General features: G+C 44.5%; 2 protein-coding genes across 7 annotated transcripts; both read right to left on the minus strand.

The window, feature by feature from the left end:
- Positions 1 to 16,841: 16,841 nt before the first annotated feature.
- Positions 16,842 to 45,910, minus strand: LOC125078193 (phospholipase A and acyltransferase 3). Of its 5 annotated transcripts, none has more exons than XM_047690376.1 (5): positions 45,757 to 45,910; positions 45,226 to 45,303; positions 28,803 to 28,905; positions 22,925 to 23,193; positions 16,842 to 17,109 (listed from the first exon to the last, which is right to left on the minus strand). In XM_047690376.1, the coding sequence occupies exons 2-5, from the start codon at positions 45,238 to 45,240 to the stop codon at positions 17,008 to 17,010; spliced, it is 489 nt and encodes a 162-aa protein (XP_047546332.1). In that variant the 5' UTR covers positions 45,241 to 45,303; positions 45,757 to 45,910; the 3' UTR covers positions 16,842 to 17,007. The 5 variants fall into 5 exon arrangements, with proteins under 5 accessions (XP_047546332.1, XP_047546334.1, XP_047546335.1 ...); XM_047690378.1 differs by lacking the exon at positions 45,757 to 45,910 and adding an exon at positions 45,521 to 45,704; XM_047690379.1 differs by lacking the exon at positions 45,757 to 45,910 and adding an exon at positions 45,491 to 45,704.
- A 4,933-nt stretch (positions 45,911 to 50,843) lies between these two features.
- ATL3 (atlastin GTPase 3) lies at positions 50,844 to 103,821 on the minus strand. Of its 2 annotated transcripts, none has more exons than XM_047690375.1 (13): positions 103,632 to 103,821; positions 90,643 to 90,857; positions 90,362 to 90,505; positions 80,764 to 80,868; positions 80,236 to 80,286; positions 73,658 to 73,714; positions 71,952 to 72,044; positions 70,689 to 70,827; positions 57,871 to 57,998; positions 57,193 to 57,249; positions 55,439 to 55,510; positions 54,619 to 55,050; positions 50,844 to 53,874 (listed from the first exon to the last, which is right to left on the minus strand). In XM_047690375.1, exons 2-13 carry the CDS (start codon positions 90,847 to 90,849, stop codon positions 53,788 to 53,790), a joined length of 1,572 nt encoding a protein of 523 aa, XP_047546331.1. In that variant the 5' UTR covers positions 90,850 to 90,857; positions 103,632 to 103,821; the 3' UTR covers positions 50,844 to 53,787. The 2 variants fall into 2 exon arrangements, with proteins under 2 accessions (XP_047546331.1, XP_047546330.1); XM_047690374.1 differs by lacking the exon at positions 103,632 to 103,821 and adding an exon at positions 103,283 to 103,477.
- Between the last annotated feature and the right edge of the window lie 306 nt (positions 103,822 to 104,127).

Genomic DNA, 104,127 nt, shown 5'->3' on the forward strand with positions numbered 1-104,127 from the left:
CCTACTTTGGGAGGCTACCACAAGGTCTTACAAGCAGTGGGGCACAAAATCAGAACCTTTAGAAGTCTGTTCCGGGACAGATGTCCCTGGCTGAAAGCCACTCAGTTGGCAAAACAGGGTGGAATCCCAGGTGGTCTCAGGATGCCCCGGGTCACAGAAAGAATGGGGGTGCCCGAGTGCAGCAGAGTTCCTGACCATCTGAGCAGAGAAGCCATCTGCAGACAGCGAAACTCCGCACTGTTTTTTTGCTCCGGGTTGTAGAAATCATCAACAGGGTCAGGGGACTGCTTTCCCAGCAGGGGCCCAGCAAGCTGAAGAAACATGGGGAGACCCCCCCTCCCTCCCCCTGGAGGAGTGGAGAGGTGTGCACAAGAGTCCTCAATGTTTGCAGACTCCAAGCTGGGTGGCAGGCCAGAGATAACAACGCTGAGTCAGAGGCTGGGTGAACACAGAATGAGGAGGGAAACCATGGAGACAAGAGTGACTGCTTGTCTGTGAAGGTGCCCTGAAGAGTTGGGGGTGCCAGCATTCAGCCCTGGGGCTGGAAACCCCAGCGCTGCCTTTTTCAGCCCTCCATTGGTTCTGAAAGCCTAAAGGGAGCAGAGGAGCGCCACCTAGTGGATTCTGGAGCCACTTACACAGAGCCCAGTCCAATGACGAGGGAGGGCAATTCTGACCTGGGTAGAACACCTGACCATCATTGCAATAGGGGCCTCCCCCAGAGGATCGGCAGGAACATCCCTCAGGCGTGAAGTTTACCCATCGTAGAGAACTGCAAAGTTTCAGCTCTTGGGGGAAACAGTATATAGTATTTGTTGGGTTTGGTTTTTTTTATTCTTTAGTCCCTTGGCATTTTTTTTCAGCTATTTCCTTCTTCTTTCAATTCTTTTTTATTCTTTTTATATTTTTATAATATAAACATATACGTTCTATACATATAATTTTTTGTTTCCTTTCATTGTATTTTATTTCAGTTTTGGATATATGTAGGTTTTGCTTTCTTTCCTATTACAAGATCTAGTTTCCTTTAACAAGCAAACCAAAACACAACCAAGATCTTGTTGTTTGTTTTGTTTCTAGTTTGATTTTTTTCTTCTGTTCTGTGTCTGTTTTTTTTTTTTCTGTTTTGTTTTGTTTCTGTTGTTTTTGTTATTGTTGTATTTTGTCTTTCTTTATTCTATTCCTTTCTGGACAAAATGACGAGACAGAGATATTCACCCTAAAAGACAGAACAGGAGGTAGTACTCACTGCCAGGGATTGAATCAATGTGGATATAATGTAGATGTTTGAAGTAGAATTTAAAACAATGATTATAAAGATACTAGCTGGGACTGAAAAGGCATAAAAGACACTAGACAATCCTTACCTGTAGAATTCAAAGAACTTAAATCTAGTTAGGCCAAAATTTAAAATGCTATTATGGAGATGCAGTCCCAAAGGGACACTCCAAAAGTAAGAATAAGTGAGGCAGAAGAAGGAGTCAGTGATATAGACAATAAAATGAAGGAAAATAAGGAAGCTGAAAAGAAAAGAAAAAGACCACTACTGAATCTCAAAGGGAGACATCGAGATCTTAGTAATTCCATAAGTGAAATAATATGCAGATAATAGAGGTCCCAGAAGGCAAAGAGAAGGAGAGGGGCAAAAGGTTTCTTTGAACAAATTATAGCTGAGAACTTCCCTAACTGGAGAACAGAAACAGACATTCAAGTCCAGGAGGCCAGAGAACCCTTCCCTCAAAATCAATAAAAATAGGTCAACACCTCCACATATACTAGTGAAACTTGCAAATTCCAAAGATAAAGAGAAAATCCTCAAAGGGCTAAAAGGTTAAGGACAAGAGGTCCTTAACCTACCAGTGCAGAAACATAAGGCTGGCAGCAGGGCTGTGCACAGAGACCTGGCAGGCCAGAAAGGACTGGAAGGATATATTCAGGGAATAATAAATGGGAAAAACATGCAGCCAAGAATACTCTGTCCAGCAAGGCTGTTATTCAGAACACAAGGAGAGAGAGAGTTTTCAGGACAAACAAAAACTAAAGGAACTTATGAACACTAAACCAGCCCTGCAAGGAATATTAAAGGGGATCCTTTGAGTAAAGAGAGAGCCCCAAAATAACAAAAACCAGAAAGGAACAGAGACAATCTACAGGAACCACTACTTTACAGGTAATACAATGACACCAAATTCATATCTTTCAATAGTTACTATGAATGTAAATGGACTAAAGGCCCCAGTCAAAAGACACAAGGTAACAGACTGGATAAAAAAGCAAACCCATTGATATGCCATCTGCAAGAGACCTATTTTAGTCCCAAAGTCACCTCCAAATTGAAAGGGAGACACTGGAAAACCATTTATCATGTGAGTGGATTGAAAGAAAGCTGGATCCTTATACCAGAAAAATTAGATTTCAAACCAAAGACTGTAATAAGGGATGAGGAAAGACATTATATCATAATTAAAGAGTCTGTCCAACAAGAAGATCTAACAACTGTAAATATCTATGCCCCTTACTTGGGAGCAGTCAGTTGTATAAGTCAATTAGTAACAAAATCAAAGAAACAGATCAATAATAACACAATAATAGTAGGGGACTTTAGCACCCCCCCTTAAATGGATAGATCATCTAAGCAGAAGATGAATAAAGAAACAAGGGCTTTAATTGACACACTGGACCAGAAGGACTTCACAGATATACTCAGAACATTCCATCCCAAGCAACAGAATACACATTCTTCTCGAGTGCACATGGAATATTCTCCAGAATAGATCAGATATGGGGTCACAAATCAGGTCTCAACCAGTACCAAAAGACTCGGATCATTCTCTGGAAAATTTCAGACCACAGTGCTTTGAAACTGGAACTCAACCACAAGAAGAAATTTGGAAAGAACTCAAATGCACGAAAACTAAAGAGCGTCCTACTAAAGAATGAATGTGTCAACTGGGAAATTAAAGAAGAATTGAAAAAATTCTTGGAAACAAATGAAAATGAAAACGCAGCTGTTCGAAATCGTTGGGATGCAGCAAAGGCGGTCCTAAGAGGAAAGTATTTAGGAAGAAACAAGAAAGGTCTCAAGAAACAAGAAAGGTCTCAAATATATAACCTAACCTTACAGCTAAAGGAGCTGGAAAAAGAACAGCAAATAAAGCAACCCCAGCAGGAGAAGAGAAATAATCAAGATTAGAGCAGAAATCAATGAAATAGAAACCAAAAGAACAGTAGAACAGTTCAACATAACTAGGAGCTGTTTCTTCGAAAGAATTAATAAGATCAATAAAACCCCAGCCAGACTTCTCAAAAAGAAAAGAGAAAGGATCAAATTAATTAAGCCATGAATGAACGAGGAGAGATCACAACCAACACCAAAGAAATACAAACAATTATAAGAAAATATTATGAGCAACTACATGCCTACAAATTAGGCAATCTGGAAGAAATGAATGCATTCCTAGAGACAATAAACTACTAAAATTGAAACAGGAAGAAATAGAAAACCTGAACAGAACCATAACCAGCAAGGAAATTAAAGCAGTCATCTAAAATCTCCCCACAAACAAGAGCCCAGGGCCAGATGGTTTCCCAGGGGAATTCTACCAAACATTTAAAGAAGAATTAAAACTTATTCTTCTGAAACTGTTTAAAATAATAAAATGGAAGGAAAACTTCCAAACTCATTTTCTGAGCCCAGCATTACCTTGATCGCCAAACCAGACAAAGACCCCACCAAAAAGGAGAATTACAGACCAATATTCATGAAGAACAACGCAAAAATTCTCACCAAAATACTAGCCAATAGGATCCAACAGTACATGAAAAGGATTATGCACCATGACCAAGTGGGATTTATTCCTGGGCTGCAAGGCTGGTTCAACATCCACAAATTGATCAATGTGACACACCATGTTAATGAAAGAAAGGACAAGAACCATATGATCCTCTCAATGGATGCAGGAAAAGCATTTGACAAAATGCAGCATCTTTCTTGATAAAAACTCTCTGCAGTGGAGAGATAGAGGGAGTATACTGCAATATCATAAAAGTTATATTTAAAAACCCACAGTGAATATCATCCTCAAAAACTAAGAGCTTCCCTCTTGGATCAGGGACACGAAAGGGATGTCCACTCTCACCACAGCTATTCAACACAGTATTGGAAGTCCTCACCTCAGCAATCAGACAACAAAAAGACATAAAGGGCATCTGTATAGGCTAAGGAGAAGTCAAACTTTCACTCTTGGCAGAGGACATGATAGTCTGTATAGAAAACCAGTGAACAGGTTTGTGAAAATTGCTAGAACTGATACAGGAATTCAGCAAAGTTGTAAGACACAAAATCAATGCACAGAAGTCCATTGAAATTCTATACACTAACAATGAGACAGAAGAAAGAGAAGTCAAGGAATCATTCCCCTTTACAATTGCACCAAAGCCGAAAACCATAAGATATCTAGGACTAAACCAACCCAAAGAGGTAAAAGATCTGTACTCTGAAAACTATAGAGCACTTATGAATGAAATTCAGGAAGACATAAAGAAATGTAAAAACATTCCATGCTCATGGACTGGGAGAACAAATACTGTTAAAATGTCCCCACAACCCAACCAGTCTGCAGATTTAATGCAATCCCTATCAAAATACCAACAGCATTTCTTTTTTTTTTTTTTTTTTCAGCTTTTTCCCAGAGCTAGAACAAACAATCCTAAAATTTGTATGGAACCATAAAAGACCACAAAAAGCCTAAGCCTTCTTGAAAAAGAAAAATCTGGAGGTACCACAATTATAGATTTCAAATTATACTACAAAACTATAGGTATGAAAATAGCATGGTACAGGCACAAAGATAGACACGTAGATCAAAAACCAGGTTAGAGAAAAAAAAAAAAAAACAGGATAGAAAGCAAAAAAAAAAAAAAAAAAACACACACACAAAAAAACATGTTATCATCAATTAACTTTTTTTTTTAATTTTATTTATTTATTTTACAGACAGAGATCACAAGTAGGCAGAGAGGCAGGCAGAGAGAGAGAGAGAGAAGCAGGCTCCCTGCCGAGCAGAGAGCCGGATGTGGGACTCGATCCCAGGACCCTGAGATCATGACCTGAGCCGAAGGCAGCGGCTTAACCCACTGAGCCACCCAGGCGCCCATCAATTAACTTTTGACAAGGAAGGCAAGAATATGCAATGGGAAAAATATAATCTCTTCAGAAACGGTATTGGGAAAATGGGTCAGCTACATACACACAAAAGAATGAAACTGAACCACTTTCTTACACCATGCACAAAAATGAACTCAAAACAGATTATAGACCTAAATGCGAGAAATCCAAGTCTGTTGTGTAAGCTCCCCACCCCCCATGTCCTTAGAGCACCCGGAGCAGGCTGATCCCGGCTCCAGCTACACTGAGGGTACACCCCGGCCATCACAGCTTTTCACCAGTTTCTTTTGGGAGGCCTGTATGCTTATGTTTACTTTTTGAGAGAGAGAGAGAGCAAACCTGTGCATGGAAGTGGGGAGAGCATGAACAAGAGAGAACCCCAAGCAGGCTCCACCCCAGCACAGAGTCCAACGTGTGGCTGGGCCTCGACCTCAGGACCCTGAGATCATGACCTGAGGTGAAATCAAGACGGGGAGCCTAACTCCTGAGCCACCCAGGCGCCCATGGAGGCCTGTATCCTTCTTCACGGTGTGAGGCTACCTGAGGGGGAGGGGAGACACACGTGTGATGCATAAGAACAGGAACCATGGGCCTGTCCCAGCCTGGGACCTCAGTGAGTGGAATTGTGTGGGAGACTCTGGGCCGTGAACGTGAGGCCGCCACCAGTGAGGGAAGGCGCCGCACCCTCCCGTTATCCCTGTTCCTGTCTCGCTTCCACAAACGATGGGATCTCTCACCACATCCTTCCTCTGCCTCATCACTTCCACACCCAGTGCTTTTTCCTCTCCACTTGGGCTCGCTGGGACCCCCAAGTCTCTGATCCCACACCCCTCCTGCAGCCCCTCTTCTCCCATCAGCTCTGCTCCATCTCTCCCGCTGGGGCAGGGGGCACTCTGGGTACACCCGGACCAGTTCCCCAGTGTGGTGGGCTCAGCGCGCCCCGGGCTCAGCCTTCCGATTGGCTGCCGTGGGTCAGGTGCTCTCATTCGGCCAATCAGCTCTGCCCCATGGGGCGGGGTCACCCAGCTCAAACCTGAGATCCAGACCCTGAGGTCCAGACCTGATTCAAGGCCGAGAGTCAAACGCTGAACCAACCAAGCCACCCAGGTCGGCGCCCAGGGGCTGCTCCTCCAGCATCTCCATTCTGCTTTCACAGCAGGCTGGATGAAGGGTTCAGTACTTCCTTGGTGAACACACGTTTGGTAAACGCCTAGGTGTGCCATGGAATTTGGTCTGAGATTTGCTTCGTTATCAGCTGAGGGTGAGGCCCGGGGAAATGGCTCACAGGAAGGCAGTCGGACATTTCCATGGTTACCATTAGGTGCCCGTTGAAACCCGAGAGGTGCACGGGAAGGTGACAGCCCAGCTGATTTGCCACCGTGGGGGCCAGACTATGGCTTACAGACTAGGGCCATAGCAGGCCCCTCGCAGGTGCCGGCCCCCTTCCTCTTCACAGAGTGGGCCCTCAGCACTGACGGGGCTTCTGGCCAGGTAAGTGGTAGGAGCGGAGGGGCAGAGACCTCTTGTTTCTCCCTCACTGTTCCTGATGCCAATGAACAGACATTCCAGACATGAAAAAAATAAATGCAAGAGTTGGAATCCAGGGGCGCCTGGGTGGCTCAGTGGGTTGAGCCTCTGCCTTCCGCTCGGGTCATGATCTCAGGGTCCTGGGATTGAGCCCCGCATCCGGCTATCTGCTCAACGGAGAACCTGTTTCTCTCCCTCTCTCTGCCTTCCTCTCTGCCTACTTGTGATCTCTCTGTCTGTCAAATAAATAAATAAAATCTTTAAAAAAAAAAAAAAGAGTTGGAATCCAATTTTTTCTTTTCCAAATAGCAGCAATAGGTAGGGGAACCAAACCTCATGAGAGATGTGAGTCAAGGAATGTTCCATGGGTCAAGCCCCAGGCTCCCAGCAGCTCTTGAGACGCCAAGATTGGTGCTGGCTCTGCGGATCCCAGGTGGCCAGGTCGTCTCAAGTGCCCATCCAGCATGGCTCACCCGCCAATCCCTCCCTGTGGAACTTACTCTGGGGCCAGGTTTGCATCCTTGTTCATCACAAACATTGGTCCATAATTCTCCTTTTTGGTGGGGTCTTTGTCTGGCTTGGCGATCAAGGTAATGCTGGCCTCAGAAAATGAGTTTGGAAGTTTTCCTTCCATTTCTATTATTTTAAACAGTTTCAGAAGAATAGGTTTTAATTCTTCTTTAAATGTTTGGTAGAATTCCCCTGGGAAACCATCTGGCCCCGGGCTCTGTTTGTGGGGAGATTTTAGATTACTGCTTTAATTTCCTTGCTGGTTATGGTTCTGTTTGGGTTTTCTATTTCTTCCTGGTTTAGTTTTAGTAGTTTATTGTCTCTAAGAATGCATCCATTTCTTCCAGATTGCTTATTTTGTTAGCATGTAATTACTCATAATCTCCTATAATTATTTGTGGCTGCATATTTTTCCCATTCAGCACCCTAAATATATCCTGCCAGTCCTTTCTGGCCTGCCGGGTCTGTGTAGACAGGTATGCTGCCAGCCTTATGTTTCTACCCTAGTAGGTAGGCACCTCTTGTCCCAAACTGCTTTCAGGATTTTTGTTATCTTTGAAATTTGCAAGTTTCACTAGTATATGTCCAGATAGTCACCTATTTTTATTGATTTTGAAGTTCTCTGGGCCTCCTGGACTTGAATATCTGTTTCTGTTCCCCGACTAGGGAAGTTCTCAGCTCTGATTTGTTCAAAGAAACCTTCTGCCTCTCTCTCCTTCTCTTCATCTTCTGGGACCCCTATTATCCTGATATTATTTCACTTATGGAATTACTGAGTTCTCCACGTCTTCCTCTGAGATCCAGTAGTGATTTTTTCCTCTTCTTTTCAGCTTCCTTATTTTCCATCATTTTATTGTCTGTATCACTGACTCTCTCTCCTGCATCACTTATTCTCACTTTTGGAGCCTCCATCTGGGACTGCATCTCCGCAATAGCATTTTTAATTTTGGCCTGACTGATTTAAGTTCTTTGAATTCTATAGGAAGGGATTCTCTAGAGTCGTCTATGCTTTTTTAAGCCCAGTTAGTATCTTTAGAATCATTATTTTAAATTCTACTTCTGACATCTACGTTATATCCACATTGATTCAATCCCTGGCAGTGAGTACTACCTCCTGTTCTGTCTTTTAGGGTGAATATATCTGTCTCATCATGCTGTCCAGAAAAGAATAAAAGAAAGTGAAAAGACAACAATAACAACAGAAAACAAAACAAAACAAGCCAGAGAAAAAAAGCAAAAACAAAACAAACTAAGAAAAAAAATCAAACAAGAAACAAAACAAAAAACTGATCACGGGTGAGTTTTCCTCTTTCGTGTTAAAAGAAACTAGATGCTGAAATAGGAAAGAAAGAAAGACTTAGATATATCCAAAACTGAAATAAAATACAATGAAAGGAAGCCAAAAATAATATAGACATAGTAAATATATATATGTGCTAAAAATTTAAGAATAAAAAAGAATTGGAAAAAATAAGAAAATAGCTGGAAAAAATAATACTTAAGGACTAAAAAATTAAAAAAAAAATTTTTTAAACCATGAGTGTTGTTTTCCCCAAGAGCTGAAACTTTGCAGTTCTCTATGATAGGTAAACTTCATGTTTGAGGGATATTCCTGCTGGTCCTCTGGGGGAGGACCCTGTTACAATGATTCTCAGGTGTCTTTCCCAGGTCTTTGCCCTCCCTCGTCATTGGACTGGGCTCTGTGTAAGTGGCTCCAGAATCCACTAGGTGGCGCTCCTCTGCTCCCTTTAGGCTTTCAGAACCAATGGAGGGCTGAAAAAGGCAGCGCTGGGGTTTCCAGCCCCAGGGCTGAATGCTGGCACCCCCAACTCTTCAGGGCACCTTCACAGACAAGCAGTCACTCTTGTCTCCATGGTTTCCCTCCTCACTCTGTGTTCACCCAGCCTCTGACTCAGCGTTGTTATCTCTGGCCCGCCACCCAGCTTGGAGTCTGCAAACATTGAGGACTCTTGTGCACACCTCTCCACTCCTCCAGGGGGAGGGAGGGGGGTCTCCCCATGTTTCTTCAGCTTGCTGGGCCCCTGCTGGGAAAGTAGTCCCCTGACCCTGTTGGTGATTTATGGTAACCCGGAGCACAAAGCTGGCAGGGCCCGGGGGGGGGGGGGGGTGGCACTGTTTACAAACGATGGTCAGGAACTCTGCTGCACTCGGGCACCCCCATTCTTTCTGTGTCCCCGGGCATACTGAGACCAAGCTGTCCCACCTGGGAGTCCACGCTCCTTGGCCACCTGGGCACCTTTCAGCCAGGGACATTCCTCACCAGAGCAGACTTTGGAAAATTTCTGATTTTGTGCCCCGCCACTTATAAGACTTTGTGGTAGCTTCCCTGAGTGGGCTACTGCCCCTTGCCCTACCCTCCAATATGTCAGCCCGGATTCAAATCTCTGCACCTCCTACCTTGCAAAATGTGGTCACTTTTCTATTTGTAGGATTGCAACATTTCTTTTCTCAGATCCCCGACTGATTTTGCAGGTGTCCAGAATGATCTGATATCTAGCTGAATTTCAGGGACCAGATGAACTTAGGGTCCCCTCCTCCTCCACCATCTTAACTTCTCCCAGTCTTGACATGGCTTTCGGATCTCATCGGTCCCACTGACATTCGAGAAAACAGATCAGCATCCAAAGGAATGAGGATGTCACCTATTATGGGGATTACTTCAACTTTGGTCTAATTGCTATTCCTTTAAAAAGCAAAGAAAATAATTCCTCAACTTTGGCTTATAACTGGTGGTTCTGCTCTGGGGGTTGGGAGCTGTTGTTCCTGAAACATTTCCAGCAAAACCTGAGTTTGACACCTTTCACCTGACACTTCTTTGTATTCTCCTTCGTTTCGCACACGTTTTTGAACACCGAGCTGTGTGCGTCAGTGGACCCTGTGCCCTAGACACACTCATGTTTGAGGTGACGTAGTTCCTTATGGATCGTGTCATCAGTCGGTCAGAGGTCCTCATGAGTAGGCCCGGGTGATGTGTGAGGGCTGCTGTAACAAAATCCCACAGTTCTAGAGTCCGATCGTCAGAACTCAAGCTGTCCACGGGGCCGCACCCTCCTGAGCCTGTGGGGAAGAGTTCGTGCTTGACCTTCCTGGTTCCTGCTGGTCTGCAGGCCGTCCTTGGCATTCTTTGGCCTTCGCTGTAGGCCTTCAGTCTCTGCTTCTGCCTTCCCTCTGCGTGTCTCTTTGTCTTTACATTGCATTCTTCTCCCTGTGTCTGTGTCTTTTTCTTTTCTTTTTTTTTTTTTTTTAATTTATTTGACAGAGATCACAAGTAGGCAGAGAGGCAGGCAGAGAGAGAGGAGGAAGCAGGCTCCCTGCTGAGCAGAGAGCCTGATACGGGTCTCGATCCCAGGACCCTGAGATCATGACCCAAACCAAAGGCAGAGGATTTAACCCACTGAGCCACCCAGGCACCCCTGTGTGATTTTTTCTTATAAGGCCACCAGTCATGTTGGCTTAGGGCTCACCCTAATGACCTCGTCTTAATGTGATTACCTCTGTGAAGACCCTGTTTCCAGTAACGTGTCCTGGTGGAGATCCTCCTTCATTCTAAGCCTCTTCATCGAGGCTGAATTCAGTTCTGTCAACTAGTAATGGGACATCTGTCACTCTCGTTTTTTTCTGTATTTTTAAAAAGTTAAATAGCATAGCATAATCATTGTGAAATTAGAAATGATGTTCTTGCAAAAAATTGGGACACCTTGGATAAAACTGAAGTCCCCCTTTTTGGTCCCCAGAGATAACCACATATCAGGTTTGAATATATCCTTTCTGTTCTTCTTCTTTGTAAATAGGTAGGTATCCCAATAGGAAATATATAACATTTGGCAACAGGCCTTATGCAAACCCTTTGAGAGTACATGTGTTTTGGAATTCAAAGTTTTTTGGATTTTAGATGGAAAATATTTAAATTGTGTATAAGCGTGAGATCGAGGACAGGAATAGGCATTCAGGTGATACCTCCTGACCAATCATTTACTGTTTCTGCAGGGAAAGGCAAGACTGATTCATGAAATGGGATAAATAAAGCTTATAAGAAGCCTCACGTCCTTTCAAGACAGGTTTTTCCTTCAAAGGAGTTTGCCACCTAACTTGGGTTTTTAGAACTTTTTGGATTTCAGAATTACAGAGAAATCATGCATTTTGTAGTTTTGTATGTGTGTTTTTGTTTTGTTTATATATAGTATTTTACATGTATTAGGTATTTTTTCTCAGGCATCATTTTATTGTTTTAACAAAGTAATACACAGAGAGAGATACAGTTTAAAAGTCAGTAGTATTGGAATGTTCATAATAAAAAAGAACACCCTTTTGACCTCCTATTTCCTTTCTCCAGAGGCAATCGCTTGTCTTTGGGCTGTGTCTTCTGCTATTTACTTCTAAATTTTTCAACAACATACTTAGACTACTCCTTCTGGATTCTTACAATTGAAATATTAATAACTTCTTGTATAAAATTAGGGTTTAGCACCTTTACACTCTCCTGCCCTCACTCACACCTTCCTTCCCCTCATTCTTCCAATAGTTAGATCACAATTTTTGGCTAAAAAAGTATTCAGTAGCCTTATTCTATGGGTATATTTGTATGTTCTTCCTAAGGTTTCTTGTGAATTATGATTGCATTTCTTTTTTTTTTTTAAGATTTTATTTATTTATTTGACAGAGAAAGACACAGCGAGAGAGGGAACACAAGCGGGGGTGGGGAGTGGGAGAGGGAGAAGCAGGCTTCCTGCCCCCCCCCCCCCCCCCCCCCGAGCAGGGAGCCCCACAGGGGGTTCGATCCCAGTACTCTGGGATCATGACCTGAGCCGAAGGCAGACGCTTAATGACTGAGCCACCCAAGTGCCCCTATGATTGCGTTTCTTGTAATAAATTACCTGTATCATCTTCTTTGTTAGTTTAGGGTTCTCTGTGCTCATCACTAATGTGTCCAGAAGGAAGAGGCTCTGTTTCAGGCTCTGGTTTACTTCCCCCCGGGGAAGCACCACGCGTGGGCACGGCGCTCTCCTCGTCTCCTCCTGGACTGCCTCTTCTCATCCTGGTGCACAGCTGTCACCCTGGCAATTTCTACCGCCCCCCCCCCCGCCCCGCTTTTTCCCCTTGATGTAGACTTTCAAGACCTGCTCTTCTAGCAATTTTCAAATATACAGTGTCATATTTTGACCATGGTCAGCATGCTGTACATTACATCCCAGGACTTACGTTATAGCTAAAAGTTTGTACTTTTTCACACCCTTCACCCATTTAGCCTGTTCCGCACGACCTCTGGCAACCAACTACTTTGCTCTCTGTATCCATCACCCTGGTTTTTTGGTTTATTTGGGGTTTGGTTTGGTTTTAGAGTGCACATATCAGTGAAGTCATACAGTATGTGTCTTTCTCTGACTGATTCCACTTAGCATCGTACTCTCAAGGTCTACCCCTGTTGTTGGAAATAGTAAGATTTCCTTCCTTTTATGGCTGATGAATATTCCTCCGAATATATATACCATGTCTTCTTTATCCATTCATCCCCTGCTGAACGCTTAGGTTGCTTCCATACCTTGGCTATTGTAAATAATGCTGCAATGAACACGGGGGTGCATATGTCTTTTTCAGTTACCGTTTTTTTTTTTTTTTCCCTTTGGATAAATGCCCAAAAGTGGAATTGCTGGAGATGGTAGTTTTATTTTTAATTTTTTGATGAATCTTCCTATTGTTTTCTGTCGTGGCTGCACCAATGTGTATCCCCACCAAAAGTGCATGAGGATTTCCTTTTCTGCACATATTCACCAACACCTGCTATTTCTTTTCTTTTTGATACCAGCAATTCTAACAGGTGGGGGGGGTGTCATTGTGGGTCTGATTTGCATGTCCCTGATGATTCCTGATGTCGAGGGCTTTTTCATGTTGGCCATCTGTATGTCTTCCATCTTCTTAAATTGAATGACTAACTTGTTAATTCATACTTTTCTCTTTCCTAATCTAAGGATTTGTGTTATGATTTTTTTCTAAGCAACTCTTCAGTTGCGTGGCTAATATTTTTGCTACCATTCAGTTCTGAATATTATCTAATTTCCATTATGTGTCCATCTTTGTCTCATAATTTACCTAACAATGTGCTCTAAGACTGCTCAGAGCAGAAGGGTTTTCTAGCTATCACTTTGTTATTGATTTGTTAATTGCATTAATTGATTTCTTAATTGATAATTTAATGGCATTATGATTAGAGAAGACATTCTCTATGTTACCAGTCCCTTGACATTTGCTGAGACTTGATTTAAGGTCTCGGATAGGGCCTGTTTTTATAAATGTTCCTTTGTGCATGGTCAGAAGGAATCTGTATGCTGCAATCGTACTATGTATATATGTAGTGCCATATATATTAAATCAGCTTGGTGGTAAGTTTTTGAAATATTCTATATCTTCACTGACTTTTACATCTCCTCGATTTATCAGTTCCTGATGGAGGTGTATTTCAATCTCCCACTATAATGGAGGATTTGTCAGTTTCTCCTTGCAATAGGCCGACATTCTCAGCATCTATTTTGAGATTTGTATTAGATGAATAATCGAGAATCATTGCATCTTCCTAGTGAGTTGGGACTTTCACAGAACCTCCTGGAGTGTTTTCCTACACCAACAACCAGTCCTGTGGTTCTCCAGACACCAACTGGGTGTTGAACTAGTCATTTCAATTTTGACACTGACACCTGGGAGTAAGGCCTCAGTGCCACGAGACTGCACCCCGTCCCCCTCCCACCTTCAGGTGTCATTCACAAGTCCCATACTTCTGACCATGGGTTATAAATCGGGGTTCCCACGACCCCTACTAGGTTCAATGACTTGCTGGAACAGCTGACAAAACTTAAGAAGGCACTTTACTTATGTTTAGCAGTTTATTATAATGGGTAAAACCCAGGAAAAAACAAATGGGAGACCTGCATAGGGCAAGACATGGGAGCAGAGGGAGGCAAGGCACCTTCATGCCCTCCTCAGGCACACCACTCTCCCTACAGCTCATGGGTTCACCAACCCAACAGCTTATCAAGTCTCCTTGTTCAAGAGTTCTTATGGGGCTTCATTGTCAAACTCACTCCCTCTCGTGGAGATCAGTGGGATTTGAGGGGGACGTTCAAAGTTCCAATCCTCTAAAGACTTGGTCTTTCTGATGACCCACCCCATTGTAAGGCTCTCTAGCACCTGCACCTGAGGTCGGCTCATTTGCACACACTTAGGTGTGATCAAAGGGGGTTCATGATGACCAACACCAAATACTCAGGAAATTCCAAGGAGCTCAGGCTAGGAACCAAGGAAAAGACCAAACATATTTCTTATTAGGCCATAATTTTTAATGACCTTTGTGGCTAGTAACAATCTTTGCCTTAAAGCCTATATTTTTTATATCAATACACTTATGCCAGCTTTTAGTTAGTATGTGTCCTCAGTTCTAGCATATCTTTTTTAATTTTTAAAAATTATTATATAATTCACCAAAATAGATCCAAAGGTCTTATTTTATTTAAATGTTCAGGTTCAAATTTCAGATATATTTTAAAGATTTACTATGTAAATTTCTTAACATATAGAAAGTACTAGAAAGACTGTACAATGACCACCTACATACCCACTGCCTAGACTAAAAACTTTACTGTTTTGTCATATTTGCTTTATCTGCCTCTATTTTTTTTTAATTTAGGTCACGTGTTTACATAAGCCTAATATCAAATCAATTAATAAAATTAATAATTCTTTAAAATTCTTTAAGGCCCAGTCCACATTTGAATTTTCCCAATTGCCTCAAATTGCTTTCACGGTTGATTTTCACATTTCGTTGTTTTGTCCCCAACATGCCTTTCAGTCTAGACAGCCTTCACACACCCTGTATTTCTCCTTCACAGCATGACTTTTCTTTAAGACAACAGACCAGTTGTCATGTAAAATGTTCATGCTTTGAATTTACCTTTTTTTTTTAGGTTTGTTTTTTTTTTTAAGATTTTAAGGGTTTTTTTATTATTATTATTTTTAAGTAATCTCCCCACCCAATGTGGGGCTCAAACTCACAACCCCAAGATCAAGAGTCACATACTCTGCCAACGAAGCCAGCCAGAAGCCCCCAGATTTTAATCTTTTTATCTGTATGCTTTAAGTGTATCTGCTATAAACCATATTCCTTGAATCCAGTTTCTAACCGAGTAAAATGTTTATCTCTCACTTGACAAGTGTAGTCCATTTATATATATAGTGATTACCAACCAATATATTTGGAATTCGTTTTTCCATCTTATTTGGTTATTTCTACATATCCCACATTTTTGTACATAATTTTTATTTTCAACTGAACTGGGTATCTTGGTTTTGTTTTCTTGTGCTTTTTCCCCCTCATTCCTTTTCTTATCTATAATTAGCTTGGAGCTCTCCACTCCACATGGCTCTACCTCTTCTCCCCTTCTGCCATATGAGACAGAGGCCTTCAGGAGACCCACCCTTTGAGTTTGACCTGTGTCCCCTTCTTTTGGGAGCTTGAGAACTGGTAGGAGATGAACAGAGCTGAGACAAAAAAGAAAGAAAACTGCACCGGGAGAAAATTATTCTTCTATCAACCCTGGGACGCGGATGGGCATGCGTTTATCCTGGACCAAATTGGGGCTAAGCAGGAGGGGGCTGGCATGAAGCCATGTGTAAGTCCTGTCCGGGCTTCCCACAGGTCTCCAGACAACCAGGGCAGACAGAGGGAACATTTGCAACCAGTTGGAGAAGCCTTGCCCTGTGGAGGGAAGGCCAGCTGGCCCCAGCAGAGAATTTCTGAGGAAGAAATTCAGAAGAATTTCTGAGACATGCAAGTCTCCTCAGAGAAATGGCCCCTTTGACCATCGGCCACGTCCAGCGAGCTATACCAGCAGAACTCAAGGGACCAGCAAGAAAGGTCTTGCCTCATCCCCAACCCTCCCGAGAGGGCTGCACAGCAAGGAGGTCAGTCATGGGGGCAGCCATGGCGGGAAGGTCTGAGGTAACCGTGCACCATGGGACCCGCCCACGGGGCAGAGCTGACTGGCTGAGGGGAGTGTGGAGCTGAGGGGACACGGGAAGGGGGGTCGCAGGAGGGGTGTGGGGTCCCAGACTTGGGGGTCCACAAGCTAGCCCAAGTGGAGAGGAAGCAGGAGGGCTGGGAGTGGGAGCGACGAGGCCGAGGAAAGGTGTGGAGAGCAGAGAGAGCAGAGGGAGATAGGAGAAGATTTCACAAGATCAGTAAGAGCTTCTACTGACTTCCTCATGGCAGATGTTGGCTTTGGTTTGGTTTTGACTCCGCCAAACACCCACAGATCCAGCTACAGAGTCCGAGAAGCCGAGCTGGCTCTAGTTCCAGGCCGAGGGTCCTAGCTGTCTGATGGGTCCTGTTCTGGCCCATCAGTCAGGGCTGTGGGTCTCCCTTGCTGCTCCCCTGTCTCCCCACAACCAGAATTACCAGAATTACCCCAGACCTGAAAGAGCCAGAGCTGGGCTGACTCCTGCAAGACAAAGGACACAGCCACAGAGACAAAGGGAGAGAAGAGCGCCCAAGGCCCAGGGCGCCCGCTGGCGTGGCCAGGCCCCGAGTCTCGCTGCGCCCCCAACAGACTTGACGCCAGCCAGTTCCTGCTGCGTTTTCTCCAGTAAAGTGCTCCCTTGCTGGGCTTTATTTTATTCTGTAAAAATAAGCCTCACTCTAAAACAGAACGAAACCCACAAACCCAACTTCAAAACCTCTGGCACAACCAGACCCGCTCAGTGGATGACGTCCCCGCCGATGGGTCAGGCCCTTCAACTTATTGCTTTTGCCTCTTGTTTCTTGAGAACATGACTCCAATGAGGCCCATGGCTGCCAAGCCCACGCCTGCGATGCCGGCCGCCGCAACGACATCTCTGACCTGCAAGAGAGAGGAGGGGAGGTCACACTCTGTCGGGGATCCGAGGACGGGCTGCCCGTTCAACAAGAACACTCAGTTCCAGGAGACTCACGTGCCCCTTGGCCCACCTGACAACTCAGGAGTCAACACATACTGGCAGGGAAATGGGGAGAAAAGGGCTGGATGAGGAAAGAACCCCTGGGTGGAGGCCGCTGGCCAGGGCTGTGCACGGAACCAAGGCCAACTCGACCTACTCTGTGGGTATTTTAAGCCCCTAAATCCCCAGAGGGTGGTTGTGCAAAGGACGAGGAGATGAAGGCGGGATGGCTGAGCTCCTGGCGGCCGTCAGGCAGCCCTTGTGGCCAGTGGGAGGCGGTGCAGGGACGGCTCTCGAGGACTTACCATGTCACACCTGTGCCCCCCGGGGAGCAAGGATCTCTCATGTGTCACTTGTCTTGTTCCTCGCTGCCTCCCCCACACCCGGTTCTGCCAGGCACAGGAGTGCTCTTTACAAGTTCTCAAAGAAATGACCCAACTCGGAGTAGTAGTGAGGCTCTACCTCACATTATTAGTATTTCTGACCGCATCGCTCATACCAGGAAAAAGAAGTGTTGTGAAAATAAGAGTAGAGGGTGCCTGGGTGGCTCAGTGGGTTAAGGCTCTGCCTTAAGGCTCAGGTCATGATCTCAGGGTCCTGGGATCTCAGGGTCCTGGGATCGAGTCCCGCATCGGGCTCTCTGCTCAGCAGGGAGCCTGCTTCCTCCTCTCTCTCTGCCTCTGCCTGTCTCTCTACTTGTGATCTCTCTCTGTCAAATAAATAAATAAAATCTTAAAAAAAAAAAAAAGAGTAGATTTCAGGGTAAAAAGTCCCAAGTCAAATTTCACTCCCCCAGAAACCTGACCAAGAGTAAAGTAAGGCATTTGTTTTTGGTGTCATTTCAAAAGGACCCACAGAACTCTAAATTCTAAGGCAGCAGTGAGAAAAGTTGAGGATCAACCCTAATTATAACGGGATCTTTGGGGAAAGTCAGCTACTGGCAACACCAGGCAGCTCTGGAAACGGGACAGAGAAAGAGCTTCAGCTGGGTCCCTGGGGCCCCCACCCCCACCCACCCACCCAGCTACAACAGAAGTTCGAAAGTTGACTCCTGCAGAGGGTGAAACAGAAGACTTGGGGGCCTGGGAACTGAGAAACACATGTGAGGATGTGGCCATCATGTCAAAAACAATGCTAATTGTGAGACTCTTGGCCCTCCTACCCATCTCTGCTTCCAGAACACTACCTACCACAGAAGAGTCAGGAAAACCTTCCTGGGGGATCTGACCTGCCCAAGTAGAAACAAAAGTTACTTGGGGCACCTGGCTGGCTCAGTCAAGGGAGTGTGTGATTCTTGATCTCGGGGTCATGGGTTTAAGTCCTTCCTTGGGTATAGCAATTACTCAAATAAATAAATAAAACTTAAAAGAAAGAAAGAAAAGATACCAATATCAAGGATTCCCAAACAAACTACCCACCCGTATCACCCGAAGTGAAACTTAAAGTCAACAAGCCACTTGTCCCCTCCCAGTTCAAGTTTTTGCCTTTTCTGGCCAGAAAAGCCAGAAAAGGCAAAAACACAGATTATCCCCTAGAACCTCCAGAAAAGAACAGAGCCCTGGGGGCACCTTGATTTTAGCCCCGTGAAACCATTTTCAGACTTCTGACCTCTAGGACTGTGAGAAAATCACGCTGGGTTGTTTTTTTTTTTTTTTTTTTAAGATTTTATTTATTTGACAGATAGAGATCACAGGTAGGCAGCGAGGCAGGCAGAGAGAGAGAGAGGAGGAAGCAGGTTCCCTGCTGAGCAGAGAGCCCGATGTGGGGCTCGATCCCAGGACGCTGGGATCATGACCTGAGCGGAAGGCAGAGGCTTTAACCCACTGAGCCACCCAGGCGCCCCACGCTGGGTTGTTTTTAGCCACTAAGTTTGTGGTCGCTTGTAACAGCAGCCATCGGAAGCTCATACGGTAACCAGCCCAGGGGAGAGCGGTGTGACTCACGAGCCTTGTGGTCCTGTATTCCAGGTACCGTCTTTCCAACCTAAAGCCACTTCTGGGGGATGTGGTCTACCTAAATTAAGAGAAAGACAGGAAATGAGAAATGAAGAGATCACGGAACTAGGAAAACCAATCCAAGAGAAAGGCAAAGGAAATCTGAAGAACAACGGAGAAGGGAAGTCCTGGGGTACAGCCATGCAGTTAGCCGAGAGCCAGCCAGCGTGGACAGCAGAACGGCCATCTCAGGGACGGATGTGTCCAAGGAGAACAGCCTGGAACTCAGAGATTACTTGACGGGATTTCCCTTGTGGAAAACCATACTGAGAATGGACAACGGGTACAAGGAAAACTAAGCAATGTAAGGAGATACTAATTACCTTCAAGAAAGAAAGAAACCCTTCCCCAGCCCCAAAAGGAAATTCATAATATACCACAACACTCGGCTGTGAGTAAAATTTACATAAACATAAAACACTGAGTAGTGAGTAACCTAATAAAAATGTATAATATATGCGCTCCTGGTAGCTTGGTTGGTTAAGCGTCTGCCTTTGGCTCAGGCCATGATCCCAGGGTCCTGGGATGGAGCCCCGCATCGGGCTCCCTGCTCAGCAGGGAGTCTGCTTCTCCCTTCCTCTGCCTCTTCCCCAGCTCTCTCTCTCACTCTCTCTCTCAAATAAAAAAATCTTTAGGGGCCCCTGGGTGGCTTAGTGAGTTAAAGCCCCTGACTTCGGCTCAGGTCATGATCCCAGGGTCCTGGGATCGAGCCCCGCATCGGGCTCTCTGCGTGGCAGGGAGCCTGCCTCCCTTCTCTTTCTCTGCCTGCCTCTCTGCCTACTTGTGATCTCTGTCTGTCAAATGAATAAATAAAAATCTTTAAAAATAAGTAAACTTTTAAAAATCTTTAAAAAGTGTATGATATAAAAATCGAGTGTGACTGGGGGAGGGGAGGGAATGATGGTTTAAGCAATTTAACCTTCACTTAGCGTAAGGAGTGGTCAAAAGAGCATATCTAAATTTTTTTTTTTAAAGATTTTATTCATTTATTTGACAGAGAGATCACAAGCAGGCAGAGAGGCAGGCAGAGAGAGAGGAGGAAGCAGGCTCCCTGCTGAGCAGAGAGCCCGATGCGGGGCTCGATTCCAGGACTCTGAGATCATGACCCGAGCCGAAGGCAGCGGCTCAACCAACTGAGCCACCCAGGCGCCCCTAAATTTTTTGAATAAAATGATGGTAGTGGGGCGCCTGGGTGGTTCAGTCGGTTAAGCATCTGACTACAGCCCAGGTCACGATCCTAGGGTCCTGGGATGGAGCCCTATGTCGGGCTCCCTGCTCAGCAGGGAGTCTGCTTCTCCCTCTCCCCCTCCCCCTCCCTCACTTATGTTCTCACTCTCTTTCTCTCAAATAAATAAATAAAATCTTTTTTTAAAAAAGCTGGTAGTATACACATATTATTTAGAAATTCAGAAATAACGGGCGCCTGGGTGGCTCAGTGGGTTAAGCCGCTGCCTTCGGCTCAGGTCATGATCTCAGGGTCCTGGGATCGAGCCCCGCATTGGGCTCTCTGCTCAGCGGGGAGCCTGCTTCCTCCTCTCTCTCTGCCTGCCTCTCTGCCTGCTTGTGATCTCTCTGTCAAGTAAATAAATAAAATCTTTAAAAAAAAAAAAAGAAATTCAGAAATAGGTAAATGCCAAGCTAAAAGAGAAAAGAATGAGTGCCTGGTGAGATGGGGAGGAGTAAAGAGGGGTTTTTTGAGAACTGGTTATCTTTTCAACTTATATGCTTGCATTACTTTGAAAATCTAAAACTTAAATTTTAAAACACTATTCCAGGAAAAAACAAACAAACAAACAAACAACAACAAAAAAAAAAACAAAGGACAAAGAAATAGAAGCCTGCCTAGTCAGCCCAGAAAGCTGATACAAAAGCTTTTTGTACTCTCCAACTTCAAATGCCAATGCCACATCTAAAAAAACTTGAAAGGTAAGAAGATGATGAGGAAACCATCCCACAGGGGAGGCAAAGACCACGGTGTTTTAGGAAGATGAGCAGGTGACTCTGAAAACATCCCAACACTTTAGTCTGTTGCCCTAATTTGCAGGCTGTCTGCAAGGCCAGTGTGTCCCGCGGTCCTGTCCTCTGCTTCCTTCCCAGGGTCTGAGCCACCATGTCCTTACAGCCCCCTTTCCAGCGCCTTCGTGTTTCATCAGGTCCAGCAGCGACACTGAAGGGAACAGACCCCAGTGGAAACAGTTCAGATCAGCAAGAAACAGAGAGAAAGTTCGGCCTCTTCCTATTTCCAGCACTACCCAGGTGTAGCTCTGGGGACGCCAGACCCCGTGACAATGCAAACGGAGAGTCTGCTCTCATGGCCACTGTCCCCAATGAAGGCACGATGGCCCAAATCAGCAAAACTGTACTTTTTCCCACACGAGGGCGTGAAAGAGGGTCACCAACATAGATCTAGAAATCTCACCCAGGAGCCAAGCCAGGCATTTAAGCAAAATCAAGAACAAGCAAAGAGAAAGATGTTTAATCATTATTTTATGCCAACAAGTCCAGTGAGGACCATGTACCCCAAATCCTGGGAATAAAAAATATGAAAATATGAACTTTGTATGCAAAACTAACACCCTTACCTGACACGGTCAGCACTGCCCTTGCTCCCCTAAGCACAGAACTTACCTAGATTGTATGCATGTGGCTGCCACAAACCCTTAATGACCATTATAGAGAAGAATTTGGAGGTCTTCATGGGCTAAAAATAAATACATCTCGGCGCTGCCCCTAAGTGGGCCCCACGTGGCTATGTGTGGTGACAGGAATCACACCAGTGTCACTGACATCACACAGTACCCAGAACTGAGGTTCCTAGCAGCCAGAGGCCAGGATGACAAGGTCTGGACCAAGCTACAGACCCAAGATGTGACTTCGAGTCAGTCTTTAACCTTCATAGTAGAGGTCATCAGGCGTGGCTTTGTGGCCGCCACAGCGGTTCTGGCTGGGGGCCGGGGAGACCCACATGAAAGCTCTTGTTCCCAGCGTTTTCCTTGCTTAATGATTTGTCAGGGGTGCAGATAATGGAGGAGGAACAATGTGCCCTTTACAGAACCTCATGGAGGGAGAATGCATGAGACAGCGGCTTCGTACAAAAGGAACTTTGTCAAGGAAATCAACAACAGCTCGCTGTGAGTGTGCTCGGTGAGGAGGCAAAGAGTACAGTCAAACACAAGAGAGGGGCCCTGGTTAGTCCTGAGAATGCACATTTTACCGGGGGGACGTGCTGACTTCTCATGGGCCGGCTGCTGGGTGAGCTGAATTACCGGAGCTCTGACCCCAAAAGGGCCACAGGTGGGCAGCACAGGTCATAAAGCAAAATATTATGAAACACGAAAGCTGTCCCTCGTTAGAAGTGCTAAGAAATCTTTTTTTTTTTAATCTTTTTTTAAACAGGAATTCTACGAGACCACCGAAAATGAGCTGTTTATTCTCTGCGTTAAAGCCTCAGAATTGTTTTGGGAAAAGGAAACTTCTCATGTGCTTTCTTCACTTGGAGCAAAGTTTAAGTGGGTAAAAGACAAAGAGTGTTGTCCAAAACACAGGATTCTTCCCGGGCGGTGACTCACATGGTGGGTCATGGTGCACAGCTGCGCCGGCCCACGGGGCCGACCTGCCCGTCTCCACACCCTCGTCCCCACCCCGAGCGTGGCATCCATTTGCCTTCTAGATGCCCGATGCCCATCTCCCGCCGGCTGACGGAACGGTCTGGCTCCTGGGGATGGGGACGAGGCTGAGGACGCACCTGGTCACTGCGGCGGACTCCGTAGCGCAGCTCATTCACGAAATGTTCGCAGTTCTCACAGGGCAGCGAATAGGGCAGCTCCCGCCCCACCAGCTCCTCTGCCCGCTGGACGATTTTGCTGGGAGGCAGTGGGGAGTACTTATCATCATGTTTGTTATTGACCTGGTACTTGTCTCTCCCAACCACATCACACAGCAGTTCCTTCTTCACTACGGCCTTCTCGGTCAGGGTGGACATGATGCTGGCCGCGCCAGCTCCCGCAACTTCGCCTAAGGATTCACAAAGAGGAAACAGAGGGATCGGTGCTGGGCAGGCCTATATGGATCCATCCACAGGCCCTTGGCACCATCCACAAGAGCATGAGCAGAAGGGAAGGGAAAAGGGAGCAGGGTCAGTCACAGGCTGTGTGGCTTTGGAGAAGGTGCTTGTGGTCTCTGGGCTCTGGCTTCCTAAACTGAAATGAGGAGTGGTAACGTTTCTAGAGAAGTGGACCTTCTATACCCGTGGCTCCTCTGCGGCCCTCTTGGTTATGCAAATATGGGCTGAGCAGCCCCTTCTCCCTGGGGGAACAGATTATGAACCTTCTGTGATTCCATCAAGGTCATACTCCCTTGACAAGTACAAAGCTGATGACTGCAGAAAAGGGGGATGGATGAGGAGTTCCCACCCTTCTTGGAGCAAAGGGACCAAAACCCGGCAGCAACTCCTAGAGGTGGGTCCCCAGGGAGACCCGGTAGGTACACCCGGCACAGCCCTTACTGAGGTTGAAAGTCTGGAAGGGGCAACCAAGCTCCAGAAATTAAACTCCCTGTGGAATACTATTCTGCCATGAAAAAAGATCTTGCCATTTGCAGCACCATGAACGGACCTACAGGGTATTATGCTCAGTGAAATACATCAGACAGAGAAAGACAAATACCGTATGATTTCACTCATATGCGGAATCTCAAAAACAGAACAAATGATTATAGAAATTAACAAAAGGCAGAAACAGACAGAGAATGAACTGGTGGTTGGTTGCCAGAGGGGAAGGAGGGGGGAGATGGGCAAAATGGGCGAGGGAAAGTGGGAGGTACAGGCTCCCAGTTACACGCGGCAGAAGTAAGTCACGATGATAAAGGGCACAAGCACGGGGAACAGAGTCAACGGGGTTGTACTACACTCTACAGGGACAGGTGGTAGCTACATTCGCGGTGAGAACGCATACCGTATAGACCTGTCCAGTCATGGCCCCGTACACCTGTAACTAATGGAACATTGTGTGTCAACTACATTTCAAGTAAAAAAATAGAAAACTCAAAAGAAAGGGAGTCTAGGCCAAGGACCAGGATGGTGGGGAGGGGAGGCTGACATCAGCACAAGACCGGGCAGCCCCTCCCAAGGCGGCCAACCTGCACAGCTGGGGATGATGGCAAAAGAAGTGGGCCCCAGAGAGACCCACTGTCCCTCGAAGAGCCTCTGTGGCCCTGCTGCGATGGGATCTCCAAGGCCCTTTCCCACAGGGGAGGCATCTTGTTAGGCGGGCCACAGACAGCCTTCCACGTGACACCACGGGACAGCCACAAGCAACAGCAGGAAGGGCTGCTCAGATTCCAGGTCTTTCCAAAGACGATTAGCCCCCGTTGCCCTGAGTAGATTCGTGAGATTTTAGAAGAGGAGTTCAGGGGAGTTCAGACTTGCTACCAGCAGGGCGGGAGGCGTTTGAGGGAGCCACTGGAATAAAGAATAGAGCTGGCAGCATGCAGAGCTCTGAGTCTGGGGAGGGGGTTAGCCTGGGAATGGGACCAGGTGAGTTTCAGCCCCCAGGCAGGGAGCGTGGCAGGGCTGAGACAGGGGTGAGGTAAGCAGGGTGCCCACAGCACAATATTTAAGGAAGATCCAACTCTCAGGGCCAGGCCCGTACAGAGTCAATCCCTAAGAGTGAGGCTTCCTTAAGCTTTGCGCTGTGGGTGCCACTCTGGTGGGAAGTTCCATAGGGGAACTCTGGGTTTGGATTCTGGCTGTATCACCGAGCAGTCCTGACATGCCACGTAACCTTGCTGAGCCAACACTGGCCACAGTATAGTCTTAGAAGCTTCCTCTAGGCGTGATGGAAAAGCCAGGCAAGAATTTTAAGGCATTTTCTTCCTGACTGGTCTTGGGTGAGTTCTGTCTCAGAGCTGGTGAGAAACACCCCCATATCCTGGTCATTGCCTTTTCCTCATCCCCCCGGGGATCTGCCCTATCAGCTTGGGGTGCCGTGATGGGAGAGATGGCCGGGCGAGATCTGGCACTCCAGTGTGGTTAGGTACCAATAGCAAGATGTCTTCAGGAAATGCCAAAATTGGGCACCCTGCCCCCAAGTTCGAAGCCACAGCCATTAGGCTAGATGTCCGGTTCAAAGGCATCAGCCTCTCGGACTACAAAAGAAAATACGTTGTGTTCTTCTTCTCCCCTCTTGATTTCTGCATTGTGTGCCCCATGGAGACCATTGCTGTCAGTGATTCAGAATTTAAGAAACTCAAGTGCCAACTGGCTGGTTTGTCTGTGGATTCTCATTTCTGTCACCTGGCATGGATCAACACACCCAAGAAACGAGGAGGACTGGGACCCATAAACATTCCCCTTGTATCAGACCCCACGTGGACCCTCACTCAGGACTGCAGAGTCTTAAAAGCTGCTGAAGGCACCTCCTTCAGGTGCTTCTTTACTCTTGACGATACAGTTTCCTTTGGCAGATGACTGAGGATGACCCTCCCCCCCCCGCCCCGTCGGCCGCTCTGTGGGTCAGACTCTGAGACTACTTCGGGCCTTCCAGTTTACTGAGAAGCCTAGGAAAGGGCCCCCGGCTGGCTGGAAGCCTGGTAATGATACCATCAAGCCTGCCGCGCAGAAGAGCAAAGAATAATTCTCCAAGCAGAAGCGAGCACTGGGCCGTTTTAGGACCAGGCTGCCGTGGGCGGCCAGGAAAACAAGATCTCTTGTGCATATACTGTCATGCTGAAAACACAAGACTTTAGATCCAGTGCGGATGTGGTATGGGGCAGGACAGGCCTCTCCTGCAGGGGCTGGGGCAGCCAGCCTTCCTTCCTCTGCAGAGAATGGCCTGAGCCGCGCTATGGGGTAGATCAACTGATGTGAGAGAGCCAGTAGGGAGACACCAGTTTTGATCTTTTGTGGTTTCTGTTAAACTTGAGCAGAGGGGAAAAAGGAAAAAAAAAGAATTTGAAGGAGAGAAGTAACATAATCCAATTCATACTTTAGAATGATCGCGCGGGCCGCCCAGGGGAGGAGGGGTGGAGCACGAGCGGGCAAGAGGCAGAGAGAACAGCCACAAGCTGCAAAGCTTCAGATGGGCAAGACAGTGCAGACGGTGAGAAGTGATCAGACCTGGAGTCTTTCTTGGAGAGGGAGGCAACCTGATTTCCTGCTGCATTAGATACGGGGTGGAAAAGATCGAGGATGACACCTAAATTCTGGCCTCCAGCAGTTGGACAGCGTCATTCACAGGAGCCTTTCTTTCAGGGCATGTCAAGTTCAAGGCGCCAATCGGACACCCACGTGGAGATGCCAAGTAGTCAAGAGGTTATACAACTCTGAAGCTGGGAGGGGAGGCCTATGCTGAGGGGGGCTTAGGAAACATCCACCAACGGAAAGTACTAGAAGCCAGGGGCCCGAGGAGATCCCCTGGGTAGAGTAAGGATGAGGGATATAGAGGAAGAGGAGGAGCCCACACAGGAGACTGAGAAGGAAGGCCCCAAGTGAGAGAGGAAGAAAGACAGGCTTCCAGTGAAGATCAGAGAGAGGTCACTCGTATCAGATGCTACTGAGAAGCCAAGTCAGCCTTGACTGGAAGATCAACCTTCGGCTTTGTCAAGATGCGGAGGGTCTTTTGGTAGCCTTGATAAGTGCTCCTTTGCTTATCAGCTCAGAGGGCTGGTGGAGGGACCCAAAAACAATGACAAGAGGAAGTGGATGATGGAAGGTTCACTCTACAGGAAATTAGCTGGAGAAGATGTGAGGTCAAGGGGCTGTTTGTTCAGGAAGTTACTACAGTAGTTTCCATGCCATTTGGAATAACTGAGCAGAGAGGGGGACCAAGAGAATACAAGAGGTGAGGAATTTGAGGAGCAAAGGCCTCACGAAAGTCAGAGACGGGGTCCAGGACCCACATACAGAGGCTGGCTTTTTTTTTTTTTTTTTAAGATTTTTATTTATTTGACACAGAGAGAGAGAGAGAGAAAGCACACAAGCAGGGGGCGCTGCAGGGAGAGGGAGAAGCAGGGAGCCCGATGTGGGGCTTAATCCCAGGACCCCGGGATCATGACCTGAGCCCAAGGCAGATGCTTAACCAACTGAGCCACCCAGGTGCCCCCAGAGGCTGGCTTTTTAAACAAGGACAGGGGCATTTTCTTGCATCTTAACCAAAGAAAAGGCAGACTAGGAGGGTGCAGACTGTGGTGTGGTTCATCAGGCTGGGGAAGGTACCACACACTCTGGTTCCTTCTGATTCCTCTCTATGTACAGGGTAAGGCCATCAGTTAGGGATAAAGGGGTGGGCAAAAGACAAAGAATGTTCAAGAATGTCACAGCTAGGGGCGCCTGGGTGGCTCAGTGGGTTAAAGCCTCTGCCTTCGGCTCAGGTCATGATCCCAGGGTCCTGGGATCGAACCCCATATCCGGCTCTCTGCTCGGCGGAAAGCCTGCTTCCCCCTCTCTCTCTGCCTGCTTCTCTGCCTACTTGTGATCCCTCTTTCTGTCAAATAAATAGATAAAATCTTAAAAAAAAAAAAAAAAAGAATGTCACAGCTACCATGTTCACAGCAGCCAAACACGGGAACCAGCCAGTGTCCTTCAGCAGAAGCATGTATAACAGGCTGCGATATTTTCATATAACAGAAAACATACAGAATGCAAGAGAAGTCCTCCTACAGCTCACAGACCGAGGACTCTCAGGGGCAAGGGAGGAAGCCAGACACAAAAAAAGCCCAGGCTTTGCGGCTCCTCCCACATGAAGGTGTAGAACAGACAAAACTAGTTCACAGCCAGAGAAGCTCTCAGAGCGGTTGTCTGTCGGGAAGAGGAGGGTGGCTGCAGAGCCATGTGGGAGCCTCGTAGGGTAGTGGAAATGTTATAGATCTTAATCTGGGTCACTGTCACAAGGATGGAGGATTTATTTTTTTAATTCATTGACTATACACTTCACTATATTTTCACACTTTACTGTATTTATGTTATACCTCAGTTTAAGTTAAAAGTTTAAGAAAAGGGGGGTGCGCCTGGGTGGCTCAGTGGGTTGAGCCTCTGCCTTCGGCTCAGGTCATGATCTCAGGGTCCTGGGATCGAGCCCCGCATCAGGCCCTCTGCTCAATAGGGAGCCTGCTTCCCCCTCTCTCTCTGCCTACTTGTGATCTCTGTCTGTCAAGTAAATAAATAAAAAATCTTTAAAAGAAAAAAAAAGTTTAAGAAAAGGGGTGGGGGAATTCTCACAATGATTCTCCTAGTGAAGCACTCTTAGCTTCAGTTTATAGATAAGGAAACCAAGACTGGAGAGTAGAAACTAGATTCCTCACCAAGCCTACATCTCAAAAGCCCATGCTCTCTCACGGAGTTTTACACCGAAGAGGTGAATAAGTTTAATTAAAACCCACAGTATTTAAAACCATCAAAACCAGAGCCATCCCCTTGGAAGCCCATCTCAGCCCCTGTAGGGGACCCCTAGGATTCCAAGGAGCAGAGTTTGAAAACTATTGTCCCATACCAACCTTCCTTCTTGCAGCACTCAGGAACCAACCACCAGTTGGGGACCAATGAGAGAGGTGGAGTTCCCTGTTACCCACAGCTGCCCCATCTCCCACTCCTCCCAGCCCAGCATGGTGGAGGCCCTCAGTGCCCTTACTTGGCGGGGCCAGGTGGACCACATATCCATCGCCAACGTAGATGGCCCAGTGTCTGTAGAAAGGGCGGAAGATCTCAATCAGGTCTCCAACCTTGGGCTCTGGCTGCAAAACCAAGAACAAGGCTATTAGAGGTGGTGCGAGTGAGACCTTGGAACCAAGTGGCAGAGCTGGGGTCCCTTGCCAGAGGCCATCAGATTGGGAGGGTGTCTCCCTAACGTTCCCCAGCTGGCCTAGGGCCTGACCAAGAATTGGCCTGTCTCTGGCCATAGTGTCCTCCTAGCTGCTCACCCGATGATGAAGTGGCTGAGTTTGTGCGTGTGAATGTGAGTATATGAGTAAAGGACATTCCTTCCTCCTGTGCACTAGACTCACACCAACGCTTCCAACACCAGATCCGTGGTTTCTCCACACCACGCAATCTAGTCCTCGGTGGAAACGGACTGGATATCCTACAGTTTATCTCAATTCTGATGCTAACTGTCCGGACCTAACGCAGACCCCAGGGGTGAAGGGCTCAGTCCCACCAGACTGCCCCCCCAAACTCAGCTGCCAGCCACACGTCCAGATTGTCCCCTGCGCTTCTGACTTACTACCTGTAAATCAGGGGCTTCCATAACCTCCTCCTCTGCTAGAATGGCTCACAGAACTCAGGAAAACAGTTTACTTAACTAGATTACCAGCTTGTTATAAAGAATACAACTCAGGAACAGCCAGATGGCGGAGTGGCGGAGAGGCGGGGGAGGGGCACACCTGCCACGCCCTCTCCAGGGGCCAGTCTCCCAGCACCTCTGTGTGTTCACCAACCCAGAAACTCCCCAACCCCTTCAGTTTTTACCGGGGCTGTGTTACACAGGTGATTAACTCACCGTCCAGCCTCTCTCCTCCCAGCCCGGGAGGTAGGGCTGAAATTTCCAGCCCTCTAATAGGTGTGTTCCTCATCACCTCATTAGCATAAACTCAAGTGGGGATGAAGAGGGTTTATGATGAGTAACAGAAGACTCTCATCTCTTATCACTCCGGAAATTACAAGGCTTGTAGAAGCCCAGTGCGGGGAATTGGGGGAAAAGACCAAAACTGTATCTCTTATTACTTCCCAAGCAGTGTGTGTAGGGATGAGTGTTGTGTGCTGGGGAAGGTGGGGAGCAGCAGCTAGGAGCCCTGCCCTGCTGGGGATCGGGGAGTACGGAGCAGAGCTGGAGAAAACCTCCAGAGGTTCAAGATCACTTCCATTCAGCATTATTAAGGCGCCAACAACAGACACTACCAAGTGCTAGGGGTGCGGGGCATTCGATTTGGACCAGAATCAGGGGTGACAAGCTTCTCTGGTCCAAGCCAATCTTAAATCTCTTTAATGAGCGAGGCAACTATCCCTTTAGAAGACCTAGAGAAGGATCCCCTCTGTCCTCTAGCCAAGTCTTCAGGAGTGGGTCTGACCTGCTTGCTCCTCGTGGCCAGACCCGTAGGGATTTGCCTACATCCCACCGCCAAGCTCCATGGACCTGACTCAGAGAGTCCGTCAAGGATGCCCCGGGGAGGACTCACCCCTGCATGGCCTGCCTTGGGATAGAAACAAAGGAAGTGGGAAGAGCCAATCAGAAACTCCACGAGGCCTATGAAGCAAGGTCAATAGCAGCCCATTTCCATTTATATAAACATTAAAACTGAACATCTGTGTTACATGTGGCAGGAAAAACATCCTTTCACAGAAATGATATGTATAAATAAGGTTCTCTTATGCAGTGATTGTAATTAGTCTACCAAAAAGAAGGCACCCAAACCTTACAGAGAACCTATTTCGGAATAATAGACAATGGTCGCAATTTATGGATCCCACTTGCTTTCCAGAATAAAAGGAAAAAATATTGTTGGTAAGAATTAGGGAGCCTTCAGAAATCCCCCAAAGGGAATTTAACTGGTGGGGGAGGAGGGTTCCTCCATGAATAAGCAAGGACATAAAGACAAGGCAGGAATCCTGCCCTGGGGAAGGCCACGGATTCAACAGGAGACAGTGTGGGCGCCTGGGTGGCTCAGTTGGTTAAGCAACTGCCTTCAGCTCAAGTCACAATCCCAGAGTCCTGGGATGGAGTCCCACATCGGGATCCCGGCTCCACGGGGAGTCTCTTTCTCCCTCTGACCTTCTTGCCCCTCATGTTCTCCCTCAATGTCTCTCTCTCAAATAAATAAATAAAATCTTTAATAAAAACAAACAGGAGACAGTGTGAACATCAGTAATACAATGTCAAGGAATGAGCAGTCAGTGGTACACAGACCTGAGGAACTCACTGTGCTCTGGACAAATACCAGAGAAAGGTGGCCTACATGTTGAAAGACGCCTGAAAAAAAATTTTTTTATTACAATGACAAAAATATCTACAAAGAAATTCACCATAAACACCCCAAGATAATGGGGCAGCAAACATGGTGATGAGTAGAAGAAGCCACATCCCAAAAGCAAGACAACATCATATCCCATTTATGTCCCATTCCAGAAAAGGTATCATTATAGGACAGAAAGTGATCGGTGATTGCCAGGTGCTGGGAGTGAGGTGGGGAGCAGACGACAAAGGGGCAGGAGGAAACTGGGGGGGGGGGAACCTGAGCTTCCCCAACTGTTCCGTGTCTGACGGTGGTAACAGTTACACAGTTGTATGTTTTGATGAAAACTCATAGAAACAAACACTAACGGGGTGGCCTGGCTGGCTCAGTGGGTGGAGTGAGCGACTCTTGATTTCAGAGTTGTGAGTTCTAGTCCCATGCTGGGGTAGGGATTGAAAAAAAACAAATATAAACTTTTTTAAAAAATTATTTTTAAAAAAAGAAATGAACACTAAAAGGAATAAATTAGGCTTCAGGTTTTTTTCAACACAAAAATTTTTTAATGTATTTTTTTTTTTAATTTTGGGGTACCTGGGTGGCTCAGTCAGCTAAGCGGCTGCCTTCAGTCGGGTCATGATCTCCAAGTCCTGGGACAGAGACCCCAGTCAGGCTCCCTCCTCCACAGGGAGTCTGCTTCTCCCTCTCCCGCTGTCCCTCCCCGCACTGTTCATGCTCTCTCTCACTCTCAAATAAATAAATAAAATCTTTAAAGGTATTTGAGAGAGAGAGAGAGAGAGAGAGAGAGAGCGAGCACAAGCAGGGGGAGAGGGAGAAGCAGGCTCCCCACTGAGCAGGGAGCCCAATGTGGGGCTCGATCCCAGGACCCTGGGACCATGACCTGAACCAAAGGCAGCTGCTTAACCAACTGAGCCACCCAGGGACCCCTAAAACTTTTTAAATTTTAATAGCTGTCTGTAGTTTGAAAGGAAAAAAGTGTTGATTTTTAAAATACACAATCAAATTCCCTGCCCCTTTCAAGGGCAAAGGTACCTATTTCCAAATATGCACAAGGTCAAAACATAATACCACTCAAGGACACTTTTTTAAAACAAAGTGATGGGGCGCCTGTGTGGCTCAGCCGTGGAGCATCTGCCTTCGGCTCGGGTCATGATCCCACGGTCCTGGGATCGAGCCTGGCATTGGGCTCCTTGCTCGGCAGGGAGCCTGCTTCTCCCTCTGCCTGCCGCTCCCCCTCCTTGTGCTCTCTCTCTCTCTGTGTGTCAAATAAATAAATAAAATATTTTTAAAAAGATAAAAATAAAAATGAAGTGAAAGAGAGTGACTGGATAACTCAGATGGCTAAGTACCTGCCTTCAGCTCAGGTCACGATCTCCAGGTCCTGGGATCAAGCCCCACGTGGGGCTTCCAGCTCAGCAGGGAGCCTGTCTCTGCCTCTCCTTCTGCTTCTCCCCACTACTCAGGCTCTCTGTCTCTCTCAAGGGAATAAATAAAATCTTTAAAAAATAAAGTGAAAGGTGGTGGACTGATCTGTGGAGCCCTGCCCGCTAGTTTCTAACTAGTTCAAGGACTCCATGTTCACATGGCAACAGGGATAAGCTTTTAGACACAGAGCTAAGTGGAAACATGAGAATGAGCTCTGCAATGCAACCCCACTTGTATCAATTAAAGATACACACACGCAAACCAATGATACACATCTTAGAAGAAGCACACCTGAAAACATCATTCTAAAAAACCAACAAGAGGGTTGCCTGGGTGGCTCAGTGGGTTAAGCCACTGCCTTCGGCTCAGGTCATGATCTCAGGGTCCTGAGATTGAGACCCGCATCGGGCTATCTGCTCTCTGCTCTCTGCTTCTCTCTCTCTCTTTCTCTCTGCCTGCCTCTCCGTCTACTTGTGATCTCTCTGTCAAATAAATAAATAAAATCTTTAAAAAAATAAAATAAAAATAAATAAAAAATAAAAAACCAACAAGAACAAGAACAGAAGCATATGGACTAAAGAACGCACACTAAACACATCAGGATGCTGGCCGCTGGGAAGACGGAGGAAGGCATGATAATATCAGGAAACCAAAGAAACCTAAGCCAAAAACCCACAAGACAGGGGTCACGTAGGGACCAGTGAGGACAGGGTGCCATGCACTGAGACAATGAATGTCGTCACCCTCTATCATAAAATCCAGCTAGAGAAACAACTCCATTGAGTCAAAGCGAAGAACTCCAGGAACCAGGTTATAAAATTAGACAGTATGAGAACAGCAGCCCAGGTGTCAAATTGGTTGCCTCTGCTTATTTTTGTATGCAAGCTCAGAACGGTTTTTACATTTTGAAAATGGTTGGGGGAAAGTCAAAAGAAGGATGTTCTGTGACACGTGCAATTACAGGACATTCAGACTTGAGCTTGAGCAAAGCTTTATTGGCACACGGCCACACCCCATTCATTTACATCTCGTCCTGGGCTGCTTTCTCTCTACAGCAGATGGGCTGAGGAGTGGCAATGGAGACCGTGTGACCTAAAATCTTACACCTTCTGGCCCTTCACAGAGAAAGCTTGCCAGCTCCTGCTATAAGAGAATGGACTGTGATGCCTCCCGCACTCATTCCACAGTCTCGAGGGGATTCGCTGCCAGGTGGTTCTTCCTAGGAAGAAGGGGGCTAGCAGGAGGCCCCAGGAAGAGAGCTCCCTCTCCAGCCCAGGGCTCAGGGGACCCCCAGCCCGCACAGTAACCAGGGCTCCACTACGCAACGCAGGCTCTAACAAGGGCAAAGCTGAGACTCTGTGCCCACGGGATTTCAGAACAAAAGGTCTTTATCCTTCCCACAAAAGCAGGATTACAAAGAACTGCATTAACAACCGTTTTCCTTAGCAAGCAAACTGAGGACCAATTTCTGGCCTCCGAAATTATCGGAAAAACAACCTAAATAATCATTAATAGGACCAATTAAATAAATGATCCTGCATTCATATATCCATATGTACATACCGCCACTAGAGAAAACAAGATGGATTTATGTGAGCTGACGTGGAACTGGTTGAGAAAAGCACATTGAAAAACATTAATATCCCATTTTTGCTTAGAATACATTTTTAAAAATTAAAACAAAATACTTTTTTTATACATTTATAAGCAAAGTGTACTACACATTAAGCATGATCTGAAGAAAATACACTAAAATGTTGTATATTTTATACAGTGGGGGTTTGGGATTCAGACTTTGACAAGTTATATTATTTCTTTTCTTTCTTAACCAATATGAGTCACTTTTATAATAAAAACTTTTTAAGATTTTTAGATGGAGAAAAAAAGTTCCTCAGGGGGATGAGCCTGAAGTTTTCTCTCTTCCTTATTTTTTAAAAAAGATTTTATTTATTTATTTGACAGAGAGAGAGATCACAAGTAGGCAGAGAGGCAGGCAGAGAGAGGGGAAGGGAAGCAGGCTCCCCACTAAGCAGAGAGACCGATGCAGGGCTCAATCCCAGGACCCCGAGATCATGACCAGAGCTAAAGGTAGAGGCCCCAACCCACTGAGCCACCCAGGCGCCCGAATCTCTCTTCTTTATTTTTTTAAAATATTTTTAAGGATCTATTTATTTTAGAGTGAGAGTAAGAGAGAGAATGGGGGTGGGGGAGAGGGACAGTGAGAGAGAGAGAAGAATTTCAAGCAGACTCCTCGCTGAGCACAGAGGCTGGTACAGGACTCCATCTCAGGACCCCATGATCATGACCTGAGCCAAAATCAAGAGCCAGTTGCTTTACTGACTAACCCACCCAGCTGCCTGATGCTTGAGGTGTTTTAATTGGAAAAGGTGAATATTATCTGTCACCAAAACCTCTTGAAAGCATCTCCCACCTGGAACCTATAAATATGACCATGTAAATGATTCCTAAAAATCAGTAACATTTAAATGTAGGATATAAAACTATAAACAGATTTTAAAATAATATAGATGCATTTGTATCAGGTCTTAGAATAAAGACACTCGAAGGATAAAAGCCAAAGAAAAAGGCACAAAGGAAAAGAGTAAAAGGTTTTACGATTTAAAAAATGTTAAAGGTCTTATTATTAGAAATTTCTATCACTGCCTCTTATGTTCATGCTCCCTTTTAAGGGAAAATGATTGCCCGTAGTCCCCATTGCCTAGGCAGCTGCCATATTTCATATCCTGTGACCACTGCCTCCCACATCAGCTGGCTGGACCTAGAGAAGGCAAGTAGGTCTCATCCTCTGATCCTCCACATGTGTCCTGAAACTAAGACTCCTTTACTTGACCTAGCTTAAGTGGACAGCTTGCTACCAATAGCCAAATCAGCCAGACCAATACATTCTCTGCATTGAAAAACAACAACAACAAGAAAAACCCACAAACTACCAAGATAAGCTGGAAGAAAATGACAGAAAATTTAATATCTTTAATATATGAAGAGTTTTTATGAATCAATAAAAATGATTTAAATTCCAAAATTAAAAAGGGGACAAAGGGCATGTTAAATAACTTTAAAAGGAGAAATACATATTACCACTAATTTAACTAAACATATTCTACCTCACTTGTAATCAAATAAATGCAAATTAAAAACTGGTTTGGGGGAAATTAAAATACTAATATTAAAAATAAGAAAAGATACAAGTAAACACACACTGTCATCCATTGCTGATGGGAATAAAAATCAGTACAACTCTTCTGAAGGGCAATTTGGCAATTTTTTTTTTATAATAGTTAGTGACTACAATAGTAGCCAACATCTTTTTTTTAAAATTTTTTTAAAGATTTTATTTATTTATTTGACAGACAGAGACCACAAGTAAGCAGAGAGGCAGGCAGAGAGAGAGGAAGGGAAGCAGGACTCCCTGCTGAGCAGAAAGCCCGACGCAGGGCTCGATCCCAGGACCCTGAGATCATGACCTGAGTTGAAGGCAGAGGATTAACCCACTGAGCCACCCAGGCGCCCCAATTTGGCAATTTGTAACACTAACCTTAAAAATATTCATACTCTTTGACTCAATTTCTATTTAGAGACCAAATCTTAAGGAAATAATCTGAAATGCCCACAAAAGCTGTCCATCAGAAAGTGACATCCAATGGCGAAACATCAGATACCTAAAAATCCTATGTAAAAAAATTATTTAATTCTTGCCATATTTAGAGGTGCCTGGGTGGCTCAGTCATTAAGCATCTGCTTTCGGCTCAGGTCATGGTCCCAGGGTCCTGGGATTGAGCCCCGCATCAGTTTCCCTGCTCAGTGGGAAGCCTGCTTCTCCCTCTCCCTCTCCCTGTCCCCTGGCTTGTGTTCCCTCTCTCGCCATCTCTCTGTCAAATAAATAAAATCTTCAAAATCTTAAAATATATATATATTATAATTCTTGCCAAATTTATATACTAGGACACTATATGTTTTAAAGTTCTATTTTAGAAAAATACTTAATGACAATAAATGCCCATGACATAATGCTTAATGAAAATCTTTATACAAAACAGCATATTTTTAAAACTTTTTTTAAAAAAGAAAACACATAAAGAAAAGCTGTGGAAATACACCAAAATGTAAACTGCTTATTGGCAGTCAGTGATATCTGGGGTATTTTTAATTCTTTTCTAGTTTTCCAAAATGCTTAAATACATATATATTCATTTTAGAAGCACACACACACACACACCAAAAAAAAAAAAAAAAAAAAAAAAAAAAAAAAAAAAAACCCTGACAAACATCAGAGTGTTCAGTTTGGGGTAAGCTATACGATGACCACTATGTAATAAAATAAATACACACCACAGAAAGACTAGAAAGATACACACCAACATCTTCACAGGGAATTCTTCTGGATGTGGGGCTAGGGGCGGTTACTGGAATTATTTTGCTTCCTTCTCTCTTTCTGTATTTTCCAGCTCTCCTGCAATGAGCATTGTTAAGTTCATAGCACGCTTCCTGACATTTTATTATGAAAAATTTTCAAACATAAAATTTCAAGTCTCAAGCGTTCAAAACCGAAAGGGCTGTTTGGTGAACATCTGTGTACCCCACCACCTACTTGCTACACTTGTGTTACTGTAGTTGCTTTATTCCAAATACGCCCACCTGCTCATTCCGTCTCTTGAGTATCTTTAAACTCTTCTTTTAAACTCAAATGATCGTTTTTTGCGAAAAGTAGAGGTTAAGCGCTGAGGGGATCCAGGACAATGACAAGGGCAATAACACTGTGTGACGTGCTCTAACTCTGCTCTCGAACCCACCAGGTTCCTGACTCTGAGCCTGCAGCCTTTATCCCTAACTGTGGTTCTCGGACTCGAGTCTACACACAATTTGCTGCAGAGGGGGGTGCTGGCATGCTTCCAGGATCACCGTGCCTTTTTTTTTTTTAAGATTTTATTTTATTTATTTGACAGACAGAGATCACAAGTAGGCAGAGAGGCAGGCAGAGAAAGGAGGAAGCAGGCTCCCCACTGAGCAGGAAGCCCGATGTGGGGCTCGATCCCAGGACCCTGAGACCATGACCCGAGCTGAAGGCAGAGGCTTAACCCACTGAGCCACCCAGGCGCCCCTCACCATGCCTTTTTAACAAATATTCTCGTCTGCCTTAGGGCAGTGCCATAAGCGGCCAAGGATGCCCACCTCTGCATGCGAAGGTCAAAAAAACCATTTATTTGCTCATTCACTCAACAGATGCTCACAGAGCTAGATTCCAGGCACCAACCTGGCACCTGCACTATGTCTATGAACGAAATAAAAATCCCTACCTCCATGAGCTTTTGTTCAGTACCTGGGAGAGAGACAGAAATGTTTCCATTTCTTTTAAGCCTTAGTAAATATGTAAATCATCTAGAATATTAGAAGAGATACCAAATAAAAAAGAAAGAAAAGGTAGGGCAGTGTTAAAGGAGCTGGAGGGGAGGGGGTGGGAGCAGTATTAAATGAGGGGTCTGGGAAGGCAGACAGTGGGCCCTGCAGATATCTGGAACATTCAGGCAGAGGGAGCCGCCTGAGCAATGGCCCCAGGTGTTTGAGGAGCAGCCCGGAGGCCAGTGTGGCTGCAGTGGAGGGGACAAAGGAGGAGAGAGGTGTGGAAGTGGTGTTGATGGCTCAGATGAGGCGGGCAGTGGGGATGACAAGTAACGGGTTCTGGATTTCTATGAAGGTCAAACCTACAGGGTTTGCTGACGGAATGAGGTGGGGCATGAAGGAAAGTGGGGTCAAGACCACCCCAAGGTGATCAGGCCAGAACAAGTGGGAGGCAGGATGAGCAGGCTCTGGAGAAGTGGGTGCCTCTGCTTGGGGTGCTGGGGTGAATCGCCCACCAGGTAGCCAAGTGGAGAAGCCAGGGAGGCAGCTGAAAACGGGCCTCTGGAGGTCAGGAGTGTGCTCCAGCGTGAGGGCCACTGTTGGCCTGCATGAACGCGGCTCCTCTCAGAGTTGGAGGCCAAAGTCGGGCTGAACAGGCGTAAGGGAGGATGGGGAGAGGAGCTGCAGATGATGCTAGAAAAGGCGGCCCCTGAGATTTCTGAATCTCAGTCCTGAAGCAGGTGAGAGGGTCCACAAGTGGTATAGACGGAATTCCGACCGGAATCCTACACTCACCCCCTCACATCCTCCTGCAATCCGAGAAGGTGGTGGAGAGGGAGTGGCCTTAAGGGGGATGATGGAGACAGGGAAGCAAGGGTGCGGGCAGCCTGAAGCAGAAGCACATCTCTGAGGGGACTGCCAGCTGCCCAGGGGGGGCATTTTTTTAAAGTTTCCAGGTGGTTCTACAGTGCAGCCCAGAGTGAGAACTTGAGGAGAGGGTATCTGAGGGGAGAGAGCTGTGACCCTGAACGTCAGGCTGAGATGAGCAGACACACCTCATTTTGCACATGGGGAAACTGAGGCTGAAGGAGAGCAGGTCACTTACCCTCCGTCAGTCTGAAAGTGGCAAAGGGGTGGCTGAAGCCCCAGCCTCTTCCCTCACAGGAGAAAGGACACAGCCAAGCCCTCCAGCAGACTACTTGGTCCACAGCCCCTGCAGAGTCACCCACATTCACCCCTGCAGAGTCACCAGCATTCACCCCTGCGGCTCTGATCCAGTGTGAGACCCTCAGCTGTGGGCCCCGGGTGGGACCAGAGAGCACAGCGACAGCACGTGCAGAAGAATTTTCAACCCAAGCAGTGAAACAAAACAAAAATAAATGTGCTTCTTGGGGCACCTGACTGGCTCAGTCAGGGGAGTGTGTGACTCGGAGGTTGTGAGTTCAAGCCCCATGTTGGGTGTGGAGCCTACTTAAAAAGTAAATAAATAAAATAGATACTTTTTTTAAAAGAATGTCTTTAAAACATTAATTTAATTTAATTAGTTAATTTAATGTTTTAAAGAATGTGCTCCGATTCACACACTTCCGGTCCCATTTAGTCTCATTGGTCAGAGCTTTGCGATTTTTTTTTTTAATGAAATATTTCAGATGTACCCAAAAATACAGAAAGTAGGCTACTGAGCATGACTCATGAGCATGTCTAAATCCAGATGGATTTCGTTTTCAGAAATACTGAAAACTGACTACAGCCTTGGGGCTCCAGAGTCAGACAGTCTGGGTTCAAATTTAGGCTCTGCTACTTCCTAACTGGACAGCCTTGGACAAGTTACCCAACTTCTCGCAGCCTCAGTTTCCCCAGCTGTAAAGTGAGAAGAACTCACGGGGTTGTCCTGAGGATCAAACGAGGTAATACATACAAAACACTGAGCAAACACCACAAATACATGGGAAGACGTCGGTAAACGGCAGTTTTTGCTGCCACTGTCACTGGGTGTGTTTTCATTATGTTTGATTTGGAAAGTTCTGTTCCAGGACCAGCTGGAGATGCGTGGAGGTTGTGAAACCAGCCTGAGAGCAGGTTCTCCTTGTTCTTTAAAACCACATGCTGTGGCAAGTGCAGAAATTCTGATCTCAGCCCCTTCATTCCTGATGCTCTGGGGAAACTCCTAGAAAATTACAAGAAAGACCAAAGTCCAACGTGGGTGCTGAGAGGGGATTTTCCAGCAAAGTGCTGGGAGTTTGGTACCAAGGTTCAAGGAAAAAAGGAAACCTGGGAGGGGCTGGGCATCAATACTGACTATCCAAGTCTGTGTTTTCAGAAGCAGAGCCCATGTCCACCCAAGATTCAGCCCCTCTCTGCTCTACTGCTGTGTGACCTTTAGGAATCACTGAGCCTCTCTGGGCTTCTCTGGTACAATGGAGCCATACAGACCCATCCAGCAGTTTGTGTGAGGAATAACTGAGATCATGGGGCAAAAGCTGTAAGACCAAGTACCTGGGAGAGGGTAGAGACCCTGCGCCCCTGGGTGGGTGGGTGCAGGAAGCATGTGCGGGAGGGAGGTCTAACCACCCACACTCTCCAGCCTCAGCCCTAGAGAGAAGGTAGAGGAGGGGCTGGGCTGACATATCACCTCTTCCCTTGCCAGAGAGGAACAGGGGCAGCTCTAGTGAGTACCAGGTCCAGCCCCTATGAGGATCCTAGAAAAAGGAGGCAAAACTTCCAGGGCCCTCTAGGCTCTTGGCCTCCAGGCTCTTGGCCTCCAGGCCTGAGGCCGGAGCTATGCATGAATCAGGACTGTCTCCTAACTCCTCTGGAAACCAGGATGGCCACCGCTGCTATCAGCACTACGTGCACACGAGTTATCTGGAATTCTTAACAGCCACCCTATTTTATGGGTCAGGAAACAGCTCAGAGATGGGAAGTAACTTGCCCAAGTTCTCAGTGCTCCCCAAGAAGCAGTGGGAAGATTCCACTGTAGGTTTTCCTGAATCCAAGGGCCAAATTCTTTCCACTATACCAAGGAGTTCGCACGAAGGTACTAACTTCCAGTAAAAGCCACATGGTGAGCTTTGCCTCTACATCACGCTCATTCTAAGCAACTTTGGAACACGGAGAGGAGAGAAATGATCAGCACTGGCCCTGACCAGGAGGTGTCACAGGCTGAACTAACAGGCTCAGAGAAAAGGGGAGTCCTCCTATACTACTGGTGGGAATGCAAGCTGGTGCAGACATTCTGGAAAACAGCATGGAGGTTCTTCAAAGTTCAAAATAGAGCTACCCTATGACCCAGCAATTGCACTACTGGGTATTTACCCCAAAGACACAAAGGTAGTGATCCAAAGGGGCATGTGCACCCCAATGTTTATAGTACCAATGTCCACAATAGCCAAACTATGGAAACAGTCCAGATGTCGATCAGCAGATGAATGGATGAAGAAGATGTGGTTCATATATACAGTGGAATATTATGCAGCCATCAAAAAAAGAAATCTTGCCATTTTCAACAATGAGGATGGAACTAGAGGGTATTATCCTAAGCGAAATAAGTCAACCAGAGAAAAATAATTATCATATGATCTCACTGATATGTGGAATTCAAGAAACAAAACAAGATCATGGGGAAGAGAGGGAAAAATAAAATAAGACGAATCAGAGAGGGAGACAACCATAAGAGACTCTTAATCATAGGAGACAAACTGAGGGTTGCTGGAGGGGAGAGGGTGGGGGAATGGACATAAAGGAGGGCACGTGTTGTAACGAACACTGAGTATTATATAAGACTGATGAGTCTCATAAATATACCTTAAAACCAATAATATGTTAATTAACTGAATTTAAATAAAAATAAAGGGCTCAGAGAAACACTGGCTGAACAGTAGACAAGCAGTCTCTCTATCCCAGGGAGGTCCGGGCAGCTGCTCTAACAACGAATGACATTCGACAAGCCCAAAGAGGCAGGCAGCCACACACTCAAAAGAGCAGGAAGGTGGGAGCTGTATTCCTTGGGTGCAAATAGGGATAAGTTGTCCATGGAAATTTTTAAAACCATAAGAACACACCTTGGGGGGGGTGCCTGGGTGTCTCAGTGGGTTAAGCCTCTCCCTTTGGCTCAGGTCATGATCTCAGGGTCCTGGGATCAAGTTCTGCATCGGGCTCTCTGCTCAGCGGAGAGCCTGCTTCCCCCTCTTTCTCTGCCTGCCTCTCTGCCTACTTGTGATTTCTCTCTCTGTGTGTTAAATAAATAAATAAAATCTTAAAAAAAAAAAAAAAAAAAGGAACGCACTTTGGGGTGCCTGGACATCTCAGTTGGGTAAGTGGCTGACTTTAGCTCAAGTCATGATCTCAGGGTCCTGGGATCAGGCCCTGCATCAGGCTCCCTGCTCAGTTGGGAGTCTGCTTGTCCCTCTCCCTCTGCCCCTCCCCCTGCTCATTTTCTCTCTCTCCTTCTCTCTCAAATAAAAATATTAAAAAATCTTTTTAAAAAACCAACAATAGGGGCGCCTGGGTGGCTCAGTGTATTGAGCCTCTGCCTTCAGTTTGGGTCATAGTCTCAGGGTCCTGGGATCGAGACCCGCATCAGGCTCCCTGCTCAGCGGGGAGCCTGCTCCCTCCTCTCTCTTCCTGCCTCTCTGCCTACTTGTGATCTCTCTCTCAAATAAATAAATAAAATCTTTTAAAAAAACAACAATAAAAACATACCAAAGGTTGGTCTGCTGTGTACCAGGTACCAATTTTAAAGAATATTAATGGTAAAATACTAGTGACTTACTTTTAGTGATAAAATGCTACTCACCCCTCCCCCAAAGCTATTTCCTTAAAGTTCTAATTGCTGCCGTTACTATTAAGATTTAATTACATCCATGAGCCTCAAATGAGCACATTTTTATTTCTTTTTCTTTAAAAAACTTCATCTTCCAAACCATAAGTGACTCTTAATCTCACAAAACAAACTGAGGGTTGATGGGGGGAGGGGGGTTGGGAGAGGGGGGGTGGGGTTATGGACATTGGGGAGGGTATGTGCTATGGTGAGTGCTGTGAAGTGTGTAAACCTGGCGATTCACAGACCTGTACCCCTGGGGATAAAAATATATGTTTATAAAAAAATAAAATTTAAAAAAAAAAAACAAAAAAACAAAAAAAAACTTCATCTTCTACATGGAAGTTCGATCAGAGAACACTCCGTTGTTTAGTCTGCTGACACACAGATTTAGCTACTGTTCCAACAGTAAGTTCCAAGTGGCTCAGAGTGGTTCGAGCTCACGCTGGGCACGGTTTGTGCGTTTTCCTGTGTTTCAACACAGAAGACAGAAGAGTTGGCTCTCCCAGTGCCAGAAGAAACTAAAAGAGAAGTGGATCCCTTTTACAGAGAACTAGACTCATTCTAAAACAATGGATTAAATAAATGTCAGTGCCCACTAACACTCAACAGTTTCCTCTAATCTTTTGCAGAAGAAGGAAAACGGGAGAATTTTGCCAAATAAGATAAAAACATACGATGAATTTTCTGGTGACGATGTTTCAGTGAAAATATTTCATATGTGGAGATATTTAAAAGCCACTAGATTGATTTTTTTTTAAAGACATAGGCAGTATTGTAATTTCTGGAATTTACTCCAAAATGTGATTTTTAGGAATCTCTATCAAACCTATCCTCACATTTAAGACTTTTCCTAGTTGTATATTTGTGATTTCATGTGAGAGGAGCTTTTGAAATTAAAATTAATAAAAAGTGGGCGCCTGGGTGGCTCAGCGGGTTAAAGCCTCTGCCTTCAGCTCAGGTCATGATCCCAGTGTCCTGGGATCGAGTCCCGCATCGGGCTCTCTGCTCAGTGGGGAGCCTGCTTCCTCCTCTCTCTTTGCCTTCCTCTCTGCCTACTTGTGATCTCTGTCTGTCAAATAAATAAAATCTTAAAAAAAAATTAATAAAAAGTGCCCTTCAATCAGCTGTGAGCAAAGACAGATGACAAATCGAGCTCAGCTGAATACGGAACATGGACATGCAAAGATCAATCCTGACAAAGTCACAGACAAATTTCCAGAAGTAAAAGTTCTAAAACAGAAACTGTCTTGTTGCTATTATTTGTGACCATGACCAATCTATAAGCTTTCTTTCAAAACTACATTCATGCAATTAAAAACTTCTTTAAAAGATTTTATTTTTAAGCAATCTCCACACCCAACATGGGGCTCAAACCCACGACCTTGGGATCAAGAGTCACGGGCTCTCCTGACTGAGCCAGCCAGGTGCCCCAAATTAAAAACTCCTAAACTCCTAATCCATGACTTTTTCCTATTTTTCTCCATAACATTTACCTTATTTTTCTTTTTCTTACTTTTTTTTTTTTTTTTACTTTTGCACTGGCATGATTCCACATACAAACCTCAATAAATAAGAATATTTTCACTGTTTCTTTCCTGGATACTCTTACTGTTTCATGATTATTATTGAAAACAGTGTTGTCAGACGGAGGAGAGGGATGCTTAAAATGACCACTAGGGGCATCATCTACGCCAGGTCCACTCTGTTGCCAGTCCTGGCAGCATCTTTTTGTGGACTGAAATAGTAATACCAGTGAATTACAGGGGAGCACTCACTCTGCGTGGGGAGCACTCTTCCCAGCACGTCCTGTGTATTGAGTCTTATACACTCTGGGGAACCGACTGGCTTTGAGACAAGAAGTGCGGCCCCCGCAGGCCTGTGCCCCGCCAAGTGCTGGGTGGGAACACGACCCCAGGTGGGTCTACATCCGAGGCCGGTGCCCTGAATCCCTCTGTCGCAGGTTCTGCTAGATCGAAGGGAAGCATCTGCTAAGCCCCTTTATGATTTCTGAACCAGGTCACAGGTTAGAAAAAGAAAAAGTGAAAGCTGAGAAATTGCTGTCAGGGCTGATCCTGGGGTGAGTCAGCCGAGACCAGAAAAGCCCGGAGAAAAGGTTAGACCCAGGCAGGGTCTGGAGCAGCAGGTGCAGACCAAACATCTGGCTCCAGGAGCCAGTCCAGATGTTCTGGTCTGACAGGCGGGAGGTGGGGGGGAATAGGACAGGGCCATCCCGGAGCAAGTTGCCCCTTGCTACCTCCCTCCTCCCCGATGTCCTGCCTGCCCTGGCATTTGTTTCAAGAGGAGTACTGAGAAATCTGGACCAGGAACAGGCTAACCCACATGGGACACCTGATGGCCCGCGGCTGCGGGAGGTGTGGTCCCACATCCTCCAGGACCCTCACTCCCAGTAACAACTCAGGCTCCAGGACAATGATTCCCACTAAAACGCAGCCCTCCCGCAGCCCACAATGCCCCACACTTACCATGGACGCACGCATCTTTTTCCGTCCTGTGGACCCTCAATTCCAGGCTGGAGTTGGGTGTATCCGCTGTGTAAAGGCCTGAGGCAGGGGAAGCAGGAATTCATTATGTCATTAATAGGGAACTGCGTTCCCAGGACCCCAGGATACCGCGGATTCTGGCAGAGACCGTGCGCGGTTCTCCTCTGACCCTTCCCAGGGCCACCAGCTCACTCTTGGCGTTTCTCACTGGCCCCCTCCCTGTCCCTGAACTTGACTGTGAACTTATGAATCCCTTGAAGAGTCAGGGGAGGCTCACCAGACACCTGAGAGGCGGCGGCGCAGCCCGGGGAGGACGATCATGGTCGCCTACCCATGGTGGCGCTCGCGGCCCGGGGTGCCAGGGGGCGCGGCTGCTGGCAGGTTTCCCCCTCACTTGTTTACGCCCGCCTCCCCCAACTTCTCCGTCTCCCACGCGGCGTTCCGGGGGCTACTGGAGAGCCACCCCGAGCACCTCATCCTTCCTTAAGTTCGGGGAAGGGCCGCTCCACCCACCTCTCGAACTTGGGAGGCAGCGCACCGCCAAGGGACCAGGTTTAATGGCCGCAGAGGCTCCAGCCAGCGTAAGGTCACCCGGCTCCTCCCCGCGCGGCTGACTAATGAGAGCCTCGCTGAGCTCCCAGCCCCGCGGCAGGGACAGCCTGCTCCAGCCCCTGGGGCAAACGGGCAGGGATGCCTCCCACTCACCGCCACTCCCTACGCCCTCTTCCACCTAGAGGTGCCCCTGAACCCAGTTCCAGCGCCACCACCTCCTCGCCGATTCCACATACGCGCCTCGGGCCGCCCATCTTGTATTACACAGCCACCTGGATTCACACTACGCTGGACTGTCATCCGTTTACTTATCTCCTCCAATCAAGTGGGCTTACAGTTTAAAACTGTATTAAATTTGAAAACCATGTGAAGGCTTTCAGAAGTCCGGCAGAAAGAAAGCCCTTTTAACGACTGGGTCTTAAGCCATCAGATATCCCCCAAACCAGGTCCACAGCTCAAATTCCATGAATGAATGACCAGACACAGGCCCTTCCTCGCACCCGGCTCTGGCTGGACTCTGGCTCCCTAAGAGTGGAACGAGCTCCTGTTCATCCCTCTTGTCCCCACTCCCAGCCAGCCCTACACCTTGCCTTCGAGATGTTTGGGCCACATCCTGGCCCAGTCACTTGCTGGCTGTAGGGTCTGGGACACCCGTCCCCCTCTGAGCCTGGTCTATTCATCTCATAAACAGAGCGATGGTGATGCTGGACAATATGTAAGATCACAGGTGAAAATACATTCCCCGAAGGGAGAGCTGCAGATGAAATGATGCTTACGAAGCACGGAGCCTGGTGCGTGGCACGTGGTAAATCCTCGTGGGGACACGTCAGCTGTTAACAGGAGGAAAAGCACAGGCTCGTCAATGACATCACACGTCAGTCACCAGCTTCCCAATGGGAGAGTCAGAGGCAACGCAAATACATACCAGAGCTTTATGGGCATTGCTACTTACCCAACAAATCGTTTTGCATATTAAACAAATGACTACCCGTAAACACTCCAAACCCAAGGTGCAGAGGTTGGGGTTGGAGAACACCAGACTGACTTCTGCTTCTCCTGACTCTCTGCTTTCAGAACTGCCCGGAGGTGACTGCCCATTTCCCGAGTGTTGTGCCAGGGAAAACAAAACAAAAAGCATCCTGACGAATGAGGGTGTCAGGAAAGTGATTTTCACCTTCCACACAGCGCTGAAAAGCGGAGCTCTGTAAGACCCCAGGCCGAGAAGCTACCACTTGATGTTGGTGCCGCCACCAGCAAGAGTGTCTCCAGGCCCCTTCCCAAGTCCACCACCAATGTTCCCACGGGAAGCCATGCCAGGATCAAACCGAGCGCTGACTCCAAAGCCTCTGGTCTTTTCTACAACCACAGCCATGGAGCCCTGCTCTTTGTGTGGCAGGGGACGGGGTGACGGTGGGCCGAGGCGAGGTCATGGTCATTATTTGCAATGTCCCCATTCTCTGCCTTCTAATGAGGACAATGGCTCCCCCAGGAGAATCCAGTGTTTTGGGGTCTCTGAGAAAGTTAAGGAAAAAATGGCTCAAACTTATGCTGAAGGCATGAGACCCTCTGGGGATTCTGAGCAGGTGGGGTAGGACAGGTAGCAAGGCCAGGCCAGGAGAAGGAAAGGGGGAGGGAGAGAGGGAGAAAGAAAGAAGGGACCAGCAAACCACATTTAAAGGAGCAGAATCCATTAGGAGCATTTTGTGAGAACACGAGGGTTTCTGTTACTTGACATTAACTCTCAAAACCTGAACACTCATCTGGGGAAAACTCCCATCAAAGTCAACTGAATATAGTCTTTCTTCTTTTTTTTGAGTAGGCTCTGTGCCCAATGTGGGGCCTGAACTCAAGACCCTGAGATTAAGAGTCCCTGCTGACTGAAAACAGGCTTTTTAACACTTATCTGGGCTACTCTAGTGTGGCTTTGTGACCGTTTGACCAGAAAAATCAGGTTTTCATGAAAGAAAAGGAAGGTGAAGTTTAATTTCCTCCTGGAACCGATTTCTGAGACCCCTTAAGTCCACTAATGAGAACAAATCCGAGAGGCTCTGAAGAGCTTCCCCTGCATACGTGTGCAGCATAACCACCTACTTCCCTTTGAAAGAACATTCCTGAAATGTTCCAGGCTTTCTCATTCTCCCATTTGTTAAATGGAGCAACAGTCTGGGGCACTGGGACTGTGATGGGCATTTGTTTTCTGTCTGTCCAGCAGTCTTTCACTTGGTGACTGTGTGTTTCCGGTGGACCTGCCAAATCAGGGTGCCACATCACCCTGACTAGGAACACATGTGACCTCAGTCTGGCTCTCAGGCCCCAGCCCCCAGGCTATAGCAACTGACCCTGAAGGAACATAGGACCCAAGCCAGACCAATCAGAAGCCGTCTCTAAGTTGGAGCTATGTACACACACGTTTTTAAATAGGCAATGGGTTTAAAAAAAAAAAAAAAAAGGCTCTTTCCCCCGGAGACATTAAAGTGGTGTGATGTAAGCCTGGAACCATCTGTCCCTTACCTCCCCTGCGGCACAGAAATCCATCTGTAAACACAGATAATACAGCCGCCACAGACAAGAGAGGTAATTGCCCTGTTGACACATGAGTTCTTCCAGTGCCTGATGTCAATTTTGCTCCCAGACATCCAGTTACCATTAGTTCTTTGATTCAGCTAGAGTTGAACTCATCTTTGCACACTGATATATGGTAATCAAAGGCAAGAATGTCAATGCACCAAGGACAAACCATAATTTGCTTGGCTTCTCCCCATCCACACACGCCCACTTGCCCCACCTATCTTTCCTTCTCCCCGGCTTGTGTTAAGGGGGGCATCGCCACTCTGATGGTAGCCCTCCGGTGTGCACCATACCCTTCCTATCCTACCAATTTGTTAGTTTGCACTTTCCCTAACTATACTGCGATGAACGCAAGTGCAACAGCTAGCCTGGCGCCTTCCATATGACCACCATGAGAGAGAGACAAAGGGAGAGAGGGAGGGATGGATGGCTACTGACCACACCAAGTATATGGTTTTGTTTTTTTTTAAAGATTTTGTTTATTTATTTGACAGAGAGACAGATCACAAGCAGGAAGAGAGGCAGGCAGAGAGAGAGAGGGAAGCAGGCTCCCCACTGAGCAGAGAGCCCGATGCGGGTCATGATCCCATGACCCTGGGATCATGACCTGAGCCGAAGGCAGAGGCTTCAACCCACTGAGCCACCCAGGTGCCCTCCAAGTATGTGTTTTGAACTATAAACATACCAGAAATCTTTCTGCAGGGTCAAATGGGCTATGTGTAGCAATTAGCCAGTATTTGGGAGGTCCAGTGCAATTTCTCCACTGGCTCCAAGGTCACCAGTGATAGATAGAGCTTCATCCCCTCCCAAAGAGGAAGCATTCAACCAGATGGGGCAACCAAATGAAAATGCTGCAAGTTCAAGGGTCCTCACAAGTCCATGTTACTGTAAATAAAATTTGTGTTTGATTTTAAGCAATACCTCCAAGTCCTCAGCCTTCTCCAGCACTAAGCTAGCAACACCATTCGGTATGGTTTCACAGGACAAAGAAAGGTGACACACCCGAACCACATTACCACTAACTACCCAAGACATGGAGTTATTATCCCTCTCCTCAAATATCCTATTCACTTTGCCAAGCCCAAATCTATTTCACAGACCTGCCCGTATTAAAGAACGGAGAAACAAACAAAAAAAAAAAAAAAAAACAAAACACAAGACTTGGTGCTATGATCTTTATTCAATTAAATGACCTTACAACTAAGAAACAGAAAACATGCTTTTAAAACTAATAGCATAATCTCATCCCATTGCACTTTTAAAAACAGGTATTAAATTTTAAAGCCATTCAAAGGCAAGGGTCTGGGAGAAAGAAAGAATTTTCAACGAATCATTTTATAAAGAAAAGAAAAAGAAAACTTGTAGATGCTCAGGATTAATATGGATCCCTTTAAGGATTAAGTCCATGGCAGCATTTAGACGTCTAAATTAGGAATCTTCAGGAATCAAATGCAACCTTTCCTTGGTCAAAAGAGCACTACAGTTAAATTTTAGTTCCGGCACATGAAAATTCCTTCCAAGGAGGAACATTTTCTTTTGAAATCCTTCTGCTCCTAGACCTGTTTTGGAAAGTTCCTGTTAAAGGGGTACTTCTGTCACTAATTTTTAGTTATTTTCTCCTTCCTTTTTGTTTTTATTTTTATTAGCTTAAGGTGTTCTGTGCACGAAAGATGAGGGGTTCAAGTCACAGTGCTAAATTTTCCTTTTTAAAAAACACCCTTCAAAAAGTGTTTTTTTTTTAATCCTAATTACATCTGTTAGTAAACAGGACACTTGTACATTCATTTTTTCAGAGAAGGCACTAGGATATCTTAATTTAGAAAAACAGCTTTAACAAGCTTAGCTAATTCTCTAGATGAAAGACATCGCCCCTATGACTCTGAACACAGTGAGCCATCGGTTATAGTGCTGGCAGCAGAGAACCTACCTAGAGCCGCACGTAGCACCTGTCTGTCCGCTCGGCTCTCTCACCGGTCTCTGAGCTGCCTCCAACACTGTCTATCAAAGGGATGATTCCAGGGCCACAATCCAGACCCACGGAGGCAATCCCTGACATAAACCTAGTGATCAGAATGGTTTTAAACAAGTCTCCCAAATACGTCTTAGGCACTCTAACATAGATGAGAGCCAAAACAGAACTACAACACGATGTAAGTAAGAAAAACTAACCCATCGCAGTAAATGGGCTCTTACAATGGGCTTCTTAATGTCATCTTAAAAAACCACTTACACAAACAGTTTGTACTTTCATGACTGAAGCTTGTCTTCATTATGCCCTATTCCTTGACTAAAATTTTTCCAGATCTAAATGTAAGCCAGGAAGATGTAGCCCACGCTGGCTTCCTTGGATGGCAGCCAACCTAAATCATCCTAAATTACATTTCAATATTTCTTTGGGGGAAAAAAAGTCCAATGAAGACTTCCATATAAACTACTTAAAGAAAGAAAACTCCAGGAAAAAATAAAAACTTTTTTTTTTAAATGACTTTTGCCTGGGTTTAGGTTAACCTACTTATCTGTAACTCATCCATAATACATAGGGACCCATCCAAACTCACCCTATCCAAGACACCACTTTTATAAGGCAGGTAAAAGACTGGCTATGGCCTGCTAACGGAACGCTCAGCCAGTAACGAGGCAGTTTGTCTGTTTATTTACCTAAAGCCTTTCATCTCATGTTAAGAGACAAGAGAAAGAATGGATACAGCAAAATGATATTCATAGGCAATTCTACCAAGTACGAAGACAGCATTAATAGGTAGCCCCCCGCGGAACAGATCTCTTGGTATATCGCTAAAACAGGGTATGGCTCCAAAGACACTGGGTCATCACACATGATCACTTCCCCCCACTGTATCTACAAACCAATCCAGAAAGATTTCTCATTAAAGAATTGAAATTTTGACTCTATTATTTTTACTATAAAAAGCTAATTGGATTTTTTAAAATTTTTTTTCCTGAAATGAATACTTCCTATAGACATTCTAAAAACCTCCTTTTATACGTTAATAGGACAATGCCCCATATAACTGCTGGAAACGTGCAAACCATAAATGCTTCTGTGAAAAGGCTGGTCCGGAGTGGCAGAGCTACACACACCAGGCAAACATTTGCACCGTGAACACCTAAGCAATGTCTCTGACCCACAAACTAAAGGCTGAGGGAAGTTAAGAGGTACAAGACATGCTTTTCAACCTGGTTATAAATCTCCCTGGACTGTTCAAAGCCAGCAATGAGAATGCATCTTTTATTGAAAAAGTTGATATAAAACTACCAATTTACTGTAAAAATAGAGAAAAGAAGCCAAAGAAAACTCATTAAGGATCTTCACTGAGAAAACTTGATCCAATGCTTTCCAGAGCCAGAATAAGTTAACCTATAAAGACAAAAATAATAAGGCTTCCCCAGGGAATTAACCAAATTATTTAAGATCGAAACAGAAATGGTGAATTTGAACAGTAACTAAATCCTAAGAAAGTCATACATTACCACATACTGGTTCGCTTTAAAAATTCTAATACTTTAGTATTAAAATACGTTTTAGACACATCATTTTCTCACCATTAAAAGCATCACTCTAGACAACATTTGAAATCTATAAATGTGCCTCTACAATGCATTAAAAGTGAAGTACCTCAACATCTGCAGGCCTTTAGCGAATATTATGAACCTTCAGAAAGATGTGAGGCCACCTGAAAATGCACAATTTCAAAGAGAAGTTTCTAATTCAACAGTCAACACTAAGCATCACTGATAGGCAAGTAAACGGTTTTTAGAACAAGCTGGAACTTTCTTAAAATTTAATGGCAATTGAATAAACTAGCAAGAACTTCAGGGCAAGATGGTATGTAGACATGAAAAAAATATAAAATGCTTGGAATTAATTCAGACCCATAAAAGTACTTCAGTGGTGAAGTGTTCAAAATAGTAAGAAGAAAATTCTTTGATAAAGAGATTACATGCTTCTTTCTTCTGCCTTCCATTCAGACTTCTTCACGTATGTAGAATCTACACTTGGGTTTCACCTTAGCCTTTCTGTCTCCCTCCCACAATAAAAATTATCTTAAGAATTAAGGCTCTCCTACCTGAATGTTTATGTAAATACTTACAGGCAAGTTTTATGGAGTTTAAAAACCCACAATTCACCATTATATTATAATCAAAGGAAAAGGCAACTCATAGATAAAATGTTCTTTATCACCCAGTCAAGGTAAATAAAAAGATTTCTTAGACACTTCTAGACCATGTCCAGATTTGGGTGTGACTTCAGTCCTCACTAAGCCAAAGCTATTTTAAAGCTACCAGACTAGTCAAGTGAGGTTAAAGAAAGGAAGATTCACTGAACAAAACTGACAATTTTAGTTTTATTATTAAAAAGATTAGTGGCCAGGAGAACACAAGTAAATGTTTTGGATTAAGACCTGATTTACTCCTAGGCCACATGAAACAGGACAACTGAAGGCAGTGATGTCTGGTAATGTCTTTCCTCTAGTCCTCAATAAAGTTCTGTTCTTATGTAGAACTCTTGAAACAAGACCTCTTAAATGACAACTGTGAGATATATAGAATACATATGTGTATATAAACCTGCAAACAGGGACTCTGACCAAGGCACAAGTTCAAGTGACTTATCAGAGGTCACACAGTTCATTTAAACTCAAGCTTTTTTGTTTAAAGTATCACACTTACTCTTTTCATTATGAGCCATTCTGGCTCTTCAAGGCATGTTTGCCTCTTTTCTAAAAAGAAGCTAGAGGAATGAAGGCAAAAATAAAATAAGAGTATGTTCCAACAAAACTGTCAGCCTGTCAGTAAAAGACCATAAATTTCAGTGTATGGTGGATTTAAATAGGTCGTGGTTTTTCCACACTCTCTGGCAAGCAGGATTCTTTAACATTATAAGATTTTAAAAGTGTAATGGCGTCATTTTCAGTCTTTTGTTCTGAAGCTTTTGCAAGTTTTGTAAACATTTTAAAATAGTAAGGTATAAAAGAACAGACCGGTTTCACCCCAAAACAGCATCTTTCATGAGGTTATTCTCGATTCCCTCCCTATTGTGTCCTCAAAAGCCTGGATACAATCTTAAAAGGCACTAAGTGGTACATACAGGATTTAAAACCACATTTGCAGCTTTTCCCTTTAGCTTTCTCCCCCATAAAGTGCACAAAGCAGAGAGTAATAAGAAAACAGACACAGGCGTGGATCTATATCAGCAAGGAAAAGAAACACTTCCAATAGCAATGGAAGTAGGTTTAAGAATTTGAAGCCACGGGAAAGGTCTGTCTATTAATTTATTACTGCTGAGTTTCAGCTCTTCCCAGGTGATCCCAGATCTGCGTTCCTCTGCACTTGGACCTGGCGTGGCAGAAACCCAGACATCAGGAAGGGCTGGCGGCGTTCTCGCTGGATCCCCTCGTCAAGTTGCTATTGAGCTTTTTTATCCACAGGGGGCCTCCCAACAACGGCATCCCTCATCGCGGCCTGAGTGGAATTCCCCATATGAGAAGTAGCCTGCAAGAGTCCATTGATTCAACATGTCAGTTAATAAGACAACCCAGCACCAAGAGAAAGACTTCGGAGGGAAACCTTCAGAAATCGCTGTCTACATCATGGGTTAGGTTCTCAGAAAATCAGGAAATGAAAATGCAGGTGTCGGGGGAGCCTGCGGCAGCAGAGACTTAGCTGAGCCTCTGCTCTGCTATCCTAGTTGGGTGGGAAGCATCTTGGCTCCTCCAAAGTTTCTGGCTTAACGGATCCGTTGGCAGTACTCAGAGAAAGAAATCAGGCTCAAGGATCTGTGCACCTGGTAAACACGTCAATGTCAACGGCCATTGGCTTTGTGAAAGATTTAAAGAGAAAGAGATGCCACCCATTAGCAGAACTCAAAACAGAGAAATTTCCCAAGCTCCTGATTTTCAGTGAAGCAAATTAACCTCGGAGGAGGGGAGAATCACACAGGAAATGTGTCTGAAGAGCATGTGGTTAGACGCTCCCCAAGAGCAGCACAGTCTGTCCAAGTCGGAACTTTCTCGCGTCAGAGGGCAGTTTTTAGGCATGGAAACAAACTATGAGGAATAAATATGGAAATTCTAAAGAAGGATGAGACAACGTAGTGCCTATCAAAAAACAAAAGCCGGCCAGGGGAAGTTTCTCATGCCTTCTTTCACTGTGAAGCTCTTCCAAGTGGCAACACTCTACGATAAAGGCACAAGCATCTGTGGCTGTCCCTGCAGCCCGGTCCGCGGCACCACTCACCTGCTCTAGTACGTACGCTGCGCCAGAATCAATTGCTCCTCCCAGCTCGCGATACTGACCAGAGTACCTGATATAGCCCCAAGTAAGAAGAGCTATTAACAGCAGCCCAACCACGCAGTTGAACAGCTGGGCCACAATCTCAAGACCAACAAAGCCAGTGAGGCCTGAGGCTATGTACAAAATCACGATGCCCGTGAAAAGCACTGCGGGGGTTCGGAAGGTGCTGAAGACATTCTTGCTGGCATTGTGTTTGCAGAAGTTCTCATAGAGCTCCTTGATCTCCTCCTCCAGCTCCTGCTGGTAACGAAAGCTAAAATCCTGCCCACCCATCTTCTTGGTCTTCCTAAAATGATCCAGAGCAAGCTGCTTGAATTCGCAGTGCTTCTCCTCTAGAATGTCTGGAGACAAATAAGGTTTCTCTCCCCCACAAACCTAAAAAGAATAAAGACATAACATGTTGAAGATCCCTTTGAAAACAAGTGCCCAATGAAACAAGTAAAAACACTGAAAAAGTCAGAACATTTTAAGATGTGAGAAATTAACTTTAAAATGATGACCAAGACCAGTAAAGTCTGGGTTCACTTCCTCTGAAAAGTACATGGAAATAAGCAGAGGGACATTAACTGCACCAGAAGAAAGCTTGCTTTCTTCTTGCTTAGCAATGGAAAGAACTAGAAGACCCCAATGACCAGGGGGACCTGAACACAGTTTTGTTGTCTCGTTGGCTTCAGATACAGTAAACAGGATCAGTTTGGGCTTCCGAAGTCAGGAACAGGCCCCGGTGATCGATATGTTAGAATGAGACACGTGCCCAACATACCTCCTCCATGTTGTTATAATAAATGTCTTTGGCGGACGCTGCGGCTGCTAAATTATTGGCTTCCGCGGTGGCCTTTTAAGAAAGGAAAAGCAGAAACTTGGAATCCCCTCTTTTAACGTTCTTCCACAAATAGTCAAGTGCCACTGTCCTCTCACCCTGTCCCATTCTTCCTTTTTTTTAGGATACTTCTGCCATTTTTTAGGTTTCTACATTTCCCAATTTATGAAATAAAATATTCCTTTTCTGCCAAAAAACATCCTTATACATAGAGTCTTTATCATCGATTAACCTCTAGAAATACCATTAAGAAATAGATGTGGGTTAAGAAATAGATGTGGGTCAAAAAAGAAGGGAAAAAAATTTATCTTTATGTGGACTCAAACTCTAGCTTTCTTTGTGAAAATATTTTGCTACTAAAGAAATAAACATGGGGTGCCGGGGTGGCTCAGTCAGTTAAGTGTCTGCCTTCGGCTCGAGTCATGATCCCAGGGTCCTGGGATGGAGCCCCACATCAGGCTCCTTGCTTAGCGGAAAGCCTGTTTCTCCCTCTCCCCCTCCCCCTGCTTGTGTTCCCTCTCTCGCTGTCTCTCTGTCAAAGAAATATATAAAATTTTGGGCGCCTGGGTGGCTCAGTGGGTTAAGCCGCTGCCTTCAGCTCAGGTCATGATCTCAGGGTCCTGGGATCGAGTCCCGCATCGGGCTCTCTGCTCGGCAGGGAGCCTGCTTCCCTCTCTCTCTCTCTCTCTCTCTGCCTGCCTCTCCGTCTACTTGTGATCTCTCTCTGTCAAATAAACAAATAAAATCTTTAAAAAAAAAAAAAAAGAAAGAAAGAAAGAAATTTTTTTTTTAAAGAAACATTTGACAGTAAACGGCCTTATGTTCTGCACATGAAAGTCAGAAATTGTGTTAACAAAATGACATCTTGAAAATAGCAAAATATTGTAATAAAAGTGGCTGAAAATAAAAAACCTGACCAGTAAGCAGTAAACAGGTATGCCAGGACGTGTTCTACTAAAGCAGACAACAGGTAACAGGACAATAATTTGTCTAAGATAACTGGGCCTGTTCTACCTGGGTATAATAAAACAGTGCTCTCCACAGTACATTTGGTGGGAAGACCAGACCCAGTGAGGGGCTGTTCTGCTTTAACTGTATCCCCATGAATATACACAAAAAACCCAGGGAGCAAGGATGCCTGGGTGGCAGTAAATTAAGCATCTGCCTTTGGTTCCGTTGTGATCCCAAAGTCCTGGGATCGAGCCCCATGTCAGGCTCCCTGCTCAGTGGGGAGCCTGCTTCCCCCCTCCCTCTGCCTCTCCCCTGCTTCTCTCCCTCCCTCTCTCTCTGTCAAATAAATAAAATCTTGTAATAAAAAACAAAACAGAAAAACCCAGGAACAGTCACCATGAAGAATGTGGTAAAAATTAACATACTTCAGCATAAACAGGCAAGGAGAGCAACAGTATTCCTTCTTAAGTCTTACTTATTTTAGAGAGACAGCACGTGCACAAGTGGCAGGGAGGGGCGGTAGAGGGAAAGGGAGACAGAATTCTCAAGTAGACCACCCCACTGAGCACACAGCTCTACACGGGGCTTAGTCCCAGGACCCTGAGATCATGACCTGAGCCCAAATCAGAGTTGGACGCCTAACTGCCTGAGCCATCCAGGCACCACACTCTCAAAGGACGTGGCTTCTGGCGTGTAGGTGAACAAGTATCAAACAGTATCATTGAGGACGTCAAAGAACTGCTTACCTGAAGCATAGATTTGGGATGAGGCAGATCTTCTCCTTGGTAAATTTTAATATATGCCTTAGAATATAAACATAGAAACGACTGTGAAAAATGTGATTCTGTCACATTTAATGATACTTTAATGTTTAGAAAGTGACCAAACTGCATTTTCCTAAAGACCTAGATCAACACCCAGGAATTAGCAAAAACACAACACACCTTTGAGTGCATGTTAGCATTTTTTAGTTAACTAAAACTGTTCTCAAGCAGCACGAGCCTAGCAAGACTATAGGAGTCCCACCAGATTCCCCATGCACACTGGCCTCACCACTACCTGTGGGCACAGTGACCGTCCGCCTTGAAGAAGCCATGTCACATCTAGGTGCCGTCTCCTCCTACTCACGGCAACTTCCTAACCACCTCCTGTCCACACCATCTTCCTTGAGGAACAATCTTCCTTTAGCCACAGTAATTACTCCTCTAAGAAAGTGCAAAGAACATCCATTTGGTTCTTAGACCGATACTGCCACCCAGTGGCCCACTCCTGGAAGGACACTGGAGGCTCTGAAAATGCCTCTCACCATCTCCCCCATGAGAAACTTGTCCCTAAGCTTTAAAATAGTAAAATTCAAGTTAGTTTATGACCTAGATCAGTTTTACCAAAAGTCAAATATTTTGATAATTAAAACCCATATTTACCTTAAAATACTCCAAGAGCCCCCGACAGGTGACTTTTGAGCCATTGATCTCCTTTTCCATTAAGTTAGCTGGGTTTAACACAAATGGGATCAAGACCTGTAACTGCTCTTTGAATTCACTGGCAATATCTGTTCACAAGACCACGAAGAAGAAAAAGTAAGCCAAACAGGTTTATTGGACCAAGCTGGGCAGAAAATGCAATCTTCAGTCTACCTATTTTAACATTTGCTAGTTGAAAGTGAGGGGAGGGAGGGGCGCCTAGCTGGCTCATTCAGTTAAGTGTCTGCCTTTGGTTCAGGCCATGATCCCAGAGTCCCGGGATGGAACCTGACATCTGGCTCCCTTCACAACGGAGAGTCCAATCCTCCCTCTGCCCCTCTCCCAGCTCATGTTCACTCTCTCTCACTGACAAATAAAAATCTTTAAAAAAAAAAAAAAAGGAAAGAAAGAAAGTGAGGGGAGGGAGTCCCAACCATGTCTGACACTTTCTGCCCATGACCACACTGCTGATGGACCTCTGTGTGAATGTACCTGTACCGTCTCCTTCCTTCCCTTCTCGAGATTAAGGGCTGCCTAGTCCACAACAGAACATGCAGAATATCCTTCCCCTGGTTTTCATTCCGGGGGATGTAGTCTACTCCCTAGCATTTCACGAAATCTCACTTTTTAAAGAATTTTACTAACACAGTCTTCAAAAAAATCAATTATCAACCCTTCTAGTCCTCTCCCTTTACCACACCTTCATGCTCCCCTTGGATCCATGAGAAATCACTATTCATCATCCACTTGCTTTTCTGTTGTTCATTTTTACGCTAAAAGAAGCAGAAGCACCTATTCCTCATGGCATTTTTTTTAAAGATTTTACTTATTTGACAGAGATCACAAGTAGGCAGAAAGGCAGGCAGAGAGAGAGAGAGAGGGAAGCAGGCTCCCCGCTGAGCAGAGAGCCCGATGTGGGGCTCAATCCCAGGACCGCAGGATCATGACCTGAGCCAAAGGCAGAGGCTTTAACCCACTGTGCCACCCAGGCGGCCATCATGGCATTTATTTTCTATTATTTCCTCAAGATCTTCTGGGCCATCCTGAAAGAAAAAAGCTACTATCTCAGGAAAGAGGACAGCTCCTTTGCAACTTCTATAAAACACCCACTGAGGGTTCAGGAGAGCCATTAATGAGAGCTCCTTCCTCAAAGTGAGAACAAGCTGGTCCCTCTCTGAAGACATAAGGGAATCAAAACACAAGGAATCTTCTTAGGTTCCCAACTAATTCAAACATCAGCTGAAAAGAAAGTAACCCTAATACATAAAACTGAGAAGTCTGACTTCAAATTTTATTCATTCAACAGTCTTCCAGAACCTTTTCGCGGCAGACATTATTCTAAGAGTTGGGTGCAGAGCAGTGAATAAAACAAAGTGGCTTCTAAATTTTTCCAATTACAAATTAAGACTCTCTGTAGAAAAATCTTCAGGTTACTTTTATTTCCTTAGGTTCTTTCCTTGGAATATATGGTCCTCTAAAAGCAATTACTAGATAATACAATGACAATGTACACTCCTGGAAGACATTCAAAATGAATTTAAAAAATCAATAAAGCCAGATAATGATGATTAACATTTGAAGTATACCCCTTCCTTTCCATGGTGCCTATATATTGCTGTCGTTTTTGTGAAAGACTACCAATTTATACCTCTCCCACCAACGTATAAGAAGGTTGTTTATAACTCTCAACACACTAAAGATTTTTTTTTTTTTTTTTTTTTTTTTTTTGAGCAATCCCTATACCCAATGTGGGACTCAAACTCATAACCCCGAGATCAAGTGTCAGGCTCTACTGACTGAGCCGGCCAAGAGTTGCAACACATTAGAGTTTTCTTGTTTTTAAAATCGTTACTGACTTGGGCCTTCTGCTTGACAGTACTCCGGACTGGAGAATCTGAGGAGGCCTTCTCCCTGACAAGACCCTGCATACAATCTGTTCCGCTGCGTTGCTGGACCTGGACGTGCAGGGGGCAGCAAGGAGCTGAGGAGGTTGCAGGAGGGAACGGGACCAGAGCGGCGCACTAAGTTCATGTGATGCTGCAGCTTATCTGAGGCCGGTCCCTGCGACCGGGCTGGGGGGGGGGGGGGGGGGGGCTAAACTTTGGGCAAAATTAACTCCTAAATTAAGCTGAAACCCGAAAGGGGTCTGGAATTGTCCAGGTCAGTAAGCCTCTAGCTCCCTGAAGAGGCACTTATTGCTCTGCAGGAAAAATCAGGAGCAAGTTAAAGATGTCCACTATTGTTGCTTCTATACAACATTGCACTAGGATCCTCATCTTCCTACAGGTCCACAACAAACTTTAAAAATATAAAATGTGATGTGGAGGGGTGCCTGGGTGGCTCAGTGGGTTAAGCCGCTGCCTTCGGCTCAGGTCATGATCTCAGGGTCCTGGGATCGAGCCCCGCAACGGGCTCTCTGCTCAGCAGGGAGCCTGCTTCCTCCTCTCTCTCTGCCTGCCTCTCTGCCTGCTTGTGATCTTTCTCTGTCAAATAAATAAATAAAATCTTTAAAAAAAAAAAAAAGTGATGTGGAAAAAAAAAGCAAAAACTCCATTCTTCATTAAGTGTCATAGACAGTACCTACTATCTACACATATAAATTACTAGAAATAATGGGAGTTTAGCAAGTTGCACAAATGAAAAGCATTGGCTCTTTATAAAAGATTTTATTTATTTATTTATTTATTTGGACAGAGAGAGAGCACAAGTAGGCAGAGCAGCAGGCTGAGGGAGAGAGAGGGAAGCAGACTCCCTGCTGAGCAGGGAACCCGATGAGGGACTCAATCCCAGGACCCTGGGATCATGACCTGAGCCAAAGGCAGATGATGCTTAAGCAACTGAGCCACCCAGGCGCCCCAATGAAAAGCATTTTTTAAAAACCTAACAAATTATAAATAATGGGAAGACAGAGTATTCAATAAATGATGTCGAAGTATTGGTATCTGACAGAAAAATAGAAAATGGACCTCTACTTCATACATACACAAAAATTAGTTCCCAGTGGATTAAACACAAATATGAAAGACAATGCCTGAAAGAGAGAGAGACAGCAAGGTGTGTGTGCAGGTGTGCATGTGTGGAGAAAGGAAAGGATTTTCTAAAACAAGACTTAAAAAGCACTACAGGGGTGCCCGGGTGGCTCAGTCGTTAAGCGTCTGCCTTCGGCTCTGGTAGTGGTCACAGGTTCCTGGGATCGAGCCCCACATCAAGCTCCCTGCTCAGCCGGAGGCCTGCTTCTCCCTCCCCACTGCCCCTGCTTGTGTTCCCTCTCCAGCTGTCTCTATCTGTCAGGAAGATAAATAAAATCTTAAGAAAAAAAATAAGAAAAAAGGAAAAAGCACTACATAAGATCAAAGGTGAATGAATTCAACCACATTAAAACTAAGGCACCATTAAAAAAAAAAAGACAAGACAAAATGGGAAAAGATATGTGCAACATATAACTAACAAAGTTTCATATCTTACAGTACACACACAGGGTCTATACATTGCTGAGAAAGACAAATCCAATTTAAAACTGAACAAGCATGAACAGGAACTGCAGAGGAAAGGAAGCATGAATGTAAATAAATACATGAAAAGATATTCAATCCCATTAGTAACCAGAGAAATGCAATTCAAGACCACAATGACATACTGTTTTATATCACTAATTTGGCAAAAGCTAGGTATCTGGTAACACTAAAGATTGCCTAAGAGACGGGTCAACAGGAATCTCTACATACACTGAGGAAGGCAGCGTAACAGGAGCCACCACTCTGGAACACACTCTTGACATTAGCCAGTAAAGGTGAAAATATACTAACTCTACCTTCCAGGAATCCTGCTTTTAAAGCACATACACTTGGGGGACCCCTATACATGCACATATACTAAAATGTCTGTGGCACTATTCATAATAGCAAGAAACTAGAAAAGCTCATGTTTCCATTGAGAATAAACTGTGCTATATTCGCAGAAGGCACAATTATACTACAATGAAAGTGAATGAACTAAAACTACATGCAGTAACACAGATAATATCAGAAATAAAACACTCAGGGGCACCTGGCTGGTTTAGTCCTTTGAGTGTCCGACTCCGATTTCGGCTCAAGTCACAGTCTCAGGGTAGTGGGATCGAGCCCCAAGTCAGGTTCCGCGCAAAGGGTAGAATCTGCTTGAGACTCTCTCTCTCCCTCTCCCTCGGCCCCTCCTCTCACTCTAAACTAAATAAATAAAATTTTTAAAGATTTTATTTATTTATTTATTTGAGAGAGAGCATGAGACATAGAGAGAGAAAGCATGAGTAGGGGGAGGAGGGCAGAGAGAGAAGCAGATTCCCCACTGAAGCAGGGAGCGAGCCCAACATGAAACCGGATCCCAGGTCCCTGGGATCACGATCGACCCGAAGGCAGATGCTTAACCGACTGAGCCAACTAGACACCCTAAAAGTTTTTAATTTAAAAAAAAAAAAAAGAGAGGGACGCCTGGGTGGCTCAGTTGGTTAAGCAGCTGCCTTCGGCTCAGGTCATGATCCCAGCGTCCTGGGATCGAGTCCCACATCGGGCTCCTTGCTCATCGGGGAGCCTGCTTCTCCCTCTGCCTCTGCCTGCCATTCTGTCTGCCCGTGCTTGCTCTCTCTCCCTCTCTCTCTCTGACAAATAAATAAATAAAATCTTAAAAAAAAAAAAAGAGAGATAAAACACTCAATGAAGGGGCGCCTGGGTGGCTCAGTGGGTTAAAGCCTCTGCCTTTGGCTCAGGTCATGATCCCAGAGTCCTGGGATCGAGCCCTACATCGGGCTCTCTGCTCGGCGGGGAGCCTGCTTCCTCCTATCTCTCTGCCTGCCTCTCTGCCTACTTGTGATTTCTGTCTGTCAAATAAATAAATAAATAATCTTAAAAAAAAAAAAAACACTCAATGAAAATACAAGTTAACCATATACTATTTTTTATTAAGATTCAAAAATTAGGGACGCCTGGGTGGCTCAGTTGGTTGGACGACTGCCTTCGGCTCAGGTCATGATCCTGGAGTCCCGGGATCGAGTCCCGCATCGGGCTCCCGGCTCCGCGGGGAGTCCGCTTCTCTCTCTGACCTTCTCCTCGCTCATGCTCTCTCTCACTGTCTCTCTCTCAAATAAATAAATAAAATCTTTAAAAAAAAAAAAGATTCAAAAATTAAAGAAACTTAGCAACAGACTACATGCTTCAAACACAAATAATGATTTTTTTAAAAATTCAAGGGCAAAATAAGCCAAATTGAGAATAGTGGTAATTTCTGCAGGGAGACAGGGAGATGGGATAGGGAAGTAGCACACAGGAATAGGAAAACAGCAGCACACTGGGAATGCTGACTGGCAAACCACAGCCCTGGAGCCAAATACAGCCTGCTCAGTGTAACTTTCAATACAGTTTTCTGAAAACACACCAGGTCTTCACATATGCATTGTCTATGCATTGTTATAAAAGCAAAGACAAGTAATTGGCCCACAAAACTTAAAATATTTACTATCTAGTCCATTACAGAAAAAATTTGCCAATTTTGATGTTCATTATATGAGGTTTTGTATCTTATATATGTAAGTTCTATGTATCCTTTCACATATGTAGTACTTTTTTGCACTTTTAGATACCTAATAGTACATTTTTTTTTTAAGATTTTATTTATTTATTTGTTAGAAAGAGAGAGAGAGAGAGGGAGCGAGCATGAGCACAGGCAGACAGAGTGGTAGGCAGAGGCAGAGGGAGAAGCAGGCTCCCCGCTGAGCAAGGAGCCCGATGTGGGACTCGATCCCAGGATGCTGGGATCATGACCTGAGCCGAAGGCAGCCGTTTAACCAACTGAGCCACCCAGGTGTCCCAACCTAATAGTACATTTTAAAATTTAATGGTAGCTCTTTATTTTAATTTGCTTTCATTTCTTTTTTTTTTTTTTTAAAGATTTTATTTATTTATTTGACAGAGATCACAAGTAGGCAGAGAGGCAGGCAGAGAGAGAGAGAAAGAGAGAAAGCAGGCTCCCTGCTGAGCAGAGAGCCCGACGCGGGGCTCGATCCCAGGACCCTGAGATCATGACCTGAGCCGAAGGCAGAGGCTTTAACCCCCTGAGCCACCCAGGCACCCCAATTTTAATTTGCTTTCATTTCTATTGCTGCTAGTTAGACCAAACTTTCTACCATATTGTTCATCAACTGATTTCCTCTTCCCCTACCAGGTGATACAGATTATATTAGAATATAGTCAGTCTTCACAAAATAAACAAATATGCTATCTTCTATCCTTATGTATACTATAATCACTGAAATATTTTCTCCAATTTGTTTGCCTTTTTTAAAAATATGCATATTAGGTATTCAAACCAATACCATTTTTCCTTGACAATTTCTTTTATTCTTCCTAAGTTTAAAGAGTCCTTCCCCAATTCCAGAGGTCTAATAAAATTAAATTTTCCATGCTTTAATTTTTACAATTTAATTTTGTAATCTACATAGACTTTACTTATGCCTCATAAATTAAAATCTGCATGACATTTCTCTCTAAATAGTAACATGTACTTCTCATCTCTACCAATTCCCATCCCATCTTAAATAACTGATCAATTATAAGAGCTCATGACATTAAGAAAATTTTTGGGGTTTTTTAATCTGTCCCACCTAAGTAAATGAGAGTACCAACGTTCCATCAAAATACTCTTAATTCCACAGTCTCCTCAGGATGGCGCCAAAGTACAGCCTTTACCGATTTTAAAAAGGGATTAATCCCCATATTACACATCGATTAGTGGCTTAATACATGATAATGGGGACATTTCAATGGGGGTGGGGGGATGAGTTGGACTATTCAGTAAATATTTCTGGGACAAATGAGTAGCCACTCAGAAAGTAAGATGCATCTAAACTGGATCATAAATTATAACAAAAATAAAACTAAAAAATCTCAAGGAAAAAAGTGGGACAAATTCTTTATAACGTGGAGTGAAAAACCGTAAAATAGTGTACAGACTATGCTAGTCTGTGTAGATTCATATTTGCTTGCACATACTGAAGAAACTCTGGAAGCCTGGAAAAGGAAGAGACTTTTCACTGAAAACTTTATAATTCTTTTAGGGATTTTAAACATGTCAATGTATTACCTGTTCCAAAAAAAAACAAAAACAAAAACCACCCTTTTTTTAATGGTTTCAACTTTTATCATACTAAAAGACTAAGAATTTCAAAAACATTTCACTCAAGAAACTAGCACAATCTAGCACCAGACTGTTCCTATATTTTACCCAGATTTAATAGACCCTCAGCTATTAATGCTTCTACAAAGCCTGTACCAAAACACTGGTTTTAGACTCAGAACAGACAAGAACTACCCCCTGACAGACGATCTCAAAATCTCATGGTGTCAAAGAAGATCGTGCCCTACAAACCCTTCTGTTTAATTTCTAAGTAAACAACTCAGTGGCTACTGCATTAGGTCTCTCTGCTCTAGAAAACACAAAGATGACAGCTTTCTTTATGATGACGACAGAGTCATCTGTGTCTGTTGAAAGGGTCTCAAAACTGAGCTAATCTAGCTAACAGGAAGCAGCAGATGAGCAGCGATTAAACCAAAACTAGGACTGTGTTCGGTGAGTTGTTCCCCTCTGAACAAACGGTCATTCTTTGGGAGGAAAAAAAAAAAAATACAGCAAAATAAAGTCACTAAAATAATCCCTCAAGTACTTAAGAGAACATTTGCGGAAAATGTAACTCTTACTAAATGTAAAGTTCTATAGCAAGGACATTAAGGTCCTTCTGTGGATTAGCCCTAACTGCTCTCAAGCAAATGATGTCTTTTCCAGGTTATACAGAATGGGGCTTGCAGGATCTCAACCGAGTCATCATACAAGTATATACTTGAAAAAAGACAACACGTAGGCATTTTCTTTAACTCTGAAAACTACATCGGCTCCAGTGACAGGTCCCCCACAGTAAAGTTTATGTGGTTCTTAATCAAGCACTTGCCAAATACTCCAAGCCACTGTGCCCCATTTATGCTTCACTCAAAACCCTTCAAACCTTGTTAAAAAGGTTCCCTAAAATTACAAAATATCCATCTGCAAAGCCCCTAAAAAGTACACAAACCTTTGCAGAGCTAATAAGAATTCTTTATAAACAATCCTCCTAATGACTACAGTTCCTGAAACAGACACACAAGGCAGACTATAAATACATATATTTTTTAAAAAAGATCTTATTTATTTGACTGAGAGAGTGCGTGAGGACACAAGCAGGGGGACCAGCAGGCAGAGGGAGAGGGAGAAGGAGGAGAAGCAGGCTCCCCTCTAAGCAACAGCCCGACACGGGGCTTGATCCCAGGACCCCAGAATCATGACCTGAGGTGAAGGCAGACACTTAACCAACTGAGCCACACAGGTGCCCCTAAATATTTTTAAAGTAAAGCAAAAAAGGAAATTTTTATTTTTCAAATCTTTTCTTTTAAAAACATAATTATAAATGTACATTTTTAAATGAATACAATCATACAACATATGCTATTATGCAATCTTTTCACATGTAATATGTCATAGGGGCACCTGGGTGGCTCAGTGGGTTAAGCCTCTGCCTTCGGCTCAGGTCATGATCCCAAGGTCCTGGGATCGAGCCCCTCATCAGGCTCTCTGCTCAGCGGGGAGCCTGCTTCCTCCTCTTTCTCTGCCTGCCTCTCTGCCTACTTGTGATCTCTGTCTGTCAAATAAATAAATAAAATCTTTAAAAAAAATAATATGTCGTAGACATCTGTGTAAACACAGACAGATAGAGTCATCTATACCTTAATCTTTTAAAGGACTTTGAATAGGGGCACCTGGGTTAAGCATCGGACTCTTGATTTTGGCTCAGGTCATAATCTCAGGGTCATGAGATGGAACCCCACGTCAGGCTCTACAATGAGTGTGGATCCTGCTTAAGATTCTCTATCCCCCCTTCCTCCTTGCTCTCTTAAAAAAAAAAAAAAAAAAAGACTTTAAATGACTTTTAAAATAAACTTTGAAAAGTGCAAATGTATCATAACTTAACCAGTTCCTCAAGAACACCCATTTGTTTCTAATTATTCCCTATTATAATAATGTACAGTGATATATGCCCTTGTCCATGTATTTTTATCTACTTATTTGGATAGTTCCTTAAGATACTTTCCTAAAAGTGTAATACCAGATCAAAGGATGTAAACATTTTAAGTTTTGAGACTGACCCATAAAGACTATGAATTTGTACAAATACATTTGCACTTTCTCAATTACTGTGATGTTAGCTGTATTTTCATGAGCACATACTGACCATCTGTACTTCTTCCTCTGGACTTGCCTTTTCATGTAAGAGTAAGATTTTAACGTATCCATAAATGTGTTTTAAAGTTCAATGATAAATGAGGGAAACAAACAGTACATAATTACGACACTAACAACTACTCGTACAGAATTTGCTCTCTATTTTATAAATATAATAGGAAAATCAGTACACTGAATATTTAGTGATAAGCTGTACATATTTAAATACATACAGGGTTGAAGAGTATCCCCCAAAATGCATGTCATCCTGGAATCTCAGGACATGACCTTGCAAATTTACAGATGTAACGAGTCGAGATCATACTGGATTGGGGGCAGCCTAAATCCAAACAGTGGTGTCCTTATAAGAGGAGAGAACACACAGAGACACAGAAAGGCGGTGGCCATATGACAGAGACCAGAGTGATACACACAGCTCCAAGCCAAAGGACGCCAAGGCCCACCAGCAAACCCAAAAGCTAGGTGAAAAGCTGGGAGCAGATTCTCCCTCAGAGCCCCCAGAAGGAATCACTATGGACGCCCTGATTTCCGATTTCCGGTCTCCTAAACCTGTTAGGCAGAAAATTTCTGCTGTTCTCAGCCGCCCAGTTTGTGGTACTTTGTTGGCAGTCCTAGGAAACAGATACAAATGCACACCCAACAGTGATACAAAACTTCAAAAGTCGGGGTTTGAAAATGTTAAAAAGCTCTTCCTATCTCCTGGGATAACATGAAAGAGAATTTTTTTTTTTTTTTAAGATTTTATTTATTGACAGAGATCACAAGCAGGCAGAGAAGCAGGCCGAGAGGGGGAGGAAGCAGACTCCCCGCTGAGCAGAGAGCCCGATGCGGGGCTCAATCCCAGGACCCTGAGGTCGTGACCTGAGCCGAAGGCAGAGGCTTTAATCCACTGAGCCACCCAAGTGACCCTAAAAGTGAAGTTTAAATTTTTTTTTAAAGATTTTTATTTATTTATATGACAGACAGAGATCACAAGTAGGTAAAGGGGCAGGCAGAGAGAGAACGGGAAGCAGGCACCCCGCTGAGCAGAGAGCCCGATGCAGGGCTCAATCCCAGGACCCTGAGATCGTGACCTGAGCTGAAGGCAGAGGCTTTAACCCACTGAGCCACCCAGTGCCCCTAAAAGTGAATTTTAAAACAATGTTTTGAAACATTAAAATGTTTGAAAATATGGAGAAATGCCTTTGTGTATATTTCTACCCGATGACCTGAGAGCACGCTGAGGCTCAACTGCATGAGGGAGTCACTAAAGCCGCCCCCCACCCCAGCAGCCTCATTTAGGAACGCCCCAGACACCTCCCCTCCCAGTGATGAACAAACCTGACGTTAGGTTTGGTAAAGGTATGTCTAATGGTCTAATAAGAGTGTTAAAAGCCAGGCGCCTGGGTGGCTCAGTGGGTTAAGCTGCTGCCTTCGGCTCAGGTCATGATCTCGGGGTCCTGGGATTGAGTCCCACATCGGGCTCTCTGCTCGGCAAGGAGCCTGCTTCCCTCTCTCTCTCTCTCTCTCTCTCTCTGCCTGCCTCTCCGTCTACTTGTGATCTCTCTCTGTCAAATAAATAAATAAAATCTTTTTAAAAAAAAAAAAAAAGAGTGTTAAAAGCCTAAGGGAACACATCACCTACATGCTCAACTTTCTCTAGACTCCACTCAGAAAAGTCACTTGCAACTGCTTTTGAGGTAAAAGGTTCTAGCCCCAGTATTGCCTGAGCAGACTTCTCTCTAAAGCTAGACCCCAAATTCAGATTTCTGAATTGCCATCTAACAGGCTCTAGAAGTCTCCTGCTCAGGAAAGCTGCCAACCCCATAAAAACACCACACAGTGACAAACAGAAGGCAAAAACTAAGTCTCTCAAACTCCGTTTCTTCTGCACTATGAAGACCAGCTGGAATGTAAATCTTAAACCGAACAAGCACGTTAATGTTCTTGGATCAAATCAGTCAAATAAGTCGAAAATGATGTAGTTTATGTTTATTATGAGACTATGAAAAACTCCCACTTCAAAAGCCAAGTTCTCCTGGAAACTAAACATTATATACCTTTAAATTATTTCCCCAAAGTAACAGAAAAACTTCTATTTTAGCCCAATATAACTTTGGGGCAAAAAGAATCTAGATGTGGGATGCCTGGGTGGCTCAGTGGGTTAAAGCCTCTGCCTTCAGCTCGGGTTGTGATCCCAGGGTCCTGGGATCGAGCCCCGCATGGGGCTCTCTGCTCAGTGGGGAGCCTGCTTCCCCCTCTCTCTGCCTGCCTCTCTGCCTACTTGTGATCTCTGTCAAATAAATAAATAAAATCTTAAAAAAAAAAATTAGATGTGCATCTCTACCCCGCCCCTCCGCCCCCACTTACTATTGGAGTGCTCTTAGCAAGTTCCTTAACTGTCCTAAGCCAGTTTCTCCATCTGTGAGATAAAGGAGACCGTATCAGCTGATGGAATCACTGGGAGCATGAAGAAGGACAGTAAACTAGCCCAGCACTGCTGCTGTGGTCTCAATGTTTGTGTCCCCACCAAATTTGTATGTGGAGATCCTAACCCCTACAGGGGATGGTACTGGCAGGTGGGGCAGGTATGAGCAGTGATTAGGCCATAGGGCAGAACCCTTGTGAACGGCACTAGCATGTTTATAAGAGACTCCACAGAGTTCCATAGCCCTTCCACGCATGAGGGTACAACCAGAAGTCTGAGAACAGGAAGACAGCCCTCTCCTGACCGTGCTGGCACCCTGACCTTGGACTTTCAGCCTCCAGAGCCATGAGAAATAAATGTCTGTTGTTGGTAAGCCACCCAGTGTAAGGCATGTTAGAGCGGCCCAAAGAGAAGCGGTAGGAGATACAGCAGAGCCTTGAGAAATGGCAGCTACTTCTACTGCTACTTTCCTGGTGCCGGAGAAGCTCAGGTAAGTTCGTAAACAAAGGGGCTAGTTTAACACACGTAAACTGAAGGCTGGGCATTACATGACTCAAGGCCTTAATGAACAAGGAACAAAAATAAGAGAATAGAATCCAAGAGTCCCGACTCTAATTTCTCTAAGCTGCTACCTAGTCACCACTTCCTGACATGCACATATGACCCAGCACCAGGCTCTGCACGAATCACAAAGATGAAAACATGCAGCCATGCCAAGCATCGCATTACCTTCCTTTTGGACACTTAATTATACTTGATAAGTATCAGGTGACCGATGTTTAGTGTTCCTTTCTTTAGTGCTTTTGTCTCTCGTAAGCCAGTAATTACAACAGGCCTCTTACACAGATCATTAATGAATTTGACCACCACCATGTCAGATGGAAAAGTTAAGGTGAACTCTAATGGTCACACCAAGGCAGAAGCAGAAACTGAAGCGGACTCTTAGTACCATTCTCTCTAAGTTAACATGCTGTCCCTCTGCAGCACTCGCTGGATCCATGCCTGACAATCTCTGGTCACTACTTAATTCCAAAAATTGAATCACAGGTCTAAAGTAACATAATTTGTAACACACCTTTCAATTTCCCATCAAAGTCAGGGCTTGTGGCCACCTGGAGTCCAGGGTGTGGTAGGAGAAAACAGGTGACGTTGGAGAAGCACGAGTGAATGTGATTTCGGACGTTCTGAATTTCCTCATGTTGATGTTCCTTTACCTGCCAATGAAGACCAACAACTTACAAAAGACCATTTGTTTTTCTTCACTAGGAACCACTAGTATAGGACAAAGGAAAGATTTCCCAACTGAGATGGATCATAGCAGCCTATGTTTTGTCAGGTAAGAAAACTCAGAACCCTAGAAGCAATAAATGCATACATTTGATTAACCACAGTTTGGCTCCCACAGCAACCAAAGAACAGGGACTGAAGAGTTTCTTAATAAACAGTATTGCACAACACTTCCGAAGAACGAGAGATGGTTTGTGGGCATGAAGGAGGATCTAACTAGTTAGTAGGAATTGACAAGGGACTCCTGTATTTTAATTTTGGAGAGCAAGCTAAGCCTGTTTATATCTACCCCAAAACAGAATTTTGAAGAACAACAGGACAAAAGTTCTGAATATGACATTCTTTTTTTTTTTTAAAGATTTTATTTATTTATTTGACAGAGATCACAAGTAGGCAGAGAGGCAGGCAGAGAGAGAGGAGGAAGCAGGCCCCCTGCTTCCCCGATGTGGGGCTCGATCCCAGGACCCTGAGATCATGACCTGAGCCGAAGGCAGAGGCTTTAACCCACTGAGCCACCCAGGCGCCCCTGAATATGACATTCTAAAGGCACATATAGAACCTGGTGCAAAATGTGAAACAGAAACCACGATCAAAGCTTGGGCCAGAGTCCAGAGTCCTTCAAAATTCCTTCAAAGCCAGAGTCCTTGCCTGTAATCCCTGTGTGCTCCATACCCAGGTTCTTCACTCCTACGTGAATACCATTATGCACCAATATTCGTAAATATTTAACACACTTAACAGAATTTTCCATATTCTGCTTTAAATACTACAGCTAGGGGCGCCTGGGTGGCTCAGTGGGTTAAAGCCGCTGCCTTCGGCTCGGGTCATGATCTCGGAGTCCTGGGATCGAGCCCCGATTCAGGCTCTCTGCTCTCTCGGGGAGCCTGCTTCCTCCTCTCTCTCTGCCTGCCTCTCTGCCTGCTTGTGATCTCTCTGTCAAATAAAAATAAATAAATAAATAAATAAATAAATACTACAGCTAGAGGCAAATGAGAAAGTTACCACTACTTTCTTTATAGGTAATTCCTCAGAAGATTATATTTCTACTTACCTGTAGACGTTTATCCAAAAAGGACATCCCTCCCTCTAGTCCGTAGCTGTATTCGTAAGGGAAACTCCAGTCTCGAACCAAAAACATCAGCGTCTATTTAGGAAAAAGAACAGAACAGATTATTAGGTTGTCTACATTCATTTTCAATATGACTGAAATACTTCTTTGCATAGAGCCAGCTTTTTCAAAGGGGGCAAGAAATTGTGAAGGATTTATTTCTTCTGTAATGTCTCAGAAACCTTATAAACACTAAAAGGACATGTATAAGTCAAGTGTGAGGTGAATATATCCTATTGGCTGTTTTTTTCCCATCGGTTGACAAAAGCAGAAGGAAGAGATTGAGGAGAAGATATTCAATTCAGGACTCTGCTCTACAGGCAAGCATGAGGAATGTAGTAAAGGACAAGAAAACAACACAGTACCAGCTAATCATGAAATCAGATCTACTTTTAACATTAGAAAGAAAACTAAATAATAAATAATAGTACTAAAAATAAATAAATAAATAATAGTACTTAAAGCCCCCCAAATCTCATTGAGGTCACTGTGCATTCTCATCCTTGTGAAGCAACTGGCTAAAGCAGGGGCCAGAAAACCTTTTTTTTTTTTTTTTTTTTTAAAGATTTTATTTATTTATTTGACAGAGAGAGATCACAAGCAGGCAGAGAGGCAGGCAGAGAGAGAGGAGGAAGCAGGCTCCCTGCTGAGCAGAGAGCCCGATGTGGGGCTCGAACCCAGGACCTGGGATCATGACCGGAGCCGAAGGCAGCGGCTTAACCCACTGAGCCACCCAGGCGCCCCCAGAAAACCTTTTCATAAAGGACCTAAGAGTAAATATCTTAAACTGCTGTAACAAACAGCAGCTATGGAGGACCCCTGGGTGGCCCAGTCTGTTAAGCGTCTGCCTTCAGCTCAAGTCACGATCTCAGGGTCCTGGGATCGAATCCCACATCAGGCTCCCTGTTCAGTTGGGAAATCCACTTCTCCCTCCGCCCCTGCTTGCACATGCTCTCTGTCTCTCAAATTAAGTAAATAAAATCTTTAAAAAAAAAAAGAAAGAAAGAAAAGAATAGCAGGAGCTATAGACAAATGAGTGTAACTATGTTCCAATAAAATTTTATCTGCAACTGAAAAGTCAGTGTCTACAGCTAATTTATACATGTCATGAAATAGTACTTTCTTTTTTTTTTTTTAAGATATTATTTATTTGAGGGAGCGAGAAAGCTTGAGCAGCAGGGAGGCAGAGGGAGAGGGAGAAGCAGGTTCCCTGCTGAGCAGGAAGCCAGATGCAGGACTTGATCCCAGAACCCTGGGAGGATCATGACCAGAGCTGAAGGACACCCAGGTGGCCCAATAGTATTACTTTTTAATTTCAACCATTTAAAAATTTAAAAACTATTCTTAACTCATAGGTCACATAAAAACAGACAGCTAGCCTGATATGGCCTGTGGGCTACAGTTTGCTGATCTCTGAACTAAAACAAAGACATGAGGGGCACCTGGGTGGTTCAGTCAGTTAAGCATTCAACTCTTGGTTTTGGCTCAGGTCATGAGATCAAGCCCAATGTGGGGCTCAGAGTCTGCTTGAGATTCTCTCTCCCCCTCTACCCTCCCCCAACTCGCAGGCACACCCTCTAAAATAAATAAATCTTAAAAAAAATAAAATAAAACAAAGACATGAATTACATTTACAGTTAGCATTCTACCTGGAAGGGTTTTTGGAAAATTTCATCCATTGCCAGACGACCGTATTCTGTGAAGAGCTTTAAAAAAGAAGAGTTAATGGTTTGTTAGGCAAATTATTTAAAGTATTTCTATGGCTATTATTTAGCGAAGATTCCATTTAACAGACTCAATACTACTATGAGACCAAAGTTCTACAGTTTCAAAAGGCTGGAGAGCCATGAACCTTAAGATAATCTGTTATTCTTCTGTCTCACATTCCATGTCCCAATTCATTAGCAAACCCAGAATCCAACCACTCACAGCTCCCAGGTGCCTTGGAATATTACAACAGCTTCCTAACCGGTCTCCCTGCCTCAGTCCTTGCTCCATCCCCAGACTATCCCCAGGACAGCAGCCACAATGGCTCTGTTATACGGTCAGTTAAATCACATCATGCCTCTGCTTAAAACCCTCCAACCTCACAGTAGAAAAGCCAGTCCCTTCCAGTGAGATCTGGCTTCCCTGGCCCTCCTCACTCTTCCTCAGATACGCTGTGCACACTGCTGCCTTAGAGCCTTTGTTCCAACTCCTCCTTCTGCTGTAAGGTTCTCCCCAGATAACTGCACAATCCACTTCTTCACCTTTTGCCGTCTTCACTCAAATGGCTCCTTCTTACAGAAGCCTTCCCGACCATCCGTCTCAAAGATTACAAGTTTCCCCACAATTCTTCTTCTTTTTTTTTCTTTTTTTTTTTTTTAAGATTTTATTTATTTGATAGAGAGAGGTCACAAGTGGGGAGACAGAGATGGGACGCAGGCTCCCTGCTGAGCAGAGAGCCCGATGCGGGCCTCGATCCCAGGACCCTGAGACCATGACCCGAGCTGAAGGCAGAGGCCCAAACCACTGAGCCACCCAGGCGCCCTCCCCACAATTCTTACTCCACATCTCTTTTAAATATCTTTCCTTAACCCATCTCACTATCTAACATACTATATCTTTACTTATTTTGATTAGTTTCTGTCCTCACTACTAGAATTTGTGCTCCAGGAAGGCAAGATGTTGGTCTGTTCCCTGCACTACTGCATCTCTGGCAGCGGGAAGAGCACCGGGCCCAGAGCATGGACGCCAGGCAATGGACCAAATGACCACATTCCCTAAGGTCAGGGCTTACACAGACATTCATCTCTATGTCCTCATGAAGCCTCTCACTAAAAATATAGCAAAATGAAGTTCAAAAGTTATACACTCACAGGACAAAGGGGATGAGAAATGATATGGCAACAAAGAAGAGTTGTCATAAACACTCTGGAAGGAAAACGGACAAATGAAAACTATCTCAGGTTTTGGCTTTCTCTGCCTTATCTGTGACAGACAGGCCAACAAGAAACAAGCAGATTCTCTCAGCAGAATCCCCGACAGGCTCAGAAATTAGAAGCGCCAGCCACCATGAAGGAGGGGGTGAGGGAGCAGGGCTAACAACTAAAGAAACATTAAAAGTCTTCAGAGAGAGGACCTATACTCCCAGATCCTGCTCCCTCCCTGTGCTCCAAATCCTCTTCCTGCCCCCACAGAAGATGGGAAGTGTGCTGTCTGGAGGGGATAAACCAGAAAGAATTTACACTTTGATACCAAACTGATACTTTGATACCAGCCAAAAGGAGTAAGGTAAGTACCCTACTTTACTGGAAATGGGCACTTAGGTCAAGGTTTATATACCAAACAGTGAGACTCAGCCTCCCAACCTGTCGGAGCCACACCAAGCTTCTACCCACCCAGGCAGGAGTTTCAAGAATTCTCTGGGGGAAATAACAGCCCCGGAACATGTTGCAAACAGACATTCAGGGGTTGCAACAAAATACAGTCACCTCACTGTGATCTGAAGCTGTCACAAGGTCGACCCTCTTGCCAAAGGTCCCAGTCAGATTTTTAACAGTTCACTCTTAAATACACATGGCCAAGGACACCAGACCTTTGAGAAAAGCTACTAGCAAGAAAGACGAAAACCTGTGTCCTTCAATTCCAGAATATCATCTTATATTATTCCTTTTATAATTTCTTTCCCTCCATTTTCTCTGTTATGTTTTACTAAAACATCTCTCATTATTAACAGACACAACCTCTCCCGAACTGGTGCTCCAATTTCCCTTGTCTGCTGTGCCCTCCCATTCTCCCTCTCCTCCACCTCGCCCTCTCCTCTCTTCCCTTTTTCCCTCTTCTCTCCTCCCCCACCCTGCCCTTCTCTCTCTGCTTCGCTCCCTCTGTTGTGACTTCTGCTCTGTCCTTTCATTCAGCCCGCCAGGGAGATTTTCTCCAATTTAGCTTCCATCTCCTTCTCTACTGAAGTTTCCAATTTTACTGACACAGTGTTCATTTCCAAGTTTTTGTTTGTTTTCTGAATGTTGTTTTTTAATAGCATCCTGTTTTTTCTTGGTGCAACAGCTGCAACATTTTATCTTGCTGAACATATGCATTTACAAAGAATGAAGAAAAAGCCCACACCAAGGTACATGACCATGAAAATTCATGTCAAGAATAAGATCTTAAAAGCTTCAGATAGAAAAAGGTCACATACAAAGGATCAGATGGTGTGGGACTTGAGCAGCAACACTGGAAGCTGGAAGGCAATGAAGCAATGCCCTCAATTCTAAAAGAAAATTAATTCTATCCTGTAATTCTACAATAAAATTAAAATATTCTCAGACTTAGAAGAACTCAAAAAAGTTATCTCCTATGTATCCATTCTATCCTTTCTCAGAAAGCTAGTGAAGAAAGTTTAGAATTAAGAATAAACCTCCCGGGGCGCCTGGGTGGCTCAGTGGGTTAAGCCGCTGCCTTCGGCTCAGGTCATGATCTCAGGGTCCTGGGATCGAGCCCCGCATCGGGCTCTCTGCTCAGCAGGGAGCCTGCTTCCTCCTCTCTCTCTGCCTGCCTCTCTGCCTACTTGTGACCTCTCTCTGTCAAATAAATAAATAAAATCTTTTAAAAAAAATAAAATAAAATAAACCTCCCCCCAAAGTGGGGGGGGGGGGGGTAAACAAAAGATTAAATAGGGTGCAACTGCAAAAGGAACTGAAAAGAATTCCCAGGCCATGATTTCAAGCTGTATTACAAAGGTATAGTAATCAAAACAGTATGATATTGGAACAAGAACAGACACACAAATCAATGGAACAGATTAACTTTCTATTCTCCAAAAAATAAACCCCTGCATATATGATCCATTGACTTTATGAAAAGGAAGCCAAGAACATACAACAAGTCAAGGACAGTCTCATCAACAAATGGTGCTGGGAAAACTGGACAGCTACACGCAAAAGAATGAAACTGTACCATCTTCTTACACCACACACAAAAAGTAACTCAAAATGGATCAAAGACTTGGACATAAAACCTGAAACCATAACACTCTTAGAAGAAAACATAGGTGGTGGGGCGCCTGGGTGGCTCAGTGGGTTAAAGCCTCTGCCTTCAACTCAGGTCATGATCCCAGGGTCCTGGGGTTGAGCCCCTCATCGAGCTCTCTGCTCAAGGAGCCTGCTTCCTCCTCTCTCTCTGCCTGCCTCTCTGCCTACTTGTGATCTGTCTGTTGAATAAATAAATACAACCTTAAAAAAAAAAAAGAGGAAGAAGAAAACACAGGTGGTAAGCTTTCTGATGTTAAGTCTCAACAATTTTTTGGATTTGGCAACAAAAGCAAAGGAAGCAAAAGCCACAATACACAAGTGGAACACATGAAACTAAAAAGCTGCACAGCAAAGAAAACCACCAAGAAAATGAAAAAGCAACCTACCAAGTAAGAGAAAATATTTGAAAATCATTTTTCAGATAAGGTTAACAGCCACAGTATATAAAGAATTCATACACCTCAACAGGAGAAAACAAAAAACAAAAACCCCACAATCCAATTTAAAAATGGGCAGAGGGTCTAAACAGACATTTTGCAAGGAAGATATACCCATCTGGCCCTTCATGGCCAATGGGTACATGAAAAAATGCTCACTATCAATAAACTCAGGGAAATGAAAATAAAAACCATAATGAGAAACCTCCTCACACCTGTTAGAATGAATATTTACCAAAAAGAAAAATATTAAGTGTTGGTGAGAATGTGGCAAAAAGGGAACCCTTGGGCACCTGGGTAGCTCAGCTGGTTAAGCGACTGCCTTCGGCTCAGGTCATGATGCCAGGGTCCCAGGACTGAGTCCCACACCAGGCTCCAAGGTCAGCAGGAAGTCTCCTTCTCCCTCTGACCTCCTCCCCTCTCATGCTCTCTCTTATTCTCTCTCAAATAAATAGATCTTAAAAACAAAAACAGGGGTGCCTGGGTGTTTCAATGGGTTGGGCCTCTGCCTTCGGCTCAGGTCATGGTCTCAGGGTCCTGGGATCAAGCCCCGCATCGGGCTCTCTGCTCAGCAGGGAGCCTGCTTCACTTCCTCTCTCTCTCTGCCTGCCTCTCTGCCTACTTGTGATCTCTGTCTGTCAAATAAATAAATAAAATCTTTAAAACAAAACAAAACAAAACAAAAACAAACGAACCCTTGTCCACTGTGGGCAGACATTTAATTGATGCAACTATCATGAAAAACAGTATGGAGGGTCCTTAAAAAATTAAAAATGAGGGGTGCCTGGGTGGCTTAGTGGGTTAAAGCCTCTGCCTTCAGCTCAGGTCATGATCCCAGGGTCCTGGGATCGAGCCCCGCATCGGGCTCTCTGCTCAGCAAGGAGCCTGCTTCCCCTCTCTCTCTGCCTGCTTCTCTGCCTACTTGTGATCTCTGTCTGTCAAATAAATAAACACAATCTTAAAAAAAAAATGCAGAAACGACTAGAGTGACAGATGTCCTATTACTAATTGATAGAACTAAATTCAGCCTCTATGAAGAAGGGTTAGAACGAAGGAGGATCTCCACCAGGACACGTTATTGGCAACGGGGTCTTCACAGAGGTAATCACATTAAGATGAGGTCATCGGGGTGAGCCCTAAGCCAACATGACCAGTGTCCTTATAAGAAAAAGTCACACAGACACAGGGAGAAGAATGCAATGTAAAGACAAAGAGACACGCAGAGGGAAGGCAGAAGCAGAGACTGAAGGCCTACAGCGAAGGCCAAAGAATGCCAAGGACGGCCTGCAGACCAGCAGGAACCAGGAAGGTCAAGCACGAACTCTTCCCCACAGGCTCAGGAGGGTGCGGCCCCGTGGACAGCTTGAGTTCTGACGATCGGACTCTAGAACTGTGGGATTTTGTTACAGCAGCCCTCACACATCACCCGGGCCTACTCATGAGGACCTCTGACCGACTGATGACACGATCCATAAGGAACTACGTCACCTCAAACATGAGTGTGTCTGGGGCACGGGGTCCACTGCCGCACACAGCGCGGTGTTCAAAAAACGTGTGCGAAACGAAGAATACAAAGAAGTGTCAGGTGAAAAGGTGTCAAACTCGGGTCTTGCTGGAAATGTTTCAGAAACCACAGCTCCCAACCTCCAGAGCAGAACCGCCAGTTATAAAGTACAAGCCAAAGTTGAGGAATTCATTTTCTTTGCTTTTTAAAGGACTATAAATTAGAGCTAACTCAAAGTGATCCCCATAATAAATGACACCCATACTGCTCTGCAGGTCGATATGTTTTCTTGAGTGTCAAAGGGCCAAGTGCGATCAGAAAAACATGCCAAGAATTGCATTCAACTCTGGAATACCCCTGGAAGCGTATTTTACAGGAATAACATGTAAGAAGGGCCACATGGAGAACAAAAGACAACGACTAATAGTAGTAGTAGTAACAGTAATAATAAATAACGGCTCACAGTTATTAAGCACATACTCTTTTCTAGGCACATAATGCTACGCATTTTATAAATAACATTCCTGCCTCACCTGGATTTTTGCAAAGCGTCACTGAATGCACACCTGTCCCTATATATCTAAACAGCCAGAGTGATCCTCTGCTCAAATACCGCTCCTCTCCTCAAAACATGCCTCCTATATCCATTCCCTGTGACGAAAAGCCCAAGCCCTTGGCAAAGGTCAAGCATCAGCAGGACCTAAATGCCTCTGACTTCATCACTAAGCCTCCTCCTGTCACAGGGCACCTGGGTGGCTCAGTGTGAAGAGCCTGACTCTCGATTTTTGCCTCAGGTCATGATCTCAGGGTTGTGAGATCGAGGCCCACATCAGGCTCTGCACTCAGCAGGGAGTCTGCTTAAGATTCTCCCTCTCCTGTCCCTCCGCATCGTGTGCACACACACAGGCACACACACACACAGACACAAGCCTCCTCCTATCATACCTCCTAGTCCCAACCACTGGCCTCCTTGCTGTTCCTCGATCCTGCCAAGCACCCTCCAGTTCAGGCCTTTCTTCTCGGTGCCCCCTGTCCTATACCACTTCCTCCCCAGATATACAGCAGGACTTTCTCTCTTTCTTGGGTTCTGTGCTCAACTCAGTAAGGCCTTCCCTGATTATCCCACAGTAACAGGGTGCAGGACCACTGTGAGCCAAAACCTCCTCCCCATAGTTCTATCCACTACTAAACCTATTCAGCTTTAAAATTTCCCTTAGTCTTAAAACTTTTAAATGACACATTATGACATTAAACTTTTTATGATGCATACATACCTGTAGCTGCTGAAGATCGTCTTCCTGAATGTTCTGGGACAAATTATAAATCTAGAAAAGAAAAATCCAGATTGATAACCACTCTCTAGCTTCACTTCAAAGGAATCCCAAATAAGCCTAGAGCATTGGAAAGAAGCTTTGCACAACTGAAGGTTTACACGTAAGAACATGAGGTCTGTTCAAACAATATTACCTGTCTTTTGGAAAACTATGCATATAATGTTGAAACCACCTAATTCTTCCTTTACAGCTTAAAATCAGTTTTCCTAAGTTCTTACCAAATCTCTATTTCCTGTGTAATTAATTTCAATTTCCACTTTTCAGACTCTTCTTGGAGTATTTTATACATACTTATAACAGAACTAGAAAAACAGTTAAGCTCTTTCTTGAGCTTAATTTATACCTATAGCCTAAAAAGAACATTTACACATCATCTAGGCATTCTGATAACAGAACAATTGAAAATGGATATACTCTCCCTTTGCCTTATTTCCTCTACAAACTTTTAGCTTAATCAAGTGGTGATACCTGAACAGAACTAGTCATGGTACTTAGAGCGAAGATGGTGGCACAGTCCTTCACAGTAGACTGGCTGTCAAATGCCCCCTGGGTATCCATCAGAACAACTGCGACCTAAGAGAAAGGGGAAATACCAACAAGATATGTTAGAGCGAGAAGGGGAAAAAACACAGAGAAAAAACTGAGAAGTACAGGTAACAATTAAATGAGGCTTTGGCACCTGTTTGTAATTCTACAGAAAAGTAGTTATTGAAGTGCCTTGTCTTTTTTTTTTTTTTTTTTTTAAGATTTTGTTTATTTATTTGTCAGAGAGAGAGAGAGAGCAAGCACAGGCAGACAGAGTGGCAGGCAGAGGGAGAAGCAGGCTCCCCGCCGAGCAAGGAGCCCGATGCGGGACTTGATCCCAGGACGCCGGGATCATGACCCGAGCCAAAGGCAGCTGCTCAACCAACTGAGCCACCCAGGTGTCCCGAAGTGCCTTGTCTTGATCGGAGAATTTTCCTGGAGATTATCTGCTCTGGCCTGATGAGATGGTATGAAACAGAGACCCACAGAGCCCCACCAATTAAAAGAGTCAAATGTTGAGACCAATTATCTCACTTACCAAGCCAGTCATTCAGATATTTTTATTCACAAAAGTAATAATATGATTATCACTTTTCTGTTACTTATATATCAGGTCCCATTAATCTCATTTTATATTTTTGAGTTTATTTTCATACCCCTAATCCCCACTGTGGTAGAACAAATGTAAAAATCCACACAAAAGAAAGCATTATGCCGAAAAGAAAGATAAGATCAAACCAAATAAAGTTTCTAGCCAGCCTCAAACAAAATTTAAAAATTTTAAATTAAAAAAAAAAAAGCTTTTATATAGCAAAGTTAATGATCAACAAAACAAAAAGGCACTACAGAATAGGAGAAAATATCTGCAAATGATGTATCTGGTAAGGGGTTAATACCCAAACATATAAAGAACTTCTACAACTCAACACCAAAAAGGAAACATTCTGATTAAAAAGTAGGCAGAGGATCTGAGTAGACGTTTTTCCCAAAAAGACATACAAATGGCCAACAGACACATGAAAAGATGCTCAACCTCATTAATAATCATCAGGGAAATACAAATCGAAACCACAATGAGGTATCAGTCAAAATGGATCAGTATCAAAAAGAAATAACAAGGGGTGCCTGGCTGGCTGAGTGGGCAGAGCACGCAACTCTTGATCTCAGGGTCATGAGTTCGAGCCCCACACTGGTATAGGGATTAATAATAAAAAATAAAATTAAAAAATAAGTGTTGGTGACATTGTGAAGAAAACAGAACCCTCATACGCCGTTGGTGAAAATGCAAACTGGTGTAACCACTGTGGAAAACAGTATGGAATTTCCTCAAAAAATTAAAAATAAATAACAAGTGTTGATGAGGACGTGGAGAAAAAAGAACACTCAACCATCATCGGCAGGAATACAAACTGGTACAGCTACCTTAGAAAACCGTAGGGAGGTTCCTCAAAAAAACTAAAAATAGAAATACCATATGATCCAATTAGTTCCACTACTGGTATTTACCCGAAGAAAACGAAAACACTAACACGAAAAGGTACATGGACCCACCCTGTGTTTATTGGGGCCTTATTTACAAGAGCCAAGATATGGAAGCAGCCCAAGTGTCCACCAATACATAACTGGATAGAGAAGATGTGGTATACATCTTTGAATATTACTCAGCCATAAAAAAAGAAAAAGAGAGAGATCTTGCCATTTGCAACAACATGGATGGACCCAGTTAGTATTAAGCTAAGTGAAATAAGTGAGACTTAGAAAGACAAATACAATTTCACTTATATGTAGAATCTAAAAAACAAAACAAAAGTACTCTTGAATACAGAGAACTAGTGGTTGCCAGAGGGAGGTGGATAGGAGGACAGATGAAATAAGTGAAGGGGACTAAGAGGTACAAACTTCCAGTAATAAAAGAAGTTAAGAAGATGAAAAGTATGGGGCGCCTGGGTGGCTCAGTGGGTTAAGCCGCTGCCTTCGGCTCAGGTCATGATCTCAGGGGTCCTGGGATCGAGCCCCGCATCGGGCTCTCTGCTCGGCAGGGAGCCTGCTTCCTCCTCTCTCTCTACCTGCCTCTCTGCCTGCTTGTGATCTCTCTCTGTCAAATAAATAAATAAAATCTTTAAAAAAAAAAAAAAGAAGATGAAAAGTACAGCATGCGGAATATAATCAATGATATTGTAATAACACTGTGTGGCAACAGATGAGGACTACACTTACCACAGTGAGCAATGAATAATGTACAGAACTAACAAATCAAGAGGTTGAAAGTAATCTAACAGTTACTTATATGTATCTCAATTATACTTCAAGAATTAGAAAAGAATTTTGGAGTGCCTGGAAGGCAGTGGGTTAAGCCTCTGAGCCTTTGGCTCAGGTCATGATTTCAGGGTCCTGGGATCGAGTCCCGAATCAGGCTCCCTGCTCAGCAGGGAGCCTGCTTTCCCCTCTCCCTCTGCCTGCCTGTCTGCCTACTTGTGATCTCTCTCTGTCAAATAAATAAATAAAATCTTTAAAAAAACAAAAAAAAATTAAAAAAAAATTTTTTAATTAGAAAAATAAAACCACCATGAGATACTACTTCTCATCTATGCTGACTATAATCAAAAAGACAAACAAGATCAGGTGTGGCAAGCATATGGCAAGCCTGGGAGCTTCCTGCATTTCCAGTGAGAATGCAGGGTGCTACAACTGCTTTGGGAAGCATTTCTGCAGTTTTTTGAAGGTTAGCTATGGAGTTCCCATACAACCCAGAAACTCTACTATATTCCCAGAAGTAATGAAAACATGCTTAATCATACAACTCGGGACACCTGGGTGGCTCAGTTGGTTAAGCAGCTGCCTTCGGCTCAGGTCATGATTCCAGCTTCCTGGGATCGAGTCCCACATCGGGCTCCTTGCTCGGCGGGGAGCCTGCTTCTCCCTCTGCCTCTGCCTGCCATTCTGTCTGCCTGTGCTCGCTCTCTCCCCCTCTCTGACAAATAAATAAAATCTTAAAAAAAAAAAAATCCTACAACTCATCAGGAAGGAAAGATTATTCTAATTAGAATAATCTAATTAAATAAAGGACTTGAATAGACATTTCTCCAAAGATGACATACGAATGGCCAACAGGTATGTGAAAAGGTACTCAATATCACTCATCATCAGGAAAACACAAATCAGGGACGCCTGGGTGGCTCAGTCCATTAAGCAATTGTCTTACGCTCAGGTCATGATCCCAGGATTCTGGGATCGAGCCCATCATCGGGCTCCCTGCTCAGTGGGAAACCTGCTTCAACCTCTCCCCTTGCTCATGCTCTCTCACTACCTCTCTCTCAAATAAAAATAAATAAATCGAAAAAAAAAAAGGAAAATACAAATCAAAATCACAATGAGAGGGGCGCCTGGGTGGCTCAGTGGGTTAAGCCACTGCCTTCGGCTCGGGTCATGATCCCAGGGTCCTGGGATCGAGTCCCACATCGGGCTCTCTGCTCGGCAAGAAGCCTGCTTCCCTCTCTCTCTCTCTCTCTCTCTCTGCCTTCCTCTCCGTCTACTTGTGATCTCTCTCTGTCAAATAAATAAAATCTTTAAAAAAAAAAATCACAATGAGATACCCATTTTAGTAGGTGTAAAAGGGTATTATCAAAAAACAAGAGAAATAGGGGCACCTGGCTGGCTCAGTCGGTAGAGCAGGTGACTCTTGATCTCAAGGGTCATGAGTTCAAGCCCCAGGCTGGGCACAGAGATTACTTTGAAAAAAAGAGAGAAATAATAAGTGTTGGTGAGGATGTGGAGAAATCAGAGCCTCTGATCATACAGCTGCTATGGAAAATAGAATGGAGATTCCTCAAAAAATTAAAAAGAGAACTACTTGGGGCGCCTGCGTGGCTCAGTCAAGTGAAGCATCTGCCTTTGCCTCAGGTCATGATGCCATGTACTGGGATCAGGCCCCACATTGGGCTCCCTGCTCAGTGGGAAGCCTGCTTCTCTCCTCTCCCACTCCCTCTGCTTGTGTTCCCTCTCTTGCTGTGTGTCTGTCAAATAAATAAATAAAATCTTTTTAAAAAATAATAATAAAAATTAAAAAATAAAAATAGAACTACTTTATGATCCAGCAAATCCTCTTTGGGTATATACCCCCCAAAATTCAGACCAGTATCTCGAGATACCTCCATTCCCAGATTCACTGCCACATGATTCACAACAGCCCAGACATGGAAACAATCATCAGCTGATGAAAGAATAGAGAAAATGTGGTACCTACCTACAATGGAATACCACTGAGCCTTAAAGAGAAAGGAATCCTGCCATGTGCGACAACACAAATGAACCTGGAGGATATTACCTGAGATAAGCCAGTCACAGAAGGACAAATACTTCTTGATTCCACTTATGTGAGGTATCTAAATAGTCAAACTCAGAGAAATAGAGAGTAGAATGGTGGTTGGCAGGGGAGAAGGGGAAACGGGACTTGTTTAATGGGTATAAAGTTTCTGTGATGCAAGATAGATGGGTTCTTGAAATCTGCTACACAACACAGTGCCCATAGGTGACAATATTACACCGCACACTTGAAATGTTATTAAAAGGGTACATCTCATGTTAAGTGCCCTTACCACAATAAAAACAAGGAAGAAGAAAGGATATGTTCACACCCATACTTGTACATGAATGTTCATGGTAGCATGATTTGTAATAACCACAAAGTAAAAATGACCCAAGCATCCTTCAAATGATGAAAAGATAATGTGTGACACGTCCACACAACACAGTATTATGCAGCCACAAGAAGAAATGAAGTACTGATGCATTCTACGTCGTGGGTGGGTCTTGAGGGCACTGGGCTGGAATCACCAGCTCCGGGCTGGTTGGGTAGAGGGGCCAGGGAGGCCAGACACAGAGACCACAGATTTTATGACTCTGTTTGTATGAAATGCCCAGAAGAGGCAAACAGATCCATGGAGAAGGAAAGTAGATCAATAGTGGCCAGGGGCTAGGATAGGAGGGAAATGGGGAGTGACTGCTAATGAGTAGTGAGTTTCTTTCTGGAGTGATGAAAATTTTCCAGAAGTAGATGGTGGTGATACTTGCTCAGCCTCATGACTACACTAAAAACTGCTGAATTATGTACTTTTAAAGCATAAATTTTATGATATGTGACTTAGATCTCAATGAAAAAGAGCTCAAACTGGCATATATTTACTAACTAGAAAAATAAGCCTGGATCAGGGAAACAAGAAGACTAGAGACAGGCTCTTGAGGAACAGGAGTCATACATACACTCAGATAAAGTGCTGGATATTTGGGGGAAATGGTATTCTTTTCATGCAGTGAAATGGTAAACTGTCATAAACACTGTCAAGAACAATTTGGCAGAAGCTAGAAAAAGGCAGAATGGGCCTCTCGGACCTAGCAATTCCACTTCCAAGTGGCTTTCTAATGTTCTGAACCAGAACACAGAGAAAGAAAAGTATACTTAACATTCTGACTAAATACACACATACATAAGGCTAAAACTAAATTTATCTGTATACTGCATTCTAACACTTTTCTACTGTTCTAGTTTTTTTTTTTTAAGATTTTATTTATTTATTTGACAGACAGAGATCACAAGTAGGCAGAGCAGCAGACAGAGGTAGAGGAAGAAGCAGGCTAGAGCCCGATGTGGAGCTCGATCCCAGGACCCTGAGATCATGGCCTGAGCCAAAGGCAGACACTTAATCCACTGAGCCACCCAGGCGCCCCTCTAGTTTTTTCTTTTTAAATACTGGTCATGAGGGGCAACTGGGTGGCTCAGTGGGTTAAACCCTCTGCCTTCAGCTCAGGTCGTGATCTCAGGGTCCTGGGATCGAGCCCCACATCGGGCTCCCTGCTTGCAGGAAGCCTGCCTCCCCCTCTCTCTCTGCCTGCCTCTCTGCCTGCTTGTGATCTGTCAAATAAATTAAAAAAAAAAAAAAAATACTGGCCATGAGCCAATAAATTCATTTCTCTACCATTAATGGGTCATGGTCAGAGTTCAAAGAACCTGGAGTCACGCTTGCACATTTACTCAAGGTGACATTTAACAGATCATTCACTGTAGCAAGGATTATAAAAATTAAAAAAAAAAAAGAAAGAAAGAAACAATCTACATGTTCACCAGTGAGTAAATGGGCAAATAAAAGAAGATATATTCATATGAAGACTACCACATAACAGTTAAAAAGAATAAACTGGAGCCACATATTTAAGAATGTAGATTTTCAATTAAAAAGTAAAAACAAATAATCTACTTTAAAGATTTTATTTAAGAGAGGAAGAAAGAATGCACAAGCAGAGGCTTGACATCATCATCCTGAGATCACGACCGGAGCCAGAATTAAGAGTCAGATACTTGACCAACTGAGCCACCACCCAGGCGCCCCCCCAAAATAACTATTTCTTTAGCCAGATAAACTGTAAGCTAAAATCTTACCAGCTATATTAAAAAACAAGAAAACCACGCAAAAACGTTATTTGGGTAACTTCTAAAGAACTGCTTATTCGTATGACATTTACCCAATATTATATTGATTTTTGAAAGCTCTCCTGATCCTGCTGAATGTCTGAACACAGTATTTTTTAAAAGAGTAGAAATGCAACAGTGAGCTACCCCTACACCTCTACTGGCATGGCAAAAATTGAGAAGACTGACAACATCAAATGCAGACAAGGATGCAGAACAAGAGAACTTTCACATTCGTTGCTGGAAAAAATGCAAAATGATACAGGTACTTTTCAGTTTGACAGTTTCTTACAAAACTAAATATCACCTTGCCATACAATCCGACAATCGTGAGCCTTGGTATTTACCCAAATTAGTTGCAACTTATGTTTCAACACAAATGCTTACACGGCAGCTTTATTCATAATTGTCAAAACTGGAAGCAAACAAGAAGTCTTTCAGTAGGTGAATGGATACACCGTGGTACGTTCAGACAATGAAATATTATTCAACAATAAAAAGAAAAGAGCTATCAAGTTATAAAAAAAGTGAAGAACCATGAAAGCACACTGCTACGTGAAAGAAGGCAATCAGAAAAGACTACACATTGTATGATTCCAACTACATGACATTCTAGAAAAAGGCAGATTTCTGGAGACAGTGTGAAGATCAGTGGTCACCAAGAGTTGAGGAGGAGGCGGGAGCAAACAGGTGGAGCACAGAGGGTTTTCGGGCAGTGTTCCTACTGTCTGAAACAGCAACGGCGGCTGCACACTATTACACACTTATCAAAACCCAGAGAACATAAACACAAAGAGGGAACCCTAATGCAAACCATGGGCTTTAGTTAATAATAGTATATCAATTATTAGTTCATTGGGGCGCCTGGGTGGCTCAATGGGTTAAGCCTCTGCCTTCGGCTCAGGTTATGATCGCAGGGTCCTGGGATGGAGCCCTGCATTGGGCTCTCTGCTCAGCGGGGAGCCTGCTTCCCCCTCTCTCTGCCTGCCTGCCTCTCTGCCTACTTGTGATCTCTCTCTGTCAAATAAATAAATGAAATTTAAAAAAAAAATACTGGATCATTAATTATAACAAATGCATCACACTAATACAAGATATAAATAGTAGAGAGAAACTGGCAAGGGGAAGGGCCATCTGGAAACTCTGCATTTTCTGATCAACTTTTCTATAAACCTAACACTGTCCTAAAAAATAAAGTCTATTAATGTTTCTAAAGGTCAGGAAACCAAAATGATGTCAAAAAACACTGAGCTTTATAAAGGAGTCAATTCAACAAGATTTAAAAAAAAAAATGACACTACAAATTTTAGATGACTAAAAGCAAAGCTTGCTCACTACTAAGAGTGTAAAGATTTCCTAAACGATTATGAAAAATAGATAGAGCAGTTAGTTGCCCACCAATTCTATAGAAAGGGATCATACGGTGAAAAATAATTTATTCCTAAAAAGAAAATTATGAAAGCATCTACCACACATTACCAGAAAAGGAGAAAGAGAGCAATGATACAAAACAACAGGACTAAAATGAAAACTGTAGGCCTGTTGAAATGCCAGATCGAAGAGCAGCTGTATTACTGACAGCTGTGAAAGCATGCTTTAGGACAGAACTAAAAACAGAAGGAATGGGTTAAAATCTGTTTAAGAAACAGCGACACCGGGGCGCCTGGGTGGCTCAGTGGGTTAAAGCCTCTGCTTTCGGCTCGGGTCATGATCCCAGGGTTCTGGGATCGAGCCCCGCATCGAGCTCTCTGCTCGGCGGGGAGCCTGCTTTCCTTCCTCTCTCTCTGCCTGCCTCTCTGCCTACTTGTGATCTCTGTCTGTCAAATAAATAAATGAAATCTTTAAAAAAAAAAAAAGAAAGAAAGAAAGAAACAGCGACACCCCCAAATCCTCTCTGCCACTTTGAGGAGACACAGGATAGGACTTGCTCCGGACAAAAAAAATGTGGGGGAGGCTATAGGACAGTCACTTACTGGACACAGAAGAAATGGGGTAAGAGGTCTACTGATGGCTGGGGCGGGGCAGGTGGGGTGCTCACATCTGCATGTGAGATGCCCTAGTGTCCTGTATCTGCTCAGCTCCCACAAGAGTGGCAGCCAGGTCTATGCTACCCTCACAGGAGTAAGAAAGTAAAGAAGAGAAGTAACATCTGAAACACTTGAGGTCATTAACCCTTGGGAAGTGAAAACAAGCAGAGGGAAGAACAGGGCACTTGATAGCTACCTTTTGATTCTGATAGCTACTATTTGTTAGAAACGTTATATTACTGAGGTGCCTTGGTGGCTCAGTCGGTTGGGCATCTGCCTTCAGCTCAGGTCATGATCCCAGAGTCCTGGGATGGAGCTCCACGTAGGGTTCCCTGCTCAGCAGGGAGCCTGCTTCTCCCTCTGCCCCTCCCCCTGCTCATGTGTTCTTCCTCTCTCTCAAATAAATCTTTTTTAAAAATTTTAAAAAATAGGGGTGCCTGGGTGGCTCAGTGGGTTAAAGCCTCTGCCTTCAGCTCAGGTCATGATCCCAGGGTCCTGGGATCGAGCAGCAACTCTGCTCAGCAGGAAGCCTGCTTCCTCCTCTCTCTGCCTGTTTCTCTGCCTACTTGTCATCTCTGTCAAATAAATGAATAAAATCTTTTAAAAAAAAGTTTAAAAAAATCTTTTTTAAATAAAAAAAAAGAAACCTTATATTACTATTTGACCTTTTAAAATATACTCGTGTAGGCGCCTGGGTGGCTCAGTGGGTTAAGCCTCTGCCTTCGGCTCAGGTCATGATCTCAGGGTCCTGGGATCGAGCCCCATGTCAGGCTCTCTGCTCAGCAGGGAGCCTGCTTCCTTCTTCTCTCCCTGCCTGCCTCTCTGCCTACTTGTGATCTCTTTCTCTCTGTGTCAAATAAATAAATAAAATCTTATATATATATATATATATATATATATATATATACACACACACACACACACACACATACATACTCGTGTTATTTTTAAACCATGCACTTACATTATTTTCAGATGAATTATCAGAGTACACATTAAAGTTCTTGTCCTGTTGTTGTTTTTGTTCATTAACAAGTCTTTTCTTCCTTACCTTCTTCCCACCGGGCTTCTCCACAGTAAAAACTTCACTCCAGATCTGAATCCCTGTTGTTTCTGGGTCAGAGCCCCCTCTCCATGAAAACCCTGTTAATGGTTCTTCTGAGTCACCCAACCAATTTGAATGACCACCTTCCTTCTATAGGAAAAAAAAATCTCCATTAAGTCTTAAATTTTGAGTAATTTTACATATTAAGGATAATCAACGAGCTTATTTTGCTCTTTTGGACACAAAAGTCTCATTTTCCAATCTGAAATGAAACAATTCTAGTTTACCTGGAAATATAAATATCGTAGCATGAAGTCCAGGAAGAAGGACTTGCCCTTTCGGAAGGCACCAGCCACTGACACCACCACCACATCAAGGTCTCGGATGTGGTCCTGTAAAAGAATGCTGGCCAAGGCTTTCTCTTCTAGCTCATAGGAATGCTGGTCTTTCTGAACCAAAACAACCTGCACTGGGCCAGGCTTTCCACTCTCCATGGCATCACCTAGATTGTTGTAGAGAAAAAAAAAATTAGTTTCAAATCTTTTTTAAATTTGTATTTTTGGGTGCGCCTGGGATCATGACCTGAGTGGAAGGCAGAGGCAGAGGCTTACCCCACTGAGCCACCCAGGCGCCCCTTGCAGATCACTCTTAACAACCTAGTCAACATTTTAGGGGCAATTAATTCTTTACCTCACAATTAAGCACTAACTAGTAGTTTCCCTACCAAAGTTGAAAGCAGAAAGATATCAATTCTTTGAAATTCACAGAGCCACTCAGCAGCTATGGTTTTACCGAAAGTTTACAAAAAACTACCAGTGTGGCCTCAGGGATGAAGCAAAGCACTATTTCCCGAAGTATTAGTATGCAGCACTGGTATAAAAGATGTTTTCATGTAGTTAAAAGGACATTATTTTAATAATTACGTATTTTCATGTGTATAAGGAAACAAAATCATGTTTTAATGGTTTACTACTTAGAAGAATGCTAAGTTTAAAAGATGAATCAATTCAAAGTAAATTGAAAAACAAATATTAAGCAAAGCACAGTACAGGCAAGCAGATATGGCCAAAATCCCAAATACGGTGTCTGTCGCAGCCGGCGTGACAAATCGACCAGGAATGTGAGAGTAAGAGGATGAAGAAAGGAACTCGAGAAGCAGAGAGATGGGGGCAGAAGGAGCACTGAGGAGGATGTCCAACAGTGCTAAGTTTATTCAAAGCATGAAGGCCATATATATAGTGATATTACAATAGGAGAAGCAATACATCTGTGTCTAGTTAACCACAAGTTCCCATAAGTTTCACAATTAACTATAAGCAGACCTCGTGATGCCAAACGGCTGATGCCAGTACAATTGTCCTGTATTGATACAGCAAACCTGAAAGTAATTTATGGGATGTACTAGGGCAGCAAGGACCAGCCATGAACTTACGACCCCAACCGAATTGTTCTCATTTGTTTAGCAAGCGTGTGGGACGTCACGTAGGCCAGCGCACAACACATAGCACAGACCCTTTCTCAGTGCTACTCAACTTTTCCCGTCCTAAACCTTTTGTTAGGTTATTCAGACTTTAAAGGGGGCACAAGTCGGGGCCTGGTTTGGTCCTCGTCTCAAGCCTTATTGCAGCCTCCCACAGGTCCCCAAATTACTTTTGTCTGGGAAACACTGAAGGCTGCGTGATCACAGTAAGAAAGTCAACAAAACAGCTTGCCTGCCAGATTCTACCCACTGAGCTATGGGAATTACTACTCACTTTTTATACTTAAACTATCAGAGAGCAACAAAAGGTTCTTCCCACTTTTATATTTTTATCAAACTAGTGGAAAATAAGTTATAAATATACTTAAACTGCCACGATACCCTTGTAATAAATGTGTATTACTATCTTTCTTCCCCATTACTGCCTGGGTAAGAAGGAAACATTTCTGTGAACAATCTCTTGCGGTCCTTTTTACTGCCACAATAGGAGGTGAATCCAGGACCTAAAGACCTTCAACCTTTCATATGAAAGCACTAACGAGGGCGCCTCGGTGGCTCAGTTGGCTAAGCGTCTGCCTTCGTCTGCCTGCAGCTCAGGTCAGGATCTCGGGGTCCTGGGATCGAGTGCCGCATGGAGCCCCCTATTCAGTGGGGAGTCTGCTTCTCACTCTCCCTCTGCTCCCCCTGCTTGTGCTCGCTCACTTTCTGTCAAATAGATAAAAATAAAATCTTAAAAAAGAAAAAAGAACTAACGAGAACTCACTCAGATCTTATGGATAAACCAGTGTTAAGTACTGCGCAAGACTCAGAGCAGTTCCAAATCAAGTCCCTGAGGTGGCTGGTTGCTCCCCCAATAAGTCATTTTCCCCTCCTGCTATGGCGACTGATTTTTTCGCTGGGCATCAAACTGCCCAAAAGAAATCTTCAACCCAACCTTGCAGCGAGGGTTATCCCTGTGTGATTAAGTTCAGACTGGAAATGATACAGCAAATTCTGGGGCAGGCACTTTCCCCTTTTCTGCTCTCTGGATGTATTTGGGGGAGGTAGTCATCATGCGCCAGGCCCATGAGGACAACTCCCCAGAAACACTGAAGCAACAAGAGATGTAGGACCTCAGACTTCATGTAGCAGAACTGCCCTGCTGGCTCACTTTCATGTGAAATAAATAAGTAAATAAATGTCTACCTCGTTTAGATAACTAATTTGAAGGCTCTACCGAGTACAGCCAAACCCAGGAACCAGTTTAAGAGTCCCCCAGGATCTCACAATTAAGTTCGTGATACTGGCTCTTTCCATTTCATCTATTAAACCATTAAAGTCTACCGAACAAAGCAGGCACACAACAGCCGATCACAGGAAGAATGAATCCGACGGGCTGTAATATAGTGGAAGGCCACAACCCTGAGAATGCAGGTGGTTTTGCCAGAGCAACAGACACAGAAGGTAAGGATCCCCCGGCTACTGGCAAGACGGAATAACCCAGTGACAGGAACGTATGCAGTCGTGCACAATGAGCTGTACTTCAAGAGAAGCTGAAGACCACTGAGGACTGTTGCGGGGGAAAAGGTGATAAAGCCCTTCACTCAACTCTTCCTCTCCTTCTGCCCAGAGCACAGTGAAAGGAAGAGAAAACCAGACTACGTTTAGTTGGAGGAGGGGGCTGATCTTCCATTTCTTTTCGAATGGTTTACTGGACACACTGGATTTAGAAAGATCTTGCTCCTTTGGTTTCCATCCACTTAAGGGAAAAATCATTGTGAACCGCACACATCACCAATAATCCAATTTAAACAAATAAAGTTGCTCACTTTTCACCATATCATCTTTCTCTCTCATTTTCTAACACAATACAGTACCTTTTTTTTCTAAAAGATTATTTATTTTGAGAGAGAGCAAAAGGGAAGAGAGGAAGAAAGGAAGAGAGAATCTCTAGCAGACACGGCACTGAGCATAGAGCCTGACACAGGGCTCACTCTCACGACCCTGAGATCATAACTGGAGCCAAATCCAAGAGTCAGATACTCAACCGACTGAGCCAGCCAGCTGCCCCCAAGACAGTATCATTGATCTTCCAAGTAAAAACTTTATTTTTACTCACCCCTTTCCAGGTGTCATATAAATGCCCTTTGCTCTTTAAAAAAATTGCTAAAAGGGGTGCCTGGCTGGCACAGTTGGAAGAGTATGCAACTCTTGATCTTGAGGTCATGAGTTCAAGCCTCACATGGGGGGCAGAAATTACTTAAATGAGTAAAACTATAAACATTTTAACAAAAAAATAAATGTCCTTTGACGATTTATCCCCATATCTCAGGCTCCCCAATCCTTTAAGATCTCTTAATCAAAACCTCAGGACCTTCTCCCTTAGATCTTACCACCTCCAGATCTTTCTCGCCTGTCAGGTACTATCCCCAAGCGTTGCTTTAATGATGCAATCTCACCCGTTAGGGCTGACCTCCTTCAACATAGTACATAAATACATCGCAACAGCAACTACATAAGGGCAACCCAAACACTTTATGGATCAAGGGCTCAAAGCTGAATCTCCATCCTCTAAGTCCAACCCTTTCACCATTCTCCCCGCTGCCTTGCTTCCTCTTATTCCTCACCCCCCTCGTCCTCTCAGGCAAATTTATTTTCACTAGTCTTTCTACTGAAGAAACAGGATTCTGGTCCTGTCCTGCCTTGACTCCAAAATTTCAAATGTATAACTTATTCAACCACTTGTTCCCATGGCCTGAAAAACACATCCCCCCCCCCGAACTCCAGGCAAAGACTAACCCTTCAACACCCACCTTCTCCTCCCTCTGGCCCTATCCTCTGCCTATCACTTTACATGGTATACGAAAAAAAAAAAGAAGAAAAGAAAAAAAATACTTTCTGGAGTCTAGATACAGCGGGGCTTGAATGCTTCCTTTCTCCCCTCTAGAATGTAAGCTCCATTAGGGTAAGAATTTTTGTCTCTGCTGTTCAATGCCATATCCCCCAAGATCCCAGAACAGTGCCCACACATAGTAGATATCCAAAAAATATTTCTGGAATAACTGAATGAACTCCACCACTTAAGTCTCAATGTAACTATGGATAAATTTCTAACCACTTGCAGGTCCATTTATATAGAAACTGAATACTCATCTCAAAGCCCAGAGTCTAATACATACTAGAAACTCAATAAAGTGGTCCCACTTTCCTATTAACCTCATACATACTATATTATCCCACCACTCTAATATTAATATTAATCATGACTTATCACTCAAGTGGGAACTTCTGGGGAGTAGGGAAACTGTTATACTTAGCCCCAGTATCTAAAAGGAAGAGTAACAGTCTCCTAGTATTGTGAGCACTAAACCCAGTAATACTTGTCAAGCACCTCAATAAAAACCAGTTTCTTCCCTTCCCCCTTGCGGTCTCCTTTCTTTCTGGGCCAAACTCCCTGAAGGTGTGTCTTCATTCATGGACTTGCCCATTCCCTGCTCATTACCTTGCAACCTGACTTTCCTCTCAACCTCCTTGCTCAAACTCTTCACTAGTTTATCAAGGACCTCTCTTGCCAAATCCAATGGCCCTTCCTTGATTCGCACTCCACCCTCTCTACATAACAAAACACAACTGGCATCTGCTTCTAGAACTCCTGAAAACCTTTGGTCTCAGAGACAGTGCCCATTTCTAGCTCCCTCCCAACCTCTTCACCATCTTTTGCTACTTCTTTTTCTCTTCAGCCTTCTCTGAGCGCCATGGGTGCTCTGCTTCAGTCTCGAAGTTCTCCTTCACTCCCTCAATAAGCTCTTTATTCTTGTAATTTCACTATACCCTCTTTTGGTGATGCAACGTCATTAATTCCCAACCTACATTCAGGTCCAACACACGACTGCCTCAGGAACAGATGCACCTGGATACTCCACTGTCACCTCCTTCTCAGGAGTAGTGTGTAGAAATATATGGGCACAAGAGTCAAGAGACAAGTCCCTGTTCCAGTTCTACCACTAACAGCCTATGTGACTCTGGGCATGTCTAGTCTGTGGTCTCAAGAGTGAAATGAGTCAAGATTTAACTTCTAGGGGGCGCCTGGGTGGCTCAGTGGGTTAAAGCCTCTGCCTTCAGCTCAGGTCATGATCCTAGGGTCCTGGGATCGAGCCCCACATCAGGCTCTCTGCTCGGCAGGGAGCCTGTTTCCTCCTCTCTCTCTCTGCCTGCCTCTCTGCCTACTTGTGATCTCTATCAAATAAATAAATAAAATCTTAAAAAAAAAAAGATTTAACTTCTAGAAACCTCGAGGACTAACACTCTCTATTTATGGCATTATTGCAATGAATCCTCAGTTACTCTACTTCTTTCAAATCTCTACTTCTCAGCCTCCACAGCTTCCCTGACTCTATCTTCCTATATACCGTATAGCTCCAAATCCAATTGTTTCATTTTTTATATATATGAGAGAGCGAGCGAGCGTGGGAGGAGTGGGGGGAAGAGGGCACAGAGGGAGGAGAGAGAATCTTAGGCAGACCCCACACTGAACGTGGAGCCTGACACAGGGCTCAATCCCATGATCCCGAGACCACAACCTGAGCTGAAACCAAGAGTTGGACACTTAACTGACTGTACCACCCAGGCACCCCTCATTTCTCCCTTCTATGACTTAAGCCTGTTTGGGCAAAGGTTGTTATTCTCTGGTGAGGCAGAATGTACAGGAGAAAGGTCTTCCCCAACACTTAGGGCCCAGCTGTAGAATGACTGTACAACCACATGATTAAATCGTTTTACTTCTCTGGGTCTCAGTTTCCTCTACAAAACCAGGCAGTTAGGTGAAGCTATTTTTTTTCTAGCTCTAAGATTCAATGACTCTTCAACAACTGAAAATTTCCTGAATGTCTAAATTGGTCAAACTTGCTAGGTAACCTATACATCCCTTGGGTTAAATTTAAATTGTACAGGCCTGGCTAAAGAACAGATCAAAATTTATAATGATAAAAACATTAGGGGCGCCTGGGTGGCTCAGTGGGTTAAGCCGCTGCCTTCGGCTCAGGTCATGATCCCAGGTCCTGGGTTCGAGCCCCACGTCGGGCTCTCTGCTCAGCAGGGAGCCTGCTTCCTCCTCTCTCTCTGCCTGCCTCTCTGCCTACTTGTGATTTCTCTCTGTCAAATAAATAAATAAAATCTTTAAAAAAAAAAAAACATTAAAGCAACTTGCTCAGTAAGGACTCACACAAAAGTTTCTGAGATTTGGGGTTTTTGTTTTGAGGGTTTTTGGTGGGAGAGAGGAAGGGTTTCCCCTAATTGCAATGAAATTACTCCCACTTCTCAGGAATCTTAAACTCTGGAGATCTTACCTCCAGGAATGGTATTAGAAAAACCTTTAGGGCGCCTGAGTGGCTCAGAGGGTTAAGCCTCTGCTTTCCACTCAGGTCGTGATCTCAGGGTCCTGGGATCGTGCCCCGCATCCGGCTCTCTGCTCAGCAGGGAGCCTGCTTCCCCCTCTCTCTCTGCCTGCCTCTCTGTCTACTTTTGATCTCTCCGTATCAAATAAAGAAATAAAATATTAAAAAAAAAAAAAGAAAAACCTTTAGGGGACAACCTTTTATGCCTTTTCCCTTTAGTAAAGCAATTATTTCCCAAGATCTAGATAACCACTCTGAGACAACAGTAATCCTCACTTATATGAACGGTTAATGCTTATTTAGCTGAAGAGTTGATGCTGTATTATGTTCATTTATATGAATTAACAGAAGAGACATTTTGAACACACAGATATGGCCTGAGTATAGCCACATCTGTCATCCATTTACACAGAAGTGAACTGAAAACCAATGTTTAAAAAAAAAAAAAGACAAGTAGACCAAATACTGTATCATACTGCCAAGTCTGATTATTGCTGTAAATAGTACACGGTAATACTGAATCAGCCACCATTTCAGTTATGTAAGAATTGCTAAAAATTCTTGGATAATTAAAAAGCCTTTCAACAGTCCATGTGGAAGCTACAAACTTTTTTCTAGTTACTTTTAAAGTACTGATTTAGCCTTTACTTCTGGCACAACACACCTTAACCCAGACTAACCAGTAGGTTTAAAAGTGCCTGTTCAAATAATCTCTGTAATAACCGCATTCAACAGCCTGGCTCTGCACTAAAATGAGAACAGACAACCCAAGTAAAAAGAAGCTGAAAGACTAACAAGTGAAACTAATTCTCATAGGAAAACTGTAGAGATCTGAGCAAATGACAGCATTAACTCTATTAGAATGATCTAACTCTGAATGTTTGTCTTAAAGATGTTTTATTTGAGAGAGAAAGAGAGAACGCGCAAGGAGGGGCAGAGGGACAGAGAGAGAGAATTTCAAACAGACCCCTTCACTGAGCGAGGAGCCCAAAAGGGCTCCATCTCATGACCCCAAGATCACAACCTGAGCTGAAACCAAGAATCAGACACTCAACTGACTGCGCTTCCCAGGAGCCCCTGCAGCTACTTTTTAAAGTCTTTTAGATTGGGGTGCCTGGGTGGCTCAGGGGGTTGGGCCTCTGCCTTCAGCTCGGGTCCTGATCTCAGGGTGCTGGGATCGAGCCCTGCATTGGGCTCTCTGCTCGGCGGGGAGCCTGCTTCCTCCTCTCTCTCTGCCTGCCTCTCTGCCTCCTTGTGATCTCTCTCTCTCTCTCTCTCTAATAAATAATCTTTTTTTTTTAAATAAATAAATAAAAATAAAAAGTCTTTTAGGGGCGTCTGGGTGGTTCAGTCTGTTGAGCATCCATCTCTTGTTTTGGCTCAGGTCACAATCTCAGGGTCCCAGGATCAAGCCCCATGTCAGGCTCTGCACTAGATGTGGAGTCTGCTTGAGATTCCCTCTCCCTCTGCCCCTCCCACTTATGCCGCCTCCTTCACTCAAATAAATGAATAAAATCTTAAAAAAAAAAAAAAAAAGTCATGGGGCACCTGGGTGGCTCAGTGGGTTAAAGCCTCGGCCTTCGGCTCAGGTCAGTCTCAGGGTCCTGGGATCGATCCCCGCATCTGGCTCTCTGCTCAGCGGGGAGCCTGCTTCCTTCTCTCTCTCTGCCTGCCTCTCTGCCTACTTGTGATCTCTCTCTCTGTGCCAAATAAATAAATAAAATCTTTAAAAAAAAGAAAGTCATTTTAAAAATGCAAAAGTAGGGGCGCCTGGGTGGCTCAGTGGGTTAAGCCGCTGCCTTCGGCTCAGGTCATGATCTCAGAGTCCTGGGATCGAGTCCCGCATCGGGCTCTCTGCTCAGCAGGGAACCTGCTTCCTCCTGTCTCTCTGCCTGCCTCTCTGCCTGCTTGTGATCTCTCTCTGTCAAATAAATAAATAAAATCTTTAAATAAATAAATAAATAAATAAATAAAATAAAAATGCAAAAGTAGCTGCAGAGGCTAAATAAAAGTCACTGAGACTACGGAATCATCATCAGCCTTTCCAGTCCTATGGAAAACATACATTCTGGGGGCGCCTGGGTGGCCCAGTGGGTTGAGCCTCTGCCTTCGGCTCAGGTCATGATCCCAGAGTCCTAGGATGGAGCCCCACACTGGGCTCTCTGCTCGGCAGGGAGCCTGCTTCCCTCTCTCTCTCTCTGCCTGCCTCTCTGCCTACTTGTGATCTCTGTCAAATAAATTAAATCTTAAAAAAAAAAAAAAAATATATATATATATATATACATTCTAAGAAATAAGTTCTATTAAAAAACATTATAGGGGAAAAAAAGTTTAAATTCCCTTCAAATATTTGAAAAGACCATCTGAACAGTGATAAACTCAATGAAACTAGTTAACTGGAAGCAAGTACAACTGCTTTTTCAGAAAATTCATACAGAATTGAGTTCATCAATTCAACAATGCAAACCAGGGTTTCTCAATCTCAGCACTACTGGTATCATGGGCTGGGTAACTCTTTGTTGTGAGGAGCTAGCTAGTCTGTTCATTGTAGGGTATTTGGCAGCAACTCTGGCCTCTACCCACTAGATACCAGAAGTGCTACCCCTGGTTCTAAGCGGTAGAAATGTCTGCAGATATTGCTAGATGTTCCATCGCAGCAAAATCCCCCCAGGTGAAGAACCACTACGGCAAAGCCGGGCCCCAGTGCTCATCTTTACTATTCAGAGTTCCAAAGAGCATATTAACTACAGTTTCAGAAACATTTCACTGAGTAGAGTGTATGACTCAGGGCAAAGTTATGACCTGAGTTTTCCACTCTCCTTTTGAAACACATTACTAAAGGGCAAGAGGAACACACCCAAAACCAGAAGCACACCATTTCATGCCTTGTTCTCGATGGCAGTCTTTAAGGTCCCTAACTCAGGCAAGGCCAGCGAGAACGCATCATCATGTATGATGGTAAGCCCTCAGCCAACTCAAACTGCTGGGTGTGGTTCCATTTTGCTGATGGTTGGGAGTGCTTTTATACAGTCTATTTTGTCTTAAGGCAGTAAGTATGCTGGTAGATACACGTACATTTTTAAAGCTGTTTCAGTGAAAATACTACCTATACCCAACAGAAGAGAATATGGGGAAAATTTACATTGGAATCAATTAAAGGGTTTAAGAGGAAACTTTTTCTCAATTCATGTGTCACAACAAATCTTTATACTTTAGCACAAAATGCTGAACAAAACCACATTTTGTCAATTTTGTAGTGGTTTATGGATTTATAAAGACCAATTATGACTAAACAGTACTTAAGATTCAGAAATGCAGAGACTAGGTTAAATCTAAAAATGATGCCAGGCTATACTATAGAAAAAAAATTATTAATAGACTGAGTTCAATATTCATCTTATTTGACTCTTCCCTAAAATAAAAAATCACCAAAATCAGGGTGCCTGGGTGGCTCAGTTGGTTAAGTGTCTGCCTTTGGATCAGGTCGTGATCCCAGGGTCCTGGGATCCAGCCCTGAAATGGCTCCCTGCTCACCAGGTAGACTGCTTCTCCTCCCTCTGCCCTTCCCCACTGCTTGTGTGCACAAGCGTGCTTGTCCATGCTCCCTCTCTCTCAAATAAATAGTCTCAAAAAAAAAAAAAATCACCAAAATCCATTTGGTTACCTGAGGGTTTTGTGTTCCAGATGAATAAGGCTTTCTTAATTGTCAATATTTGACTTGGATTCCTTATGATTTCAAGACATAAAAAGTTAATCTTGTTTTTTTTCACTGACTATACCAGCAAAGGCTATTTCCTAACTTTTAATATGCTTTAGCTGTGAAATACACCAACAAGTTCTCTCAATATACATGCTAATAAAAAGCATCCTTTACAAATTTCCAAAGAGCATCAACTTCTCAATACACTGATATTATAAATCAAACTTCCTATTAAGTAAACAAATCAATTCAAATGTAAGCAACCACCTATAGGGAAATTTTATTCTATATTAGTATGCAAATTAGAATTACTCAAGATTCTTTTCTTAACGTTGCCCAGCCACACAATGAATTAAACCACAATCTGTGGGTCCCATGCACTGTCAGGTTTAAAATACCGCAGGTTATTCTAATCACGCAGCAGAATGCAGATCCAAAAGCCCAACTAAAGGTTTTTTTTCTTTTAATTAAAGCTTTCCCCTCATTTTTCCTTTTGATGTTTTTTAAAGAATATACTCCCAAAACTTCAAAGACAACTTGGGAAAATGCTTTAAAATTTAGATTAACTTTAAAATGCAGCTTTGTGGGGCGCCTGGGTGGCTCAGTGGGTTGGGCCGCTGCCTTCGGCTGGGGTCATGATCCCGGGTCCTGGGTTCGAGCCCCGCATCGGGCTTTCTGCTCAGCGGGGAGCCTGCTTCCTCCTCTCTCTCTCTGCCTGCCTCTCTGCCTACTTGTGATTTCTGTCAAATAAATGAATAAAATCTTTAAAAAAAAATGCAGCTTTGTTATTTGAACAATTTCTCAGTTCACAAGGCCGTAGAAACTTTAACAGGTATGCATTATAGGCAAATTCTAGTTCTCAACAAGTTCACACAACCTGGGGTTCCCTATTTCACTGGAATCTTAATATGTAGCCGAACTGTTAAGTGACCTAGCACTGGTGATTGGGGGAGGTAGAGAGAATTTTATATTAATTTATTGCTTCTTATAATTCTCTATTATCTCATTTTAAATTAGTGTGCATTTATCCTTTATTCTAAGATTTAGAAATCATAAAAATGAAAAACACACGAGCTCCACCATAGAACACCAAGTTAACAAAGCCTATTCTAAACAACTTCTATTGAGTGAAAGCTACAGAAAGTATGCTAGTACACCTATCTATCCTGTTGTCATTTTTCCTAATTTCACGGTTACTCCAATGAGAAAGTAAACGGTAGCTAATAAAACAACGTGCTGTCCTACTGTTAATTCCTCATTACATAGAAATCCTTTTCATCCAAGCCTTTCCTTTACAGGTGATAAAACAGAAACAGGGATTTCTAGACTTCAAGCTAGTTTCTATGGAAAGTGGGGGGGGGAGCACTAATTTGAATTTCAGTTCACTGCACTACTGAACACCTGACATGGATTAAAACCACGTAGGTTTTGCTTCTCCAAAAGCAAGACAAAATGTGAAACTGCGTTTTTCGTCCGTTAGTTCTTTTCTCCCTTTCACAAATCATTCCACCCAGCTTCGTATTCAACTTTGAGGGCTGAGATTTATTAAGATTCTTCAGTGTTTTCATTTTTTGCCTTTAGATTTCGCAAGTGAAACTTCTGGCGATTTCAACAGCACACACATTAAGCAAGAATAAAGCCAGGTAAAGTGACAGGTGAAGTATCCCTCAATCTTTGATGACTTTCCACTTGGTTTTTCTTTTACCATTCTTTGTCTTCAGGAAAGCAAGAGAACGTACGATCCCAAACGTACTAAAAAAACTTCCTAAAAAGCCATTAAGGCCACATTCTTTTATCTCGTTTATGGAAAGAAGGGCGGGTTTAAAATCAACTTTCCTAATGCTTGCCAGCGCCTCGAGGTCGTTAGGATAAAAATAAAGCTTCCAACTCCAAGACACTTCGCAGCCGTCAAGCGCTTTGTCAAAGACAAAGTAAAGCATCTACCTTCCCGCTAGGACCGGGACCCCGGTTGCCGGCCCGCGAGCCTGCGGAGCGCCAGGCGGGAGGGAGCCGCAGCCCCGGAGCGCGCGGCTCCGCCAGGGCGGGGCCGCAACTTCGGGGCGCCGCCCGCCCGTCCCCCAGCCCTAGAGCACCGCGGGCCTCCCCCTAGCGCTGGGCCCAAGCGCCCGGCCCGACCTCCGACGGCTGCCGCTCCCACCGGGAACCGAAGGAAGCGCCGCCCGCGCCCCGCCGGCCGGGCCTCGCTAGCAGTCCCCGGCCCCGAATTCGCGGGCCAGGGTACCCCGGCGAGGGGCACAGGGTCCCAGTCCCTGGACGAGGAACGGGCGGCGGTGCGGGCGGGCGTTCCCCTCGGAAGGAGTCGGGAGGGCGGCGGAGGGCCACGGAGCGGGCCCGGGGAAAATTGGGCGCCTCACCTGCTCCTCCCGAGGCAGCCGCTACCGCTCGCTGAGGGGACAACATGGAGCCTCCGCCTTCAGCAGAAGCAGCAGGGGCGCAGAGAGGGGCGGGCTGAATCGGGAACGAACCGGGCCCAGGAGGCGGGAAACGGGCGGGGCCTGGACTCTAGAAGAAACTGGGTAGAAGGAGGGGCACGCAGAGCTTTGAGGGAACGAACACAGGGCGGGTCTACGAGGCCGGACAGACCGCGCTCCCCGCGACGGGCACTGCGCTTGCCGGAGCGGGAGGGGGGGCGAGAAGGGGAGGCGCACCGGTCAAATCCCGCCACCGCCCGACGCTGGAGCGCGCGAGCGGGCCGCGGGCTACCTGGGAGTGCGCCTTGGGTGCGATGGTCCGTTGGGAATTGTAGTTCCACGCTCCCTGGGTGCCCCGCCTGCGGGTCCCTATTCTGCGCACTCAGCTGGGGCGGGGAGGAAGCGGAAGAAAGGGAAGGGGCTTGACGCGTCTGTTCGACGACTGAACTACAACTCCCAGCAGGCCATCCGGAGAGGGGAGGGGAGGGGCGGGCCGGCTCAGGCCGGGGATCGCCCGCCCGCCCCGCCTAGATCCAGCCTTGAGACCCGCCCGGGGGCGGAGGACTTGGGATAACCCGCCGCTAATCCCCACCTGCCGCTTTTGACGGTTCGGTGTTTAAGGACTAAAGAACCAAAAGGAGGCCTCAAACCTGGTGACGTGAGCGTCACTGGTTTTTGTTTTCTTTTTTTAATAACGATTTTGACTTCACAAGGAGAGGAGGACGTGACTTCATCACCATCATCATCAGTTTCACCCCATAATCGCATGCCTGGCCAAGCCTGGTGAT

The sequence above is a fragment of the Lutra lutra genome, chromosome 10 (assembly GCF_902655055.1).
Source record: "Lutra lutra chromosome 10, mLutLut1.2, whole genome shotgun sequence".
Classification (NCBI taxonomy): Eukaryota; Metazoa; Chordata; class Mammalia; order Carnivora; family Mustelidae; genus Lutra; species Lutra lutra.

What these genes read in the sequence shown, in the direction of transcription:
- LOC125078193 (XM_047690376.1), bottom strand. An exon ending in GGTCCACCTGGCCCCGCCAA is followed by an intron (nt 23,194 to 28,802) that starts GTAAGGGCACTG and finishes GTGAATCCTTAG; the next exon opens with GCGAAGTTGCGGGAGCTGGC. An exon ending in GAGTCCGCCGCAGTGACCAG is followed by an intron (nt 17,110 to 22,924) that starts GTGCGTCCTCAG and finishes TCTCTCTTGCAG; the next exon opens with GTCAGAGATGTCGTTGCGGC.
- ATL3 (XM_047690374.1), bottom strand. Translation starts at nt 103,328, where the DNA reads ATGTTGTCCCCTCAGCGAGCGGTAGCGGCTGCCTCGGGAGGAGCAG. An exon ending in CTTTGATGGGAAATTGAAAG is followed by an intron (nt 57,999 to 70,688) that starts GTGTGTTACAAA and finishes TCTTGTGAACAG; the next exon opens with ATATTGCCAGTGAATTCAAA. An exon ending in GGCTCTTGGAGTATTTTAAG is followed by an intron (nt 57,250 to 57,870) that starts GTAAATATGGGT and finishes TTATATTCTAAG; the next exon opens with GCATATATTAAAATTTACCA.